The following is a 103,028-nucleotide window of genomic DNA, read 5'->3' as shown; positions in this document are numbered from 1 at the left end:
TCTCTTTAGTTGCCGCAATATCCCAAGTTTTCTAGAATATTCTTGAGATTTCTTGAGCTATCTTGATGCCACATGGTCTCCTAATGCTCTTAGGTTTCCTAGCCACATCAGGACTCCTAGTCAAACAAGGACTCTTCATATGAAATGTTCTTGAACCTTCCAGAATCTTCTTTTGCTATCATTGTTAACCTAGGATTCCTACTTTGATTGGGTTTCCTAGTCGGACCAGGATTTCCTGGTTGGACCAGGAAAACTTCATTTCTTCATTTCAGCTCATTTCTGCATCCTTGTGCCTTGCCTTTGTCATCTTCAACGTCTCACATCCTTCTCATGTGTCTTTAAGCTCATTTCATTGTCATTTTCTCTGATGTACCTAGAAAATATAAACTAAATTAAAAAATGATTAAGTAAAGGAAATAACTACGCAAAATATGGAGAGTTAAATATTAAAACGGCGCATTAAAATGCTCCTATCAAATTCCCCCACACTTAGCTTTTGCTAGTCCCTTAGCAAAATTAAAACAAAGAAATTAAAAACAAAGACTCAATGACTCAAGAAATACACTAAGTATAGAAAATGTGAAAGACTTCAGGACACTTAAAAACAAAGACTCAATGACTCAAGAAATACACTAAGTATAGAAAATGTAAAAGACTCAAGGACACTTAACTCAAAAACTACTAAGCCTTCCAACTGTTTGTCTCAGAAATCTCTTACTTTCATAGCATCAAGATTAGCAGTCAACGAAGAATCAATATTTAGATATTCGAGAGTTAATTGAAACATGGTGATGGGGTGGAGCTCAGCATTTTTCAGACAAGTATGATTCATATCCTCACAAGGTATATCCACTCTTTCTTCTCTCAGATCAAGGCAATGCTTAAAAGCTTATAATCACTGAATTATATGTGAGAGAAAATATTTTGAGGCAATCAAATAGCTCACATATATAAGAAACGAAAAGCACTTTGTGAATATAATTTTTCAAGATATCAATTACTTGCACAAATGGACCCAAGCCATAGGTTCAACTCTTATAACTCATCTCCACATATCAAAGGTTGTCCCATTTTAAGGATCAAAAAGGTCTTATAAAGGGTTGTAATGGGGCCAAGGCTCAAGGTTTTAAGAAACAAAGGGTAAGAAGGAATGTCACAAAGTATCCTAAAAACCTAGTAGAGCTCATGTTGATGTAGAGAGACTTCTAGAAATCCACCAAGGCATAACCCATAGAGGCAAAATAAAATGGCCTAATGTCTTCGTGTTGGGCACAAACTTCATTCTACACTTCCATTGAATTCTCATGAACTGGACAAAGACCAAATTTTTCTGTAGTAGGCCTTCAATTCAAAGCAAACTCCAAATCCACATAGTATGGGAGCCTAAAATCCATAAACATTTTTTTTTCTTTTTTTTCTTTTTTTCACATAATATTTTCTTTTCATGGACAAGTCTACCCCCACACTTGAACTTTCACCTCTTCTCAATCTCCCTCCTTGTCGCCATCATGTAGTAAGTCTCAAAAGATAGCTCCACTAAGTTTTTAGAACAAAGGGTAGGATTGTAACTATACTAAGGTTTAGGGATGAAGGATTTTAAGGGTACGTGATGAAAGAAAAGGCTTACAATTGTAGGCTCAAAGAGGTCTATTTAGGGGGGGGGGGGGGTTGTACATCTTATGCACACAATTAGGGACACAAGCTTATTTGGCAATGGTGGTAATTCCTAGGGTGTCTTTATCCTTTCCAGAATCAGGGACATGTATTGATAAAAGTCTCAACAAGCATAAAAGTGAATTCTAGCATTCTTTAGTCCATTAAACTTAATCTATGGCAAGTAATCAATCAAATGAAAGAATAATGAGATCATCAAAACTTCGCCAAGAAAATATGAATATATTTTTCATTTATCACTCCAAGAAAAAGGGACATAGGCTCAAATATCTCATATGAGCTTTTATGAATCAAAACTCGACTTAACATGCTCACAAACTGTACCAAGGTTACGAAATCCATATCCACTACTCATGCACATGCTTTTTATATATCTCAATTAACCAAAGAATACCATTTAAAATCATCTCAATATTGTGATCCTCTTTTAGCCATAATTTCAGAGATATAAAATCATCCTAGACAGTTGAAAAGGCATCCTATGACTCAAAAACCAAAAACAAAAACAAATATCTTTTTTTTTTTTGACATTTTTTTTATTTTTTATTTTGTTGAAATTTTTCCATTTTTTTTTTGTATTTTTCAATATATAGGACTCAAAATAAAAGACAAAAATATAAATCCCTTCCGTCACACTTGAATATTGCATTGTCCTCAATGTAATCAATTAAAAGCATGCAATGAACCAAGTAAGCATAGATAGAAGGCATTTACGAAAATAAATTCTAAAATAAAAACAAAGGAGAAAAATTGAAAAATAAAAAGAAATAGGGAAAAGGAAAGCAAATCTGTGTTTGTAGACTCCTTCACGGCTACTTCTGAATTGGGTTGCCTCCCAAGCAGCGCTTGAGTTTAACGTCTTTCAACCAGACGGTACCTCCATTAAATAAAGTTAGTGACTATACTTAACAAAGAAATACAAAATATAAAAACAAGTAACAATGAATTACGAAATACAAGTATAATTAACAAATATATTGTACATAATTTCTCACACAAGGCACAAGTTAAGTACACAAGTGAGTATAAAACGTGAAAAATATTTTTACAAGTGTAGATTTTTGTTTTTTTTTTTGTTTTTGTTTTTTTGTGTTTAGAGACAAGAGTTCAATTTATTTTCAACACTTAGGTACGGGAACAGGGAATCTCGATGTGCAATGGGACTAAAACAGCTACCCTTTTCAAGACTATGTTTTATCCAATATACCTTAGTGTATCACAACATTTTCTTTTGTTATAAATATTGTTGGTATCGAATCTAATTCCAAGCGGTAACTATATTAACCCTGCAAAATGTAGTTGTCAGTATAGAATAAGTAGGGATCGTTCAAGCCAGGGATTGAGAGTACACCTGTAATTGCATAAACAGATAAATAATTAATAAAAGTATAAAGCATTATTTACAAAAGTAAAACAAAGAATAGAAATATATACAAGTAAACACAAATAAGGGGGTTTTAGACTTTTAAATTAAAAATTAAAAGAAAAAAAAAATAAAAAATGTAAAATACATATACAAGGGGTGGAACGCAAGGAACAAAGATCAAAACCACATCCATACGCAAGAAATCCAATTAGAATTCCTATAGTTGATTATCTATGTCATGAGAAAGAAGTTGACCATGTGAAACGTTAATAAGCAAACGATTTCCCATATTTTACTTTCCTTGAATGTTTAATCTAAGTGAAAGCACCTAAATTAAACCTATTGAACATGCAATCGTAGTCCAAAAAGCTAGCTACACAAAAACACATTCAATGCATGAAGAACAAAGAAAGGATGACAACCAAAGTGCACAATCTAGTATGAGAAAGCTCATCTACTTGCAATCCTCCTTAACTGATTTCGACTTTTGTCCAAAGCCTTTACTACTTATGATTTAGGGTCACAAAACTATTAGGTGAATTGTTTACCTAAATCTAGCTCCAATTACATGCATATATCCTAAGTTGGCCACCAAAGAACATACACATATAAAAGTTCTCTATAATCCAAAATCAATTAAGCAAATCTCACATAAGCAACATATAAATCAACATAAAGAAATCACAACTTTATTACAACTTTATAGGATCTTGATGTATTGCATGACTTCTTCTCCTCCTTGGTTGAGACGCAGAGCTTCTGAAGACTAGAGAATGGAGAGAATTTTTGGTGTTTAGAATTATGGGAGAAGTGGTGTGTGAAACGTCCCAATGATGCTCCTATTTATAGGAGGATGACAACTTGGTCTCCAAGCCTTCAAAATTCTTCTTTTTATTTTCTAGGATTTATCTGATTAATCCACACAGCATTAGCCAATCAGATAATTTCACATCATCCTTCCTGTGTCATCCAACCAATAAGAAGCCTTCAAATTAGCACCTTGATTCTAGGGAGATTATTTTTGCATTAATTACATGATTATTTTCTGATTTATCTCCTTAATTTTGGCTACGGATGGAGTGTGGAACTCAAGGAATGTATCTGGACTTGTTTTCAACCTTTTTGTTTGTTGTAATCCCTTGAATTTCTCCAAGATAAGTTCAAAACGTCACTTTCTAGAATCCTTGTTTATCTCACGGAAAAAACACTTATTTCACTTAGAATTCCTTCCTTTTGCGTCTAAGAAACCCTAGTATACTAAGGTCTCTTTATTTTCCGCAATATCCCAAGTTTTCTAGAATATTCTTGAGCTTTCTTGAGCTATCTTGAAGCCACATGGTCTCCTAATGCTCTCAGGTTTCCTAGCCACATCAGGACTCCTCATGTCTTCAGGACTCCTAGTCAAACAAGGACTCTTCATATGAAATGTTCTTGAACCTTCCAGAATCTTCTTTTGCTATCCTTGTTAACCCAGGATTCCTACTTTGATTAGGTTTCCTAGTCGGACCAGAATTTCCTGGTTGGACCAGGAAAACTTCATTTCTTCATTTCAGCTCATTTCTTCGTCCTTGTGCCTTGCCTTTGTCATCTTCAACGTCTCACATCCTTCTCATGTGTCTTTAAGCTCATTTCCTTGTCATTTTCTCCGATGTACCTAGAAAATAGAAACTAAATTGAAAAATGATTAAGTAAAGGAAATAACTAAGCAAAATATGGAGAGTTAAATATTAAAACGACGCATTAAAATGCTCCTATCAGCAGTGGCTGAGCGTGGGCTCTACGCGCCACCAGCAACCCCCCAAATTGGGTCATGAAACCTATGCCAAAATGTTCACAACTACACTGAAGTCCAAAAATGAAAGGATTCGCTGGAATTTACCTCCAAAGCTCAAGAATAGGAGAAAACCCGATTTGGATTTGTTGATCGATTCTTCCTTCTCGCTGTGAATTGGTTCAAGCCACTTGGAGAGAATGATTAGCGTCTCCTGGGCTTCAAGAAATGACCGGTGGCTCGGCCTGAGGTGGTCGAAAAATGGAGAAATCACAACCGATCGAAAAAAGCTCCGCCACAGTGTTGGGTCGTCCAAGTGGCGAATCGCCGTGCTCCACTACCACAGACTTGAAGAGGATGAAGACGCGGTTCGAATGGGACAAGTGGCGGCCGGATGGTGAAGATACGGCTAGAAGAAGAAATCGGGTTAGAGGCGGCTCGGGAGAGAGAAATTGGATCCGGATTTCCAATTTTGAAAATTTAGGGTTTTATGATATTTTTCCCAAATTTTTATATTTATCCCAAGATGGAAACTTTTTCTGATAGTCATAACTTCCTTATAGGAACTCCAATTTTTACGTTCCACATATCCACGAACGCTTATCGATGCGCTCTATGACTTTCGTGAAGGAAGTTTTTGGAGAAACTCAATGAATAAAAAGTCAAGCCTTTGACTCCTCAAGAATAAAACGTTTCGAGTAATTATTCGTTTGAAACACTTTCGCTCCACCCTCGAACCACGAAATCCTACTAACACTATGCCAAAAAGGCCTTCAGACGACACACATCAGACGACATAAGTTTTGTTTTATGTCGTCTGGGTTTTTCAGACGACATAATTTTTTTTTCGGTTGTCTGAATATACACTAAAACCATACTGGTTTAGTTTGGAAAAATGGTGAGCATTCAGACAACACATTTGTGTAGTTGTAGAAGGTGGTGATTTCCTATCTCAAATTTGGATAAATGGTGAGAATTCAGACAACACATTTGTGTAGTTGTAGAAGGTGGTGATTTCCTATCTCAAATTTGGAGGGATATCCAAAAGTTGATTAATTCTTTTCCCTCTCAAATAGCTGTATGCCTTAGTTGACTGGAATATGTTGTGACATTTAGACAATATTTAATTGTTGTCTAAATGTGGGGGTTGTTTTAAAATTTCCTAAGTTATTTGACTTGTGCTATTTGACATATATCCCTCGCAATTAAGTCACTTTCTGTCCTTCTCGCTCGATCAGTCAGCTCTCTCATCTCGATCTAGAAACCGCGAAACCTAAAACACCAGCCTCGCTCTCTCCTTTTCACTTAGCTGTCTCAGCTCTCTCCAATCTCGGTTCTCTTTCAGCCAATTTCGATTCGGTTATTTTCAATTTGGGGATGGGGTGCCTTTCATCATCGTTCAGTGTTCCGGTTACATAAAACCCAGACCTCTCTCTCTCTCTTTCAGCCTCCTTGATAGACGACGACGGCGAAACAGTCTCATCTCGACCTAGAACCCGTGAAACCTAAAACACCAGCCTCTCTCTCTGTCCTTTTCACTTAGCTCTCTCTGATCTCGGTTCTCTCTCAGCCAATTTCGATTCGGTTCTTTTCAATTTGGGGAAGGGGTGCCTTTCATCCTCGTTCAGTGTTCCGATTACTTAAAACCCAGACCTCTCTCTCTCTCACTCTCTTTCTATCCCTTTCTCCGATGGAGATGGACTCCCTCCCCAACGGCACCTCCGCCTCCCCGAGCCCGAGCCCGAGCCCAGCCACCGCACCCCCGCCGTCCTCGAACCTCGGCCACCTCTCCGACTCCTTCAAGCTCGAGCACCAGTTCCTCTGAGTCCCCTTCGAGCACTACAAGAAGACGATCCGCGCCAACCACCGCCTCGCCGAGAAGGAGATGTCCGCCGTCATCAACGACGCCGTCAGTCACCTCAATTCCCTCGTCTCCAGGCTCCAAGGCCTCAAACGAAAGGTAAACGAATCACAATTCAAAGAATTAGAGTGATCTGGAGTATTGAATCGTCGAAATTCGAGCTGATAATTTTGAATGTTAGGCATAATAAGTAGTTATTCTGATTATATTGCAAAATTGTGATTGACATTTTGTGTGGTGATTGATGTTGAAGCAGGAAGAGGGGAGCAAGACTGAGCACTTACAGGTGCCGGGCGAGGCTGGACCATTTAGAATGAGCAGATGTGGAGAATTTGTCAGAATGGAACAATGTGAGGTTGAACCGGATCCTTGTGGACTATATGTTGAGGATGTCTTATTATGATACTGCGGTGAGGTGAAGATGGCCGAAAGCCAAAATATTCAGGTAGTTTTGCTTTCTGGTCTCGGATTAGCTGGAATTGTATGATATTATGGTTCTTATGGTATGGTTTTGGTCTTGTACTTTCCGGTATTTGTAACTCATGCTAGGCCTATTCACTGAAATTTAGCTTGGCCAAAAGGTTTTGTAATTTGGAATGTTACGTAAGTGAAGAAACCGACTTATCGATTTAAACAGGTTGAGTCTCATTCCCTCAAGTATAAGAGTTAAAAAGAGTAAAGACAAGTAGAAATAAGTAATGGATAATGGCTTCCAGTTTCTCTCCGTGGAAGACTGCCAAGGTTCATTGGCATGTTACAACTCTTTGCTTTTAAGCATAATGTTACATATGGTCGTGTCACTATCAAGATCCCTCATGAAATTCATTGTCTTGATGTCTTTCTCATGCCTTCACAACTTTCTCTATTTTATGCTAATTTCACTTCGGTGAAGTTGCAGGCATAATCCAGTAAAATGACGAAGGTATCACAATCATTGTGTTTCTAGTGGCTATTGTTGCTTTGTTTTAATCAGAATTCATATTTTCTAGTGTGATGCATACAGGCAAACATCATCTAGCAAAGCAATTGATAAATGTGTTACAGAACTTATATTCATTGTTGACGCATTAAATCTGTTCAACGAGGATTTTTCATTTTTCTCAAACCATAGAATAGAGCCAATTAGGCACGAGAATATAAAACCTGAGTTCAATGTTTTTGCATTGCAGGAACTGCAGTTTGGAGCCACTGCCTCAAAAGTTTTATGAGTCATAGTTGAAGAGGTATGCTGCCAAAATATTATATATTTAGTTCAACCTCTAAATTTTGTCGAAGTGTTGATTAGAGTTTTAGAATATAGAGTGTTAAAGGGTCCAGCAATAGGAGCCAATTTGAAGTCACTAATTTCTCAATTTTTTAGCAATTTTTTGTACCTTGGGCATTATGATGGTTAGCCATGGATATATCTAGGACTGTAATATATGTTCAGTGGGAGTTGGTTTCAATGCCACTATGTCTACAAACATTTTAGGATTCCCCTGTTTCTTCCTATTATTCTGAAATTGTCTGATTATCATTTGGGTTAAATTTGTTCCTATAGTTCGTAATTTGGCTATGTATCTTTTAAAAATATCATCTCCTTCAAATTCTTTTTTGAGTGTTTTACATTGTGAAGTTTGTTCTTTATAAAATTTTGCAGTGGTGTAGTTATCAGATTTGCATTTTTATTGAGATCACAACTCTCTTTTTGATCTATTTTTGTGGATATGCAGAAAGCTAACAAGTATTGTTCCTTCTGACAGATTTGCCTTCTATTGTTGTTCATGTGACAGGTGCCTTAGTTTACAGTTCAACTCTCACTGAAAGAGTGTTCATTCTGGTTGAAGGGTAATATAGCTATGGATTATTGTTTCATCCGTCGTTGCTTTTTCTTTTCTTTTCTTACGATGGTGTAAAATTTGCACTTATTGTGTTAATTTTATGTTTTCTTCTTTATGGTGCCCTTTTAGCTGTAGAATGTGTACGAAATGCTTCTGATGGAACCTTGATGCATTCTTTGACGGGTCACAATGAATCTGTAAGTAGTCAGTGGTGTTTTTGCAGTTTCCTTTATTCTACTTTGAATTTCTTCATAAGTTGTGTTCTTGAATGCTTTAGTTGCAATATGTGCCTGTGGTTCTGTGTTCTGACAATGTTGCAAGTAATTTTAAAAGATTACTTATTGTACTTGTATACACTCTTGTTAGCTTTCATCAGATTGACTCTCATTCCTCTTGTTTATTACTTTTATTGGCTTGATATTAATTAACTTTTGTTTAACTGTAGGTACCAATTCACTTCTCATTTGCTTTGAAGGGTTGCACTTGCAGGTATTATTATGTTTTTCTATATGGGGTGGCTTCCTTAACATGAGTTATTATGCTTTTCTAATTGGGGCACTTTGCTCGTTAGACTGACATTTTGTTTTCTTTTTAAGATTTTGGTTTAGTATGTGAACAAATGGTGACAGACCTGTTGTTGTGTTGTGTTTGTCCACATTTACAGGCGGACTTAAAAAGCTGGACTTCAAAAGTTGGACAGAGCTAAAGACCAAAGAGGATCACCACAAAGCGGAAAGTGCTAGTACTCTATGACATATGATTTAATTTCAGATGTTTAGTATACTCGGGACCATTAAATGTATCTGATTGTCTAATTTTTTATTATCAGTAGTGTGTATTACCATGTATATATTATGGATACAAGACTGATGACCAGGAAGAAAAAAGGGGGAGAAAAAAAAGTAAAAAAAGCTCCAGTTTGGTGCCAATTAAAAATGGCACCAATTTTTTTTTATAAAATTGGGGCATGTTTCCCACTGATGTTAGAGTTGCCAATTAAAGATATAATGGTGTAAAAGATGATGTGGCACCTGACAAAAGTAATATGAGAGGGTGATGTGACACACATGTCAGTTTGGTTAAAAATAGCCCACCGATAATGTCTTGGTGCCCTATGTTCCAAAGGAAACTGGGGCAAAGAGCACTGTCAAGGTTTGGGTGGCTGCATAGTGGCTAATGAAGATTTTGGTGGCTTTTGTGAGTAATGAGCACCCTTATTGGAGGGTGTCCTTTGGCCAATTTTCTAGTAGTGGATTAGTTTGCTATATCGACCATTGGGGCTTGGTTGGTGTGATTGTAGCAAGGTTAGTCCTTTGTACACTTTTGAACTGATTTTGTTAATAGCAGATTAAGAATGGGGAGGACACCGTCCCGATAAGCATGGTTGATTTTTTGAAGAACCAAAAACTGAATTGAGTTTGGTGATTGAAATAATTTTATGGTCTATTTTGTTGCCCAATGAATTGAATTAGTGCAGCAGTGGAATGGTATTTGTGTATGTCAGTAATCTAGTTATGGTCCTATTTAGATTGTTGTTTATCAGTGTAAGTGTGATATCCTGCACCCGATTGATGCTTTTTTGTGTTTTTCTTTTTGGTTTCGATAATACAGATTAAAGTCTAATTGAATTTCTTTCTAGGTTCTATATTTGATCGGTGAAGGATTAAAGCTTTGTTTAGACGAGGCAAAACAATTAAAGTCACTCCCATTATAGCCCAACAATTTGAAGCAGGAGGTGAATGAGAGCTTTCCATTTGGGCGATTGCTACCGAGACCCCAGAATTTCGAAGATCTGTGTTCGAGGTCTGAGTTTTTTTTTTTTTTTGGATGTTATTGATGACTGTAGTTGTTTTTAGTTTTTCATTATCCAAAAGATTAAAGCTTTGTTTTTTGAATTACATGCGTGGTCTGTCAATTTGTTAGTCTAGGCAAGCAATGCATTACTACCAAACCATGTGCGTGATTGTGTTTTTTTTTTTTGACAGGATAGAGCAAAGTCGCTTAAGTTACCAAACCATGTTGGAATTGAGTGTAGGAACACTCAGATTACACGAGTGAGTTGGGGTTTTAGTGATGTTGTTTGAATACTGTGAAATCAAATATAATGATCATTGCGTTTGCAAACATAAAGAAGTTTTACTCAAGGGTAATGACCGTTATCTTATCAGATTTGATGGACTATGGTATTGGTTTTTTAATAGCTTTAGAAACTCAAAAGATAAATCACTTCTCTAAACTAATATGTTCTCATTGAGCTTCAATTTTTCTGTGAAGTGAAATTTTTTTGGTGCATGGTTTCTTTAGAGCATAATTTCATTCCCTATTATTGTTGCCAATATATTAGGTTTGACTATTAACAATGCATGTTGCTATATTCAACTATCTTTATATTCATCAATATACAGAAAAGAGTTTCTCATGAAAATCATCTTCATATTTCTGTAACAGAACTCTCTGAGATGGGATCCTTATATTAGTTCTAATTTCAATGTCTTTTCAATATAGATTATTTGTTAAGCTGTATTGTTTCAAAGTTTCTAATCATATACTTGGAATTCTGTAATTGCACGTAGAAATGCTTTGTGGGAGATTTGGCATGCTGGTCCTATATGGGTTTGAGAAAGCTAATTAACCATCAAAAGTGCAGGCAGTCATATATCTTTCTTGCATCTTTGGTTCTCGGATTTGCCTGTGTAATTCAGCAAGTGCAAGAGGCCTCCAAGTACAAGGTAGAATTTGGATCTATTCCTGTTTTATGGTTTCTTCATTTTCTGGACACTCTAATCTTTGTTTGCTGACTATACAAAAGAGTATTGTATGTGGGGTCAAGCAATATATCTGAGTTTTCAATTAATATTTCGACTCTAGCAAAGTATCCCACAAGGCTCAATTTTAGATCAGACTATATTACTGCATTTGTAGAAGCTGGGGAACTCACCTGGACACCCTTTGTTGTTATACTATACCTCTGATTCGGTGTCTCTTTTTATAGTTGACTCAAGTAACTTATATCTTTATTTTTAGGCCCTTCACTATCATCAAAAACAGGAAGTCTTTGTTTGAAGATTTAGAAGCACATTACTAATACAAGTAAGAGGTTGTTATACATAGATTTAGTTACCAACTTTGCTTACCCTACGATAGTCATTCTGTGATCAACTCTGTTTCTAACAATAGTCTCTTTGTCAAACAGGTGTTAAGAAGCTTCACATCTCAGGCATTGAAAACTTCCAGAATGCACAGTATTAGTTGTGTCACCTATGAAGCCAGATTCCTCTGCTTCAACAATTCTGTAAGTTCCATGCTTGGGTCAACAACATGAGTTATTTAATGATTAAATAAATTGGGGTATTGGTAAACTGACAGAATCGGGTATACCCAGTCAGTGTCATTAATGGTGTATAATTATGTTTTATAGGTAGACATGAGGAAGGCGAATATGGATTTTTTGCATCCATGTACTGCTAATAGAGTAACTGAGCTTCCCGGGTTTAAAGATGAAGTTCATATCAGTGTATACCCATCCTCTTCACTCCCTCATGTTTATCAGTGTATGTGTTCCCCATCTAGCTAACTATTTATATTTGCATTTTTCTAGTTCAGGCAAGGTTTATTAGGTACTGAAAATATTTATTTCTTTCAGGGCATTCCGGAGCAGATCGGTGATAAGACTTGTGGATATTGGATTATGCATTACATGAGGGATATAGTAGAGGACAAAAACCAAGAGTGGAGTGCTAAGGTAATCAGTAACTAATTTATTGTACTAGTGATTTATTGGATTAATTATCCATTGTGATGCATAACTAAGCTTCTGTCCTTGCAGTGGGAAAGAAAAGCAAATCACTATTACACAATGGAGAATGTTGATGTTGTCCGGGCAGAGTGGGCAAAGTATGTTATGAAGTTCAAAGATAACTAGTGCATGTGTAGGTTTATTAACTAGTGCATCAACTTTTGGACATGGATAGTTGATATATATATATATATATATATAGGCCAGATTTTGATTGCAGTACTGCTAGCTATTTTGCTATGTTGTTTAGTTGGTTGCCCACATTGTGTTGTGCTTCTGGCTTATTAGCAAGCAGTACTGCATGCATATATTTTGGTGGCTGCCCAGTTTAGTATATATGGGCCGTTTAGAACTGATGTTGATGATTAGAACTGTGATGTTGATGATTAGGTTCTGATGTTGATGATTAGAACTATGTACATGAGACAATGGTGGATTAATGGAAATTGCAATGAATGATTTTGGATGTGGATTTTATGGTTTCAGAAATAGCCAATTTTAATTTCCAGAATGCATGCATACCAATTGTACAGGGGACTACTAAAATGTGTCATTACAAACTGCAAGCTACAACAAAAGCACACCAAAATGTGTGGTTGCAAATTTTAACGTACTATTAGTGGTCCTTGTTATATTCAGACCACAAAAATTTGTCGTCTAAATAATCTCAAACGACAGTAAATTGTCGTCGTAATGAAATTGACATAACAAAAATCTATTGTCTAAACCATTTCCCAACATCACATATGTATAATTGAAAAATCTTTCACACAACACTTAAATGTCATACAAATCAACCATAGAACGACACTTAATTGTCCTCTGATACACTTTACGACCACATATAATTGTCGTGTAAAGTAAATTAGCACAACCTTTAAGTGTTGTTGTATGAGAGAAGACACTACATATGAGTCTTCATATTTCTTATTTAAGGGCATTCAGACCACACAAATAAGTCTTGCAATATGCTTCACAGAATAGTATTTCAAAAAATATGTCATTGTTTTGTTTATCAGACAATACAAAACCGTTGTTTGAATGCTTTTAAAGAAACAGATCACAATGTTCCCAAAATGCAAAACTCATCAGACGACACATTTTTTATGTCGTCTGAAAATTCAGACGACAGAACTCTTCTGTCGTTCGATACGCCCAAGACACGACATCGTACTAGACGACACATTTTCGTTCGTTCAGACGACAGAACAGTTCTGTCGTCTGAAGGCCTTTTTGACATAGTGTAACAAACACTTTATTAATTCTAGGAAAGTCCAAGAAATTAATAACGAAATTTCGGGTATTACAATATAACTACATATAAGTACAAGAAATGGCAAATATCAATCCTTATTTTTCTGTCCGTATTTTTCATTACATTTCGTTTTAAACACGTACGTGTCAAATTTTATAATTTGCCGTTTCCGTATTTTATGGCCGAATTTTTCAAAGTATTTTTAACTAAAACTTACCGAATTATTCACGAACGTATTTTTGACGTTTAATTCTCATCCCGAATTTTACTAACTAGGGTCTCATCTAAATCACATCAGCAACTTACAAGGTAAACTATCAAAATTGCTAAATTGGTGAGTACATGGGTCTTATTGATGAAAAACTATAGGGGCTTACCTGATTTTGGGTGTAAATTATGAGGTAATAAATTGAATTTAGCCCATGTATTGAATTTAGATATATATAGCTAGCATTTTGAGTTTTTAATACAAATATGTATATATAAATTATGTTGTCATATATTTATGAGATGGAAGATGTATTTAGTCTAGGGTTGCTATTTAGTTTGGTACTTATCGAACTCTTGATTACCGAAATTAAAAAACATAAAAAATTTGGTTTTGGTAAATACGAATTTATCGAAATGCTAACTAACTAACTAACTATATATATATATACCTTCATGCAATTTTCTTTCAAAAAAATTGGAACTTGGCACAAGGAAGTATATTCAAAATTGTGAATGATTTTTTCAAACACGGCATTTCTTTAGCTGTTATTAAAGTTGATAAAACTAGAACTATTTTTAATGTTTTAATAATTCATGAAATTCTCTATGATTTTCAAAAGAAGAAAGGAAAGATTGGCGCTATGGCCATAAAACTTGACCTTGAAAAAGCTTAGGAATATCTAGATTGGCACTACGTCAAAGCTTGCCAAGGAAGCTTTGGTTTTAATGATCATTGAATAAAGCATATTTTGGAATGCATCTTTTCTGTTTCTTTCTCTTTATTGATTAATGGAAAGCCTAAAGAGTACTTTTTCCTTAGTAGAGGTAAAAGACAGCTTGTCTTTGTCTTTCTCTTTGTATTTTTATTCTTTGCATGAAACCTAGATTGTATTAAATGATGCCAAGCATGACAGATTGTATTAAATAGTCATTTGAGTAAAGACACATAACAGTAATGAAGTATGGAGAAAACGAAGCTATTTTGTCCCTGAATCAGTTGCAAATCCTATATCAACATCATTCTAATCGAACTGAATTATCTATTTTCTTCTTCTTCTTCCTTTTTTGATGGACCAATTTTTATTTCTAGGTTTTTTTTTTCTTGCACCATCGGTTGAAAAAAGAAAGGAGATCACCTGTTGAAAATATAAAGAGGGGAAGAGAGGAGAGAGAGAGAGAGAGAGAGAGAGAGAGAGAGAGTGAGACAGGAGACCATAGGCTTTTTTTTCTTCTTCTTCTCTGGAAACATGTAAACGTACTACTGTCATGTTCCTCGTTCCCCATACTCAAAAACTAAAGTTAATAAGAATTTACATGACGTAACATTTCATGATTTCAACATAGTTAAAATCAATTAGTAAAATAGTAGATTTACCTGACCAATCTCTAGATACCCCTTAGACTTTTCCAGTTCCCCCGTCTCCAGCCAACAATTGTCAGTTGAAGTTATGCGATGCTACTACCAAATCTTTAAATGTGAATACCATGGGCACTTCAATCCCTACGTTTAAAGATAGAGCTCCTTAACTAGGTTAAACAGTTGTAACTTAAAATTTCCAGATTTTGATTATTAATGGATTTAAAGATAAAGCAACCTGTACATTTTTCTTCGCGAACCTTCTGCTCCTCGCCAGAGCGAAAGCATTTCATTAATGGTTGAATGACACTGTATTTCATCATACTAGCTTGTTGGGTGAGGAAAGAAGCAGAAGGATTAGAGATAGAAACAAAACAAAGCTGAAAAGAGAGAGCCAAAAAAACTGCTCAACAAAACAAAGCTGAAAAGAACTACGAAGGTGCAGGAACAACATCATATAGAAGGATATTAGATAAGGAGGAAGGAGGCCAATCCACCTTCAAGTTTTGATTATACAACTGTCACATTTCAACTTTTGATTTACATGTGATACTGTACTCATGCATGTGAGAAGAGAAAGAATGTTTGTGATGCGCCGAAAATTTGTTATTATTTTTCAAGGATTTTTCGGAACTTAATTAGTAGTTGTGGGAAGATTTCGTGGTTAATGGATGGAGCGGAAGTGTTTCGGACGAGCGGAAGTGTTTCGGACGAATAATTACTTGAACTGTTTTATTTTCAAGGGGTCAAGGAGTTGACTTTTTATTCGTTGAGTTTCTCCAAAAAACATCCTTCACAAAAGTCGTAGAGCACGTCGATACGAGTTCGTGGATATGTGGTACGCGTAAATTGGAGTTCGTACGAGAGAGTTATGGTCAGTGGAAGTTATTTCCATTTTCGGAAATTTTTGTATAAATAGAAAAATTTCTGGATTGGTTTGCACGAAAAATAAAAGTTGCCATTTTTGTCGAATTCCAGAATTTTCCAAAAACTGAACTCTCTCAGTTTTCCTGGTGACCAAACCTGGACTCGAATGGAAGACCCAACTTTTATGGCGACGGCAGACCACGAAACCTACCTAGATCTCTTCCTCTCCTCGTTCCGATCCTCCCTACGGTGGTCTCTAGTGGCGATTCTCACCCACGATGGTGCAGTAAGGCGGTGAAGATCTGTGGCGACAGACACGATCGGTTTTCTCGATTTCGGTGACGGCTGGAGGTGAAGTCGATCTTGTTGTGCTCATGGAAGCCTCCTCTATCAATCCTTGGAGGTGGTTTTGATCGATTCTCGTTGTGGAACTGCCACTCAAGGTGAACAGAAATTCTTGGGCTTGCGACAACAATCTAGGCCGAGTTGGCTTGAACCCCAGGTATTAAAGTTGCTCCTCTTGGTGTTAGCTCCATTTTGGAGGTTGAATTAAGGTGGTTTTGAGTTTGTCCTGCAGTGCCTGCGGTGCACGTGCAGCCGTCTGTGGTAGCGCGTGGTGGCGCGTCCAGTGAAATCTGCGTGGTAGCAAGTTACCATATTATCATGGAGTTAATTGTTTAACTGTGACTATAGTTGATATTAGTGGCATTCCTGAGTGGATGACTACGTATATATATATTTACATGAAATATATATGTATCGGTGCATTTGTTGTGATATGAGCAGTATATGATGTATTGAGTTCATTATCGTTTGAAAATAGTGAAATTGTGTATTGAGTTGTGATTATAGAACATCATTTGTTGAGATTGCAAACAATGATTCGAATTGAGTTCATTATTGTTTGAGAATAGTGAAATTGTGTATTGAGTTGTGATTGTAGAATTTCATTTGTTGTGATACCATGGGTCTAGTATGACTATCTTAAATTGTGATTTAAGATATGGTAGCATATTTAGGAATATCAGTGTGATGATCTTTGTGATGATTTCCATGTAAAGCATGTGTAGGAATATCTATGTAATGATAGGTGAAATTAGTGTGATGATCTTTGTGATGAATGTTGTGTAAAGCATGTGGGAATATCTGAGTGATGACCAGTGAAATCTGTGTGATGATCAGTGTGATGATTGCTCTGTAAAGTAGTTGAATTGTTCTTAAGTTAACAATGATCAAGAGGGTTGCTGTGATGATTTCTCAGTGAAAGAGGTATGTTTGTTATTAAGTTAACAACCAATGAGAGGGTAACTTGATGATCGAAGCTACCAATAGATGTGAGGGCATGGAGTTGTGACGATTACTATGATTTGAATTGTTTGTTTTAATGTAACCTCCTGAACTAAAACTATACGCAAAGGCTACTACGAATTGATTTACCTTTGTTTGTATTGTGATTGCCTTGCTTTCTTCTTGATTTTGCTGTTAAGGGTTTGAATGATTTGAAGAGCCATAGTGGTGACGAGTGTTCCGTGTGGGGAGGATAGGAAGGTGATTTCATTGATTTTCACCTTTAATGTCACGTTGATGACAAAGGCTTCCTGTGGGGAGGAAATGAGTGTGATTTTGTAATTCGCCGTAGTGCATTAAATGGTTTCAAACATTACTTGAGGAGGTTTTGTTTGACTGGAATTTGTGTAATTGGATGCTAGGTTGAGAATCTGAGCATGTGGTTTTAGTCACGAGTTGACTTACGTAAGTATGATATGGAAGGATATGAAACTAATGGTTGTAGTTGTGAGTTATGTGTTTATCGTTGTTTAGGTTGAGGTGACTTAAGAATGTGTTTCTGCCTTGTGGTTTTGAGTTTACTCATACAAGCTTTCATAAGCTTACCGGGTTTGTTGTGTGGCAACCCGATACACTATTCGATGGTGTAGATCGAGGTTAATCCTGCAGGCCAGCGAAATCGTGGCTGAAGCTGATACATTGTAGCAGCTGATCGGGTAGGAAGCTAATTTTGTGGCTTTACTATTGTTAAGACTTCCGTTGTGTAGTAAGCTTTGAGGAGCAGTTACTTATTATATTGTTAACGCAATTTAATTTGTAAACTCTGTGTAATGTAATATGTGACTCTAAAGAAATGGGTATGTATTCACATTGTGGGTTCGGGACATAGTTGATTGCCTTTGTTTAAAGGAAAATTTTCTTAACTGTTTTGTTTGATGTTCGAACCATCACGCCTGGAGTTCTTGTGTTGATTGAAATTGTATTATTATTTGTGATTGAAATTCGGGGCGTGACAATGTTAATCCATATTGAAAACATATAAACTTTCTTGATTTTTCACGTTGTTACCAATACAACGTGATCTTTTCTTCTCTAGTTAAAAAGTAATTGGCACTGCCACTGTGATGATCTGGATTTTCGTTATTTAATTTTAGTAATTAATAATGGACCAGTTGTACGAATTATTGTTATTATGCTTTATTTGTATGTCATATGTGAAGTTGAATTGTTTCGGACAATTATTTATTCGAAAAATGCGGATTTAGGGGGGTTCAAGGTTGACTTTTGATACATTGAGATTCTCCTAAAACTTCCTTCACGAAAGTTCTAGAGCGCATCGATACGAGTTCGTGGACATGTGGAACGCGAAAATCAGAGTTTGTATGAGAAAGTTATGAGCGATTGAAGTTTGGGAAAATTCTATAAATATGGGTTTCCGTTTTCGGAAACTTACTATTTTCATTTTTGCAAGTTTCCCTTTCTGGAAATTTTACAAAACCTCCGTTCTCTCTCTTCCGCGGGTGACCAGACCCGTACTCGGCGCACCTGACCCGACTTTTCCACCGATCTCTGGCGACCTCTACCGGTGAAACAAGCCCAGACCGACTCGCCTCCACCATGCGCTCCTCCCTGTGACGTCCTCTATCGACGATTTTCACTGTGTATGGCGCTGGAAGACGGCGAACTCGAGTGCAGTCGGACCCGATCGGAAATCCTAGCTTTGGCGACTGCACGACTTCAAGCTTCCTGTTTTGAGTTCGTAGAAGCCTCCTCAAGCGATCCATGGTGTTTGTTTTGATCGACTCACGTCGGAATCGGATCAACTCACGGTGAACAGTTCACGGCGGCGATAGGCGGTGATCTAGGCAGAGTTGGCTTGAACCCCAGGTATTAAAGTTGATCTATTTGTTGTTCTTGACATTTTGGACGGTTGGATTAATCTAGTTTTGAGTTTTGGCCGGTGGTGGTTGTGCCACCGACTGTGGCGGCGTTTTTGCGGCCTTCTGGCCATGTAAGGGATAGTTTCTGGTTTTATATATCATCTACTCGTTGATACGAGCGTTTCGATATATAATACGTAATTTTTGGAGATCGTATGATTAAGTTGTGATTTTTACGGTTTTGGACCGTCTGATGATTCGATCTGTGAGGATTTGAGCATTTGATCAACTTGTGATTTTGACATATCAATCGTAGAAGTATTCCGGAGACATTGGGTGGTCTCGGATGTGGTTTCGCCTCGATTGGCGTCACTTTGGGGATTTTAGTTCAAAACGGGGGTTTCAGACTTAAATCGTTTGTGAATCGTTACTAAGTTGAAACCGTATGTGATTAGGTATTTGACGAAGTATTCTTGGACGGTTATTTTGTGGTTGAGCTGCTTTGTTCTGTGTTGAAGACGCAGCGGGAATTTCGAGGTGAGTAATCTCACAAGGTTCATTTACGAATGGAATTTAAGGGCTAAATACTGTTTAGTACCCTGTGGTTTGTGCCCAACATCAATTCAGTCCCTTGACTTTCAATTTCATCAAAAACACCCCTGCATTACTATATCTCGTTTAATAGGTCCTTCCGTTATCATTCCGTCAACAGCAACCGTTAACTCGCTGACATGGCATGCCACGTCAGCTCCTGTGGGCCCATCTCTAAGGCAAAATTCCCAAATTGTCCATGCCTCCATTCTAACCCATAAATCCTATTACAGCCCTCACTGTTCACCTCTCTCTCTCTCTCCATCACGATTTCATTCACAACTAGAAAAGGTCATGGATAACCTGGCCTCCAACGACGGCGACGGAAGGGAGAGCTTCCCAAAGGGACATGCCCTCGCCGCCATGATCGCTGAGGGAGGTGCAAGCGCGCTGGGTTCGGTTGACGAGGCCGATCAAGCTCTCCAATCTGGCCATGGTGGGATCGAATCGGAGTGATGGAGATCTGAGAGATTCACTCCCCGACCGCGGTAGAAGTAGCACTGGCGCCGGTAGCTTCCTCGCGGCGGCGTGAAGCGGAGCCCGGTTCTCCCTTCTCCAAACTAGCAGCGACGATGGCAGGACGAAGCCCAAAAACTTCTTGGATTTTCCGACATATTTTCCGACTCCGGCCACGGATGGACGCTAGACTGGTAGCGGTAGCTTCATCTTGGCGAGGTGAAGAAGCTTATGGTACCTGCTTGTCCATCTGTCAACTTGGGACAGAGAATCGAAGAGGAGAAGATGTTTGAGTTTTCCGGCGAATTTCCGGAGGTGGAACCAATTTGATCGAGCCCTCCTGCTTCTCCTTGAGGGCGGGGGTGTTCAGGCTCAAGTGTGGCTGGGAATGAGAGAGAGACATCCAAAGACTTGATCATTTTGGTATCCAAAGACTTGATCTCTTTGATTTAATTCTTGATTCCGGATTTTTGTTTCTTGTTTCTACTTTGTGGGTGTTTTGAATTGGAATACCCTTTTGGATTTTGCTGGGTTTTTTTGTTTGTTTGAACTTCTCTAATTCATGGTGTTAGTTTGGTGTTAATTGTGTTCTTTCATCTTACTCTATTGGAGCTTAATATTACTAGAATATGGTGAACTGAATTTGATGGGAATTTGGTGAGGATCATGTCCCCGTCGAACCAGGCTAACCAGGTTTGATGGAAAGATTCCAGAGTGTGGAGCGAGGAGAGGCCGACGGAGGAGACGGCGGAGTGGGGTAAGTTGCGGCGGTGTCCGGCGAGGTAGTTGCGGTGAGGAGGGTGAGAAGGCAGACGGTGGAGAGAGGGGTTAGAATGGAGGCATGGACAATTTGGAAATTTTGCCTTAGAGATGGGCCCACGGGAGTTGACGTGGCATGCCATGTCAGCGAGTTAACTGCTGCTGTTGACGGAGTGATAACGGAAGGACCTATTAAACGAGATATAGTAATGCAGGGGTGTTTTTGATGAAATTGAAAGTCGAGGGACTGAATTGATGTTGGGCACAAACCACAGGGTATTAAACAGTATTTAGCCCAATTACCTTTATCGTTTTGAGAGTTATTTATTTAACTGCAAACTATAGTAGGTATTAGTAGGCATTCCTAAGCGGATGACTACGTATATATATATATATATATATATATATATATATATATATATATATATATATATTTACGTGAAATATATATGTGTTGGTGGATTTTGTTGATTGATGAAAACAATATGCATGATTATGCTCATTTATTGTTTTGGGTTATGGCTTTTTGGAAAACAAATGATTGTGGAAATGTTGATTTCTATTGTTTTGAAAAGCATTGAGATTAGTGTAACATTTTGAGTCCTGTGTGACTTCTTTAAATGTTTTACTTTGAGGGACCGAGAGGCCCGAGGATTTAATGTCCCAAGTTGACTTTTGGCAGTATATCGAGTAATCACGTCTTTGACCAGACGAGTGGTTACAATTTCAGTTAGAGCTCTAGTCTGTCTGCCAGTGTAATTCATGGGGTAACGGTGCGAGGTTATATCTAACTCATGAATTTGTGTTTTAAGGAAAGAAGGTGTGAGTTGCTTTCCTTATATACGATTTTTAGGAAATCAAGGTGTGAGTTGCTTTCCTTGTTTCGTGATTTGAATAGGAAATCAAGGTGTGAGTTGTTTTCCTTATTTCGTGATTTGAATAGGAAATCAAGGTGTGAGTTGCTTTCCTTATTTCGTGATTTGAAAGGAACCAAGGAGTGAGTTGTTTTCCTTTATTAAGTGTTAGTAAGGAGATCAAGGCATGAGTTATTTTCCTTAGTTTTGGTGTGAGTTGTTTAGTGGTGGTTTTGAGTTACTCATACGATGTAATACCCCGGAAAAAAAATCCAAATTAAATTTCGTGGATTTTTAGAAATGATTTCACGATAGTAGGAGCGAGTACGAAGCTTGGAGAAGTTGTGGAATTAGTTCGAACGATTTTATTTTCGAAAACGAACGTTTTTAGGGGGTCAACAAAGTTGACTTTTTATACGTTCAAAATTTGGGAAAACTTCCTTCATGAAAGTTGTAGAGCTCGTCGATACGAGTTCGTGGACATGTGGAACGCATTATTCGGAGTTCGTATGATTAAGTTATGAATATTTGAGAATTGGAAATTTTCTATAAATAGGAAAAATTTCTGATTTATTCATTAAGGACGAAACTTTTCTGTTTTTGCGGAATAGTCCCCCGGACTCTCTCTCTCTCTCGATCGAAAACCCTCAGACCCGGCGGGTCGAGCTCGACCCGACCCGGCTTTTTCACCACCCTCCGGCCACCTCCAGCTCAGGACCCGGCGCCTCCCGAACTCGCCGCCGCACGCCCAGTCGCCTGGTGGTGTCATCTTGCTCCGCCGTTGCCCCCAGAAGTGGATCGAAGCCCCCCCGAAGCTAGAACCCGACCCGACCGGAAAACCACTTTTCCGGCGTAGCATGGGCCGATCGTTCCCATTTTCGTGATCTCCTCTTCATGCTGATCATCCCCATGTAAGCCTTTCATCACGATTTTGTGTATAGAACGCTAGATCATGGTTTGACTTTTTCGACGTCCCTGATTTAATCTGAAATCTGATCAGACGCACGAGATTAATCCAACTTCAACGCTTGATCTAGGACGATCTAGGCCAAACCAGACTTAGCTCCAGGTATGAAAGTCGACCACCCTTTCATTTTGAACCAGTTTGTAGTTGGTCACTTTGCCATCTGAGGTGGTTGACCGGCGTTGACCGCCGCGTTGACCGCCCACTGACCACCGCTTGTGGCGGCGCATCAGACCATATTTCGAGTTTTCATTATCTAGGCGATGATCTATGCATCCATACGAGCGTTTTGATATATAACATGGTCATGTTAGAAAAAGTTGATAAATAGTGGATTTACGTTTTGACGTTACTATTTAACGTTTTTACGTTTATCTTCGGTTTACGATCTGTGAAGATCTGACCATCGGTTTTGCTTCAATTTTGGATATGTTGATCGTATGACTGTCCCGGTGACTTTGTGAGGTCACGGGCGAAGATCCGACCGTTGGACCTTCGTATAATTGAGAAATAGTGATTCGGAAGGCGATTCGTGAGAATCTGACCGTCGGATTTTCATATAATTTTATGGAGATGTTTGTTAGAGTGATTCAAGAAGATCTGAGTCTTCGTGATAATTTTGGAGGATGATCCTAAAGGCGATCCGTGAGGATCCGACCGTTGGATCATCATTAAATTCAGATCCGACCGTTGGATCATCGTATAATTTCGATCTGACCGTTGGATCATCATTAAAATTAGAATCCGACCGTGGGTTTCCGTATATGTGTGCTTTTGAGTTGTTGGCTAAGTTAAGATCATTATTGGATTAGGTGATCGATGGATTTATTTGGCGGACGATTCGTGAGATTGTTAATGGAGCTGTTAAGAAGACGCAGCTGGATTAGAGGTGAGTAAACCTCACGTGGTTCATATTACGAACCCAATATAATTAATTGCTTTATTTTGCAATCATATGAACTATAGTTGGTATTAATGGGCATTCCTGTGTGAATGTCTATCTATATATATATTATTTATGTGAAATAATATGTATTGTTGAAATTGTGAGATATTATGTACTGTTATGGTTGTGTTGAGTTTATTGTTGAAAAGCAACAATATTGTGAGAGGTATTAAATTTATTGTTGAGAAACAATAAATTGTTGATTTGTTGAGATATATTGATCTGTGGAGATCAATAGGTCACGGGGGTGACCATGGCATCTATTAGTGAACCACGCCCTTGTACCGGGTAGGTGGAAACTAATAGCATTAAATCGTGAACCACGCCCTCGCGCCGGGTAGGTGGAAACGATCAGTTAGAGCTCTAGTCTGTCTGCCAAATGTTGAGTGATCTTATGAGGGTAACGGGGAGTGACTCATAAGTGTATAATATTTATATATATATATATATTTATATATATAAGAGAGTGAGAAAGTGAAGTGGTTTTGTGGTGATCATTGTAATTGTGATGTTTCTACATTTCTATACTTGAGTTAAAGGAAATGTATTTTATTAAATCAACAGTTCTTTCTTGTTTACTCATACTGGCTGTAAAAAGCTTACCGGGTTTTGTGTTGTTGCAACTCCCGGTACACTATTCAAATTGTGTAGCGGGTAATCCTACAGGACAGGAGAACCAGGACGGTGATCGTGCGGTTAGAGCAATTGTTAGAGTTTTACAGCAATTGTACGTTGTGAGGTGTGTTATGCTCATTTGAGCTTTACAATATTGCTTGTGAGAGTGAATTGTAATAATGAACTCGAAGTTTCGAGATTTGGATTTTGTAATTGTAATTATTCATGTTTCGGATTTGAATTTATTATTCAAAATTCGGGGCGTGACATACGAACTTTCATAAGCTTACCGGGTTTGTTGTGTGGCAACCCGGTGCACTATTTAATGGTGTAGGGGCTAATCTTGCAGGTCAGGATAATCATGGCTGATGGCTGAGGTAGCGCCTTTGCATCTTTACGGTAGGAAGCCATTTTTGTGACTTTATCGTTGATAAGGACTTCCGTTGTGTGGTAAGCTCTGAGGAGCATTTACGTTTTATTTTGTGTTGACAATTTAATTCGTAAGCTTATGTAATATATGACTCTGTGGAGCGGGTCAATATTGACATAGTGGGTTCAAGGCATCAGTATGTACTTGGTTTAAAGGGAAAAAGTTTCCAGGTATTTTGTATTGATGGCTGAACGATCACGTATGTATAATTATGGGATTGTATATCGATTTTTATTTGTGTTAAAAATCAGGGGCGTGACAGCTACAACTTTCCCACTGTTTCTCTCCCTCATATTCAACATTCTCCACAGTGGCAGATTCAAGATTTAAACTTGGGGTGGGCTGGAAAGTTTCATTTCCTTAACTAAAGCGATAAGAAATTTTATCGCAACGCTAATATTTTATTGAGTTGTTAAATAGATTACCGCAAAAGAAAATGATTTGAAATCATTTTTTATTGAATAAAAATAAATTTGAGAGAATAACATACTGGGAGAAATATTATTTTCCAAAAAAAAAAAAAAAAAAACATTAAACCTATTTAATAGATGTATGAGTGGAAGAAAATAGGAAAAAGTAATTAAACCTATCGTATTGTATGAGGCTATGAATGGAAGGCAATAGTAATAAGTAAAAGAAATATGAGTGAGTAAAAGGCAATAGGAATAAGTAAAAGAAGAAGAAGAAGAAGAAAAAGAAGAAGAAGAAGAAAGAGAAGGAGGAGAAGGAATAAGTAAAAAAAAAAATGTGAGTGGAAGGCAATGGGAATAAGTAAAAGAAATAGTGAAGAAGAAGGAGAAGAAGAAGAAGAATGAGGAGAAGGAATAAGTAAAAGAAATATGAGTGAGTGGAAGGCAATAGGCATAAGCAAAAGAAATAAAGAAGAAGAAAGAGAAGGAGGAGAAGGAATAAGTAAAAAAAAAAATGAGTGAGTGGAAGGCAATAGGAATAAGTAAAAGAAATAAAGAAAAAGGAGGAGGAGGAGGAGAAGGAATAAGTAAAAGAAATATAAGTGAGGTTTCCAGCAATAGGATTAAGTAACATAAAAAAGAAACATAAGAGGGCTCGAACTAGGGTTATTTTGATGATAGCAAAGTCTGTCAGCCAACTGTGCAAGAACCTACATAATTTACATTACATATACTAAAAACTTTATCTATAAAAATATCGAGTGTGCTTGAGCTCACCCAATGGTATACGTAGATCTCTGCCCCTAATTCTCCATATTTTCAAACTCCACTTATTGGATTTCAACATTAGTTTCTATCACCTGTTTAATCCACCTCAAAGTTACCATTACCTCTCTTTCTTTTATTTGAGATTTGGTAAACCGACTCTTGGTAACCGAAATCGAAAAAACCAAAATCAGAAAATATCGAACAAGTTGGTTTGGTTTTGGTGGATACCGAATTTACCGAAATGATACCTTTTTTTTTTTGCCATTTTAAGGGATAACTTATTAGACCCACTTTTCGATCACATATCCACATATCATTCGTTTAGTTTTTAGGTATATATGAGTAGATCACCTCTGTAAATTTTACAGCCAAATTGATAATCGTTAGGGCATTCATAAATGCGATTTACAATTATAAACATGAACAGTACAGGTTGAACATATTTAGTTCGTCCATTGATTTAATCTAGTTCGATACCTTAACGATTATCATTTTGGCTAAAAATTTGCAAAAGTGATCTATACATTAGAACCTAAAAACTAAACGGTCGAGATGCCAAAATGTGATCAAAAAGTGGGTCTAATAAGCTATCCCTCAAAATGGCCAAAAAAAAAAGGGATCCTGTGTGTGTGTGTGTTTGATACAAATATATATATATATAGTCATATTTTATGTGATGGAAGATGTATTTAGTTTAGAGCTGCCATTTGGTTTGGTAATTACCGAATCGACTGAATATTGATTGAATATTTGAGGTTGGTAAACCGACTCTTGGAAACCGAAATAAAAAAATATTAAAAAATTTAGTTTGATTTTGGTAAATACCAAATTTATTGAAATTGTTAGCAATATATATATATATATATATATATATATATATATATATATATATATATTCATGAGATATAAGATATACTGGATCGATCAACAACGATAACTAAAAAGAACAAAGCAGTGCATCAAGAGAAAGGTTTGGGCAATCCTCAGCTATGAAATTCCTTTCCTAATCCATTTCTGCATTATATTTGGCAGCTGCAGCTCTCTCTCTCTCTATCTCTCTCCACCTCTCTGCAGCGAAGAAGCAAAGACACGATAGCACTGAGAACACCCAGGTGTCGACGCAAGAGACAGGAGGCAGGGGTACAATAGACTTTTGACAATACGGCTCGGCTGGAGCCGGCACTGTTCATAAGCCGATGAACAGTGCGTTGAGAATTAGTATATAGTAAATTTAGTTTAACAAAGTATGCAGAGCAGAACTATAGGTAGGCTAGAAGGGGTATGGACTCCCCCTCCCGGCCAACACTTTTTCAAACCTAATAATAACTATACAACCCAAATACTGTGGACTACTCCTAAAACCTTAAATACTGTTGTTATGAAATATTGGATTGTGTCTTCTTAATTATTCTCATCGATTTGAATTTATATTACGGTTGAAAGGAAGCTTGAACAATTGAATTTCAATTGATTGAATATAGATCAAGACAATAACCAATTTATTGTTATGATATATGTTAACCAGCTAAAACAAAATTTATCAGAATAATTAACCATAAACATCAAGTGATCTATATTGTTTCTTTATGTTGGTTTGGAGATAAGGAATGAGAATAATCTAGCTAGACAGAGTAATAATAATTCATTTTAGTCAATGTCTATTAGAAGATACTTAGCCATTGAAGATGCAACAAGTTAATATCTTGTTTTGCAATTGGGTTGCATTTGTTTTGTTTGTTGTTTTTAATTGTTTGTACGTGTTGGAAAATCAATAGAAGTCGTTCATAACAAAAGTAAACAAATTTTTATAAATCAGTAAACGACTATGGCTAAAATCTATGGTTTTAAGAAATCAATAACAGTCTATCAACTTTTTAAAGAGTCTATGAACTTTTCAGAAAGTCGGTCATTTAAAAAAGTCTACAAATCTAAATCCGATACACTTCCTTAGTTATTATTTTCAAATATTTTTTAATTATTCCATTTTAATTATGACCCGCCAACCTTTAAATTTTGGTTCCGCCCCTGAAATTATGTATATAGTTTTATAATTAAAGATTATTATCTCTTTATGATATTTTGATGCCCAATACCATTTGGTCTATTGGCATAAGTGCTTACTTTTTTTTTTTTTTTTTTTTTTTTTTTTTTGCTACAAGGGACCCTAAAAAGGCCCAGCAAAAGCACAAAGCAAAACAAACTAATCTATTGGCCTAACATTAGGCCTAGCAGAAGATCTTCTAACTTTAAAGGTTTCCTAAATGTCTTCAAGAAAGGCACTAGCAACATGAATATGAGGAAGGTCAAAAACCACCGAACCATACTCATGATTAATGCTATTTTTTTTTCCCCAAATATTAGATTTCCTGTAGATATGCTTCAATGTAAGAGGAATAAGTGGTTACTTATTAATTGCTTATTGACGTTTTTACTCAAATAAAAAAAAAAAAAAAGTTATATGTTTGAAACGATATTTTAGAGAGAATTTCTGTGTGTTCTCATTGATAATAAAAGCCTCCTTATATAAAGGATTGCAATGCATAGAATCTGAATTGTACAAAGAAAGGTAATCATACATTGAATGGATATCTCTAAGATTCTCCGAGATTATCTCTAATTAAAATCCTACTACCACTAGGTCAAGTAACCTAGAGTTTGGGCCAAACACAATCTGGATTTACTTAAACACTTCCCCTTGTGTCGCCCAAACGCGGTGCTTCTCTCGTTGCCTAGTCAAAAACCTTGTCGAGTAACAAAAACCCTGTAGGACAAAAATAACCTCTGTCGAAGGGGAAAAAGAGCACAACACACCCTTCACGTTTCGAGATCAACATATAGACATCTCCCCCTGATGTCTGCATCTCCCTTTGATGACTATGATTATGGGAGTTCAAATAACTTCCGCAAGCCAATGCTTGCAACATGCTTCTCAAACATGGATTTGGGCAATGACTTAGTGAACAAGTCTGCCACATTGTCCTCAGATCGAACCTGGTTCACTTTGATCTTGAGGAGCTTCTATTGTTGCTGATTGTAGAAGAACTTAGGCGATATGTGCTTGGTGTTGTCGCCTTTGATGTAGCCTTGCTTCAATTGCTCAATGCAAGCAGCATTATCCTCATAAATGCTAGTAGGCTCATTTGTGGTGGATTCCAAACCACAATTACTTCGAACATGCGTAACTATGGATCTAATCCATATACATTCACGAACTGCTTCGTGAAGAGCAATAATCTCTGCATGGTTTGAAGAAGTAGCGACTAAGGTCTGTTTAGTAGACCTCCAAGATATCGCGGTCTTACCCATGGTGAATACATAACCAGTTTGGGAATGACCTTTGTACTGGTCAGAGAAGTACCCAGCATCAACAAAACCTTCCAAAACACTCATGTCGTTTTGGGATGGGGAGAGAGAACGCAAACCACTATTGGTGGCATTCTTAACATATGATAGGTCTGAATCCATCGTCCCTTTGTAGGGATAGAACAAGCCTATATCAATCGTACCACTTAAGTATCGAAAGATATCTTTAACACCAGTCCAATGGCGTCATGTTGCCTCAAAGCTATATCTAGCTAACAAGTTCACGGCAAATGAGATGTCCGGTCTTGTGCATTGTGCTAATTACAATAATGCGCCTATTGCACATAGGTAGGGAACTTCTGCCTCTAGTACTTCTTCATCGTGTTCTTTTGGACGGAATGGATCCTTATTTGGATCAAGACTACGGACGACCATTTGGATGCTTGAAGGCTTAACTTTGTCAGTATTGAAACGCCTAAGCATCTTTTGGGTATAAGCTGATTGATGAATTATAATACCATCTTCACGGTGCTCAAGTTCCAAACCGAGGTAAAACCGTGTTTTCCCAAGATCTTTCATCTCAAACTCGGATTTCAAGTGTTCGGCGGTTTCCCTCAACTCTTTAAGGGTGCCAATTATGTTCATGTCATCGACATAAACCGCTACTATTGCAAATCTGGAACTTGTTCTTTTTATGAACACACATGGGCATAGTTCATTGTTAACATATCCCTTCCCAATCAAGTAGTCACTTAGGCGGTTATACCACATCCGTCCGGATTGCTTCAATCCATATAGTGAGCATTTCAATCTTATTGCAAACGCGCTCCGTGGTTTAGAGCCACTCGATTTGGGTAACTGAAGTCCATCTGGGACCTTCATGTATATCTCTGTATCTAGATCCCCATACAGATACGCGGTAACCACATCCATAAGCTGCATGTTCAGTTTTTCAGAAACTACCAAACTAACAAGGTAGCAGAACGTAATGACGTCTATTACAGGAGAATAGGTCTCCTCGTAGTCGATTCCAGGGCGTTGTGAGAAGTCTTACGCCACAAGGCGAGCTTTGTACCTTACAATCTCGTTTCTCTCATTACGCTTTCTAATGAATACCCATTTATGACCAACTGGTTTGGTGTTGGGTGGTATTGACACAACTGGCCCGAATACCTTTCTCTTCGCTAGAGAATCAAGTTCTGCCTGGATCACATCTTTCCATTTTGGCCAATCAGCTCTACGTTGACATTCATCAACGAAGCGTGGTTTGATGTCATCGGTCTCAATAATCTCACGCACTACTGAATACGCGAATACATCATCAATGATGATGGAGTTTCTTTCCCACATCCCACGTACACTAGTGTAATTTACAGAGTCTCTACGTTCTCAGGGATAGGTTCTAACATTGAGGCATCCCCCAAAGAAGTCTCTTGGACATAACCATAATCCAGAACATTCTCATGGGACGGATTTTGAGTATCAATGATCAAATGATTTGTTTGTGCCTCATTCGCTCTCTTTCTAGGGCAAGTATCCTTCGAACCAATCGATCTACCGCGCTTCCTCGCGGGACTTGCGGCCATAGACACCACATCACTGCTAATCTGGGCAGTGGCGCCATCTCCTGGTGTCACAGGAGTGGCGTTACGTCCATTATTAGGGACGTCAATCCTTGTAGCATGTTTGCAGCAGGTATATGTGATCTCGTCACTTTAGCAACATCAGAAAATGTATCAGGTAGAGTGTCTGCTACGTTCTGGAGCACGATAATTCGTCGTACTTCAAGTTCGGATTGTGCTGTACGGGGATCGAGATGAGACATAGTGGGGACAGACCATGACAATTTCCGTCGTTCCTGTTGAACATTTGTGTTCGTATCTCCCCCTAATGATGGGAAGACTGTCTCATCAAAGTGACAATCTGCAAATATAGCGGTAAAGAGATCGCCTGTCAAGGGTTCAAGGTAGTCGACGATAGTTGGAGATTCATATCCAACATAGATGCCTATTCGTCTCTGTGGACCCATCTTAGTACGCTGTGGCGGCGTAATAGGCACATAATGGCACACCCAAAAATGCGTAAGTGCGAGATATCAGGTTCGTACCCAGTCACTAGCTGTAACGCAGAATAAGGTTGGTGGCAGTGGGTCGTAGACGAATTAGCGTTGTTGTATGCAATATTGCATATCCCCAAGCGGAAACAGGGAGATTGGTGCGCATAACCAATGTCCGTGCTATCATTTGTAGTCGTTTGATAACGGCTGCCGCGAGACCATTTTGGGTATGAACATGGGGAACTGGATGCTCTACATCAATCCCCAGTGACATGCAATAGTCATCAAATGTTTTCGATGTAAACTCCCCATCATTATCAAGTCGAATTGACTTAATTGGGTGGTCTGGGTAGTGAGCCGGTAAACAGATAATCTAGGCTAGGAGTTTAGCATAAGCAGCATTTCAAGTGGACAACAGTGTGACATGTGACCAGTGCGTCGACGCATCAACCAATACCATAAACTATTTAAAAAGTCCGCATGATGGTTGAATTGGTCCACAGAGATCCCCTTGGATTCTCTGTAAGAACGAAATGAGTATTTTGGGATCCTTTGCGTAGGACGGTCTCGGTCCTAATTTCCCTAAGGAACAGACTTTGCAAAATGAGGGAGGGGCCTTAGAAGCAACCATTGAGGATTTTGGTTGGTTCTGAGCGTCTGAAGCGCTATTAGAGCAAAATTTGTGACTACATCACCCATCATGGCGTTGGAACCATGGGAAGTGGCACCCATAGCGCCATTGCCATGGGTGACGCCATTTTTGGCGTTGTCAAGGGGGACATGGACGGCCCTAGGCTGGCGGTGGACGACGGCGACGCCAGAGGCAGCTGCGGCGGCGGTCATACTAAGTCTTGGAATCAATCTTTGATTCTTGCTTCATTTCGCTCGAAAGAATGGATGTTGGTGTGAAGTTTTTAGTATGTGGATCATCATGTCATGACCAGGATGTCCTAGTCGGTCATGCCAAAGCCAAAATGTGTCGGAATCCAAGAGATCTTCTCTTATTACATTTTTGGATTCAATAGGTCGAATGGTAGTGACATAAAGTCCACTAGATTGACACATAAGCTTCTCTAAGATGCGCTTTCGTCCGCAATCATTAGAGGTAATACAAAGGAACTCTTTTCCATTCTCAATATGTGTTTCTGCATGGAATCCGTTGGCTCGAATATCTTTAAAGCTCAATAAGGTTTTATTTGCCTTAGGAGCGTAGAGAGCTTCTGCGACATTAATCAAGGTGCCATTTGGCAAAAGAAATTGGGTCATTCCATGTCCTTGAACTAATCGTGATAGCCCAGCCATCGTAGTCACAGAGGAATATGTGGGCAACATCTCCAAGAATAATTGCCTATGGCGAAGAATGGTGTGCGTAGTCGCACTATCTGCAAGACATTGCAGTTCTCCAGAATCCATTCCTAAAATAAAAACCTCGTAATTAAAAAGAAGTCATAAAGAAAAGAACTCAACTTTTATTAATAAGCCAACGAAATTACATCATTGTCTCTTTCACTAGAGAGAATCTAATCCAAAAACTAGCTAATGCGGTCTAACTTCTTTCAGTAGCTCCAAAGCAAATGTGACCAGGTGAGTAGAGAGATGTCGGTGGAGCAAGGCTCGCTTAAGTACCACTTTTCCCTCTCATAGGCTGCTATCTTTTCACTTATCTCAGCCGCTATCTTTTTCCTCTCTTTGCCCACTATCTTTTCCCTCTCTGTAGCATATATCTTCTCCCCCAACTCATCTTCCAACTTCTGTTTCTCTTCTTCAAGTATCTTCCTCACACTTTGTCTTATTGACTCATTAACGCTCTCATTTCTGCGTTTTGGGAAGTGGAAGTATATGTTTGGGTTACAAACATAACCCCCTACGCCTCTAACTTTGCCCGTGTGCTCTGGAGTCCCCAAAGCTAATATCAGCACATCGTTACTTCCATTTACGATCAGTTCGCCATCCCATTCCTTACGTTTCAGTGTCTCCTACCATATGCAATATAGGTTTCAGGTTAAATTTAAGAAATTCAATAATGACACCAAACTAGAATAGCAAAATGAAACAAGTATAAGGTACATACAATTTTTTTCAGCAGTATCTTTAATAGCATCATGTTTAAAAGTTCCTCATTTGGTTTGGCGTCCTTTGACCCAAAGCGTTGCTCTATCGATTTCCTCCTCCGGCACAATTTTAGACTATATATCAAAAAAGCTCTATCAATTTTACATTAAAATGATATATGATGTAGCCTTACAATTAAAAATATCCGACACTTGTACTAACCATCTCTTCTCTCAATCCCACGTATCCCTTATGCAACATATGGTGATCATACACATTTTTGCGATTGCCTTTTCTTCTTCATGCATTTTCTGCATTTCATTTACATAAATAAGCACACATCAATACAATCAGTCTTTCTAAATTGTAGTTAAAAATCCGATCAGGAAACTTACCATAAATGAATCGCTTGTCCTTTTCTTTACAAAGGCATTCCAATCATCAACAGTATAAACCGCAGTATAAACCTATCTGCGGGAAATTGTAAAGATTCAGGAGCTAGCATCCAAATATGGAAACACATACAATGCTGTGAGTCTCGACTGAAGACCATATTCTTGCATTTAGGTCCCAATACGAATGACAAAGCATCAGTGGCATAAATAATATTAGAACATGCTTGTAACATGAAAAACTCACTAATAATTAATCAACACTTACCAGAACAGTCTCCCAAAGATTTTTTTTTTTTTTTTGTCTTGGATACACCTAGGTTAAGATGCTATTGAAATTGGGATATTGGTTCTTGCCAAAACACCGATGTAGGATTGCAATGCATCTGCATTATTCCCTATTGGATCCCCATTCTTATCAAAGTCGACTATAAGTCTCTTCTTTAGAATCATGCTCGTTGTCATCTTTGACATTGTAATGCGGTGACGCTTGAGCAGCTTAAGCCCTCCAGTACATCCATCATCCTCCTCATGCGTCTTCTTCTTCCCGTGCTTCTTTTACTTACTTGCAGCAGATTTATTTGAAACAGATTCCCTATCCTTGGTCTTTGAAGACTTTGACTTCCTTACTTTATGTGATTTTGAAGTCTTCTTTGTTGGTGTTGAGACAACCTTTGAATGCACCATTATCTATACCAAGCAAAAAACATTAAGTTGTAACTATAGTACATATACATTGCACAACATATATATAACAAATTCTTATCAACAACCCATTTTATATGCTACCACAAAGTTGAAGCATTCAATAAAATATCTTATCAACCCCATTAAATTAAGCAAGTTTAGAGAATCAATTGTAAAGTTGAATTGACTAATCTTATTTTGCAATTAAAATTATCCAGCAGCTTTTTGAGCTCTCTTTCTCTCTCACCCTTGCAATCACCACAAGTTTCCTGTCAAAATGTAACAAAAGAGGTACTTTAGTACAAAAGTTAAGCAAAACGGACGCTTACCTACTAAGCATTTAAATAAACCAGACTTATTGGACTGGAAGACAGTAATGACACTCATAGATCAACAAAATCTCTAAACTTCTCGAGCTTACTTATAATGAGATCATTACTTAGTAAGAGCAGTATGCAAACCTAATGCAAATCACTATAAAATTGAACCTATGTCAAGATTTGATAAGCAATTTCTACCAGTAAGTGCAATGAATACATAGGGTTGATGAATCCTCATCAACTTCTCATTGTTCAATCATTAACCAACCAAATGAAAATAGAACATCACGATCAATAAAGTTACCGTGTTTAATCCCAAGCCCAAGGTATCAATACTCCATCTAAGCCTCCAACTCTTGTTGCATCTGAGAAAACGTACAAATAGAACAACAATCAAGTATCTTAGTTAGAATTTCAAATAACAGATCAAAACGACACCTAAAGATGAACTACATGTGTTCTGAACAATGTTACTAAATTCCCCATTATCATTCAATCCAAATTAATAAAGCAACAAATATCAACTCATCTAGACCATAACATGCTCATTAAGTTGCTAAATTAATCTCCAACCTCCAATAATAGACCCATTCTACACTACTACAATCAATGAGATCTTTGAGGCTTAAATTAATCATCCATTAAAATTCTCCAAATGGCTCATTACATCTTACTAATGGAAACTTCGTGTTTTACTTCAGGTTGCCCAACAGAGAAACAAATACGTTGATAGCTAAATTTATAAGCTATTGATTTTCCTTCTTCACACTTAAGATTGTCAATTGTAGCAAGGGTAAACAAGGGTCTTTCCCGCAGAAGACTATGGTTCTAACTACTGAAAACAATGTCACAAAAGTGACCACTGTTTCTAACGAACAGCAGTCAATAATCTAATTAGAAACCTAATCAAAACTACTCAGAAAATTACAAAAATTTACAAATATGTACTAGACACACAGGGCGTCCAGTACACAAAATTTGGTGATTTTTGGAACTGATTTACTATTCTAAACAAATACGAAAATATAAAGAACAGAAGCTGAAAATAACAAAACCTGATTTGATTTTTGAAAACAATGAGAATAAAGCTAGCTAGGGAAGATACATCCACCCCCGACAATCACACACAAGATAATTGTTCAATCTTAATTCAATTAATCTAGATGAAGATGCTCAGGTTGGCTCAGTACGCTTGAACACAACCTTTCTTACTTCGTACGCTAGGCAGGAAGTGCTCTACACCTAGACTATTCCCAAGCAATGCAACCTAAAGGTACGCTTATTAGATTAAACATGCAGAGATCATTAAGGTCTAAAAGAGTTTGAGACATCACTAGGCATCACAATACACTTAGCGCCTTGCTAAACCTAGGACTTTGTTTACTTGATAGTGAAAACTAACAATTGCTTCTCTAGAAGGTTTGAGGAGTCCAACTATCGACACAGGCATCAAACAATCAAAGCATTAGAATCCTAACATGCACACCAAGCGTGCACTCAAAACATATACAAGTAAGCATTCATCAATGGAAAAGTAGTAAACTAATGTCTCATCTTGAATTAAAAGAAAATAAAATCAAAAGTCAAATCATCTTGTAGTTCATGTCTAGGGGCTTCAAGCAGCCCCCTAACTAATAAAAACTAGTTAAACATAGAAGAAACAAAACTAACTAAAGAAGGGGAGCAAAAGAGAGAGTGCTGCTGCAGATTGATCTTCTTTTATATGCTTAGAGGTTGCCTCCATCATTTTTGTTGTGTAGTGTTAATGTCTAAGATCTAGCGGTAGCCAAATCCTGGTTAACGCTGGTCCGATGGGCGGACCGCTACTTGTGGTATTTTCAGAGCTTCCGTTACCTGTCAAGTAAAATACAGAGGGCGTCAGAGGGAGACCGCGTTGGGCAGTCTTCTCTTCTCCGATGCCTAAGTTAGTCAATGTATTTATGTTGACAAAGTAACAGTAGGTAAGTAGTAAATGCATCATTAATGAGGAGAGAGGAGAGAACATTTTATAGGTGAGGAGGGAGCTGATCTTCTCCATGTTTTCGATGTGGGACTGATATGCTTCAGTTCCCAGCTTCTGGAGCTTCTGATGCTATCTTGGCGCGGCGCATGGAGGCGCGTCAGCGGTGATCTGAGGGTAAGCCGGGGCTCAGGCGGTAGCCTGCTTGGCTGTGTTCCCGTAGGTCACTCATTTGACAAGAGTTGGTACCGCTGGCGGTAGCATGAGCGTGGCTCATTATAGCTAATTATGCTTGCAAATGCTCATGTAAGTACATGTAGGAAATCCAAAACCTAAAAGAATTAGGGTTCACGTGCTTAGGTGGAGTTTCCCTATTGGCTCTTGAACTTGATGACTTATTCCAACCATTCACATCCTGCCATTTGTCCATATTAAGCTGAAATATGAAGCACAAACTCATCCTCGGGTTTCTCAGTGTGATTTGGGCTTCGAAACATAAATTCCCGCCCAACCTCAGATTCACGCGCAGCCTGACCTTCTTGTACTAAATCGGTCATAACGTCTTCTAGAAAAATGATATTGATGAGCTGTAAAAAGATCTGGAAACTAGACATCCAAGGCTTTCGATCAATATAAAGATCATTCTATGGATCGTTGTGAGCTGGTCTCAGTGATCTGTCGAAGTTGACTGATCTGCACAGGAAGATTTGCCGATTTTGTCTTTCAATCCCTCTTTTACTTCTTTTCTCCTTCTTTGCTCCAAGATACCTAAAAAACAAAGGGTGGTTCTAGTTAGACCTCCCTATTTGCTATTTAGACCTCTTATAATTTTTGTAAAATTTTATTTCCTATTTTACCCACTAAAAAAATAAGAAGAAGAGAAAAAATTTCCTATTCATCACAAACCAAGCTATTTGATCTTCCTCGCAATGAGACCTTAAAAAACAACAAGAATTGGTCTTTGGGCATGGATCCGGGAAGCCAAACCTCCCTTTTGAGCAGCAAAATTAGCAAAGAATTCATCAAATCATGCTTTCATATTCCATATTTTCTTCTTGCGCGTAACAAATTCTCTATTTCATTCCAATTTAGAAAAGATCATCACATCATCATCAAAACTGCACCTCCCTCCAAAAAGGTTCAATCTTTGCCTCATTAAACATTATTGATGCATCAAAAAACCAAAATAAAGATCAATTCTTTGTGCAAAGCAATCCAATTTTGGTACCTCTCGCTTTCTCAGACCCAGGAAGTACAGAGCTCACTAAACCCAATTCAATATCATGTTTTTCTCTGATTATCGTTTCAACTTATATAAAATTATAAATATGGATTTGGCAAGCCTTCAATTTGAACCTTAACCCAACCACATACTTAGCTGATAAGTCCCAATTCAATCTCAAAATCAAGAACAAGTAGTCAATGATTATGGAAGCCATTATTGTTTATATAGAGCTTGGGTGGAAAAAGAATGAAAAATAAAAATTGTTGATCAATCTCCATGGCCTTATATTAAAAGAATAGAGAACCTTAGGTGGGTTGAACAAATGAAAGAAAGAGGATTTGACTCTATTGAGGAGGACACATGATTAAAAAAGGCAGTTTTTATTAATTTTTTTTTTAATTTATAGAAGGGGTAAAATAGGAAAAAAGAATTTACAAAAATTAGAAGTGGTCCAAATAGCAAATTGAGAGGTCTGAATAGAATCTCCCAAAAACAAATAAACAACATAAATAACTAGAAAATACACTAAACTAACAAAGAAATTGTAACGTCCCGAACCCAAATTCACCCGTTTACTAGTCATTTGGACGGTAAACGACCTTTACTTTCACTTTTACTTTCGGTTTAGTACTTTTAGTGGCCCTAAAAGTCGACTTTTTGTTCGGGTCAAAATTTGAGAAAAGTTTCTTCATGAAAGTTGTAGAGGACGTTAAACCGAGCGCGTGCATATGTGGTTCGTAAAAATCGGAATTCGTATGCGAAAGTTATAAGCGAAATAGTAAAGTTACTGTTTATGGTTACTGTTCATGGTAAGTTTCTATAAATAGCTAATTTACTGTGGTAAGTTTCCATTTTGGAAACTTACCGGCTTTTCTCTCTCTTCTCCCCCGACATTTTCTTCCTCTTCGGCCCGATTTCTTCTCCCTCCGGTTTCTTCCTTCTCCGGCCGACCCACGACGGAATCCGGGCACCGGCAGGTTCGCCTCCTCCTCCTTGTCACGCCTGGGGTGGTGTTTGGCGGTGGCTCGACCGGTGGAGCTCGGAATTGAGCTGTGAAGGTTACTGTAGCCGATCGGAACTTTCATCGATTTCCGGCGATTCCGGCCGTTTCCGGCCACGAAATTGGCATCGAAGGTTCGGTTTTCATCACTGATCATTTCCCCTATGGCCTTGTGTCACGATTTGTTGTGTAGAAGTCGAATTGATGAATTGAAATTTTAGGGTTGTTGAGAAATTTCTGGGCTTGTGTTCATCGGCCGAATTGGAGCTCTTTCAGGTAAAATTGGAACTTGTTGTAGTTGAATGAATGGTTAGGTGTGTTGAGTAGATGCTACTGTCCAAATTTGGTGGCCATCGGAGGTGGTGGCCGCCGGCGCCTGGGGCCCACGCGCCGCCACTGTTGGTGGCGCGTGGAGGCGTGTTGTGCAGTGATTTAATTCCAGTTTTTAGCTCATTAAATTGTATGACTATTGTAGAGCTTATATGTGAAGTTTGGTGAATTTTGGAGGAGTTTGGAATTGTTTGTGATTTTTCGAAGTTCGGTGTTTTGTGATTGAATTGTTGGAAATCCGACCGTCGGATTTTCCTCGTTTTCGTTGTGGAATATGTTGATTGAGGAATTGGTGTTGTGGAAGAGATTTGGGTTGAATTTGAGAAGTAGTGGAGATAGGGATTTTCGGGTTTCGTTTAGGTTCGTAATTATTTATTCGAATTGTTGTTTATGGAAATGTACTTGTGTACAGGATGTTGTTGCGAGCTATGGCTAGATGAAGGAACGTGTTTGTGTGGTCGCCAATAGTACTGTGAGTGGACGTTTGTTTTTGAATATTGATGCATGCATTTATTTTTCGAATTAATGTTTTATTAATTATCATATTATTTTAGTTTCGGATATGATTTCGGTTTTGGAATATTGCTTGGATTTTCCATCATGATTTTTGGAACGTGAGTTTTATTCGCTCGGATTTGAACTTGTGATTTAAGTGATTTTCGACGAATTATTTTTCCGAGGTGATTTCCGGAAATTATTATTATATTTTATTCGTCGAATTGAGATTTCTAAGAGAGTTTTTGAAATGGGATTTCGACGGAATTTTATTTCTTGTTTATTTATCGACTTTCGGTTTTGGCATTGAGAATGCCTTGATGATGATTTCGGATTTGGTTTATGATTTCGAGATTATTTTGGCGTGCGGGGCCACGTCATTGGATTTGTACTTTCTCGTGAGAAATTGGGGAAGCCTTATTGATTTTCGAGTTTTCATATGGATTTTAACCCACCATACCTGGGTCGTTATATTTATTGCTAGCTAGCCTATTAGTACTCCTCCCTGCTTACTATGTGTTTGTGGGTGAGTAAGAGCAGAGCATGGGATGCTCCAGAGTGTGGGACACTCCGACCCGAGCCTGGGAGGCTCCCTTCTTTCGTATGGTGATAACTTCTTCCCCATACTTTTTCGTGACTTGACTAGCGGGGCTAGTCCGTTATTTTCGTAACCAGCGGGGCTGGTGTGTTTTCACAAGAATTTTGGATTTCGGTGTTATCGTAACCAGCGGGGCTGGTGTGTTTTTACGAGAATCTTGGATTTGTTGATAAATGTGTTTTTCTTAAATGTTGCATGCATCGTGTTTTTAAAAGGAATAAATGTGGGAAAGTATGAAATCATTTTTCTTTTAAATTGTTTATTTTTGTCCACTCACGCTAACGTTTTTCGTCTACTTTCCCCTGGGCCTTTCGGTTTCTATTGCCCAGTTTGCAGGCGCTATTAGTTGTGGTCGGGCGTACATGGTTCGAGGCATAGTTGGTGAATTGCTTCCGCACTTCTTTGTTTGGCTCTGATCTATCGTGGGTTACTGTTTTGGGTAGTCCACTTTAGGGATGACTCGACCAGTCCTCGGTAGAGTTATCTCTAATGTGGGCCCCGCAGGGCCACCTCGGATTTCAGGGCGAAATTCGGGGCGGGTCCTGTCAGAAAGTATAGAGATTAATGCCATTAACATCGCATAATTGTGCTCCTATCATACATCATAACAGGAAACAGTCCAGTCCTCCACAACAACAATCGGAAAAGAACTCAGAACTCAGAATGTAAGAAAATAATCCACAATATTAACAGGGTTATGATCTGTAGTAGAGCTACTGCCAGACTCCGAAGAGTTGCTATGAATTAAACAACAATATGAGCAAGCAAGTAGTATACCAAACAAACTTATGTAGTTCCATATAAACAAACCCAAACATAAATAACTGAAAATCATAGTCTGATTAGAGTTATACAAGGGTAGAATATAAACCCAAAAAACCTAAATCCTTTATGCCCAAATTGATACAAGTTCCCTGTCATATTGAGAGCTGAATATACATATATGGAAAAGGATGTTATGGTTCTTTTAAGAAGACCTTAACCTCACAAAACACATATACAGTAACTAATGTCAACCAATGCAGATTATAATGACTTAAGACAAACAAACATACAATCAGATAAACCCAAATGCATAAGAAAGAAGTAACAAACCAGCACTGCACAAAGCAATGACTCTTCTTCAGTACGGTCTACAAAGGGAAGACGTTCCAATTCTAGGGATTCGAAAAGGGGGGTTTCAGTGGAGATTGAGAAGAGGAGTGAGTGGGTTAGGGTTTGGTTCCTAATGGCCGATTCAAAGTGGGATTGGGCGAAGTCGCTCGATCACAATGGAACTTTCCATTACAAAACACAAACACAAGACAGATTTAGACACCAACGACCTAACAAAAACAAGCCCAGATATGTTACCTTATGATCAAAATTCCGTTGAGAGAGAGATGGGACGCCGCACGTGAATTTGGTCGAACAATTCGGTCTCTCCCTGCAGCTGCGTGTGACGGGAACCAGTAGTATGGGGATTCGCTTCAGTTTCCCGCTGTTGGGCTTGTGGCTCCAATTCCACCCAACACACTCGGCTGGAGAAGTCAGCTCCAAGTACTAATCGGTCTTCACTCCAATAAGCTCACCGGTTCAGTGCTTCGCTCCGACTTCTAAGTCTTCGCAGAGTTCACCAATAATGCTTCGCACCAAGGGAATCGGCTTGATCTGGAGAGGTTGAATCGGCTCGATCTCAGTTCTAACAACTTCACCTGCTCAATCCCATTCGCGGTCAACAATCTTATGTAGAAAGATGAGATTGGTTAGAGAGAAGAACGAGGGTTTGGGATAGTGAGGTTTTGGTGAGTGAGTGAGGGTTTTGGTTTTGGTCTTGGGTTTGGGTCTGTCGAGAGTGAGGCGAGTCGAGAGAGGGTTTTGGTTGGGTCTGTCAAGAGTGAGGCGCTGTAAAGCGAGGGTTTTGGTTTTGGTTATGTTTTGTTAATTTTTTTTTTTTTTTGCTTAAGTGTTAGGGTTTCAGCCGGGTTTGTAAGGCCCTATCAATTTGCTCAAGGACTCACACAATAGATTTGTGTAAACATGTGGTCTGAATGCAGCCATTTAGATTTAGGGTATGTCTCCTATTAACTTGACTTTCCTCTCTTTGGGGAGTTGGAGAAAAATGGTGGTGGAAAATCCCCTTCCTTTCTGTCAAACATATTAATCAGACCACAGTTTTATTGTTTCTCGTCATATGATTAATGCATGTTGGCGGAAAATTTGGGGTTCGCGATGGGGTTTGGCACCACAGACATGGTGGGAAACTTGCCACTCAATTTTTTTGGGGTTGTACAATTGTTATGTGCTTAAACGTCTTCTAAACTAATTCATAATTCCATATTAGACAACGGATTTTACAAAAACGAAGTACAAAAAAATAAAAATCAATCACACAACGGAAAACTATAATGCGTCGTTTGAGAGGCGTCATCTGATTCAACTTTTGTAGTAGCGAGACATTTATGCACCAACTTGAGGGGGAGTGTTGACATGAGCTGTATCATATCAATTAGTCTTTATTATGATTTATTTTGTGTATCAGTTAGCATTAATGATATAGTTGACTTAGATCAGCATTTATTACTTTTCTTTATATGTACATGGTTGTAATACTATATAAACCTCCTTAAGAGATGAATATACTTACAACATTATTCCCATACAGTTCAAGAGTTTAGATATTAATTCCAACTGTGAGCCAGCATCTTTCACATTTACACAGGATACCATAGCCATTATCAACCAGACGTCGCAACCAGTTGCCGCAAACTCCACGATGTCCTTACCACAAAGCCTATCAATCATTACATTAAAGAACACACGTCTCCGAGGCCTATGCGGTGGCCTCCGCTGTTTCCATCGCATATCCGCTTCTCTGCTAGTCGATCGTATCTAAGCCGTTGGATCTCATTCTCAGACCTTTGTTGAGCTTCTCGGAAAATCTGCAGTTCTGCTTTTAGTCGTGCAACATGTTCATCTGCTAACTTTTGTTCAAGCATCATGGTATGCACTCTCATCTTTAACTCAAGCTGCATATTTGTGATTCAGATAAAAGTATAGATGAAAGTAAATTAAAGTTCAATATTTACAAGCATATAAAAACAACTCATTAGTAGAGGCAAACACCTTGTGCTTTGATATCTATATTACCCACTCGATCTTTCCAAATCCAAAGAAAGGAAAAATGAATTGTTTTTATATGGGAGAGCACCTGAATCATAAGATTCCCAATGCAAGATTCCAAACTCGATAAATGACGAAGGTGATATGGCCACTTAACTTGTTTCATTCTACCAATAAGGATTATTTCATTCTACACATTTTATTAACTACTATCAAGTACATTAAGCTCCCCTTATATCACATTTAATGTCATTGCTATTCTGTGTATCCAGATTTCTACCCAACAGTTCAAACTTCTCCCAATCTCGTGTCTCCAAGATTGTGAGAGTTGTGGGGAGTGTTAAACCGCCTTAAATCACATTTAGTATGAATGCTGATATTGTGTTTACAGATTTCTAGTTAGCTGTTCAATTCTCTTACTCTAAATTTAGGTTTTTTAGGCTTTTACTATTCATTGTACAAACAAGACCAACAGCCAATGCGAAAAAATATACACAAATTCATTCTTTAAAAATACAAAGATCTCAGTTTAAAGGGGTTGGTCAATGGACACAGGACAGGATGCAGCAAAGTAGCACATTGTAGTTTTAACTAAGCCAACTGTTAAACATGCTGATGGAAATTATTGGATGCAAACAAAATGCAGATGAAAATATACCATCTCAGTAATTTGTTTAAGCTGCAGATCATATTGACGCCGCATTTGCTCATTCAAAAGATTTATTTCTCGTTTGGAATACCCCTTCGAAGCAACCTCTTCTTGTTGATCACGAAGTTTCATAGACGCTTTCTGTCCAGATGCAACAATGTTTTGATCATTATATTCAATACCAACATAGTAATAATCTCAAGAAACTACTATAAATAAAAGAGAAAACAACAAATATATACCTTCGCTTCAGCAAATATCTCATCTGTGTATGGCCGCCCACCATTCTGTTCTATAACCGAGTTTACAAGCGAGAGAAGCCGCTGCACTTGTTCGACCCTCTTGCTTTTATCCGTAGTCTTGTTATCAAAAAGCACACATCGATTTCCACACAGACCAAGGATTCCCTAAATTATTGTAAGAACTGATTATATGTCTAGTGCATGATAGGCTCACATCAAAGAGAGTATTGGATCAAGCAATAAAAATAAAAGCAAATTCTTACATAAAATATGTCAAAATGATCTTCCATTAATTCCATGTTACTAATAGATTTCTGTCAACTTCTAGTGATACGGCTAATTTGAACCAAGTCTACCTTATGTCACCACATATCATTAATAAAGACCAACTTTATTTCTGTGAACAACAAATGACAATGACACCGATATTTATTGTAAAGAGGGTAATACACATTTGATTTACGTGATCAACAGGGAGGAGTTCCCAAGAACTGTCTCAGTTTAGAGAGGACAAGCAATTTCACTAAGTTTAATATCATTTGGAAACAAATATGGGGAGCAAAGAAAAGAAAAAAAAATGGAGAACCAACAGGAATGCTTAAACAGAACTTCAATACTTCTAAACTCATGTCTCAACTTGACTATATTCTTTATCAAACTTATAAGTCCAAATGAAATACACGATGATGTTAACAGATACAGTTAAAAAGAATATCATATCCCGCTCATTCAGAAATGGAAACGGAAGTAGTGATATTATCATGACATTTTAAACTGGGGAAAGGAAAACAAAATTGAAGAAACAAATTTACCTTCAAAGGCTCCGGGCAATCATGGCCCAAATAATCTTCCAAAGTCTCATCATTTTCTTCCAACTCATCTCCTCCGGTAAAGACAACAATCATATAGTCAAAGATTTTACTTCCAAATAGAGCTTCCAAGCTACGGAGTGCAGACTCCTCTTCTTTTGTAAAGCGAGTTCTAATTGAGAGAACCACAAGAACAGCATGGATCCCATCCTCGGCCAATTTAATGCATTGGGCAATTTCTTTGCCAATAAAGTCAGATTTGGCAGAATTATCAAAAAGACCTGCAGCCATACCACACAAATCAAGAGAAAGAATAACCGTTGTAAAGCAGGTTCTTAAATGCAACTACTTTATATACTCGTAGTGCTACTCCTAGAGACATTTTTTTAGATACATAATTACAAAACAAATACACGTCGGCAAGACTTTACCAGGAGTGTCTATAACATTAATTTGTTGTCCATCTCCCAAGATAGCAGTCTTCAATTCAGTAGCGGTCGTGACACCACTAGAGCTACGCTTGGATATGAAGGCTTTTTTGCCAAGAATGCTGTTGCCTGTTGCACTTTTTCCATTACCAGTGCGTCCAACTAAGACCATAGTGCGAGCAACATTAGAAAAGGGAAGTCCCTGGCCAACATCAATCGAAGGTCCATCCATTATACAGAATCAGAATACCTGCAACCATATATGTTTTATATTCTGTCAATGCTTCATAAACGAGGAAAGTATTATTGCAAGTAGAAAGAGGATGCCTAGCAAGCATATAGTCTATATTATCTTTTCTCACTGCTTCATAATGACAAAAGTACGACAATAGTTGCATTACTGTATATATCTAGAATACTCATGCACACAATTGCAATGACTTAAGTTATATGAGTAAAGAAAAATTAATTTTTGATTTGAGCAAAACACACTGATTTTTAAACATGTAAGCCATATGTAGTTCTATGAGTCGGCAGCACGAATAACTGTAGACCTATCTACCAAAAAAAAAAATCAGAGAGAGAGAGAGAGAATCGTCTGATCAATGAACACCGGGCAGGCCGACAATTGAAACAAAGGAAAAAAACTGTAGTGTGAAAGAGACGGTACGATTGGAATAAAAGCATACAAGATTGTCTCGAAAGGAAGCTCAACTCAGGTAGAGGAAGAGCAAAGCCAAGAACAAAGAGACTCTCTCTCGGACAAAGAGAGAATGAGAGAAGTAATTCTTTGTTATGTCTCTCTGTGTGTGTATGAGTTGTGAATTTATATGATCCTCCTCGAGGTTTCTGCTCGTATACTCTCCTACATTGATGCTTATTTAATTTACACGGAAAGAAAGGAAAGGAAATCAATTCCTTGCTCTTCCACCCACTGCTAGGTGAAGTAGATTCAAAGGTATGTGGAACTGTAAAGGAGCCAACTAGCAAATAGTTGAGGCATCAAATTTTTCCACACTATTGTCTTCTGGGATAAAACTCAACACATTTTATCTTTCAAGGTGACTATGTGGGGACAAATTTATATAACATGTAAAGATTTAAAATTACAGGTCCTATCACATGTTACTGTAGTGATCGATGTTAATATAGATATATATGTATATATATTCATTATCATCAGAGCTCTAAAGTATAATTTTGTGGAGAAATTATTCAGACATTCACCACCATTTCAACTCAAAATAAAAAACTGTTTTGAAATTTCAAGTCAATTATATAGTAAGTTCAAAATCTAACTCCCATCTGAATCCATGATCATCACATGCCTTGTACAGGACCACTAATTAGGGTTTTCACTTTTCAGACGTCTCTTTCAGGTGCCAAGAACGAGTAAATTGACCTAATTTATATGATCACCAATATTTATATTGAAGACATGGATCTTGTACGAATGATATTGAACTTATACAGGTTTAGCTAGCTAACAATTAAGTACTATAAATGCCCCATATAGGCCTTTTTTTTTTTTTTTTTTTTTTGGGAAAAGAAAAATATAGTAAATGAAGAGGCCCGCTCACCTGCGGGACTACTTTTCAGGGATAAAAAGGGACAAAACAATATCAGCCTTATAATTTTGACACTTTAGATCCAATGGCTCTCAATCATTTACATAATAAAAAATAGAACTCGGTGTATGTTCATCATTTCAACCTAGTTCTCTACTTCTACTCGAAAAAAACCCAGTTCTCTACTTTTGAAGGGTAAACTTTCGCCTTACTGCTTGTTTTCTTTCTCTTTCTCTCTTAATTCCTGCTTTTTTAGTCTTTTGCTCAATTGAAAACTCATTCAGCAAAAGTCATGATTAAACTTCGATATCATTTAGAGAATCAAACTAGAGAATTGAAAATTTTGGATCTTTACTGTTCAAATTGAAGAAACCTCAAAGAATCAGATCATAGTTTGCATAAGTTAAAATAAAAAAGCAATAATCTGGATATTTGTAAATTAGCAAAGAATGAATCCTAGATTTTTGTTCAACCCAAAATACAAAAAGTAATAGAAATCTTGAATTCATAATAGTTCGCACCCTTGACTCAAACCCAAATTCCAACGAATTTTACTATTCATAAATGTTTAATTGTTCAATAGTCTCAAACGAGACAACCCCAGTGATCGAGTGAGCCAGAAAGAATAGAGGGAGGGAGGGAGGGAAATAAAGAGAGAGAGAGCAGCGAATGAAGATGGGCAACGGATTGGGTGGAATCCATGAAGGTTTGTAAAGTTTCTTTCACCCCTCGGATCTGGTTCATTTAAATCTAATGGCCATAAACCATATGTCCCCTTTTGTCCCTGAAAAGTAGTCCCGCAGGTGAGCGGGCCTGAGTAAATGAAATAGAGATCAACATCAAAAGGAGGGGACATGAGAATAAAATTGCAAAGAAAACATTATCAAACCATGAATATGGTTGAAGATTAACCAAAGTCCAAATAAGTTTTTGATAGCACGCAGGGTACCTTGAACTTGTTTAATATTGTTTTACCTTTACCACAACAAATCCGAGCAAAAGCCACACTTCTTTTGCCACGATTAGAAAGAACAGTGCAGATGAGCTTAACTTTTGGCATTGTCACCATACCAAAATTTGTTGGTGACAATTCGATACTCACGATTCGTTAGTTAAATAGACACCAACAAATTTCGGTATGGTGACGGTGCCAAAAGTTAACGTCTGGTAATCGTAGGTATCGAATAGTTTTGAGTTTTGTAAGCCTTTCAATTTTTTTATTCATTCAGATTTCTCATAAAACTGACCTCTCTTTGGACAAATGCAATAAGAAAATGGTATTTGTTTTATCGAGCCAAACCAGAGAGAGAAACAAATATCACTCTCCCTTCTTCAAAATCATTTCGATTCATCACTCTCTCTCTCTCTCTCTCAGTATTGTATTCGATCCGAAAGTAAAACCTTCACAATCTTCCTAAGCTAAGACCTACCTCAATCCATTTCTGCAAATCTGATGGTACATCAGTCACCGACGCATCTGAGTTATATGGAACCGTCTCCTCCAATCCATCTTCAGGTGCGTTGTGCGGAAAATTCAATTCTCTCTCTCTCTCTCTGGAATTTGTTTGAGATTCTTCTGGGTAAGTTTGAATATCAGAATTATGTTTATTAATATCAATTGAAAGAAAATCAACATCGCCACTAAAATCACTGTCCAGCTGATGAAGGAAATTATGATGAGATTGTTGTTTTTAGGTTCTATTTTCAGTCTTATATTTTACCGACACAAACTTGAAATTTATTGTTTCTCAGGGATTGAAGATTTTTTTTTTTTTTTAGGTTCTCGAAAGAGAAAATTTCATGGTACTTGCAAATAGAAATGGATAAATGTGAAACAAATTACTCACCTACCTTGCAGTTGGGCTTTGACAAGGCTTTAATACTGTATAATTCTCTGGAAACATAATTGCATGATTGTAGAACCCAATGGAGAGAGAGAGAGAGTAGTAGGATCTGTAAATTGTTTTACATTTTCTTAGTTTACTTGAGATGGGAGCTGGTAATCCTTTAGTTTGTCAATTTGTCATGTATTGTGATCTATGTAATCTAGTATTTCCTCTGATGGTTGGTTCAGCTGGAATTCCTGTCTATGATCATAAACAATACGGAGGATTCCAACTGATGTTTGATTGTTGCTTCTGATGATTACAGAAACTGACAACTTTGAGAAGATCTCACATGGAGCAGAAGAGAAGCCAATATTGAATTAGAGGTTGGCCTTCAATGTTTCATTTTGATTGTCATTTCATATTTGGAAATTTTTAAGAACAGTACATGAACTTAAGGCCACTCCGAATTAAGGTGGCCAACTTTTATATAACCACTACAGGAAAATTGATTATTCATGACGCAAGATTTACAGCGTGCATCAAATGCATGCCGTGAATGAGTATCATTTACGAAGTGTATTAGATGCACACCGTAAATCTTGCAAATTTTTGAAGAAAATTACGGATGCTTGTAAAGAACGCCGTAAAATCACACTTTTATTGAAATTTACGGCGTTTTCCCGTTGCACGCTGTGATTTCAGCCCACAAAAAAATTGTTCCATTTATACAATTGGCCCGTTACAAAACTCAAACTTCTCCCTCGTCTCTCTCTCACTCTCCTCACAACGTACATTGCTCCGGCCTCGTCTCTCAAAACGCAGTGACCTCCTCCTACCTCCTATTGCTCCGACCTCCTTTGCTCTCCCATTGCTCCGGCCTCCTCCGCTCTCCCATTGCTCCGACCACAGTAGGTACTTTCTTCTCTCCCATCCACAACTCTTATGTGATTGTTGCTGAAATTTTCTGTGGCTGTTAGCTTCGAAGCTTTGATTTTACATACTTGGTGTTCGATTGTGGTTTTCTACAAGTAATTGCGGTTGATTCTTGAAGTTTTGTTATAGTCATTTCGTCGAACACTTGGTGTGCTTTCCTGATTTTCACTCAGCTCGACTATTTCTCTTTTGATTTTGTTCGTCGAGTGTAAGGGTTCACTTCTTCTATGCATTTCTGGATTTTGTTCTATGATTTTGTTTGATAGGTCATGTTGTTTTCCTCTCAATTTGTTTCAGTTCTTCCTGGTACATTCCTATTTGTGCTTCTGCAAATAATCGCTAGTCTCCCTGTGTATATATATAGGATCGATTGTTTGAACCTTTTGAAATGCACAAAATCCAAATCTGGACAAAACCCAATCAGATCATCTCATCTTCATGATCTTGCTGGCCACTTTTTCACACTTTCAGTAAAGCTAATTTATTAGGAGGACTGGAGGAGATCATAATACTGAACCTTTCTTCATTGTGGCCAGCCTTGTGAACACTTCCTAGTTCAAATTTTCATATTTATTAACTGAATCAACTCATGAATAGCTAAAAGAAGAAAATTGAAACTTTGCATAAGTTTGGAACTTTGTATTGAGTTGAAATTGTCATCACATCGGATATAATGTAATGTTAAGCATGGTTAGGAGTTAGGACTTGGAGCTGAGCAATGTTCATTAAGCTTCAAACCCTTTGGAGTTTTCTGGACAATTTAGTGAGTTTTCTGGACAATTTTGTATGCCTGGTGGTATTTGGGTTTGAAGCATGATATACTTTGGATACATGGACCCGAAAGTGTTTTGGAATTTGGTATTTGCTTTTGATAGGAGGGCATTGAATATATGGATATAGAGTATATATAGAGTGAATTAGTTTAACTGACATAACTCCTTAGCCTTCTTACATGATTTGCTATCACTTTTCAGTATTTCTCATGGAGCTATATGGTGGCAGGTACTTTTTGTTTCCTCCCACGAGTACCAAAGAGTATGATGATTGCGTGATGGTGCTACTGTATACGCTGTAAAGTGTGACCCACAGGTATGATATATTCCTTAGTTGTAGTATGCTAATGATTGTGTCAACTAGGCAATATCATGATTCCTTAGTTGGTGACTAGCTATTTAATTCATGACAACACAAATTCTCATTGAGACTCTGTTTTCATCATTTTTATATTTTCCCTTTTTTTTTTTTTTGACAAAAATAGCTCATTTTCAGTTTGGCTATATGTCAGCGTATTGTATGCTTGTTACATTGTAGCTCAGTTATAATGGTATGCAGTAAGATGTTCATAACCTTCCAACTGTATTGCCCAAAACATATAATGATTCAGGGCAGGCTAGTTCACCCAATGAAATGTAAATGCTTTGTTTTTAGTACAGGTAATCGTGTTCGTATGCCTTTTTCCTTAGTGAGAAAAATTGCATGGCTGGTTGTCGTGACAAAAATTCACTTGTTTCATTTCATTTTTTATGAGAGAAAAAACAAGCATACTGATTACATTTGTGTTACTTATAGGCTGTCCTCAAGCAGTTTGGGGCTGGAGGATATGTATGTTCAGATAATTAGTTAGTGATGAGGCAGAACTAGTGCGGCATCAGGAACTTGAGAAGCTTTACATATAAACACATGCTGGAAAGGTTGGCTACTTTCTTTATGACATTTATCCAATTTAGATTACTTTTTGACCCCTTAAAGAATACTTGATTCATGTTTTAGCATTCACTGCAAGCATATTATTTACCTCCAATGACTTCTTTTCTCTGATTTGTTGATTTTGTTACTACTTTTTTTTTTTTCCTTAATATCTAGAGAAATGGCCCTCATGAGAATTTTCCTATGTCTCTATGCCTTCTATGCTTATAAAATCTCTAGCTAGTTAAGATGCCATATGTGTTGTCCTCTTTTATGAAATGAATTGGGTCAATTAGCACTACTGGAACAGTAGCATTATTATGGTTTTCATCCACAATAAACGACTTGTTTTAAAAGACAATTGGAGCCACCTAGGCAAGCTTCCATGGATGCAGAATGGATTATTATCCCAGGTTATGTTCAAAACCTTAGGCCATAAGTTTTAAGTATGTAGATTCTTAGTAAAATTGTTACTGTTTTTTCTGTTCTTTAGAAACTCTGAAACCTACCGTGCTGGAGCCCAATTGTATGTTGATAGACTTCACACCAGTTTGGGAAATCCAGCTATCACGCAATGCCCTTGTCGCCTCTGCAAAAAATATGCAGTGGCATTCATGTAAAGTCCTAGAAGTATCCTATCTCAAGTATGCTGCCATTTATTAGTATGGTGTCTAAATATTAGTTTTGGACCAATGCAGATACAATATTCTTTTGTTGGGCTAGCATTCTTTTTCTATTTGTATACTTTGTGAAGTGTAAGTTAAATGATTGTTTCCTCCTTGCAGGTGAGCAATTGAGCTGAAGGCAAATCAAGAACATTACCGATAAGATGTTTGATCATTTCAAAAACAAGATAGGAAGAGCATATATGAGATTCGAGGATGGGCAAGTTTTAGACCTCTTTTTCATTCTGGCCTCTCATTTCATTTTGAAGGCCTCTTTTGTTATGGCTTGAAGAATAGTTTCTCAACATTGGATTAAATTGAGTTGTTGAATATAATGGATAATTTTATAAAATGCACATAGTTTGTCTACTTTACTTTTGGGTGCTTAAGTTAATGTACTGTGGAAATGCAAAGAAAAGGTAACATAATAGCTCATTGAAATGGGGAAAATATCTAGGAAAAACAGACAAATTTACGGCACGCATTTGTCTATGTACGGCGTGCACAAATGTTGATTTACGACGTGCAAAATGTAAACTTACGGCGTGCATGTATTGATATATACGGCGTGCACAATGTGAAATTACGGCATGCGTAAGTGTCATGAGTTTAACATTTTCTAATTGGCAGGAAGAGATTCAAGACGTTCTTTTGGGTTCATTTATGGCGTGCTTTTTGCGCGCCGTAAAATTCAAAAATTGAACTCGATTTCACGACGCTATCTATAAAGGCGCACTTTTGCACGACTTTGCGCGGCGTAAATTGTAATTTACAGCGCGCTTTGAACGTCGTGAAAGACATATTTTCCTGTAGTGAACTCAACATAAGTACATGGGCTTTGAAATCCGACCCACCTTCCATACATGCCGTAATTTCTAGACTCAAAACTACCTAGAAACACAAAATAAGTTAGAAATGATAATGTTAAGGAAATAACTAAGCAAAATGTAGAGAGAAATGTACTAAAAACATAGTCAATATTAGTCTCAACAACATCATCTCACCTACCTGCGTGTTGGTGATGGCGTTCAGAGGAAGAATGGGTTCCAAATCCTGACTTTCCTCTGGGGAAGAGATGCAATCATGGAACTCGGTGGACTCGTCCGAGTGGTCCGGTCTTTCCAGGATGACAAGAAATAGGTTCTTGCAGACGTGAGACTTTGTACTGACCATCACAGTTAAAGCATAGACCTTTGGCCCGACATTCCCTTTGTTCAGCGGTGGAGAGAGTGCAAGTAGCTGTACCACTGGTCTGTGACGGTGGGGAACGCGGCTGAGGAGAGGAGGGTTTGGATGGAGAGCTTGTATAGGTTGAAGATCTAGTTGACCCATTGTAGAAAGAGCTTGGGCAGGACCATTTGCTCTATCTCATATCCGCAAGTTTGTACTCAAACGCCGAGCCAGATGCTATGCTACTGTCAGGGATGCCGGCGCATGGGAGCGAACATCGTGCTTGATTTCTAGTTTGAGACCGCTACAAAAAATAGGAGCAGTTGAGAATCTGTCCAATCGGGAGCTCGGCAGGAGAGCTTGGTAAATGTGGTGATAAAATCCTTGATCGAGGCTGTTTGTTGAAGGTGGAAAAGGGCAGCCTTGAAATCGTTAGTATTCCCTGAGCCAAAATGATCTAGAAGTGATTGAACAAAGGAGTCCCAGTTTGGATACGGGTGTCGCAGCTCGTAGGCGTTCATCCAAATCGAAGGCTCCGGTCCAAAATGGGTGGCCACTGTTTGGACGCGCTCATGCAAGGGAACTCGGTGAGAGCGAAGATATCGCTCGGCCAGGCGGGCCAACCAACAACATCATCACCGTGGTAGCGAGGAAACTCAACCTTGGGAGGTATGTAAACTGGTATGTCAGAGTTGCCAAAGTGTGGGGGAGTGGAGTTGTGAATGAACGAGTGGTTGTAAGGTGAGCTTGTCTGGGATTCGAAAGAGGGTTGGATGGAAAAAGGGGTAAAAACGGTGGAAGCAAAAGGAAAAGAAACACTCTGGAGGGTGGGAGAGGGTTGGGAAGTGAGTGGAGGAGGGGGTTGGCCATGCCCACAGTTGTCCGAGAAGGTGACGTATTAGGAATGGAGCCAAAGCTAATTTGAGCGGTATGAGCGGTGGAGGCTGCCGAGAGTGGCGGAGGCGGCAGCAGAAGGAGGTTGTCGAAAAATGACTGTTGAAAGGTAGCCATCTGAGCAGCGATCTGATTTTGAAAGGAGGTTTGGTGAGCTTGCAAGGCAGCAACCGTGGTGAGTATGGAATCCGTTTGTAGTTGCAGCTGAGCCAAGGTGGAAGAAAGGTCCGTGGCAGATGAAGAGCCAACAGTAGAGGTGAGCGGGAGGGACGTCAGCGATGAAGAGAGGATCGCCGAAGTCATAAGCTAAGACGGGGTGGTGGTCTGAAGACCACGCATGGCTGCTGATCCCAAATGATAGGACCAGAGAGAAGAAAAAGGAATAACAAGAAATGCAAAGCATGCTAATTTCATTCATGATATTCAAAAGGGAGCTTATATTCATACCTCCAAAATTGGTATTTAGACCTCTCTCTTTTTCTAAGTAATACTTGACTTTGTCAACTCATGTCAAATTACCAATAAAGACATTACTAAGGAAAAAAAAAATCTCTTCTTATCTCTACGAACAGTAATAGTCTTCAACTTGGGGAAAACTTTCTCCTCCAATGTAAACCTTAAAATATATATCGCCAAACATTATTTAACGTTGTAGTCAAAATTTTCAGAATTTGACTTCCCTCGTAAAATGAAGGATGAACTTCCAAAAAAAAAAAATTGCTTTATCCAAGAACCCGTAACTCCACCAAAGTCGTCCATCACCATAATCCCCAGGATTCATGAGAAGTTATACCATGATCTAGGCCAAAAATAGCTACAGATTCATTCCACGCCATAAGATAGACGCAAAACATAACTCCACATATAGGTCTCATATACAAAATCTGGAAGCAACATATTACGAAATACCTCATCACCCATATCAAACGAAATGATCACTGGCCTAATATGATGCTCCTCTTGAAGATCATAAAAATTTTGGTATTCCTTCAGTTGCTTGCGCCCATTCCTCTGTTACTCGTATATGGAGGATGAACTTCCAAAAAAAAAAAAAATTGCTGCAATTCTAAATCTTCAAAAACTGAAGGAGGTCTAACTACTGATTTTTGAAAGTATAAATAGAATCTAAAAAAAAAAAAAAAGGGGCTTTTATTGATTTTATTGGACGATGGGCATTATAGTAAAATTAGAGAGGTGTAGATAGTAAATTGGTTATTTGTAAAAGTAAGTTGGAGGTCTATTAAGTGGGAAGGTCCAAATGTCAAATTTAGAGGTATGAATAGAAGCTCCCTATTCAAAATGGCAGTGCCTACAATATAAAGACTTCAAACAAAAATTTCCACCTCGTGGATGGATGACACATGTCACAATCCGACAATACTTATCCTATTATTGTATTACCACAGGCTGAAATGAAATAATCGTTGTACTATAGCGAGCTGGCACAAAGCGACGTTGCAAGCTGGCACAAGGAGACGTTGCAATATAGAAGATACTGGAGACTGATAATGGGCTGTAGCAATTGGGCTGAAAGGTGGATAAGGGTGTCCTTATCATATTTGATTTTAGCACAATTTTTTAATCTTTCGTAGCTTACATCTTTTTTTGCAATCCACTCTACCCATTCTTCATGTTAGTGAGATTTGAATCCTGGACTTCTATAGTGTTAGTTAGGTCAGCTGACCTAATCTTGCTTTTGCGTTAGTTAATTCTATTGTAGTAGATCTTGTGATTTTCTGGCAATTTATATTAAATGTTATTTAAGCTTATCTATTTTCTCATTTGGATGGTTTATGCTTTGGTTTCTCTACAAATTCTCAAGGTTCTGGTCCAATTAAAGGAGAGAGTATTAAGTGCACCGACGTGTATTTGCACCAATATCAATGGACGGTTGGGTAATATTAAGTACATTTTTTTGTTATTAAAAAAAATTTGCCTATAAATATCAATGGTTGAGATCTGCTGATTCATTTGCACCGCCGGTGCATAGAAAATTTTTTCCGATTAAAGAACCTATCTCTAACAAGTTACGGAGGGTTATCAATGTTATGGACTGAGAGCAACTCCAACAGCTTCTCTATAATTTCTGTATTATAGAGAAGCAAAAGTCAAAGTTTTTGCCTATTTTTCTTCTCCAACTCCAATAGATTCTCTATTTTACAACAATCCCTAAAATCTCCATAATTATTCCTTAAAATTTTAGAGATTGCTGTAAATTTAGGGAATTTGGTTTTCTCTTTCCTCACTTTCCCTAAAATGGAGATAATTATTGGAAATCTGTTGGAGCAGAAGAGACTTAGTTTTCCTTAAAATAGAGAAAAATCAAAATATAGGGAACCTGTTGGAGTTGCTCTGAGTTTTTGCAATATATTGACTATTTTCAGCGAGCTCACATCGATTTGGTAAGAGGGGATTAAAAATAAGGGGAAATGATCATTTATCCAATTTTAGCTTAAAAATTGCCCACTTACCCAAACACTCTAAGAGATTATTTCCCTATTACCCAATTAAGTATTTTTTTATTCTTTTTTATTTATTTTTGGGACAATTTTGCCCCCTCCTTCTTTGTCACTTAGAGAGAGAAGTGATAGGAGACCTTGCCGGACTCCGGTGACGGAATCCGGCGACCGGTGACTGGAATCCCGAATCCGGCTATCGGGCCGGTGACCGGATTCCGGCGTCTAATTTTATTACCCCCCAATAATACCCAGTAATCATATTATTGCCCCCCAATAATCATATTACTGCCCCTCAATAAACATATTATTGCTCCTCAATAACAAATTTATTGGGGATCAATAATTAGTGAAAATGAAGATGTTTTTAATTTTGAATGTTTTAGTAGGTTTATCCAAATAAATAATCTTATTATTGCCCCCCAATAATCTTATTATTGTCCCCCAATAAAAACATTACTGTCCCCTAATAATATGATTATTGCCACCCAATAATGTGATTATTGCCCCAGTAGAAACATTATTGCCCCTCAATTAAGCATGCAAATACCAACAAAAAGCAAACCTCGTTGATCCAAACACTAACACCGCTTCAATTTATTCCAAATTTATTCACAGACCATCCAATAAACCCTCATCACAATCCACTTCAAAAAACTCAGAGCTAGAAGCCAAAATCAAAAATCAACTCTTCTTCGTCTTCCTCACATCGCATTCTCTCAAACTCCCACAGAGAGAATGCATCATCCCACACAGAGAATCCATTCTCTCATCCATGATGCAATAGTTTTTTTTTTTTTTTTTCCTTCCCCATTCTCGCAGCTCTTCCCATCGAAATCAGAAAAAAAAAACCGTCTGAATTTTTCTCCGGCCACCCACGCTTCCCCTGTGGACACCCACGTTCCTCCAGCCCGATTCCGGCAGGACCGCCTTCGTCTTCTCCAGGCCCTCTTCTCCAGTCGCTCACCTACAGCCCATCTCTGACCGGTCCCAGCCCCGACACAGCAACACCCCTGCTTGCTCGTCCGTACCGGCCTCATCCAGGCCTGCAGGTGCCCCACGCCGGCGCTCTCCACCGTCACAGCCACCATCTCTCGACGTTTCCAGATCACCGTCCCGGACTAGACGGCATCAAGGGACCTCCTCAGATCACCGGCGATCTCAGCGACAACCTCCGGTATTCTCAGCCACGACCTACACGCCGGACGAAATCAGACCCAGACCGCCTACAACCTGCGGCACCTTGGCGTCGTCGCTCGGCATCTGGCCGTCCGGCTGGAGAGAGAGAGAGTCCGGGAGGAGAGAGATTATGAGACGAGAGAGACGATGAGTTTCAATTTGATTAATGGGGGCAAAACTGTCAATAGTTGTTAGATTGGGTAAATGAGGTTAAAAAACTCTTAGTGGAGTAAGTAGACAATTTTTAAGCTGAAATTGGGTAAGTAGTCACGGCCCCTAAAAATAATGTATAATTTTGATTCACCTTATAGAAACAACTTTTGATCCATAGTGGCGTGTCATATGTGTAGTGGTAAAAGGTGTAAGCACAGCAACTCCAGGTGCTAAATGGGTTGGGCTCAAGCACTGCCAAGATTTTTGGGCTAGAAAAAAAAAAAAACATAGGTATATACATGTGTTTTGTTTTTTCGGGGAACACTCTTTACCTTTCTCAATCCCCACTGAAGTGACCTCCCGAACTCCAGCGCGTTTCTTCACTTCTTCTCCTTCTCTCCGTCTCCGAGCTCCAGCCTCCAGGTATCTCTCTCTCCCTCTCCGTCTTCTTCTTCTCCTTTATATTCGGATATTTCCTTTTTTTCTGAAGTTTCTGATTTCTGAATTCTGATATTCACTTCTTTGGTTTTATCAGATATTTGGCAAAGGGGGCTGTCACTTTACTATCTTGATAGGTACTACTAGTTCTTTGATGGGTCTTTTTCCATATGTTTTTGTTGGGCTGCTTAGGAAAATGTAAAAGAAAATTGGTGTTTGTTTAAATTTTGAGCCAAAAATTACAATGTGTGTAGAGAAAAGTGGAAAGAATATCACTTTAGCCAAGATCTGTCAATGGAACTAAAATTTATTGGTCCCCAACTTGAGTGTAAAATTTTAGAACTGGTTTGGTGAAGCTATGTGTTAAATTATTCAGGTTAGTGTCAACATTTGTGGCTGAATTTTTTTTTTTTCTTCCTTTGTTAAGAAGTTCAAGCCCCACCGAGCTTGTAATCCTAGATCTGCCCCTGCTTGGGTAGTGCTCTTCTTTTGCTTGTAGAAACCCTTCATATTCTCTCTCTCTCTCTCTCTCTGTGGAATAGAGTGTTTCAAATTTTGAATTCCTTTCCAAAGTTTTGAAATAGAGGGGACTGTGCAGACACAACAACCCAGACATCATCATCATCGGGATGGATTCTCAGATTAAGCCATTTCTTCCACATATCCAATCACACAACAACTAGCCCTTAGTGAGAGATGTACCACTGCAGCCGAAGATTGCAAGCAACGTTTTGGAGCAGACAAACCTGGGTCCGATTCCAGAAGCAACCATTTTGCTCCAAACCCCCCCATGGTCTGACTACATACGACGAGTCGTTGAAGAAGCTTGACAAGCTAGACTTCTTGACTGCCGCTAAAATGCTCTTCACTGACCCGCCCAAGAAAAAGAAATTTGGGTATCCTTTTCTCTGCTCTTTTTGTTGTTATTTGTGCATGCATATCATTATTTAGAGACTTCATATGATAGAGGGAGCAATGCCCATGTGTTTAAGCTTTAAAAGATACAACATTGTTGACTTTAAAACCAGTGGCTGTTGTTGTTGTTGTTCAAGGATTCATCATACTGATTTCAAAAGATTCATTCGCCGTTTTATTGGTATTATTTTTCGCATTGAAAGTCGACACATAGTTACCTTTGTACATTGTCAATCATTTCCCGTGTGTTCTAGCTTATTTGCCAAAGAATCATTATTAGCATTGTGAATATTTGCTACATCCCTCTCAGTTTCTGAGACCTCTCCTTTTCCTTCTCAGGCTTGATTTCCATCTGGTACAACTATTCTTTGCTTGTATGCCTTCCTTGGGTATGTAAGTCAATGTCCTTGATATTTCATATTTTGGTTTTGTCCCCATGGTTTCAAGTTACTATCTGAAAACTTATTTTCCTGTAACAGCTGTATATCTGGTAGCTCAATATGCTCGCTATGATATGAGAAAAATGGAAGCAGTAAGTAAACATTTATGCTTTGTGCTGAATCCCCGATATCGTATTGTGTAATGGTGCATATACATTAGTCGCTCTTTCAAGGGATTGGATGCCATGTGGTGTTTCTTCCTTCATAGATCATTATCTGTCCTCTTATTTTCTCTCACTCTTAGCTATTTGCACTGAGACCATCTCTTAGCTATTTGCACTGAGACCATTGCTTGAATTTAGTAAACAACCTTAAGAAAGACGCTACAATGGATCTATTACTGATTTTTCCACCTGACTGTTTAGCATGCATACATATGTGTATATGTAAAACGAACTGTTCAAATGTGAATGTGAGCATACATATTTGAATAATACTTTCACTACCTTTGTCTTTTCCAGATTTTGATTTCCAGTCTCCACAGGATTGTTTTATAAATTAGATTGGAGCATCTCCAATTAGACATAGGTTTTAGATGTTTACTTGCAGGTTTGGGGTAGATGAAAGAAATTAAATAGTACTGGGCGTTAAACACCTCAGGTTAGCGCTTGGACACTTGCCAAGTTTCAAATGCAAACTCTTTTGCTGAATCGGCCTCTACTATTATATATCGTACAATTATAGTAGAAGCTTGTGATGATTTTTTGGGAAGATGAAGCATTGAATTAGCTGACATGCATCACTGCTACCTAATTTTGGGTATTTGCACAAGCTTACCACCCCATTAATTTTGTAACTTGAGTTTTTCTACCTTATGCTGACCCCATTTCTAGGAATATTATGTTGTTCCTTCAATAATCAATACTCATGTATCATGAAACCTTCCACTCAGTGATTGAATTCAAAGGCTGAGAGGTGTTTTTAAAGGCACAATATGATAACATTTTGTTTGATAAGAGCATATATGTACCAATATATGTGGATATCAGTAAAATTCCTAGACTTCTCTAAAAGATAGATACTCCTTTGCTTGACCTGTGTTTGCTAGAAGACAATTGGGAGGTTGGACAATTAATTCATTTAAGAAAAAAGTAGCACAGAAGCTCAACTAGCTTTGAGAAACAATTATCTCATAGCTTTCTAACCTTTTCTTTTAGATATTTCATTAATTTTAAGTAGCATCTAGAGATATTCAGAATTGACGAAAACCAATGTGGATCTACATATATGTATATATACGTGACTGATCTCGGGGTCGATATTGATTTGCAAACTTCAACTGAAATGCAGAGCTGTGTGAATGGTGTGTTTACTCTTTTCTTGTTGTGGGAACTTTGCGACTCCCCGAAGTCCATTCCAGAATCATTATGTACATATATACATGAATTATATATACTACAGGCAACTATTTTGTAAACTTTGTATATTGTTGTAAAAGCATCTTAATGTATAAGTTTGTACAGCGTAACTATTAAGCATGATGAGCTTTCCCATATCAATGCCATGCTTGTTATATGGTTTCCAACGGTTTCTTGGTTGCCTTTCATTTGTTTCTCAATCCTTACCAAATTTTCATCCCAGGAACTGGAGCAGAAAAAGAAGAAACAAGAAGAAGAGAAAGTGGAAGAAATAGAACTAAATGCTACGAAAGAAAAAGAAGCAAGATCGGTTCCGGAGCTTTCGGAGGTGAGAGAGAGATTAGAAAAACTTGAAGAAACTGTGAAGGGAATTGCGGCTGAGACGAAGAAACAAACCGTCAATGGCCAAGCAAAAGGCCATGAAGGTGACAGTGCAAAGAAAAGTTTTGGAACTGAGGCACGTACCCTGAGTAGTTCAGAATCTAGCAAGCCAGTTGAGAAAGACCCCCTCAAACAGGATTCTGTAGGGCCAAGGCCAGCTGCAAGCAAGGATAGATTAACCGCTGTAGGAACAGTTCCTAATGCTTCTCCAGAGGGCAAGATCCAAGATGGCGGGCCTTCTCAAGATGCTAAAAGATGAAGAAAATTTGTTACAGTGCTTCATTGTCTATGATTTTGTGAGTAGCATAGGCAACAGGGAACACAATTATTGAACGGTTTGAATTGATGCATAGGTTTGCTTGAACTTCGATGTACTTGCTTGTTCAGCCTTTCTGCTTGCAAGGTGGGAGAAAGTAGTTAGTTACCCCTTTTCGCCCAGTTATAGGTCAGTGAATGCATGCAAAAAATGAGATGCAGAAACTTAGGATGCAGAATTAAAATATAATGAAATGCAGGGTGGTAGTAGGATTAGTGAAAGCTCTAATTTAAATGAACATATGTTGTGTATTCTTGTGTTATTTGCAGAAATCCATTTGAAGTAGAACGACTTGTTGCAGAAATTTCTGTATTGATTTCTTTGGGGGATGGATTCAATGGAATGGTGTAGAATTTGTTGACATTGTCCTTGTGTGCTGATGTTGTGATATAAACGGAGTACTGTAGAATCTTGGAGGTGATTGTGGTCATTTTTCCATGTAGTGCAAAAATTTTGAGGGAATGTGTCTCATTGGCTATTTAATGGGTTAATTGTGGCACACGCTAAACACCACCGCAGCCACAACCCAACTCCGCCGATCCACCTCCATTGCTCTCCACCATTTCGTCTCCATGCTCCGCCACCCTGCACTTCTCTCTCCTCTCTTTCACTCTTTCCCTTCACTCGCTTTCCTTGAAGCTTGGTATCGGTATCTCGATGCAACCGTTTTCCTGGTCAGCCCTCATCATTTCTACTCCAAATGTAGGATGGCCCTTCATGCACGCAAGGTGCTTGACAAAAATTTCCCAGAAGGATGTGGTCTGTTATGGGGAGGTGATTGTTGGGTTGGCGCAGAACTCGAGGCTCATTGATGCGTCTGGCTTTTGCTGACATGAAATCTTGTGATGTTGGGTCTAGCATGTATAGTGTTTCGGGTGTGCTGAAGGCTGCAGCCGAGCTTGCTGCTTTGGAGCAGTGTAGGATACTATATACGCATGCTGTTGTGACGGGGCTTGATGTGAATTTAGTTGTAGGGACTGCTTTGGTTGATGTCTATGGGAAAGCTGGGTTTGTGTCTGATGCTAGGCAGGTTTTTAATAAGAATTTTCTGGTGCTAAATCTTGTGGATGCAGTGTCATGCTGGCAGCATATGCACAACAAAGGGATAAGGTTTCAGCATTCAAGCTTTTGTACAGGATGAATAGAGCTTTTTTAGCAATTATGACGTGCTTTGGCAATGCGGTTTTGGTTTCCTAAACTGATTGGTGGTTAACCCGAATAAAGCAGATTACGAGTTGGAACCAACCGTTGAGCATTATACGTGTTTGGTTGGTGCCATGGGCCAGGCTGGTCAGTTGGAAGATGCTAAAAGGCCTGCAATGACAATGCCTTCTGTGCCAATGTTGCAGTGTGGCGAACGTTGCCAACATCTGCATCTTATCATAAATCACCCAGTTTGGCTAGGTCCATGGCTAAACGGTTATTGTAAATTGACCCACAGGATTATTTAGCTCAAGTGATCGTTGCAAATGCGTTATTATATATCCACAGGAAGGTGGATGAAGTTGCACAAGTGAGGAAGATGATGAAAGATATGAGGGTTGAAGAAGGTAGGAGGAAGGAGTTGGATTGAAATGCGGGGGAAACTTCATGTGTTTTTGGCTGGGACAGAAGTCATCAAAGAATAGATGAGATGATGCAAAGTTGGCAGAGCTGATGGAGGGGATAGAAAAATTAGGTTATGTGCCATTGCAAAATGAGATGTTGCATGAGGTTGGGGTACTGGAGAAAAAGGAAGCCCTCTGGTATCACAGTGAGAAGCTGGCAGTAGCATTTGGGCGGTAAGTGGTGTTGCACCACACGGGAAGTCATTAAGGATTGTTAAGAATTTGAGGATTTGCAGAGATTGTCATGAGGCTTTCAAGTATTTCTGTAGGTTGTTGGAGAGAGAGATTATTGAGTAACATATATTTTCAAATGGATAGATATGGTAGTTTGCTAAACACAATAGTCTCTAGGACTTGTTATACGTAAGTGAACTATCCATGTGCTTGCAATTGGACATAAGGACGACGAATTGTGAAAATGACTTGCAAATTTAGTCTAGTAAAAGCATCTACGTACGCTAAAAACTATAAGCATCTTTGGTGTTAATAATAATATAGATGAATGCAGGTTTTTTTGGTGATGGTGTTTGAATATGCTAAATTGACTAAGTGGGTTTAGCTTGACAATACTTGTGTCAATGATGGTTTGTTTTTATATCGATGATGGTTTGTTTTTATTTATTTTTGAATTTATCTCTGTTATCTCATATGGTGAATGCAGTTTTCGCCATATATCGATGATGGTTTGTTTTTATTTATTTTTGAATTTATCTCTTTAGTTATTCTTCTTTCTATATTTAGGTTAAAAGAAAAAAAAATCAGTTTTTCTAACTTTTAAGGGCAGAATTGGAATTTTAAGGGTCAAAAGTAAAACGTAGGGTAAATTGAGTATTTGGTAGGGTGACAATAGCCGTACCCAAAATTTATATTCCTCCGCCAATATTCTATATTAGTTGATGTCATATTTATACTTTAACAAGTCTTTATCCATTTAGTTGCTTAACTAAAGCAGTTTTCTACAACATTAACTACTATTTATTTTATTTTAAGGAATTTAATTTATTTTTATTTTTTAAATTGACATTATTGTCCTTGTTGGTTATTTCAATTTCTAAAGTTTTTTAATATTAGAGGGTTATATTCGTCAAATTTTTCAGTTTTGGAGAGCAAGCTCTCTTCTCTTAATAATAGTATAGATTAGTAAAAGATTCAGCAAGCAGTACAAAAACGAAACACCCTTATGGGGTCGACAGAAAGAATCGTTCCTTAAGGAACCCTAAACACCTATTCTAAGACAAGAACAAGCTCCAGGCCACCCCGAGTACACCCACATTTTAAGGAAAATAACGCACCTTTATTTCAAACAAAGATCAACATCCTCCGAAGCAAATAGTAAAATGAACCCTCAGAGAATGTGAACTTTGCGACCTATTAAAGAAACTAAAAGCTAGGAATGGAAGATGATAAGTCACCTTCCATCCCTTCTAAAATTAAACAAGCCCAGGAATGAGAAACCTAAACAGGGACACCCAACCTAGACCATACCCAGGCCCAAAACAACCAATCAACACAAACCCTAGCAGAGTTACTGCCAACTTGATCATCTCCGCCGCCGCCATCATCGTGATCACCGCCGTGATCTACACCAAACCTGCCACCATCACAACTCCAGCCTCCCAACCCAGCCGACGCATGCCAAACCATGTCCCAGCACTCATGAACAATGCCGCTGTCACGAGTAGAAGACCTCGACCAATTTCCGCCGTCGTCAACAGACAACCAAACACCCTTGGCCGTCGTCCGACCTTCGTCAAACCAGTCCACCCAAAGTCGAGGCTTTGGGAGCAAATCCGGCCACGGTCTAGCACCGCTCGCTCTTGTACCCACTTCCGGATCTCGTACGGAATCCGCCTCAAAAACCCGAAATAGGGTCCAGTTGGCATCCCACAAACCAAAACCACCAGGAGCCACCACTTCTGGATCGGAGGCTATAGCCATAGCAGGTCCGCAGATCAACATGACCAGGAAAAGAAGTCGAAACCAGAGTTCGACAGGTTCAGAAGCACGTTGACGAAGAGGAACTTCGCCTCCATCCTTCCCAAGCTGACCGGAGAGAGAGGAGAAGCAATCTACCCAGGCCAGAAACTTGACGCCGCCACCAGGAAGCCTTAGTGAAGCCATCTCCTTATTATGATAGTACATCTTGTACTCCATTTTAAGTCTTAACACATCGTAATAATTATATTTACGAGCATGAGACTATGAGTCTCATGACTTAACAAACACTATAACAGGAACGAAAAATTAATTACGGAATTTAATTTCCAGTAATGTTCTAAACATCTAACTTATTCCATTCCATATTGATCTGAAAAGGCAAAATAGATTATTTTCCTATTTTGACATTCCTGTTAACCAAACGGGACCTTAGTATTATTCCTGTGAGTGTGAAAGCTACTATAAAACTTGGGGAGCTTCTATTCATACCTCCAAAATTGGCATTTGGACCTCTTTCTTTTTTCAAGTGATAGTTGACTTTGTCAACTCATGTCAAATTACCAATAAAGACACAAAAGAGAAAAAACAAAAATTAAAAAAAGTCTTTTCCCTTTTAGAGGTATGAAATCAACAAATATTCATCCTCATGCCATTTTTTCCCTTTTGTTTTTGTTATGATCTTCATCCTTACCAAGCAGCGGAGAAATCAACAGACCAGTTCCTTACTTTGCAGTTCCTCGAGTCAATTTCGGATATGCAATATTCTCTAACCAAAACACCAACAGACCACTTTCGCTTAAAATCATACTTATCCATTGGAGCGTACTGTTTGAGCTAATATATGAAACGAGGGAATCTTAGGAAGTTGAAAAAATGAACTGCTCTTAGCCTCTAAAGATGCGTATGCCTACAAAATACAACAATAAGCAGGGGGGGGGGGGGAGAGAGCTATCAATTGAAAGTTTTTTTTTTTTTTTTTTTTTTTTTTTTTCAGCTTAGTTATATCAAGAGTAAAATAATATTGTGAAACGTTCAAAAATTGATGGAGGTCTAACTACCGATTTTGGAGGTATATGAATAGAACACTCTAAAAAAAGTTTTTATTGATATTATTGGATGATGGGTATTATGGGAAAATTAGGGAGGTGTAGATAGCATATTGGTTATTTGTAAAAGTAAGTTGGAGGTCTAAATACCAATTTTAGAGGTATGAATAGAAGCTCCCTTCATTCAAAACGGAGAGAAACAAAGAATGATTGTACAAAACCGAGACTAGTCATATACGCAATTCCGCATCCCCAGCAATAGTCATATAAGTTGTGCTGGGTCAACTTCTATCATAATGTAAGACAGAGACTAGTAATCAATGAAGAAAGAACCATTTTCCAAATTTTGCCAATCAAGTCAACCAATTTCCAGAGACTTGCTTTGGAATGGACTGAAGCAATTTTGTTGCTGTTTCCACGATTATACATACGTAGCTTCCAAAATCCTTTTGCTTCAACTATGTTGACTTCAGAGCTATCAATTGAAAGATTTTTTTTTTTTTTTTTTTTTTTCAGCTTAGTTATATCAAGAGTAAAATAATATTGTGAAACGTTCAAAAATTGATAGAGGTCTAACTACCGATTTTGGAGGTATATGAATAGAACACTCTAAAAAAAATTTTTTATTGATATTATTGGATGATGGGTATTACCCAATTAGGGAGGTGTAAATAGCATATTGGTTATTTGTAAAAGTAAGTTGGAGGTCTATTAAAGGTTCAACCACGTGAGCAGTGTGCTTGCGACCCTTGCTTTTTTCTTTTTTTTTTCCTTGGTTTAAAATTATAGTATGCTTTTTTTGTTTTTTTTTTTAGAGAAATGAAAGATAATTTTATTGATTGTAAATCAAGTTTTAGGGAGGTTCTATTCATATCTCCAAAATTGGTATTTAGACCTCCTCACGTGTATTCAATTGAGAGTTTACAGGATATTTTTGTACTTTAAAAGTCTATGGGTATTCAATCAGGATTTTAAAAAGTCTTTTAAAATCTTGATGTATTCAATTTGGATTTTAAAATGTCTGCCAAAATCCGGTGATATTCAAAACTCTGAAGATTCTCAAGGATTTCATTAAATGTTGGATTGTGGAGGATTTTAGGGGGCTAGGTATAAATACAAAATCCATTCAGAAATCTGCTCACCTCCCTAAAGATTTTGACATTCTCTCTCGCTCAGAAGATGAAGAGAGCTCACTAGAAGACGTGTAGAGACCTCTTTCAATTCTCTTCTCTGACCAACCAAGGTATTTTTCTCATCTTTTCTATTTTGACGTATTTGATGTTTGTTACTACATGATTTTGACGTTATCGGGTTTTGTTGTACTACATGGTTTCTATAAATTAGGGTTTATGGGTCATCTTTTTTGCTCATCTATTGTCCTTGGTTTGGGTTTCATAAATTGATAACTTCGTGTTCAATACTTTTGCATAATCTTGATTCGTGGTTGGAGTTGTTTGAGCCCTAGAGGTGTTGATGGTTGCTGTTGATTCGTAACTTTTAATGATGGTTGAGGGCTTGTGAAGATTTCAGGCTAGAACAAAAGCTCTCTTCTTTTTTGGTATTAATCTTCATAGTCGTTGTACATTTTTTTATTCCCAAAGACTTGTTTTCTAATTTTCAAGCTCTCTTCTTTGGTAGATTGGTTCATGGTCTTTCAAACATATATATATATATATATATATATATATATATATATATATATATATATATATAGAGGACCGTTCTGAAGAGGACGTCCGCAACCCAGAAAAAGTGCGGACGTCCCTCCTCCGGCGTTGAGAAGGCGGCGATGGCTGCGCTGCGGTTGCCGGACGAACTCTCTGAACATCCCGGACCACTTTCCAGTCGGGTGGACTCGCCGGTAACCACTTTCCAGTCGACCTTGATCGGACTACCACTTTGCAGTCGACCACGCTGCCCAGACCTCCGACCTCGATCTCTTTGGCCTTCGTCTTCACTGCAAACTGGTCTGGGATGCATGTAGCCACCGTCCGGCAAGAGGCGCGCCGACGTCGGAGCTTGATCGCGGAGAAAGGAGGGACGTCCGCACTTTTTCTGGGTTGCGGACGTCCTCTTCAGAACATTTTCGTATATATATATATATATATATATATATATATATATATATATATATATATATATATATATATATCATCATTTGGGTAGTTTAGTTTTCATTTTTGGATTCTGATGGATTCCTTGTTTAGGAACTTGATATTTGTTTAGGGTCTAATCTGATTTTGTATGCCACTAAATTAGATTTGATTATCTTTTTTTGCTTGATCTTCATGCTATATCAGATAATGGACAATTGTCTACCTCTTCAATCCATAAATTGTGTTGCTTCCCAGTTTTCTGTGGCCTTTAATTGGTTTTTCACATCAAAACATGATGATTACATGATCTCATTACATGGATATGACCAATAGGAGTTGCATGTATCCAACTAGTAATTAATAAGGCTACTTTGTGGTGACCTCTGTTATATATGACTTAAATTCTTGACACTATACTTGATGCTTAATGTGAAGAATTTACTATTGATCGATTGCAAAGTGCATGGGATGATGGTACAGCAACCTTCTGGGATATATATGTTTTTTTTTTTTTTCCTTTTCTTTTTTTAGCTTCAAGCAATTTTAGAAAAGCAACTAGTGCCTAAAATGCTCATATTTCTGATTAATGGACGGTCTGATGTTGTCTTATCTACCTTGAAGAATATGTGTCTTACTGTTATAGTTCTCGGAATACAATCTCTAGGGATGAATTATACTCCGTCCTTTCTTTTCTTGCAGATCATGAAGACTTGCTTATTGGATTACAAATGCATGCATTCTCTTGTATTTGAGTCTGTCTTGCATTCTGAAGTTTTTGTTGGGAATGCACTTATATGCATGTATTCTTGGTGGAGACATTTGATAGAAGCTACAAGTGTGTTTGATGATTTTAGGACTAAGGATCTGATTTGATGGAATGCAATACACTATCAGGTTATTCTCAAGATGGAAATCATGGTTATTTCTTGTAAAAGGTAGTCCTCGTTTCAGATATTATGCAAAAAAAAAAAGACTACCTTTACAAAAAAATTGACCTTAGTAACCAAAGATGATAAACAGGGGCAGTATGCCATATTGGATTCTAGCAAAAGTGTTTTAGTTAGGTACTATTGTGAAACAACAGCTTAATTAAGTTACAATTTAGTTATCGTTTCATGGGAATTAAGTTATATTTCATTACAGTTTTTGTAGTTTGTTGATCAAAAGCTCTTTTTATGTAGTTAGGCTTGCATGCTAACCAAATTAATTTGTTTCAGGCAACGCCCGAGCAGACTTAGGTGACTAAGCAAGGACTTTATTGAGCAAAAGGTCAACTAGATTCACCAATTCAACAATTGTTTACCAATGATAGGAGGCAAGAAGAGTGAACCAGAAGATATGGTACTCTAAGGCTGCACTACCTTCGGGAATTGGTGACTCAATTTCAGAGTACTACCTTGTGAATAATCAAAAGGGAAGACTGTCGCTAATCTGGTGGACTTTGCTTATGATCCTTACAATTATACCTATTTGCGCCAGCTCAACTGGTGGGACCTTTTCTGGATTGCATAACATAACCAAATGAGAGCCTTGTGAAATTTGGTGTAGGCGGAATCTGCAATTGTTGCCCTGATCCGACCAATGCAACAATTGCCACTCAGTGTGGTGAGATACCCCTAGTTATTCAATGTCTATCAAGTGCTGTTAGAAACATCGTGATCTATGCAATTGGATCATTGTGACAAAGACGTTTCCAAAAATGAACTTTGAGACAAAATAGGTCTGTTAGATGAACTATCGAGGTGCATCATTTCTTTGTTATTGCCTTTATGTTTGCTTGTTCAGAAAATTTAGTTGATTTCTTGATTTGGCATAATAGCTGGCATCATCTCTCTATTCATGGTTTTGGTATATTTCACTGTACATTAATGTCTTGATAGAGTTTGAGGGAGATGCGATGACTATATTGGCCTAGTATCTGTCATCACCATCTCCCTCAAACCTTTATTTTATCTCAACATCCATATCAACAATACTTTTTTCCCACCAAATAAAAAAAAATCATCTATTGTTTTTGTTTTGGTCAATTTTTTCTTTTAATTATTTTCTCTAGGTGCCTATTGTAATCAGAGGTTTAGGCTCAATGTTTCCCCTATTCGACGGTTTCATTAATCCATGGATTATTAAAAATCAGCTAAAATCTTTTCAAATCTGAATTGAATACACCCCCTAAAAAAAAAAAAAATCCAAGGAATGGGTCAGAAGAAGTCAGAAAATTCAACAACGATGGCGTAATCATATCGTCTCTCCTAATACCATGTTCTGTCATCATCAGTATAGATAGATATAGATATAGATAGACGACAGCAGGAGAAGAAGAGAGAGGACGACATGGATCCGGAGCAGACCTTCATCCGCGTACAAGAGCGCTTCTCTCAGATCCTGACGCCTAAAGTGAGAGCTGCTTTGGAGTATATCTACCTTTTCATCGCGATCACTCTCTTCTGTATTCTCGTTGTTATGCACGCCAATTACGTTCAGCAGGTCTCTCTCTCTCTCTATCCCTACTTTCTGCTTCCAGCACTTTAATTCGAGCTTTTGCATATCAAATTGTGTTAGAAAGAGTTAGGGTTTTGATCACCTGGTGATTTCTCGAGAAGCCATTATCAATTTGTAACGCCGCCGCTTCTGAATGCCTTTTTTGTTAAAGTCACAAGTAAATTGCAAGTTTACAAAAGCTGTGAGTTCTACAAAATTTTTGATACATGTCATCATGACATATCACAGGTTGTTGAATTCTGTGGTTCAATGCTACAGCAAATGAACTTAATTCACAGTTTATTCAACACCTGTGTGTCTAAATTTCGCAAATATCCTATCTACTTGTAGGCATATCATGGGTGAGCTCATAATAGTTGGTTCCACCATCAGTTGTGTGGCTAATTTTTTTTTTTAGGCATTCTTGATGTTACGGGGTAGGTGTCTGAGTTTGAAAATAACTTGAATTCTGATATCATGGTGGTGCCGGGATATGAGTGTGAGGTTATTTTCATGGTTTTACTGTGGATATATTTGTCATCATCGAACATCTTTGCTTTCCCCTTTTCCAACTTCACATGATTATTATTTTTAAGGCATTGTTGTTAGATAATTGGTTCATAAGGCATGGTCCATAAATTTATTTCCAATTTTTTGGATTTCTTATCTTATGCTTCCCTCCTTAATATGGTGTGAGCCCTTGAATTAACTACGATTCCCTTGCATTTTAAAGCCTGGCTGTTCAAGTGAGCTTCCTGGGGTTGAAACAACAGACGCACAAATCATTCATGTTAAGGTATATCTTGTCTTCTATCTCTAAAATTTTTTTGTTGTTGCATTTTTGTCCCTGTTACAGAGCTTCTTTTCAATTTTAATAATTTTGCTTCCATTTTCTAAATTAATAACTAAAAAAAGATGAGCTTTGTAAAAAATAAAAATAAAAATTCTAGAAAGGATGAGCTTTCTGAAATTTTTAGAAAGCAACTGCATTTTCTGAAATTGAATTATCTCCAACTGGGTAATTAGTTTGTGAATACAATGCAACAGAGGAACGATGTTGTTTTGGTAAAATATTGCTCTACTAAATAGTTTGTTAATATTGATTTTTATCTATTTTATTATTTTAGAGCTCTGCTCATCTGTTTTATTTGTGTGTGTGTGTGTGGTGGGTTGGGGGGGTTTCTTCTGTCGTACCTGTTATTTCTAAAACACTAACGCTTATAATCTTGTTTAGATTTCCAGTGCAGGCTTGTGGTCGCAGAATGAGTCAGAATTCACCAATGTGATAAATGATGTCCCCGAGACGAAATTTGTGATGGATAAATTAGAATTTGCCAATGTAAATGGGGATGAGATTCTGGATCATCAGGCAGATAGCTCTATGCCAAATGTTGATGATGCGATTATGAAAACTGAAATAGAGGAGTCACGTAGTAGTTTTCCTTTATCTGCAAAAGAGACATTCAAAGCAGCACTCTTTCATTTTAGCAACAAGTGGCACAGGCGTCTATCATTCCTCTGGAAGCATGGAACACATATTGTTGGAAGTTTGTGGGTGAGTAGATTGAGGCACACGAAAACTAACAACTATATTATACACGGTGAAAAAATGAAAATTATTGACCCTGCTTTCTTCAATTGCCTTTTCCTTTGGTTCCATCTTTCCACATCAAAAAAATATTCCTGATTCAATTTGATGTCCATGTCATATGTGGCTATATCGACCTTCTTCCGAGTGCCCTACTCTAATCTTAATGCTTTTTGTTATTATTTTTTCTTTGTTAAACACAAAAATAACATTACAAACTGGATTAGATCTTATAGAAAGATTGATCCCAAGTAGGATGGAAGTTGAGGGGAAAATCTTTTAAAACACACACATTTTTGATGGACTGGTTGTCTTATGTTTGCCATCGTATCAGCCAACATATTAGCCATGAACTATTGTTGAACTTGTGGAATTAGGATTAAGTTTTCAGTCAGTCATTGCCTTATAAGCAATTCGAATTTTGATATCTATTATCTTGACGCTGTTTATATTAAACTAGTTGCTGCTTTATTTTCCTGGGTGTACTCTTTTATTTTTACCGGATTCACACCTTTTGAATGGATTCGTTATAAAAATGCTTATTGTGGATTTCTGAACATTGTTGGAGTTCTTATATGGTAGTTATAAATTCTCTTTTTCTGTTTTCTTTTTATTTTGAATTGCAGAACATTGCAGGCATACATTTGGATCTTGATATTCCAAAGTGGCTGCATATACTTCGATTGGACAGGCTTAACTCGTATGTAGGTTATGCACTATCCTTTTAGTTATCCATGGCCTTTCATCGTGTTATAGACTTGGAGCATCAGCCTCTTGTTGCTTAATGATTGAGAAACACTTTAACAACTTGAGCTTGCATTTTTCTTAGTTTGGTCTCCTATTTGATGGTAAAAAAAGAAAAAAAAAAAAAAGAAAAGAAAAAATCATCATCTTTTCAAGCAAGTACGTACTTATTGTGGTTGGAACTAATGTCTTAGGGTATGGCCTTGTTTTTCTTCACTTTTCTTTGGTTGGTATTTGCAAATGAGACTAAATTTAGTTCTTGGAATTTCTTCTTTCATTCTTTAGGGAGAGGAACAGAAGAAATTTGAATGATGAGCAATATAAGTTGTCTTTTGTTTGGTACAGAACTAGTTCCATGCCTGCCTTTTTATAATTATCGTTCTCTTAGCCTAAAGGTATTATGGGGTTTGGGTGGGGGCTTCTTTTAGTTATCTTGGTTGGGTGAGGGTTTTGTATTGATTGGTCTGTTTATTATGTATTTGAACTTTGAAGTAGGCGTTGATGCCTATCCATTTTCTCTTTGGTATATTTGACATGAAATCCTATCATGGTTATAATTTCTCATACAAAAAAGAAAAAACAAATGAAAGGGGGAGATGATTGCTGACCTAGGTTTTCAGTTACTGAACTTTATATACTTAATGACTGGATTTGAAACTATCAAATTTATGTGATAGGATTGCACTGGATTTGTTGTATTGTAGAATCAGTTTTTGATTGTATTGAGATACCCAAGTCTTAGGGTGTGGAGGGTGGTCTTTGATACTGTTGGAGTAAGTGAATTCTTTTCATCAATATGTTCTGATTTTGGTCTACGGAGAACTTATAAATTTTGAAGTAAAGGAACTCACTTATCACATTGCTCTTGCGGAGTGTTAATTCTATTCTTCAAGGCGGAAGAAGTAGATTGGAGTGTCATTGGGACTTTTTTGATGGAGTTATGTGACACTACATCTTCTTTTTTTCTTATTGGATAATTGCCCCTGAGGGTTGATAATTGCCAGGTACTTGAAAGGAAAGAACCTAATGTTGTCTCTATCCCAAATGGTAATAGAAGAGAGGAGGATGTAGATAGCTTAATTCTTCATTGTCCCTTTGCAATAATGTGGTTGGGGTTGTTGGAGGAAGCGAGATTGAGTTGGGAAGTTCCATCTGCTTTAATTTTTCATTTTGAGAAACTGAAGGCATTTGGAAGAGAAAAGCCAAATGGAACTAAGGAGTGTCAGCGATTTTTTTTCGTCGTTTACTTGAATGATTTTTGGAAATTACATTCGAGAGGTGGTTGAATTTCTATGAGCTAGAGTTAAATTTTGGACATTACTTTGGGCTCAGTCTCTCCAGAGTTTGGGAATTACCACAATTTTTTTGTTTTCCAGAATAGAGGCTGTATTAGTTTTACCTATGTTGTTTGTTTGTGTTTTTTTTTTTTTTTGCTGGTTGTTTGTTGAGAAATTGTTGGGCTATTGTAATGTATGCTAGGGACACATAACCACAGCTTTGTACTGTTATAAGTTTTCTAGACACTTAATGATAATTTGTTTGAATATGTCTCAGTGCAGTGGCTTGAGAACAGAAGCAAAACTTTTGAACCAACTTACTTATACACTATGGAAAAGGTAAATTATGACCCTGTTATTTTACTTCCATTTTTGTGTCTTGAGCTTTCTACAAGTTAGACTGCATAAATTTTGGTTACTGAAGCTTATCGATAAATGATACTACTTCCCATCGTACCTGAGCCTGTTTTCTTTCATTTTGTTTAGTTATTTAATCAGATGTTCTGATATTTCTATTACCTCAGGGTTATTTCTTACTGCCTGAAAGTGCAAGAGCTCAGCATAATATTCGTACTGTAAACATAAGCATATCAGCTCGACATTCCTGTTTTGGAAACAGGTAATCTCCTGGCAGAACTATATATCATGGTTTACTGGTGTCTTTTTGGTTTGGTAACTGAAAATTTTGACTAAAATAGTAACAAAATTTTATTGTTCATGTATTAAGTATTAGTGCATAGTTAAATTCACATCTATTTTTCATGAATCAAATTTATTTAACCCAAGTGCTTGTGTGTTCATTGTGCTCGCTTCTCAATCTTTTTGCAATCACCTTGTGGTGTGTTTTGCTGTATCCTTGAGAATTAAACATCTAATGTCATATGCACAAGTATTACTTTCTGTAATCAGTTGTAGTTTAATTAATTATATATATAATTTTTTTTTCTGTTTCTCTTCTCTAAATTTGTTTGAATAATGCATAGGAAGGCACATGTATTAATCATATAAACTAAGTTACTAACCAAGTAACCAGTAAACTAATTATACTTTTCAATATTTTTCTCTTAAAATAAGAACATCCGAGTGATAAATATAAGTAATAGTAGGTTAATATGTCATATACTGTTCTGTAGTTTATATAGGAGAGTGGTATACTATCTGTGTTTTGATTGTTTTGTGTACTTATTTAAAATTACCAGGTGGCAGCAGCTACTCATTAACAGATTTGTTGGGTACGATACTATTTTGATAAACAGTTTACTGAGTTCTCCTGGTCAAGGTAATAACCATATTTTTATCTCCTTTTATTTTTCTATACGTTCCATTCTTTAATGAAGTGAGAACATTTGGAGGAGAGGATTTGAATTGGGGCAAGTTATTTGGTGCATCAGATCAGAAGAGCACATGAACCTTGTAGGATTGTAAATAAAATACAGGGGGTTAGCTGTCAAAGTCACAACCCATAGAGGATTATAAAAGAAAAAAGGGAATTTTAAAGAATTCAGTTGACCTTACTCAAGCCATCTCCTAATAGAAACTGGTCTATTATTCTTATTTTGAAATTCTAATGTTAATAAATAAAACTTTTACTTATGGATGATGCTTCTTAATGTGTATCTTAGACAAAACAACCTATCTTGTAAGCTGTATTTTATCAGAAAATTATTGATAACTGTAGTACTGTAGCAAACCAAACATTAACAAAACACATTTTGTTTGTCTTTATTATATAAATTGTCCATAATACCCTTAATTTCACTATTAGCATTTAGGGTAATATGGACTATTTATACAATAAAGACATACAAAAAGGTGTGTAGATTGACATTTGGGATGTGTTAAAAACAGTTTCAGGAATTGTATGGTTATTGCATCAGTTTCATCCTAGCATGATATTTGCAGAATCTGTAATTTTGAGTTTGGCTTAGTTAATTATATTTTCTCCAGAGTTTGATTTTTATTCATGATTATGGAATCCTATTGCAGGTTATCTTTATAATTTTCAAACAAAGGAGTTCTTTAATCTTAGTTATGCACACGAACCGCCAGAGGGTCCGGCAAGATTTGGAGGTTTGTTCTCAAGCAATGAGGTTTAAATATTTACTTCTGCAACCTCATGCATGTATTTCAGTGGCACACCTGATACTGAGAGTAGCATGAGATCCCTCAATTTTATTTTATTTTTACCAAAAGTTGTATGGTCAGGAGACCCTTCTTTTTTATTTTATTTTTTATATATATTTTTTTAAGAAATACTTTTTGTTTATTGATTGTCTATTGCAATGCTTTGAAAATTAAATACATATCTGTAAAAAACCTCAACCTGATTGAGGTTAGGCCTAATACTTTTCTAATGTCACCTCATATTGCACTGATGTCCATCATATATCTGATATCCATGGATTGTCAAAACCCAAATATTTGGATTTACCAGATTGAGCTGATATTTTAAACCGAAATGTACCCCACAAAAGTAACAATACTATAAAGTGTTCTGGAGAAAGTCAGCATAAACAATCAATCAACAACGGTATCGAAGCAAAATATTTTGGACTGAACATAAAATTTTGACCTTCGGGTAACTATTGATTAATTATATGAGAAAGGGCCATAAAGTCTTATTCTAATATATTGTGATGTTTTGTTTGGCTTCCATCAGACTACCTTGTGACAAAGTGTGGCGTTCTTATGATGTCTCTATTTGTGTTCTTTACAACCACTATGTCTGTGTCATTTACTTTAAGAGAGACGCAGACTCGGATGCTGAAGTTCACAGGTTTGTTTTATTGTATTGTGCTATTTCCACTCAGTATCTTCTGTCTTAAGCGCATGAAACAATGCATTAATGACTTGCATATATTTTCACTATTCAGTAGTAGTATAGGTTCGTTGTGGAACTATGAATTTTTTTTTGTGTCTGGTTGATCCAAAACAATTTTAATAAACTGTTTTCCTGGAATGATGAGTATATCCTTGACCATGAAGTGAGAAGGCTGCATAATTATTTGTGTTATTCATTCTCCTATCCTGCCTCTATAATTTAGTGCTTACATTTGTCAAATTATTCCAGTGCAGCTTCAACACCATGCTCGTCATCAGCTTCCAACATTTCAGTTGATTTTTGTGCATGTAATTGAATCACTTGTCTTTGTCCCGGTGAGTATACATCCTTTTGGTTTGCATTTACCATAATAGAATGTGTGTGTGTCTGTGTACACTTCATGCTCGTTTTTGACATATGCTTCACTTTCAAATAACATGATCTTGGGTTCTGCAGATTATGATTGGCATATTGTTTTTTCTGTTCGAGTTTTACGATGATCAACTATTGGCTTTCATGGTCCTAATTCTTGTCTGGTTGAGTGAACTATTTACCCTGATCAGGTCTCTCTCTCTCTCTCTCTCTCTCTCTCTCATTATACATATAATATATAATATATAGCATCATTTGATATGGGAAGATTGCATTTTAAAATCCTTCACTCAATAGTCACTGCCTCTCTTTTTTTTTTGAGAAGAAACAGCTTTTTATTGAAAAAGCAAAATCGAGTTACAGGGAGACGGACAAGGAGTCCGCTTTAAAGATCTAAAGAGGGCAGCTAGGGCTATAGTCCTAGCATCTCGTCTAATAATACTAATCAAGGCTTAGGGGCTTATACTACAGCTGCTTGCTAGTTAAGAATAATGGAAGAAAGATTATAATCCTTGAATTCCTAAAAATAGAAACCCATAAGGATGCCCAGAAGAGCGGAATATAGACATTGGTACAACAGGGGGCTCGAGAGACCTCGAGCGACACATCGTAATTTACGCTAACCTCAGCGTACCATCGGGGATACTTGACTCTCTCCCACAGGTCTTCCTTCTTCACCCCTCCATAGTTTTCAAATAATCTTTTATTTCTTTCCATCCAGACAACCCAAACTACTGCTAGCACCCCACAACCCCAAAGTGTTCTGGCCTTTCTACCTTTACCAAAAGCTATAGGGTTTCTCTTAGCAAGTCACTTCTCTCTAATGGAGTTGTCCAGTCCACTCTTCCCTCCCTAAATAATTTTTTCCATAAGAAATTAGCCACTTCACAATGCACGAAGACATGATCAGCACTTTCTCCTTGAGATTTGCATAAAATACACCAGTGAGGAGAAAAACAACTTCCCGGTGTTCTCCTTTGAAGAACATCACATGTATTCGTCTTCCCCAGTACCACAAGCCATCCCAAAATCTTCACCTTAGTAGGGACCTTGACGTTCTAAGGTGAAGATTGTTCTGATTGCTCAACTTATTAATGTTATAGGCTCTGGAGTTTTGGCTGGCAACCAATATAGATAGATCAAATTACCTGAAAGCCACTGCTGAATGAACTTAATACCAAGGATGTAGTTGGCCCTTTTAGTAGTGAACCTGATATAGAACCAGGGTTGTGATCCCTGCAGTAGGTTGCGATCCCTGCAGTCAGTTGGATCAATTGCTTTGATGATGTGACTAGCTGGTTAATTGTCATATGATCTGAATTTAGCAACGGTTCTCACATTTAAATTTTCCCTGCATTGGGCATACTTTACTTTTCCCACATTTAAAGTTTGTGTGCCATGCTCATCTCATTTATTTGTGCTTTTTGCAGTGTTCGCACGCCCATATCAATGAAGTTCTTTCCCCGCTTCTTTCTGCTCTACTTTCTGGTTTTTCACATCTATTTCTTTTCCTATGCTTACGGTATGTCCATTGTTATTGTTACTTCACTGTTAGACGGAAATGATTTCTTTTGGGTTATGAAAAATCTACCTTCAAAACTGTTGCAGGTTTTTCCTATTTGGCTCTTTCTACAGCTGCAGCATTTATGCAGCATCTCATTCTATACTTCTGGAACCGTTTTGAGGTAACCGTTGCTATCTAGTTTGTTTTTCCTCTTTGCGTCTGGGCAAATCTGGAAAGATATTACATATTAGGTTCATCTGCTTTAGAGAAACAATTTCATGGAAAAGGTTTCCTCTAGGAAAAAGAAGTCCATTTTGAAGATGGGAAATACTATTAAAATAATTGCTCAATATATGTACAGGAGACTACCTCCATCAAATTCTCATTCTTTAAACTCCCAGCCTTGCCTATCTGCTAGAAAATAAAATCATTTCTGGCACAGTTGAGTCTGGTCATAGTGCATTGAAGGGATCTGTTTTTACCTTAATAGATTAACAGTTGATGGGTGCTATATTCATGGTACACTTCCTTGCAGGTACCAACTCTACAAAGGTTTATTCAAAATCGAAGATCACAACTCCAACACCCAGATTTCCACATTACTTCCTCCACATTCCTTGCCTCAACTTTGCATATCACAAGATTAAACACAAGAAATCCTGGTCCAGTCAATTCTGACACAGTCTCTGGCCCTGGGCTGAGATCTGGATCCAATCCAGCGGTGCCTTCAAATGGAGCTGAAGCTCCTGGCTTTCATGAACGATCAGGCAATGAGAACCCAGTGCAAAACCCTATTCAGATTCCAGGCCAAACTGACCTGAATCAAGCAGAGAATGGTCCAAACCCCAGCACTATGAATTCTTTCAGTTCACTTTTGTTGTGGATATTAGGAGGAGCTTCCTCTGAAGGCCTCAGCTCATTTCTTTCTATGTTCAGAGATGTCCGAGACCAAGGACAAGCTTATGCTGAATCTCCCAGGCAAGAAAGTCAGGATGGAAGATAGTACTTGGACATTGCTTGGGAGATCTAGGTCCCTTGCTTTAGTTGTATACCTAAATGTATGTATTTTAAGTAGTATAGCAGAGTATGGTAGATTAAAGAAGTGTATGCGGGATTTACATATATGTATAGAAATAGTGATATGTAAAGGATATGACATCCTGTTGGTTTATCTCTTTTTACTTGAATTGTTACAGATCCCTTGACTGGAATGGCACATGAATGTAATTGCTTTGGCAGAAGTAGTGAATTGTAAACATTGACAAATAGGAATGGTACCTTTCCTCTGTATGTTCAGTACTGCATGCAAAGGCACTGGGCTAATTTTGGGTATTGATAACTGTTTCTGTTCTGATTTAGGGATACATTTTTCTGTTGTTCTCTCCTAGAATGCAACATTTGTTTTTCTTTGTTTGCCATAAGTCAGGAAGTGCTTGGATTACCTTATATTGAAGAGTGATGCATAAATTTTAACTATAATTACTCACCAGTAGTATTTAGTAGTTTTCACCAGCAATTTTTTTTAAATAAAAATTTTAAGCTTCTGCTGTAAGCCACAGCCCAGAATACTGTTTGGATAGGTGTGGAAGTTTTAGGTTGATGAAGTCGTCAACCACTTGATTAAAGTCTACACCAATGAAATTTTCCATTATTGGTATTTGCAAAACTTTTGCTCAGCTGGTAACCAAACATTACCAACCATGCACCAGCTTAATTAATCACCCCTACTAAGTAAGTTGCAAACTTAACCAAACAGAACTCTAATTTCTAATTTGCCTCTTCCTCCATCGATCATTCCTTTCTGCAGAAACTATATCGATACAGCCATGGCAGCACCTTGCTTTGAAGAACCAAACATGAATGGAGATGACTCGGTGATTCTCTTTTCTACCTCAAACTCCCCTGAACAATATACCACCACCCCTTCCTCTTCTTCCTACCACTCATCACCACCATCACCCCAACATTCCATTAACCCAACTTACAATCTCGCTGTACATAACCTTTCCTGCACTTATCTCCCAAATAGGGGCATACCACTTTCAGTTTCTCAACTGCTGCAAAAGCCTAAGCCTGTTGCCATACTCAAGTCAGTCTCTTTTGTTGCAAAAAGTTGTGAAATACTTGCCATTGTTGGCCCGAGTGGCACTGGAAAATCTACCCTCCTGCGAATAATATCGGGGAGGGTGAAAGATGAAGACTACAATCCCAAAAGTGTCTCCATTAATGATCATCAGATAACTAGTCCGTCTCAGTTACGCAAAATATGCGGATTTGTTGCACAAGAGGATAATCTGCTTCCCCTACTGACTGTGAAGGAGACTTTGATGTTCACTGCCAAGTTTCGACTTAAAGGCATTGATGCAAAAGAGAGGGAAGAGAGGGTGGAGAGCTTAATGCAAGAGCTTGGTCTTCTCCATGTCTCCGATAGCTACGTGGGAGATGAAGAGAACAGAGGGATATCTGGTGGAGAAAGGAAAAGGGTATCTATAGGTGTCGATATGATTCATGATCCACCTATTTTGCTTCTTGATGAGCCAACTTCAGGCCTAGACAGCACTTCGGCACTTCAAGTTATAGAGCTTCTTTCTATAATGGCCAAATCAAAGCAAAGAACCGTGGTTTTATCAATACACCAACCAAGCTATAGAATTCTTCATCACATCTCCAACTTTTTGATCCTCTCCCATGGTTCTGTTGTCCATAATGGGAGCATTGAATTACTCAAAGAAACTATAGGTAATCTTGGAATGCAAATTCCATTGCAGCTCAATGCCCTAGAATTTGCCATGGAAGTTATAAAAACCCTGGAAGATTCATATTCCAGAAGCACTAATGATCATCACCCCCATGCTACAGAAAACAAAGAACCATACTCCTACCCTTCATTGCCAGAAATAGAAATTGGCAGAGATCAACACGATCAAACCAAAAACATGGGTGACTATTTCTCTAATTTATATGAGATCATGTTTCTCTGCTCAAGATTTTGGAAGATAATTTACAGAACGAAGCAGCTGCTTTTGGCCAGAACACTGCAAGCTCTTGTTGGAGGTTTTGGCTTGGCAAGCGTGTATATGAAAATGAGGAAAGATGAAGAAGGCGTAGCAGAGCGACTAGGCCTCTTTGCTTTCAGTCTAAGTTTTCTACTCTCTTCCACAGTCGAGGCATTACCGATATTCCTTCAAGAGCGGCGAGTTTTAATGAAAGAAGCCTCAAGGGGGGCTTACAAAATCTCCTCTTACATGATTGCCAACACCATTGTCTTCCTACCCTTTTTATTTGCAGTGGCTCTTCTGTTTTCTGTTCCTGTGTATTGGCTTGTAGGTCTCAATCCTTCTGTGGCTGCTTTCGCATTTTTCACTTTTGTGGTTTGGCTCATTGTGCTGATGGCTAGTTCTCTAGTGCTCTTTCTCAGCGCAGTCTCTCCCGACTTCATTTCAGGAAACTCGCTTATCTGCACAGTGCTTGGAGCCTTCTTCCTCTTCTCTGGCTACTTCATTCCGAAAGAGAGCATACCAAAATACTGGCTCTTCATGTACTATGTTTCCATTTACAGGTATCCATTGGACACATTGCTGACAAACGAGTATTGGAGTATTAGTAGCGAGTGTTTCTCTTGGCATGCTAATGATCAATTTCCCTCCAAGTGTTTGCTCACCGGCAATGATGTGTTGAAGAGTCGGGGACTTGACAAGGACACCAGGTGGATCAATGTAGGGATCATGTTTGGCTTCTTTGTGTTTTATCGCGTGCTTTGTTGGATCATTCTTTGTCGAAGGGCTTCAAAAACAACAATTTAATCACATAAGATCGATGTTCTTCTAGGTTGTACTTTGGGAATATTATTTTTCTCACATTTCTTTATACATTACATGTAAATGCCAATCTTTCATTCCATAAGAAAGTAATCATGTAAAATATTAGAATATAAAAGTCTTTTATAAAACAAAAATGTCCCGAACATTGTAACACAAGTTATCAAACACCAAGTAGAATTGAAACCAATACAAAAGAAAAAGTCGAACCAAAAGATCTGAGATTTGAAGAGCACAAAAGAAAATGAGATCAAAAATTGAACTCTTGCCGCATGGGTGAATGAAACAAGTGGTTGACCAATTCTAGAAACCCCCACAACCAAACATTGAAGTTGAAAAAAATAAAATAAAAAGGATGCTGAGCCGCAATGAAAATTATAATGCATTCTTAATACAAAACCAGAACTATAATTACTGGCTAAACTTGAAAGGAAATTACTCGAGATCTAGACCGAACGGAGTTCCTGTTGTAGCTACTCATAATCCCTAACAGAAACAAAACTCAAGAAAATCATCAATTTCCCAAAAAGCTGTTATATCCATCAAAATCTGATAGACCCTCTTACATAAGCTGCAGATATGCATACAATGCAACACATCTACCAAAAGCAGTAAAAAACTGCCTAATTAATCAAAGCTCATCCTCCATCCTCAAGTACTCTCCAATATCAGCCTGGTGAAGTACCACAATTCCATTGGGGTCCAACTTCCTACAATCCTGGGTAGACTTGGCCGCAATCCCAAAACCCAATGGAATATCTGACATTGAAAACACAACCACCCCATCACCGGGCATAATATTCTCTGTAATCCTACCCAACCCACCTTTCAAAACATGGTTTCCATATAGATACGACATCTCGGAGGTAGGTTTGAGCCAGACCTTGTGTTTAGCATTTGAGGCCACTAAACTCAAACATTGAACAGTTAGGTGGAAGCTGCCACCGTGAGTGAACTTACCAATGCAAGTTCCAAGAGAGACTAAATTGGCCCGAGCTATGTTTGTTGCACGCTTTACTAGTGAGTCACTGACGTAGTAGACCTTGTTCTTGTTGAGACGAAAGCAGTAGCGACCTGGATTTGGGTCTGGACCTTCATGAGAAGGGTTCTCGACAATGTTTTTGAGGTTGTTGCCAGTGAACTTGAACAGCTTTTCAAACACTGCAGTGGTTTCAGCTTCATCCAAAGGCCTCATCTTGGTCCTGGAGTTTAGGAGGGTTTGGAGACAAAGATTGGTGAGCCTCTGATTGGCCTCCTACAGTTCGGTATACTGATATTCCCTAGACATAATACCATTGATTAATATTTATATATTTTCACAGCATGCATACAACCACAGAAGAAGAATCACAGAAAAATCCATAGATGCATTCGTAACTATTGGAGGAAACTTTAAACACTCATGAATGTTCTACTCTTTGGCTAAGCTATGCAACAGTTGGGCTACATTGGTGACGCGAAGAAACAAAGAAGACTCAAGAAAGATGATTGCTCAGGATGACTTATCAAATCTCAGTCGGATGCATTATAGCTATTTGAAGGAAATTTCAGCAATCATGCATTTGTATACTTGTAACATTCTTTGTCTGCTTGTTATAAAAAAAAAAAAATGTAGAACACACATAAAAGACAATTGGCTACAGAATCATAACGCAATTTTTAAATCACAAAGATGGCTGCCAACCATAAAAACAAAATTCCAATTTTGCAACTAGTTGATCTTGTTATTCTTAGAATTTGCAACAAAAGTGCTAGTTAGTTGTGATCACAATACAAAATGAAAGATATGGAAACAGAGTCCAAATTCAAGGAAATCTATGCAAGCAATGAACTTGTGGGATATTAAGCTAAAGACTCATAAAACTTGAATAGCCTACTTGCATACATACATGAAAGTAACCTAATTGCTAGAGAATCTGTTTTGGAGTTTGCTTGAGCAAAGTTAGATTCAAACAAGCGATATTTGTCTGATATTCCAATTTACCAGTAACTAAAAGTTTGAAATTCCAATTTATAAGACCAGCTACTGTAACAGTGATAACCAAATCAATACAGAAATCTTAAGAGAGAGAAAGAAAAGCTTACGAGGAGAGAGAGAGAGCTGGAGTCAATGGATCGTCGAGAGAGAGAAAGAGAGGTCTGAGAAGTGAGCGCCTGAGCTCAGTGGTGACTGTTGAGTGCGACGCCAAGGAAGGAGAGAGTCAGAGATTCTCTCAGAACGGCAACTTCTTCTGAAATAAGGTTTTGGAAACCTCTTGAGTTTTGAGATAAAAGAGTTTCGACCTTAAAGTTCAAAACCCTTTTAGAGCAAGTTCACCCGTTGGGTCACCCCTGCACGAAATATACTGTGCTCGTGATCCAGAGGGTGAAATAACACATAAAAAATAGTGAATAGTAGGACCTGGTGACCCAACGGGTGAACTTGCTCTTAGAAAAAAAAAAATAATAATAATAAATAAATAATATAAAAAATCCTTATAAGCCGGACGTGCCCACACCACCTAGGCACCTGCTCAAAACCTCTTCTGATTTGTTGGTCGATTTGATGTTAATTGCGACGGACCATCACCGCCCAACGCCTAGGCGCTAGCTAGCTAGGCTCAGTTTTAGAACACAAGTTGTTTAGAGTCACGAATCACAGGTTCAAAACAATTCACTAGTTCAATATATGGACTTGCCGGTAGTTTAGAACTCATCAATGTTCAAAATTATAACTTCAAGCAGTAAAGTCATGAAGAGGTTTAGAATTCACAAGTTCACAGCTAGGTACGAAAATAGATGGCAGAGAGATATAACTATTGGAAAAACAGGGTTTACTTACCTCGACGGTTCAAATTGCACAATAAAAAACTAAGGGAAAAGTACAAAAAAATATCTGAACTTTGAAGGTCATTTCAAATAAATACCTGATCTATAAAATCTTTCAAATAAATACCTGAGCTATTCTTAAACCTACAAAATCTCAAGGAAAAGACTTCAGTACATTAATGTACTGATACATCAAGTATAGTTCAATACAGAGGTAGACTAGCTCGGTACAAGGGTAGACTAACTCCATGCATAAGTAGACTAGTCTACCCATGTACTGAGTTAGTCTACCTCTATATTGAGCTAGTCTACTTGATGTATCGGTACATTAATGTACCATAACGATCCTAAATCTCAATTCCGTCAGACATTCCGTTAAAAAAACCATTAACTGCTTACCTGGCATGTTTGACCATTTCAATTCCTATTGACTGGACCCACCAACGAGGGTATTACCTGAATTACCTTTTGTTTTAATCCGTTCTCCATATAAATTATTGAATACAATAAATAGAGTATGAGTCCCAAAACAATACTACACCTCCATCAAACCCCAAATCACCATAGAATTGAACTCTTTCCTTAGAATTCAAACGCATCTCCTTGTCTTCTCCAATGGTCTTTGCAAGATAGTGTGTACATATGGTTTCATTGGCCGAGACTAGTGGTTAATACCAAGTCAGACTGACCTGAACGCAAAATATACTTTAGCAACCAAAACTACATAAAGTTATGCAATTCGGTTTTTGAGGGAGCAAATAGAGAAGGTGAGGTTGATTATGATTGTGAGCTCTATAACTTCCTGAAAAGATGATATTTTTATCACCATCTTGTTCTTTTGGGACGACTATATATTTTGCACTATGTCTCTGTCTTCCATGGCTCTTTGGTTCTGGTTCTGGTTCCAAGTAATGCAATTTTTAAATTTAGCAACTGAGAGGTTTTGTTGTAGCAGAGGATGAGGATTTTGTTTGTCCCATCGAGTGTATGCCTAGAATACTGTGGTTTTCTCTTTTTCTTTCACACAAATGCATGCATAGTTTATTATATCCCAAGGTGGTTCACCATGACATCAAAGTATGGAGATTACGAGAGATTCTTAAGTAGGGCTGATAGGAGCAAATAAATGCGACATTTATAATATTAAAACCCTATATTTCGCTAAGTTATTTCGTTTAACTTGATCAATTTAACTTATTAGATGTTTTTATAGGTACATTGTGTTCGTCATGATACCTTAAGAGCTAAATGGAGTCTCAAAGTTCAGAAATGACTAAGGAAATAATGGAGAAGAGAAAGTGAGCTAGACATTTTCCTACTCCGGCTTAGAGAAAGTGAGCTAGACAAGAAAGGAGGGGTATCCGCCTGACCAAACGAACTCCGAATGAGTTGAAACTTTCCAGTTTCATCCTAGACATCCCAAGGATCATTTGTTATGAAGAGTTACAGAGCTAGTTTTGAGTGGAAAGCCTTCAAACAGTCAGTCCAATGTTCTAAAAGACGAAAACGGGAAAACCTGACCTGTACGTATTTTAGAAGCATTTACGGCCGAACCACAGTGAATTTAACTCTGAAATTTTACCAAGATGATCTACACTCATAGAGGAACATTTGATATGAAGAAATCGGAGGCCCATTATGAATTCTTGATGGAGAATTAATTGAAGGAATAAAGGAGCAGAAAGTGACCTAAAACCAGCTCAACATTCATCATGTTCATGTTTCCCACCCACATGAAGAAAGCTAGATGCTTTTCTCTTTTTCCTTGGATATATTTTTCTACTCCAATCTCTTTAATAGATCATCATCACTTCCATATTTCTGCACCTTCATGCTTTGCTTTCATTTCATCATTACTCCATATTTTCCATATTTTACAAACCACTTCCATACTCCACTTTCATTATTTTTCTTCCATTCATCATTTCACTCTTCTTTCTCTTCCCTATATAAACATCTTCTCCTCTCACTCTCAAACAGATTCCTTCATCCATTTCATCTTCTTTGTCTCTCTATTTCCTCTCCATTTTCCTTTTCATTCTCTAGTCTTCTAGTTCTGCATTTTCAAGCAAAGAGGAGGAGAAGAATCCGTGAGCAATCCTAGCCGCCATCGTTCCACCTTGTGCCGTAATAGTGAAGCCTTGCTTTCAAGATTCAAGATCAACGTCTCAAGCTCTTCATCATCCACTCCCTTCACGGTGTAATTCAATCTTTTTCCTTGTAACTTCTTATGGTTTTCTTTGTTTGGATTTGTAGAACTATGAATTGTAGTTAACAAATAACGTTAAGGGCAAAGTTTAAAGCCCGTCTTTATGTTTGAATAAAAGTTGCAAATTATGGTTGGTTTCTATGTTGCTTATGTGAGATTGCTTAATTGATTTTGCATTATAGAAAGTTTTTATATGTTTATGTTCTTTGAGTGCACACTTAGGATATATGCATGTAATTGGAGCTAGATTTAGGTAAACAATTCACCTAATAGTTTTGTGAACCTATTTCATAAGTAATAAAGGCTTTGGACAAAAGTCGAGATCAATTAAGGAGGATTGCAAATAGATGAACTTTTTGATACTAGGTTGTGCACTTTGGTTGACATCATTTCTTTGTTCTTCATGCATTGAATGTGTTCTTAATTAGCTAGCTTTCTAGACTATGATTGCATGTTCAATAGGATCGATTTAGGTGCTTTCACTTAGATCAATTATTCAAGGAAAGTAAAATATGGGAAATTATTTGCTTATTAACGTTTGAAGGTCAACTTCTTTCTCATGACATTAGACAACCAACTATAAGAATTGTAACTGAATTTCTTGCATATGGTTGTGGTTTTGATCTTTGTTCCTTGCGTTCCACCATTGTAAATGTGTTTTTACATTTTCTTTATTTCATTTAATTTTAATTCCGATTCTATAATCATAAAACTCCCTTATTTGTGTTCACTTGTATATATTTCTATTCTTTATATTATTTTTGTAAATAATACTTTATTACTTTAATTAATTCTTTATTTGTTTACACAATTACAGGTGTACCCTTAATCCCCGGTTTGAACGATCCCTATTTACCATATGCTAACGATGACATTTTACAAGGTTAAATTGCGTGCTACTTTTAGCGTGCCAAGGGCAAACGTACCATGTGGCTGGTAGGGCTGTCTAATCAATGAACATGCAAGGGGGAGAGAGGGAGGGTGTATGATGAGATGTAGTAGCTGATACAAAGAGAAGTTTGCGGATGCAAAGTAATATGACAGCTTGTTGGAACGCGAGGAATAACCCTAAAACTTGTAAACCCTTTCTTAGCCTATCAATGCTCGATATGTTAGGCCATTATTAATATGGCCTCGTGAAAGTCAAAATGGGTTGGAACCCAAAATAGTAGCCATTTTTAGGGTTTCACCACCATCTATCACCGAGACTTTGTTGTGTACCCAAGATTGGATCAGAGGTTCAGCACTATCGGGAATTGTTGACGACAAAACCTAAGGTTCTTGAGCTAATTGATCAAGGTATATTCTATTTTTTCTGTTCCACAATGTGGGAAAATTTTAAGAACAGTCCCCAGCAAATGACCTACTTCAAAGTTTGGTAAATTATCTTTCAGAAAAATCAAAACGATACATGACTTTCAAAACCCTATACACTTTTAGTACATGGTGTCAATAACACCGTTAACCTTATGTAATTATTCATTTTTGAAAGAATAATTTAGTATTTTCACCTCTCTCTCTCTACCCTAATAATTTAATGTCCAACGATCCCTCCACCACCACCACATCCATTGCTGGAGACACCACCACTGGAACCACAGACGATACCATCAACACCGCCACCACCATCCCAGAAGACACCACCAGTTCGACCGCCCTCACAACCACCGCTAAGGCCTCAACCTCATTAGACTCATGCTCATCCTCAACCTCTTCCAAATACCAAGCAGCAGCAATCCAATCTCTCTCCGCCATCCTCCCCTCCCTCTCTCCACCTCCGACACACCGCCCGCTCTCTCTTCCACCAGCCCCACACATCCTCCAAATCTCCTCCCTCCTCAAACAACCCAACTGCGGCAACTCAACAAACAATCCCAGCAAACTCAACTATATACACATGTCAGAGAAACAAAATTGAATCCAAACATCTTAAATTACATATCACCCAAAACAATCTTGAGAAATTGAAACTCTTTGAATTTTTGGTATCCAATTTGGGTTAAGGTTTTAGTGGAGAAAATCTTGTCTGAAAAGGCTATGGATCGATTTGAGTCCACAGTGGCCGCGTTTGGCCCTGAAACCTCACCGAACAAGCAGATCCCCTTCTTCTACTATTTTTTTTTTTCCTTATCAATCCTTGAAAGACGGATTTGCCTTTACAAATTTGACCAAAATCACACTGACTAATGATGGATGTAACGACATGCACCAATTTTGGGTGGGGATTACATGCAACTTCATGTACCGTTTTAATTTTTTTGAAAGATAATGTACCGAACTTCGGAGTGGAACATTTGTCGGGATTTTTTTTTTTTTTTTGAAACGGGGTTTGGAATCTAGCCTAACTAGGAGACTCAGCCCCACACCCAGAAATATTATTCATAATTGAAAGATTATTGTACAACAAGGGGGACATATTACCTACACCTCGAGTACTAGTACAAGAATCCTCAAAGAGTGCATCCCATCTAGCCAATAATCATCTAAATAATTTTCTCTAGCAAGATGCGTCAATCTATGGGCTACACCATTTGTCGAGGATTGTTCTTAAAATTTAGTAATCTATGTAACAGTTGTCATTTGATATTGAATGCTTTATCAATCGAAGCTTGAACAATTTCAGTTAGTTCAGATCATCATACACCATTCTACAAGTTTATTTTCCTAGGTTGGTTTTTTTTTTCTTTTTTTCTTTTTTTGGTATTGAAAATTTGTTTAAATGTATGTGAACCTGAAGTCCTGGAATATTAGCTAAGTCAGCTTTCAAAAATAATTAAGCAATTTAGTATTTGTTTAGAGAAAAACTCTCGGCGCTAGGGTTTCTCTCTAGGGTTGGAAGTTTTGGCATAGCCGTCGCACGATGGTGGATGAGGTTTTAGCTCGTATGGCTGCTGCACTCGCGATCAAGGATAATGGCAGGATGTCTTTTGGGGTTGTAGGTTCGTCCGTGATCTCTAACCACTCTTATGCCATCAGGAGATTTCTCTCTCAGAAGAAGAGATCTGATCCACGTCCTTTCATGGCTACCATGGCCACTGTTTGGGGCTTGAAGCAGCAGTTCTCAATCCGAAATCAGGGTGATCGCTTCATTCTGCGCTTCAACAAATCTGAGGACCGGGATAAGATCTTATTTGGAGGATCATGATTTTATGGTTAGTCTATGTTTGCCGTGGTGGAGTATGACGACTGCGGTGAGGTGGAGACGGTGCCTATCCATACGATCCTAGTCTGTGTGGAAGTGTTTGGCCTTCCTTCTATTCTAATGACTGCCGAAGTTGTCTCTATGATTGGGGCATCCTTGGGCCAAGTTCTGCAGTTAGACAAAGCAAATATCTGGCGCGGGTTGAAGGCTAGGATTCGTATCTGTCATTCGATCACAAACTCGGTGAAGCAAGCCTACCCTCTTATGTTGTACGAGTTCGGTATCGGTACGAATGTGGTGTCTGCTAGGGTTACGTTCAGGTATGAGAAGATGGTTGGCTTTTGCAGGATCTTTGGCTTATTGAAACACCCAGTAACCGGTTGCGGAAGGCCGCCAGACATGTCTGGCAGTCTGGTACAGATCCTAGGGCTGTGGGGCAGCGGCAGACCAGGCTAATGGAAGAGGGAGTCTCAAACCCTAGATCTACCCCACTTCTTGCCCTTGGTGCACTCGGGGCTTCTTCGTCGTTGGGATAGCTAACTCAGGCTGCTGTCAAACCGCTTTCAAGCGGTAGTGCTTCGACTGCCACTGTCAAGGCCTCTTTGACGGGTCTGGTACTTTCGGCTGCTGGTAAGCCCACCTTGGAGCAGCAGCCTTCTCCAGCAGTGATTTCGGTGGCTCCTCCCCCTCTCCGGCAGCTTGTGGAGAAACCTATGGTACATTGGACAAAGCGTACAGTTGAGACTAGAGAACTTATGATATACAGCAAGAAAGCCCATGCAGTGGTTCCGGTTCCTATTAACGAGTAGGTGAGTATTGGTTTGTTCCAGAACTGGTTCTGCCTCACCATGTTGGAATCCTGATCGTCTCCCCTCCCACCCCCCCCCCCAAGAAACGGAAAGTGGGACGTCCTTTTGCTGCCAAGAATAAACCTAGAGTGGAGGAGATCTATCCTCGGAAGATTGGGACTACTTCAAAGAAAGTTAATAAGTGTCAGTTTCATTCTGCTAAAAAAGCTCTGGTGATGGAGGAAGACACAGGGTTGGAGGCTCCGGTGGATGAGGGTGCTGTAGAGGAGATTTCTCCTATGGTGACAGTTGATTCTGAGAAGGCCGCGGTGGTGGAGCTAGGTGACCGCTGTGGAGGAGGCTACTCCTATGAGTCTGGTTACTGTGAGGCCTGGGGATGCCCCTGGCCTCTGCGTAGGGTGGTCCTCTCGGGGGTAGGTCATATTGTGTAATCACTTATATTCGAATTTATGAAGGCTTGACGTCCTATTTCAAAAAAAAAAAAAAATCACCAATTTAACTCTGTTAAATAGTTGTGAAACTTGATATTAATATGAGACTCAGTGGCGGAGCCACATTAGGATTAGGTGGTTTTTATTTATTATTTATTAAATTTCTATGAGTAAAAAACGCATAAGATCCCTTTCTATTAGTGAATAACACTTTTATATTACTCAATAACATGAACTGTCAATCTGGCTTGCAACCTTTTTTTATTTATTTTGACTTGCGTATCTTTTTTTTTTTTCATTTGGGTTGTTATTATAAATCTCACATATAAAGTAAGTAATTTTAAAGATGTTCTTGTCTGAAATTAATCTTATTCTAAATTATTATTATTTTTTATTAAAACTTTGGTATATACTTTGAGTTCTAATTTTTTTTTTTTTTTGAGGCCCCAGCAAGGATCAAGTTTTGGCTTCACTGCTTAGATCCATAATTACGCATGTTCGAAGAATTTGTGGTTTGAAGTCTACCACAGATGAGCCTACGAGCATTTATCCGGATAATGATGCTTGCATTGAACGAATGAAGCAAGGCTGCATCAAAGGCAACAACACAAAGCATATATCGCCCAAGTTCTTCTATATTCAGCAACAATAGACTCTCCTCAATATCAAAGTGAACCAGGTTCAATCTTAGGACAATGTGGCAAGCTTGTTCACTAAGTCATTGCCTAAATCCACTTTCGAGAAACATGTTGCTAGCATTGGTTTGCGGAAGTTATCCGAACTCTCAGGATCGTAGTCATTAGAGGGATATGCAGACATTAGGAGGAGATGTCTACATGTATGGTCTCGAAAGGTGAACGGTGTGATATACTCTTTTTCTCCTTCGACTGAGGTTATTTTTGTCCCACTGGGTTTTTGTTACTCAGCAAGATTTTTGGCAAGACAACGAGAGGGGCGCGCACCGACATTTGGGCGACACAAGGGGGAGTGTTTTTTTTTTTTTTTTAGTGTTTAAGGACACCTAGATTATGTGTCTGGCCCAAACTCTAGTAACTTGTTTAAGTTGTAATAGGGTTGATTCTATTAGATATCTACAAGATGTTTCATTCAATATAAGATTACATTTCCTTGTAGGATACAGACTATGTATCTTGTAATCCTCTATATAAAGAGCCTCTATTATCAATGGAATACATAATTCATTCTCCCAAATTCTCTTTGTTGTTCCCTAATCTCTTTTCCTAAAACAAGTAGCCAAAATTTGCTACCTTTTCTCTCTCTCTCTAGAAAACCCTAAAGCCGAATTCGACTGCGAGATCTTTCCTCGTCCGGCGGCGCCCTGGCGTCCGGCCTGGCTGACGTTAGATGGCTGCTGCCGGACAGGGTGATTGATACTATTCACCGGGGCTCCCAACGTTAGGTGCCTTGCTCGAGGTTTTCCGGGTGGGGTTGGTAGCAGATTTCGGTCGACATCGCGGGGGAGTGATTGCATAGGCTCGGTGGGCCTCGCTGACGGTGTCGGATGCTGCGGAATGGAAGGCGGCCTGGGTCGTGGGTGCTGGATCGAGTGGTGCGAAAGCATGGTTCGAGGTGGCAAGGTCCTGCGGCTTCGTGGCGGCGTGGCGACGAATCGGGCGGTGGCGGCTTTGTGGTGCTGGAGTCGGGTGCAGTTGCATCGGTGCAGCTGTCTGGCTTCTGGGCGGCTGACGTCACCCACTAGCCTCGCTGACGTCACCGACTGGCCTCGCTGACGTCACCGAATGGGCCATCAATCCTGCTGGGCCTTGAGTTTTGGGCTTCTGATATTTGGCCTGCTAGGTTTAAATTTGGACTAGGGCTTTGGCCCTTGATCCAATCCTATGTTTTTAGCTTTTGTCTAATTACAATTAGTTTTTTGTATTAGGAACCTAACAAGTCTAGTTTTGAACTTTGCCTATTACTATGTCTAGAGTTATCATAGTCAATAGGCTTGCTTTAATAAGTGAGCACTGAGTGTCTAATGAGTGGTCTAGTTTCTATGTACCGTGTGTTACCTCCACAACCTCTTGTCTATCTTTGAATGCTAGCGGAGGGGTATGTAATGGCCATTCTGGCTTGAGTAATACAATCATTGATGGATTGATTCAAAAAAAAACAAGTAGCCAAAATGACTTTTTAGCTACTTTGGCTAAAATTTAACTCAAAAATGGCTAGCATTGCTAAAGATGCTCTTACACTACTTGAATAATAACTGGACTTAAGCTATAATGAAAAGGTAATTAAAAGTAAATCTCAAATTAAATGTAAATATATATATATATATATCCTTAAAATATCTCAAATAATGAATTATCAAAGATTATGAATCTATATTAAATGATATGATAATGCATTTGATGTTATCCCATATGCTCTCGCATCAAGCTCCCCTGGTTGGAAAGAATTTGCCTGAGCCATTGTTGATTAAAGCAAATCCTGACAAAGTTATGAATTGCTTCAGATCTTTTTTGTTTTTTGTTTTTGAATGAAGGGCTGGTGGAGCTGCCCTCAAGCCTTGATTAATGAAATTGTTGAATACAAGGGGGGGGGGGGACATTGAGCCTAAACCCCTGATTACAATAAGCGACTAGAGTGTGTCCCAAAATAATATCAGGAATCTCTACAAAATACTTGTATTCAAACAAGCACCAACTAGCAAAGAGCGCTCTACTGGCTACTTCATTTGCTTTGACATAGCAGTGACATAACGGAAAGATCTTTTAATCAGATCTTTTAATCAGATCTTTTCTTGAGCCTCTAACTTGCAATTAAATTCTTTCTTTCCAAATAAATAGATATTTATAATAAATGTTTAATCTTGCCTCCAAAAATTTTCTCTCCAACATTACTTTCCAAACCCCAAATTTTTCTCACCATTGTTGTTCTGATTGACAAAATTAACTAAATCATTGGGAATGTGCATAATGAATATATTAACTAAAAGTCAGTTAAATTATGTTTCATATCTTTCTGAAATATTGACTCAACTGCATCTTTATTGTCATCTTCATCTTCATACCTTCTCTTCCATTAAGCCAATTTCCATGTTATAGAATGTATCATTTGCTCACCCAAGATTACTCTATTCCATTGGAGTTCTCTTTTAAAACGCACAAAACATTTATCTTTACATGGGCATGAAGACACAAAATCAACATTTAATTTAGATCAATACCTTTGTGATTTGGATCATGAAGAGAACTAACAGAGTGGCAAACACTTTATCCAATACAAATAAATTCTCACCTTCTACTTTAAATTGTTTTCCAACGCTAAGTTCTTTGCTAGTTTTATTAGAGCTCTCATCACAGATTCTATCAACTGGAACACAATCAATTATCCTTTGGTCCTCCAAACCACCATCACAAACTTTAGAATCTTCAGATAAACGACAATCATATTTTGGTGGTTTATCAAAACTCATGAAACCATCTTTTTCTTTTTCTCGAAATACTTTCTCAACAAATGGAAAATTAAAGATAGTGGACTATCGGGCTAGTCAATCAGTTTTGGCTTGATCTGCCGTGTTAATTAAGCAAAAATGATAGGGGCTGAACATCAGAAGGCTCAACAAGGAATTACATTCTAGGGAATTTATTTAAGAATAACTAATCACCACAATCCAAGCAATATGTGACAAGTAGCAGCACGCCAATGGATCAGGATGAGTAGAGTAAGGCCCAAGGCATGCCCCTTGAGGAGTGCGGCCTAAGTTTCGGAAGGTTTGATTGGAACCCAAGTAACACTTTAAGGAACGTCCAACTGTTAGGTAAGAGTGTAAGACATCTCATTCCAACTATTTTAATACCTTCAACTAAGAAAGTTAGGGCTGGCAAATTCTACCGATCCAAACCAACTGATACGCTCAAAGCAAGCGCATAATTTAACCCTGAAAAGATCGTTAGTAGTATAAGCAAATAGGGATCGTTCTATTCCGGGGATTGAGGGTACACCTGTCATTGTCAAACAATTAAACAATTAAAATTAAAACAAAGTATAATATTCACAAATGTATTCACAAAATATAAACATTTTACACGAAAAGGGGGGATTTTGTTTTTGGTTTTTTCGAAAATGAAACTAAGTTAACAAAAACAATTAAAATGCAAAAACATAAAAATACGAATGGAATGAAGGAACAAAGATCAAAACCGAAACTTATGATTAAAATTGATTCAAACCCTAATATTGTTCATCTAAGTCATGAGAAAGGAGTTGATCATGTGAAACATTCGAAAGCAAATGAATTCCCATTTTTTACTTTTCAATGCTAATTAACCTAAGCGAAAGCACCTAGATTAATCCTATCAAACATGCAATCAAACCCTAGAAAGCTAGTCAATCATGTCATGTTTAACGCATTACACATAGAGAAAGGCTATCAACTCAAGTGTACAACTTAGTATGGAAAAGTCCACCTAATTGCAATTCTCTTTAATTAAATTCGATCTTTGTACAAAACCTTTACTACTTTGATTCAAGTTTACACAAAACGAAAAGTCGATTTCATGTTCTTAAACCTAGCACCATTCATATCGAAACCCTAAGTGTTTGCAACCACATAAGATTAAAATACAAAAGTTATCTATAACGCAAATTTAATTAAACAAACCCACATAAGCAACTCTCGAATCACAATATATGAATCTGAAAATTCTCAATTAATCATAAAAATTCCAGAAATAATACTTTGTTCAAACATATATGTCAACTAGTTCATAACCAACAAAATTCAAAGCAAAGGTTACAAAGGAGAATAGGATTACACCGTGGATGAAGATGAGATGGATGATTCACGTTGTGGATTCTTGAAACTCGAAAGCAAGCTTCAAGGATGGCTATGGATGGAAGTGCTCACGGCTTCTCTTCTTCTTCTTTGGCCTTGCTTGAACTCGTGGAGATGACTAAACTTGAAACTAGAGGATGGAAAGGAAAATGGAAAGGAAATGGAGAGACAAAGAAAATGGAATGGATGAAGGAATGTCCTTTCTTCTTTGTTGTAGCCTCTATTTATAGGCTACCAAGCAAAACTATTTGGATTTAAACAAATGATGATATGTTAGGTTTGAGCATTTAAACATTAATGGAATTTATTAGGTTTGAATATTTAAACACTAATGGAATTTGTTAGGTTTGAATATTTAAACACTAATGGAATTTGTTAGGTTTGAGTCACTTTCTACTCATTTTTCCTTCAATTAATTCTCCACCAAGACTTCAGATTTTGCCCGTGACTTCTTCATATGAAATGATCCATCATGAGTGTAGATCATTCTGTAAAATTTTCAGAATTTATCTCCATGTGTTTGGGCCGGAATTTCTGCTGGACTCCTTACAGGTCCAGTTTTCCAGTTTTGCTTCTGCAGAAAATTGGGCTGACTGTTTGAAGGCCTTCCACTTCTTTTTGGCTCTTGCACTCTTCATAAGAAATGTTTCTTAGGATGTCTAGAATGGATCTGGAAGGTTTCAGCTCATTTGAAGTTCATTTGGTCAGGTGGTCGCTCCTTCTTCCTTGCTTGGCTTGGTTTCTCCTAGCCGGAGTAGGAAAATGTGTAAAGTTGACCTTTTTAGTGCATTTCCATTTTTCTCCATCATTTTATGGACCTAACACTTATTTCATCATCATCTACTCCAATGTACCTAAAAATAAAAATTGAATTAAAAATCGATTCGTTAAGGAATTAACTAAGCAAAATGTGAGGAATTAACTATTAAAATACCACATTAAAATGCTCCTATCAAATTCCCCCACACTTAGCTTTTGCTAGTCCCTTAGCAAAATCAAAAACTAACAAACCAAAAAGACTATGACACAAAACAAAGAAACCAACGAAAAAATTGACTAAGTATGGAAACAAAAACACAAAGACTCAAAGAAACCAAAAACGTAAAACACAAAGCAAAACACAAAGGAAAAAAAAAAAAAAAAAAAAAAAAAAAAAAAAAAAAAAAAAAAAAAAAAACGTCTCACATAAAAGAGTAAATTCAAAGACAAAGACCATGATGTTGACAACACAAAGACCTCTATTGCCCTTTAACATATTGTCTCAGAAATCTCATACTTTCAAGACACCAAGATTAGCACTTAACCAAGAATCACATCATCAAGATATTCAAGAGGTAATTACAAAATATAATCCACATATAAGCATGTAAGACTTGGGAGTAAACAATGGTGGTGAGTGGAGCTCAACATATTTCAAACAAGTCATGATTCAAACCTCACATGGATATATCACTCTTTCTTCTCTAAGATTCAAGGCTCATGCTTAAAAGCTTATAATCACTCAATTATATGTGAGAGAAAATATTTTGAGGCAATCAAATAGCTCACATATATAAGAAACAAAAAGCACTTTGTGAATATAATTTTTTTTTTTTTTTTAAAAGATCTCATGAAAGATATCAACTACTTGCACGAATGGACCCAAGTCATATGTTCAACTCTTGTAACTCATCTCCACATCAAAGGCTGTCCCATCTTAAGGATCAAGAAGGTCTTCTCAAAGGTTGTAATGGGGCTAAGGCTCAAGGTTTTAAGAAATGAAAGGGTAAGGAATTTTAACAAAGTATCCTAAAAACCTAGCAGAGCTCATGTTGATGTAGAGAGACTTCTAGAAATCCACCAAGGCATAACGTCATACTCATGAGGCTTTATAAAAGGGCTTAATGTCTTCATCTTCATTCTAAACTCCCTTTGATTCTAGTGAATTGGACAAAGACCAAATTTTTCGATAGTGGGCCTTCAATTCAAAACAATCTCCAAACTCACCAAGTATGGGGGACTAAAATCCATAAACATTCTTTTTTTTTTATATTTTTTTATTTTTATTTTTTTTAATTTTTTTATGGACAAGTCTACCCCCACACTTGAATTTTCACCTCTTCTTAATCCTTGTCACCATCATGTAGTAAGTCTCAAAAGATAGCTCCACTAAGTTTTTAGAACAAAGGGTAGGATTATAACTATACTAAGGTTCAGGGGTTAAGGATTTTTAGGGTGATGAAAGAAAAGGCTTAATGTAGGCTCAAAGGGGTTTATCTAAGGGGGTCCCACGACGGGCACAAATAGGGACACAGGCTTATTTGGCAATGGTGGTAGTTCCTAGGTGCCTCTATCCTTTCCAGAATCAGGGCCATGTATTGACAAAACGTCTTAACAAGCACAAGAGCGAATTCTAGCATTCTCTAGTCCATTAAACTTAATCTATGGCATGTAATCAATCAAGATGAAAGAATAATGAGATCAACAGAATCATCGCCAAGAAAATAAGAGTATAATTCATTTTTTTTTCCATTAATCACTCAACAAAGAAAGGGCACATGGCTCAAATTCTCACAAGGGTTATTATGAATCATAACTTATCATCCACATGTTCATATTCTGTACCAAAGTTACGCATGCACCATATCTACTACACATTCATATGCTTTTCATAAATCATAATTAACCAAAGAATATCATCAAATATTATCCCAATCTTGTGATCCTCTTTTAGCCTTAATTTCAGAGATATAAGCTCATCCTAGACAGTTAAAAGGGCATCCTATGACTCAAAAATAAAAACAAAGGACTAAGACTCAATAAATAAAATCAACGAAATTTTTTTAATTTTTGACATTTTTCGATTTTTTTTTTTGTATTTTCCAATATATCTGACTCAAAATAAAAGACTCAAATATAAATCCCTTCCCCCACACTTAAATATTGCATTGTCCTCAATGTAATCAATCATAAGCATGCAATGAAATAAGTAAGCATATAGTGATGGAATTTACGAAAATAACTACTAAAACAAAAAGAAAATGGAGGAGTAAAAGGGGAAGAGAAAGCAAATCTGATTATATTCTGAATTGGGTTGCCTCCCAAGCAGCGCTTGTATTTTACGTCTTGCAGCCAGACGGTACCTACATTAAATAAAGTTAGTAACTTAATATTAACAAAGAAATACAAAAAAAAAAAAAATATAAACAAGTAACTATGAATTACAAACTACAAGTATAATTAACAAGTATTTTGTACACAAGACACAAGTTAGGTACACAAGTGAGTAAAAAAAAAAAAAAAAAAAAAAAAAAAAAAAAACATGAAAAATATTTACACAAATGTTTTTTTTTTTTTTTTTTTTTACCTTAGTGTATCACAACATTTTGTTACATTTTCTTTTGTCATAAATATTATTGATATCAAATCTAATTCCAAGCGGTAAATCAAGTGGACATGCGGCCCAAGTATAGTCGCCTAGACACAAAGTCCCTCCTACATCCGTTGGGCAACCTTACTGAAATGGCCAGGTAGGGGAGGACGAACACGAGAGGAAAAATCCATTTTGGCATGAGCTAAGCCCATTTATAAGCACTTCTGGATTCAAAAACCCGTCATGAACGTTGTCCCCTTCCTAGACACCATCTCACATAGGATATTCTTACTAGGATGTAAAAGGTCCTAAGTGTGTTAGACAGTTCAATGAATGTTAATAAAGGCCGCCCTCAACCTTAAGGGACCTGAACTAGGTACCAATAAGGGGTTTAGGCCAATATTAATAAACACGACTTCACCTATTCCTTCTTTAATTTACAACCTACAATTAAATTCGTATTCAACAATAAAAAAAAACAACCTAGTTAATTTAAACTAAGTATCAAACAATTTATATACAACAATTATAACCAAAAACAAGTGATTTTTCAATCCCCGGCAACGGCGCCAAAAATTGATACGCTCAAAGCAAGCGCATAATTTAACCCTGAAAAGATCGTTAGTAGTATAAGCAAATAGGGATCGTTCTATTCCGGGGATTGAGGGTACACCTGTCATTGTCAAACAATTAAACAATTAAAATTAAAACAAAGTATAATATTCACAAATGTATTCACAAAATAATATAAACATTTTACACGAAAAGGGGGGATTTTGTTTTTGGTTTTTTCGAAAATGAAACTAAGTTAACAAAAACAATTAAAATGCAAAAACATAAAAATACGAATGGAATGAAGGAACAAAGATCAAAACCGAAACTTATGATTAAAATTGATTCAAACCCTAATATTGTTCATCTAAGTCATGAGAAAGGAGTTGATCATGTGAAACATTCGAAAGCAAATGAATTCCCATTTTTTACTTTTCAATGCTAATTAACCTAAGCGAAAGCACCTAGATTAATCCTATCAAACATGCAATCAAACCCTAGAAAGCTAGTCAATCATGTCATGTTTAACGCATTACACATAGAGAAAGGCTATCAACTCAAGTGTACAACTTAGTATGGAAAAGTCCACCTAATTGCAATTCTCTTTAATTAAATTCGATCTTTGTACAAAACCTTTACTACTTTGATTCAAGTTTACACAAAACGAAAAGTCGATTTCATGTTCTTAAACCTAGCACCATTCATATCGAAACCCTAAGTGTTTGCAACCACATAAGATTAAAATACAAAAGTTATCTATAACGCAAATTTAATTAAACAAACCCACATAAGCAACTCTCGAATCACAATATATGAATCTGAAAATTCTCAATTAATCATAAAAATTCCAGAAATAATACTTTGTTCAAACATATATGTCAACTAGTTCATAACCAACAAAATTCAAAGCAAAGGTTACAAAGGAGAATAGGATTACACCGTGGATGAAGATGAGATGGATGATTCACGTTGTGGATTCTTGAAACTCGAAAGCAAGCTTCAAGGATGGCTATGGATGGAAGTGCTCACGGCTTCTCTTCTTCTTCTTTGGCCTTGCTTGAACTCGTGGAGATGACTAAACTTGAAACTAGAGGATGGAAAGGAAAATGGAAAGGAAATGGAGAGACAAAGAAAATGGAATGGATGAAGGAATGTCCTTTCTTCTTTGTTGTAGCCTCTATTTATAGGCTACCAAGCAAAACTATTTGGATTTAAACAAATGATGATATGTTAGGTTTGAGCATTTAAACATTAATGGAATTTATTAGGTTTGAATATTTAAACACTAATGGAATTTGTTAGGTTTGAATATTTAAACACTAATGGAATTTGTTAGGTTTGAGTCACTTTCTACTCATTTTTCCTTCAATTAATTCTCCACCAAGACTTCAGATTTTGCCCGTGACTTCTTCATATGAAATGATCCATCATGAGTGTAGATCATTCTGTAAAATTTTCAGAATTTATCTCCATGTGTTTGGGCCGGAATTTCTGCTGGACTCCTTACAGGTCCAGTTTTCCAGTTTTGCTTCTGCAGAAAATTGGGCTGACTGTTTGAAGGCCTTCCACTTCTTTTTGGCTCTTGCACTCTTCATAAGAAATGTTTCTTAGGATGTCTAGAATGGATCTGGAAGGTTTCAGCTCATTTGAAGTTCATTTGGTCAGG

At 37.7% G+C, this 103,028-nt stretch overlaps 6 protein-coding genes and 4 long non-coding RNA genes across 17 annotated transcripts; 7 read left to right on the top strand and 3 right to left on the bottom strand.

Annotated features, from left to right (window-relative positions):
• Positions 1-6,962: 6,962 nt before the first annotated feature.
• LOC133742911 (uncharacterized) lies at positions 6,963-8,499 on the top strand. Of its 2 annotated transcripts, none has more exons than XR_009862826.1 (3): positions 6,963-7,117; positions 7,842-7,895; positions 8,445-8,499. It is a non-coding gene; the product is annotated as an uncharacterized LOC133742911 (long non-coding RNA). The 2 variants fall into 2 exon arrangements; XR_009862825.1 differs by having other exon boundaries at positions 8,415-8,499.
• Positions 8,500-11,527: 3,028 nt separating this feature from the next.
• LOC133742191 (uncharacterized) lies at positions 11,528-12,754 on the top strand. 2 transcript variants are annotated; one of them, XR_009862408.1, is made up of 5 exons: positions 11,528-11,589; positions 11,686-11,784; positions 11,911-12,043; positions 12,136-12,234; positions 12,319-12,754. It is a non-coding gene; the product is annotated as an uncharacterized LOC133742191 (long non-coding RNA). The 2 variants fall into 2 exon arrangements; XR_009862409.1 differs by having other exon boundaries at positions 11,530-11,582.
• A 20,008-nt stretch (positions 12,755-32,762) lies between these two features.
• LOC133742380 (uncharacterized) lies at positions 32,763-33,804 on the bottom strand. Its single transcript, XR_009862535.1, has 3 exons — positions 33,744-33,804; positions 33,571-33,659; positions 32,763-33,482 (listed from the first exon to the last, which is right to left on the bottom strand). It is a non-coding gene; the product is annotated as an uncharacterized LOC133742380 (long non-coding RNA).
• A 9,073-nt stretch (positions 33,805-42,877) lies between these two features.
• On the bottom strand, positions 42,878-46,377 carry LOC133746434 (immune-associated nucleotide-binding protein 9-like). Its single transcript, XM_062174622.1, has 6 exons — positions 46,275-46,377; positions 45,589-45,835; positions 45,161-45,438; positions 44,349-44,513; positions 44,116-44,247; positions 42,878-43,363 (listed from the first exon to the last, which is right to left on the bottom strand). The coding sequence occupies exons 2-6, from the start codon at positions 45,815-45,817 to the stop codon at positions 43,139-43,141; spliced, it is 1,029 nt and encodes a 342-aa protein (XP_062030606.1). The 5' UTR covers positions 45,818-45,835; positions 46,275-46,377; the 3' UTR covers positions 42,878-43,138.
• Positions 46,378-48,170: 1,793 nt separating this feature from the next.
• Positions 48,171-52,640, top strand: LOC133707205 (uncharacterized). 3 transcript variants are annotated; one of them, XR_009844992.1, is made up of 6 exons: positions 48,171-48,669; positions 49,305-49,365; positions 49,685-49,894; positions 50,918-51,004; positions 51,485-51,606; positions 52,387-52,640. It is a non-coding gene; the product is annotated as an uncharacterized LOC133707205 (long non-coding RNA). The 3 variants fall into 3 exon arrangements; XR_009844991.1 differs by having other exon boundaries at positions 48,178-48,669; positions 49,805-49,894; XR_009844990.1 differs by having other exon boundaries at positions 49,305-49,894.
• A 5,794-nt stretch (positions 52,641-58,434) lies between these two features.
• LOC133746095 (uncharacterized) lies at positions 58,435-62,387 on the top strand. 2 transcript variants are annotated; one of them, XM_062174259.1, is made up of 6 exons: positions 58,435-58,541; positions 58,654-58,693; positions 59,155-59,452; positions 59,811-59,860; positions 59,951-60,003; positions 61,493-62,387. In XM_062174259.1, the coding sequence occupies exons 3-6, from the start codon at positions 59,253-59,255 to the stop codon at positions 61,907-61,909; spliced, it is 720 nt and encodes a 239-aa protein (XP_062030243.1). In that variant the 5' UTR covers positions 58,435-58,541; positions 58,654-58,693; positions 59,155-59,252; the 3' UTR covers positions 61,910-62,387. The 2 variants fall into 2 exon arrangements, with proteins under 2 accessions (XP_062030243.1, XP_062030242.1); XM_062174258.1 differs by lacking the exons at positions 58,435-58,541; positions 58,654-58,693 and adding an exon at positions 58,714-59,031.
• A 390-nt stretch (positions 62,388-62,777) lies between these two features.
• LOC133744519 (pentatricopeptide repeat-containing protein At4g14850-like) lies at positions 62,778-63,539 on the top strand. Its single transcript, XM_062172615.1, has 2 exons — positions 62,778-63,076; positions 63,458-63,539. The coding sequence occupies exons 1-2, from the start codon at positions 62,778-62,780 to the stop codon at positions 63,537-63,539; spliced, it is 381 nt and encodes a 126-aa protein (XP_062028599.1).
• A 7,009-nt stretch (positions 63,540-70,548) lies between these two features.
• LOC133743318 (membralin-like protein At1g60995) lies at positions 70,549-80,803 on the top strand. Of its 2 annotated transcripts, none has more exons than XM_062171201.1 (14): positions 70,549-71,137; positions 71,865-71,927; positions 72,366-72,686; positions 73,346-73,423; positions 75,023-75,079; positions 75,265-75,359; positions 75,940-76,019; positions 76,727-76,810; positions 77,400-77,516; positions 77,811-77,896; positions 78,018-78,124; positions 79,364-79,455; positions 79,542-79,618; positions 79,973-80,803. In XM_062171201.1, exons 1-14 carry the CDS (start codon positions 70,985-70,987, stop codon positions 80,438-80,440), a joined length of 1,878 nt encoding a protein of 625 aa, XP_062027185.1. In that variant the 5' UTR covers positions 70,549-70,984; the 3' UTR covers positions 80,441-80,803. The 2 variants fall into 2 exon arrangements, with proteins under 2 accessions (XP_062027185.1, XP_062027184.1); XM_062171200.1 differs by having other exon boundaries at positions 70,555-71,137; positions 73,346-73,427; positions 75,018-75,079.
• Positions 80,804-81,168: 365 nt separating this feature from the next.
• On the top strand, positions 81,169-83,304 carry LOC133707080 (ABC transporter G family member 23-like). The gene has a single exon (XM_062132615.1). The coding sequence runs from the start codon at positions 81,264-81,266 to the stop codon at positions 83,238-83,240; it is 1,977 nt and encodes a 658-aa protein (XP_061988599.1). The 5' UTR covers positions 81,169-81,263; the 3' UTR covers positions 83,241-83,304.
• Positions 83,305-83,597: 293 nt separating this feature from the next.
• Positions 83,598-85,530, bottom strand: LOC133707082 (uncharacterized). 2 transcript variants are annotated; one of them, XM_062132617.1, is made up of 2 exons: positions 85,341-85,530; positions 83,598-84,525 (listed from the first exon to the last, which is right to left on the bottom strand). In XM_062132617.1, exon 2 carries the CDS (start codon positions 84,448-84,450, stop codon positions 83,887-83,889), a length of 564 nt encoding a protein of 187 aa, XP_061988601.1. In that variant the 5' UTR covers positions 84,451-84,525; positions 85,341-85,530; the 3' UTR covers positions 83,598-83,886. The 2 variants fall into 2 exon arrangements, with proteins under 2 accessions (XP_061988601.1, XP_061988600.1); XM_062132616.1 differs by having other exon boundaries at positions 83,598-84,535; positions 85,341-85,529.
• Between the last annotated feature and the right edge of the window lie 17,498 nt (positions 85,531-103,028).

Source organism: Rosa rugosa, chromosome 4 (assembly GCF_958449725.1).
Source record: "Rosa rugosa chromosome 4, drRosRugo1.1, whole genome shotgun sequence".
Classification (NCBI taxonomy): domain Eukaryota; kingdom Viridiplantae; phylum Streptophyta; class Magnoliopsida; order Rosales; family Rosaceae; genus Rosa; species Rosa rugosa.
This window is presented reverse-complemented; position numbering and strand designations above follow the sequence as displayed.

Coding starts and splice junctions, on each gene's coding strand:
- LOC133707080 (XM_062132615.1), top strand. CDS start 81,264: ATGGCAGCACCTTGCTTTGAAGAACCAAACATGAATGGAGATGACTCG.
- LOC133743318 (XM_062171200.1), top strand. CDS start 70,985: ATGGATCCGGAGCAGACCTTCATCCGCGTACAAGAGCGCTTCTCTCAG. Junction 75,080..75,264: donor ACTTATACACTATGGAAAAG/GTAAATTATGAC, acceptor CTATTACCTCAG/GGTTATTTCTTACTGCCTGA. Junction 78,125..79,363: donor GAACTATTTACCCTGATCAG/GTCTCTCTCTCT, acceptor TGCTTTTTGCAG/TGTTCGCACGCCCATATCAA.
- LOC133746095 (XM_062174259.1), top strand. CDS start 59,253: ATGTACCACTGCAGCCGAAGATTGCAAGCAACGTTTTGGAGCAGACAA. Junction 59,453..59,810: donor CCCAAGAAAAAGAAATTTGG/GTATCCTTTTCT, acceptor TTTCCTTCTCAG/GCTTGATTTCCATCTGGTAC. Junction 59,861..59,950: donor TGCTTGTATGCCTTCCTTGG/GTATGTAAGTCA, acceptor TTCCTGTAACAG/CTGTATATCTGGTAGCTCAA.
- LOC133707082 (XM_062132617.1), bottom strand. CDS start 84,450: ATGAGGCCTTTGGATGAAGCTGAAACCACTGCAGTGTTTGAAAAGCTG.
- LOC133744519 (XM_062172615.1), top strand. CDS start 62,778: ATGCGTCTGGCTTTTGCTGACATGAAATCTTGTGATGTTGGGTCTAGC. Junction 63,077..63,457: donor ATGCACAACAAAGGGATAAG/GTTTCAGCATTC, acceptor ATATATCCACAG/GAAGGTGGATGAAGTTGCAC.
- LOC133746434 (XM_062174622.1), bottom strand. CDS start 45,817: ATGGATGGACCTTCGATTGATGTTGGCCAGGGACTTCCCTTTTCTAAT. Junction 45,439..45,588: donor TAATGTTATAGACACTCCTG/GTAAAGTCTTGC, acceptor GTATGGCTGCAG/GTCTTTTTGATAATTCTGCC. Junction 44,514..45,160: donor ATTGCCCGGAGCCTTTGAAG/GTAAATTTGTTT, acceptor ACAATAATTTAG/GGAATCCTTGGTCTGTGTGG.